Source organism: Pelodiscus sinensis, chromosome 16 (genome assembly GCF_052426305.1).
Source record: "Pelodiscus sinensis isolate ZL-2025 chromosome 16, ASM5242630v1, whole genome shotgun sequence".
In the NCBI taxonomy this organism is placed as follows: Eukaryota; Metazoa; Chordata; order Testudines; family Trionychidae; genus Pelodiscus; species Pelodiscus sinensis.
The window spans coordinates 3318490-3460056 of NC_143067.1; the positions used below are offsets into that span (position 1 = coordinate 3318490).

General features: G+C 52.2%; 3 protein-coding genes across 5 annotated transcripts in view; 1 reads left to right on the forward strand and 2 right to left on the reverse strand.

Annotated features, from left to right (window-relative positions):
- Positions 1–1349: 1349 nt before the first annotated feature.
- Positions 1350–79098, reverse strand: CYFIP2 (cytoplasmic FMR1 interacting protein 2). 3 transcript variants are annotated; one of them, XM_075900623.2, is made up of 31 exons: positions 78939–79098; positions 64295–64435; positions 60377–60466; positions 59694–59771; positions 59168–59269; positions 57034–57215; positions 55178–55274; positions 52892–53020; positions 50500–50604; positions 48739–48827; positions 45157–45274; positions 43093–43212; positions 42465–42590; positions 41974–42140; positions 41470–41617; positions 40999–41152; positions 40339–40495; positions 38915–39011; positions 37930–38006; positions 36512–36620; positions 35692–35811; positions 34515–34714; positions 33698–33785; positions 25898–26041; positions 25475–25565; positions 23966–24096; positions 15534–15606; positions 15164–15258; positions 8054–8292; positions 5736–5883; positions 1350–4634 (listed from the first exon to the last, which is right to left on the reverse strand). In XM_075900623.2, exons 2-31 carry the CDS (start codon positions 64409–64411, stop codon positions 4467–4469), a joined length of 3759 nt encoding a protein of 1252 aa, XP_075756738.1. In that variant the 5' UTR covers positions 64412–64435; positions 78939–79098; the 3' UTR covers positions 1350–4466. The 3 variants fall into 3 exon arrangements, with proteins under 3 accessions (XP_075756738.1, XP_075756736.1, XP_075756737.1); XM_075900621.2 differs by having other exon boundaries at positions 48739–48830; XM_075900622.2 differs by lacking the exon at positions 78939–79098 and adding an exon at positions 64881–67617 and having other exon boundaries at positions 48739–48830.
- FNDC9 (fibronectin type III domain containing 9) lies at positions 19163–32103 on the forward strand. Its single transcript, XM_025179023.3, has 2 exons — positions 19163–19337; positions 31408–32103. The coding sequence occupies exon 2, from the start codon at positions 31415–31417 to the stop codon at positions 32066–32068; it is 654 nt and encodes a 217-aa protein (XP_025034808.3). The 5' UTR covers positions 19163–19337; positions 31408–31414; the 3' UTR covers positions 32069–32103.
- A 7564-nt stretch (positions 79099–86662) lies between the features above and the next one.
- The window catches only part of ITK (IL2 inducible T cell kinase), a 56628-nt gene continuing 1723 nt past the window's right edge, over positions 86663–141567 (reverse strand). Inside the window, exons 2-17 of the mRNA XM_025179060.3 lie at positions 118795–118899; positions 114499–114580; positions 111380–111508; positions 110621–110661; positions 109438–109586; positions 107679–107744; positions 106301–106355; positions 104134–104213; positions 101095–101231; positions 98950–99024; positions 98099–98270; positions 96860–97076; positions 94890–94954; positions 94682–94800; positions 93198–93355; positions 86663–92193 (exon numbers count right to left, since the gene is read on the reverse strand). Coding sequence (XP_025034845.2) covers positions 92122–92193; positions 93198–93355; positions 94682–94800; positions 94890–94954; positions 96860–97076; positions 98099–98270; positions 98950–99024; positions 101095–101231; positions 104134–104213; positions 106301–106355; positions 107679–107744; positions 109438–109586; positions 110621–110661; positions 111380–111508; positions 114499–114580; positions 118795–118899 — 1722 coding nt within the window. The 3' untranslated portion in view covers positions 86663–92121. The remainder of the gene's footprint in view (positions 92194–93197; positions 93356–94681; positions 94801–94889; positions 94955–96859; positions 97077–98098; positions 98271–98949; positions 99025–101094; positions 101232–104133; positions 104214–106300; positions 106356–107678; positions 107745–109437; positions 109587–110620; positions 110662–111379; positions 111509–114498; positions 114581–118794; positions 118900–141567) is intronic.

The window sequence follows — 141567 nt, forward strand, 5'->3', positions numbered from 1 at the left end:
GAAGGCCGTGCCTTCCCTTGCCTACATTACCGGCCACCCGTGAGGAGAGCTGCTGCCGCTACTGCAAAATCTGGCACCTCTTCATGGCAGAGTCTATGGTGCCATTACAGGGAGCTGCAGCATTAGGGGTGTAGCCAAGTGGGACTAACCCCCGGGGAGAAGGCAGCAGCTGGAGAGCAGAAGCCCTGTTTGAAAGAGGGAGCTGTGCTGTTCTCTGCCCACGCTTCAATACTGTTTTGAGTCGGGCCCTTCCGCTCATCCATCAAAGCTTTTTGTGTGACCGTGAACTGGGGTTTTAACTCAATGAAATTATTTTGCAGCAAGTGTCTGGTTTCCCTTGTAATTTTTCATTTTTGTTGGAAAAGTGAAAACTTGAAACATAGGACGGCCACACTGGTCAGACCAAAGGTCCATCTAGCCCAGTGTCCTGTCTGCCCACAGTGGCCAATGCCAGGTGCCCCAGAGGGAATGAACAGAACAGGGAATCATCCAGTGATCCATCTCCCATAACCCATTCCCAGCCTCTAACAAACATAGGCTAGGGACACCATTCCTGCCCATCCTGGCTAATAAGTATTGATGGATCTATCTTCCATGAATTTATCTATTTCTTTTTTGAACCCTGTTAAAGTCCTGGTCCTCACAACATCCCCTGGCAAGGAGTTCCATAGGTTAACTGTGCTCTGTGTGAAGAAAAACTTCCTTTTATTAGTTTTAAACCTGCTGCCTCTTAATTTCATTTGATGACCCCTAGTTTTTACATTATGGGAACAAATAAATGACTTTTTTGTATTCACTTTCTCCATACCTATCATGATTTTATAGACCTCTATCATATCCCCCCGTCTCCTCTTTTCTAAGATGAAAAGTCCCAGTCTTTTTAATCTTTTGTCATATAACAGCCATTCCATACCCCTAATCATTTTTGTTGCCCTTTTCTGAACTTTTCCCAGTGCTAAAATAAGAAACATGACCAATGTTTGACAAGAAGTCTGACACATCTGCCAGCTCTACTTTTGAGACTGGAGTGGAAGGATTTGTAGAAATGTTAGAGAGCTTTACTATTATGACATAATTTAGGATTTTCTTAATTATCCTCTGAGCCCCACTTCTATTTTTCCCCCATTATAAAAATCATCCTACATTTATTGAACATATTCTGCATTATGGGACATATCGCTATGCACCAGATGCTTTATCATCACAGAAGCATTTTTAATAGAGGTGTAAGCTTCTGCTGGCCAACAAAAAAAAAAAAAAATAAAAAAAATTACAAAACCTCATCTTCAGCTGCACAGCAAAGATGACTCATGATTTAACACCATATTCAATCACAAGCAGAAATATACTTCACGATAAATAACTTTAAATTCATTGTACAAAACCCTCAAGTTGCTCTTCGTACAAATATGGTACATTGGACAAGTGTTCTTGCAAACATATTTTTAAAACTTTGAAGAACAAAGTTTTGTTCTGGCTCACAAACACATAAACAAACTGAACTTGCAACAATAATGAGAAAAAGGCTCCTAGAAAGTGTGGCTGGAGAAAAGAACACCATTGAAGTACAGAGTTGGAGTTGAGTTGATTTCCCCTTTCTACTGCGTCGCTCAAAAACCAAGGCTGTGTCTAGACTGGCATGATTTTGCGCAAATACTTTTAACGGAAAAGTTTTTCCGTTAAAAGTATTTGCGCAAGAGAGCGTCTATACTGGCATGTGCCTTTGCGCAAAAGATTTGCTTTTGCGCAAAAGCATCTGTACCAGTGTAGATGCTCTCTTGTGCAAGAAAGCTCCGATGGCCATTTTATCCATCAGGCTTTCTTGCGCAAGAAATTAACGTTGCTGTCTACACTGACCCTCTTGCGCAAGAATACTTGTGCAAGAGGGCTTATTCCTGAGCGGGAGCATCAGAGTATTTGCGCAAGAACCACTGATTTTGTACGGTACAAAGTCAGTGTTCTTGCGCAAATACTCGCGGTCAGTGTAGACAGGCGGCAAGATTTTGCGCAAAATCATGCCAGTCTAGATGCAGCCCAAGTGTCTGGTCATTAAGGACTGGGGCTTGTGCCCTGCACATATTCACATTTCATAAAGATAAAGATCTTAATTGGTTAACGCACTACAAAGGCAATTTCCCCGCCTTTGATATTTTCATCTCCATGTCCACCACTGTGAACATCCACAGACACATCCACCCTGATTTAATTGGCTTCATTAACGCTGCTCCTACAATTGACAGATAACTAACTTCTTTTGCTGTTATATACATATATCCTGAATTCTGTAATTTCTACTCCATCTCATCTGATGAAGTGGGTTTTACCCATGAAAACTCAAGACCTAAAATATCTGTTAGTCCTAAAGGTGCCTCAGGACTGCTTGTTGTCCGTAAATGTAAATTTACAGACTAACTCGTCTCCCTCTCTGAGATGGGCACCACCAATAGAAACACATTTCACATTTCATAGCTGTTTAAGGCCTGAAGAGCTCACGATGATAATCTAGTCTGACCTCCTGCATCTTTTAGGAGAGAACATTTCATCTGCTGATTGCTGCATCAAACCCAACAGCTTCTGTGTGAACTATAGCATAAGCCCACCCCAAATATGGCACAGAGTGGGAAAACCTGACTGACCAGAGGACATAGAAAGTTAGCCCATAGGATTGTGGGACACGTTTTGTGGACTTTCAGAGCACGAGTCCAGTGGGGTGGAGTCTCAGCAGTGAGACCAGGGTGGATTAGGATTGCTGCATGTGGCCTGGGCCTTAACTCTTAATTCCTGAGCGCAGCTCCTAATCTCACCTACATATTTGGAAATCTGGAGTGACGTTGGTGAAGTCCAAGGGGTTACTCCAGGTTTGTCCTCGTGGAGCTGAGCACCGGATCTGTCCCCTTGGCTTTTGCTGCATCACACAGGACCCTTTCTCTCACTCCAAAGAAGCTGACATGGGGAAGAAGGGAAGACGCATTTTGAAGTTTTCTGTGATGTTCCAACTAGGTTTTTTAATCTCATGGGAGCCTGAAGAACGTTAAAGAGCCAGAAGGAAACAGAATCCTGCATTTCCTTTGGAGTTCTATATTCATCTCCTTTCTGATGTTTCATTTCCCTTTCTTTAAAGGGACTTGCTGTTTCTGTGTCACAAGGGTTTCATAACCCTGGCGGGAATCCTCCATACCTTCTAGGCATAGGTACTGAAGGCCATGCCATGCAAACTCATTTAAAACAAAGAAAACTGAACATGAATGCATACACATCACCGCTTCCAGTGCATTCTCCAGTACGGATGGTTGATCCTTGGCTAAAAACCAGACAACATGAACATTTGAGAGCTAAGCTGTGTTGCCAGGAACACTGATTTTCCGTTCCCCCACCAGTGTTCCCTGTAAACTGAGTGCTTGGGGGGCTGTCCAGGAGAGAGTCAAATGGTGACCATCTGATTAGCAGAGTACACACAGCCAGCAGCATGTGTGTCTATTGGTGGTGCACATCCGTGTATGACTTGGTGCACAGAACAAAACTTATTCCTCACACAGATGGAAACAGTTAGAGGGAACACTGCCCCCTGCCTTCCCAAATATGGTCAGTGGAATTTTCAAGTAAATGCAGTACACAGCATTCATTGGGAGACCTCATTATTTACTCCCTGGTAGTTACAGCATCAGGGGGAAACCTCTTTCGAATTAGTCATGGGAATATGGCATGTAGCGGGAAATCACCACTATCTCTTCTCCCAGCTCTCTGCAATGCAGAGGACAGTCATTCAATCACTACAGCATCGCCAGCATGAAACCCATGCATCCCAACCCCTCCCCCGCCTGGCTGAGCATCAGAGAGAGATTCGAGAAGGGAAGAAAACACACTGAAAATGGTGGGGATAGCTCCAGCCCCAAGCAGACAGTGACACTAGACTCAAACTCTGAATCAATGAGGTTCCCTTCTAAGCGACTTGTTCCTCGGCGGGTTGCCACGTAAGACGTGCCACTATTTTGCTCCACCACATGAGGGATGTCTTCAAACACGCCTGCCACACTGGCCGCCATCATGCAACATAGGGGGAGCTCCGCCTGCCTCGCCGCACCCACGGTGAGAAATGGCTTCTGGCGCTCGAAAACAGCTCTTGGCAGGAACCCAACGCCTAGGACTCTAATATGGCTTCAGAGTTGTGTGTCCAACTGGACGCATCACAGAAAAACAACCCCCCAAAACAACCCACGAAATGCATATTCTGCCTCCCCCCCACTCCCAGTCTGAAAGCTACAGGTTAAACCAACGACAGGGATGCGACACGACATGCATTCAAACAGGGCCAGATAGGAATTGTGTCCTTGTGTGTATCGGCTGCAACAAATCTCCCTTGTCGCCAGATCCATATCACCAAGTTTCCTCCTCCCAGTTTTTGTTCTGATCCAGTCTCTCTTCCTCCATAAGCCCAAAGGGGTCTGATCCGCACTAGCCCGAGCCGTTTAGCAAGTGGTCGCCAGGGACTGGTGGATCGGGGGCTGGAAGCAGCGCACGTGCTCAACCGTGGAGCTGTCTGTTTCCACAGACTTCATGTACTTGTTCAGGATGGCGAAGATCTCGTTGTTCAGAATCTGGTACTTCCTGATCCGGTCAGCCATCTTCTTCAGGGGCTGGAGGGGAGAGAACAGCAGGTAAAGAGAAATGAAGCAATCCCTCTTGGCCAGCTGGAAAGCGTCATCAGCACCTCGAGCCTGCGGCTAAGAAACCTCAGCTGGAGTAGTTACAGCCTCTGCTACGTTTCCGCCCCGCTCCTCACCAACCCCCGTTATGTTTCTGCCTCGCTCCTCACCAACCCGTTACGTTTCCGCCTTGCTCCTCACCAATCTCCGTTATGTTTCCGCCCTGCTCCTCACCAACCCTCGTTACGTTTCCGCCCCGCTCCTCACCAACCCCCGTTACGTTTCTGCCTCGCTCCTCACCAACCTGTTACATTTCCGCCTCGCTCCTCACCAACCCCAGTTACGTTTCCACCTTGCTCCTCACCAACCCCTGTTACGTTTCTGTCTCACTCCTCACAGTGAGTCACCGCTATTCGATGTGCCATGGGGTCATACCAAAGCATGACAGGGCCAGTTCTTGGAAAAGTCCCTCTCACCTAATTTCCTGCCCCCTCACTGACTTGTTGCTAAAGCCAGTGCAATTACAGCACGGCTAATGGACACAATTATTCACTGTTATTTGTATGCAGCTCCCCACGGGCAAGCTGCAGGTCCCTGCTTTAAAAGCACAAGCACTCAGGTCCCATGCAGGGGCAGTGGGTGAAGGAAGGGATGGGAGAGGTCAGTCCGCCCCTCCCCTTCCTGCCTGTCCCACCCCCATTGCGGGGAGATAGGGCAGCACATGGCCCTGAAGCACAGGGAGGTGTTCTGGGGGTGGAGTGGGGTGGGGTCGGGCTGGCAGCATGGGAAGGCGGTGCCTTCCTTTGCCTAGCATAACGGCCGCCCATGGTCCCTCTCCCGTTAACATCTTCTCCTCTCTGCTACGACTCGGGGCAGGGATCCCCCGGCGGATGTCTCTAGCCCCAGCTGAGCGCTGTTTAAAGTTATAGGGCAACTCTAGACACGCTGGGTCCCCCACTGGGGCTGGGGCGCCTCGTCCATCTGAGCTTGAGAGCAAGGTCCCTGCTACTGTGCAGGAGCAGGGAGAGGGTAGTGCTGTGTCTAACCCCTCGGGGCCCTGCAGACCACGCTGACAAGGGTCCCCGGCCTTACCACGTTCTTTATGATTTCATCCTTCCCGTCCTGCCGCTGCACCTTCAGCAGATGGTAACAGAAGTCAAAGAGGTCGAAGCGACGCTGCTGCCCCAGGAGAACAATGACGGAGCAGCCAGCCCAATTCAAGCCGTCCCCAAAGCACTGCCTGTAGGGGGCGAGAGAGACCGGGGGGCAGATATTTAGAGAGAGGCTGTCCCACATGATAGGCGCTACCTTCCTCACTGAACGCCTGCCGTCCTGGCTCTCACACAGCTGCAGTGTAGATGTGTGTACAAGCAAACGAACTACAAACCAGCCAGACAGCACTTCAGTGCACCCAGCCAGTCTGCTCCAAGCTCAAATCGGGCCGCATGGCTTTGTGGACAGCACTTAGAAAATCTGGCTTCTGTTCCTAGCTTTGACACTGAGCTGCCTGGTGACCTTGGGCAAGTCATTTTCCTCTTTTCTGTGCTTCAGTTTCTCTTCCCCATCTTTTATCTCCCTTTTTAGCTTAAAGGCTCTTTAGGGCGATGTCTGTTTTGCTGTGTTTCTACTGCACACAGCACCATCGGGCCTGGATCTTTGCTGGGCTCCTTCAGGTCCCTCAGAAATAGAAATAAAAACCAACAGGACATAAGATGGGAGAAAAAGTTTTAAAAAGCCTTCCTCGCCTAAGAGACTAAACAGACCAGAAGGACGCAGCCTGGCTAAGGCAGGACAATTTCACTTTGGCGACAAAGGGTTGTTTCGTGGCCCGGTGTCATAGCGGTGCAGAAAAGAAGGAAAATCATCAATGTGCGTGGTGTAAGTGGAAGAGTTGTTGTGAGATCTTTTTCTAGGCAAGGGATCTATGCTGCATCTTAGGCGTTGTCTACACTACACAGTTTTTAGCAACATGCCCATGTGGCTAGAAGTCTGGCAGCATAAGCGCGGTCTGTCGGAAAATACTTCCACCTGCTACGAGGGAGGTTCACATTGTCCACAGGAGAGCGCGCCTGCTCACAAGAAACCATTCATGTGGCCACTTGCAGCAGCAAAACTTGTGTCTTTAGGGGGCAGAGGGGACCTTTTAAAGCACTCATGAATGCCTAAAGTTTTGTTAACAATGAGCAGTTCTGTGGCACCTTAGAGGCCAACCAATGTATTGGCCCTGCTGATGGCCCCATTTCTGCATCTTCATCTCCCGGCCTGTCACAGCTTTCAAATTTTCTGTGAATTTAACTACCTGTGAATGGTGCCAAGGCAACAGCCCCGGAGACCTGGCTCTCTGCTCAGCTCTAGACCAGGCCCAGCCCAGGCCCCACAACTCCACTGAAGTCCTCAGGGGTGGGCAATGTGGCCTAGTGGCTAGAGCACTACACTGAGATTCACCAGACCTGGGCTTTGTCTACACTGAACAGCTGAAAGCGCAGCCGTGGCCGCTGTTTACACTGAGCGTGGCCACGGCAGGCGCGCTGGAAGAGAGCTCGCCCTGCGCTCTGTGGAAACCCCCTCCCTGAGCGGCAGCCTGTGGAAACCGCCTCCCTGAGCACGGGGCGGCAGCCTGGCTCACACTGGAGTTTCACGGTGCTGTCACGTGCTGCTTGTGTGCGTTTTTCACACCCCTGAGCCAGAAAGTGGCAGCACTGAGACGTGGTGCTGGAGTCGATCGCTGGCTCTGCCTGAGCGGTGACTTTGGGCAAATAGGCACCTCTGTGCCCTCCTCTCTAGAAGGGGATCCTCCTCCCCGAGGTCTCCTGACAGCGCTACACAAGAAAGAGACATCATTGTGCTAGCCTGCTGCAGTCCTGGTGTCCCTCCTGAAACAGTCAGTCAGGGGGCCTGATTGCGAGGGAGGGCAGGTTTTGTGACTGGGATGCCAGTTCCCCGCCCGCTCCAAAACTACCTGTGCATGGGCTGTCTGACAGCAGCCCTGTCAGTCATGCCGAGCTGCAAGGAGCGTAGCACTGGCAGTGGAGGTAAAAGGCTTTGTATTATATTACTGATCCCTGAGTCGTCCCATCCCATCCTCATGCCCATGCTCTCTTCTCCAGCCAGGGTGTTACCGCATCAGTGGTCCTGCTAACTTTTTCCATCCGCATGCAGAATAAATTTTATGTGCACCAAGGCATGTGCGGGATGTGCACCACCAATAGAAACACACGCTGCTGGCTCTGGCGCTCTACTGATCAGCTAGGCGGCATCTGAATCTCTTTTGGGCAGCTGCCCAAGCGCTCAGCTTGCAGGGAACACTGCTCCACCAGGCGCTTCTCCAACTAAGTATCTGGGTCTCCCTCCCCCACCCTCACACGCCCAGCTGGCACATGCTAACGAACACACCGGGCTGGCGTACTCACTCTGCAGTGAACTCGTTCGTCCCCACGGGGATGCAGTACACGAACTGCATGGCACTCCAGAGCCGGTGGAACTCCACGCACTCATCCACGTGCATGACCCCGTTGGTAGGGGGAGGCCCGCGCCAGATGGGGTCCTGCAAGTAGCTGCGAATGCGCGTCAGGATCACCTCGAACATGGAGAGCCCGCAGCACAGCCGCTCCTTGGTCAGCAAGTCACCCTCCCGAGCAATGGCTATTTGCTGAGAAGGAAGATAACCACAGAAACAAAAGCAGATGTGTCACGACCTCCCTTCTGGAATTCTGCATGGATCTCCACCCTGCCTGGCTCAACCCTTTCTCATTTGATACCACACTCTGCGCCTGACCAGATCTTACCTCTGACAGATGCTCCGAGGGTTACCCCTGCCTGAGAATTAGGATGGGATAGAAAATGGTGGTTGGGCGCAATGACCCCCTGAGGTCTCTTCCAACCCTAAGGGACTATGAGTTTAAAGGACAGAGCCCTCAAATACGTGTAGTATTTAGAAAAACGGGTTCATGCAAACTTTGAAAACAGATTGCAAGAACAGAGGAGGAGGAGGATAGTAACTCCAAGCATTTTTGTCCTTTGGAAATAACTGAATATCTTGCAAGCTAGAAGCTAGCGTTTGTTTTCTTCCAGAAGCATTTCACTTCAGTCCTGCCGGAACACGGCTTTGTTACTGTGGGCTACTTCTGGCTGTTGGATGGCATATACTGGGCTATTTTTGTCATTCCACTCAAGGATAGTAGCAAGTGATGCATGCTTTGTTATTGTGTTGTTACTGGTGAGCTGTGCACATTGGTTATTACAGGGATACTCACTGTGCACAGTTGGTTATTACAGGGATACTCTCTGCACACACCTGTTTGTTGTGATAGGGTTGTTCATAGCCACTGGTCTAATATGCACGTGCAGATATCTAGTAGGCACACCCATCCCAGGTATTTGCACTTGCCAGTTATATGCAAACATCAGGATGCAATTGTGCACGTCAGCTTTGAAAACCTGGTGCATGCAAACTGTGAAAACAGATTGCAAGAACAGAGAAGGATGTCAGGTATATAGGCTTTGAGTCTCCCTGCCTTGCCATGAAAACACCAAGATTTTTTTTAACTTACAGTAAGTTGTGTGTTTGGTTTTTTTTTTTAAACTTGAAACGTCTGTAAATTGGTTTATGACTTTTGACTGTGACGTGTTTTGACATATCATACCAGGAAACAAACGCTTTAGCTTTGTCTTTCCGGTTTCTTACAAGATTTTGAAACACTCCTTTCTCCCTCAGCCCCGAAAAAGAAAGAAAAAGATCAATGCATTTTATAATGGTAAAAAAAAAAAAAAAAAAACTTCTTAAAAATAGGAAAATTCATGGCTCACTAGGGTTTTTTAAAAAGCTCTGAAAACTATTTGAAGCCACAAGGACCTTAGCATTGGGGGGGAAACGTGCATTTTAGAAGAAACTCGAGGTAACCAACTTCATGAACATTTGGGGGCTGGTGGGCGGGGGTGGATTGTAGACCTGCGCTGAGAATGGAATAATACCTATTTTCAGGCACAGCCATGCAAATCTGGAATCACTGCATTGACATCAATGAAATCAGAATGGAGGTTCCCAGATGTACATTGGGTAACAGAGCAGAATCTGGCCTCATTACAGTCCCCAACTGACTGTCACTGAACCCTAGAAAAATGGTGATTTAGGGCATAAAAGCAAGTGCATCCTTTACCCTGGCAGATAGGCTCCGACTTTGCTCCGGTTAGTCTGTAGCAGCAACGAGTTGTGCTCGGTTTGAAGAGTAGCACTAGTTAACTTGCCTTTTGCGCTTGTGAGGATTCTGTTTCACGCCATTTCCACCTGCATCCTTGGCTCCCACTGCTTCCTCCCAGGGCCGTGCAGTTAGGAAATACTGCACTAAGTTGCCATGACACTTGCCAAGCGTAACAAGGTAAAGGGAAGCCCGGCTTGGTTACCGTGCGCTCCTCACCATGGAGTCTGCTGTGGTCACAGCTGATCACCCCCGTTTGAGGGTTCGTCAAGGTGTTTTATTCCCATGGGTAAAGCGCTTTACCCCTGCTACCACTCAGGTCCGTGTCTGCACTTTCTGGCCTCATGCCCATGCTAGGGGGTTTCCTGCGGCTTTAGATGAGCTGTAAGCAGTGGCTGTATTTCTGGCTATCCCGATAGCTACCATAAAGGACACATTTTTACCTGACTGGGGTCAATACTGGGGTTCCAGGGTTGCAGATGGAAGGAGCAGGGTGGGGGCGGCCACGGTTGACAGAAAGAATGCGAGTGTTTGCTCAGATTACTTACAAGACAATGCACCCGAATCCATGTCTGCTTGTGGGATCTGGCTTTGCCCATACCCTGGGGCTGGTTCTCCTCCGCTGAGTGCCCTAATAAGTCACGTCTTAGCCCCGTACAGAGACAAATCTAGTGGCAGTGGATCCAGCCATCCACTTTTACTGCCCTAAACTGCAGGTGGCCACTCATCTAAATGCTGGAGCTCCAGAAACACTCCAGCAGATGGTTATAAAGCCCTGACGGAGCACTGACTCCCCATTTCGTGAGCAGAGGTTTATGCAGGCTGTAGCCCAAAGCCTTGTTGTTTGGTAAATATTGAAACTGGAAGTTCTACAAATATTCTTGGCTACCGTGACAAGGACAGCCTGGTAGCGTAAAAGCACCCAGCAATTAATATTCAACCAACAGCAAACACTCAAAGTCAAGGAAGAGTAGAGATTCTGACAGGCAGCAGCACCAGCTCTATATCTGCTAAACTTTGGAAGGTGGGTTTCACATAGGCCTTGTCCACACTCTGCGCGGAATTGACGTGGCAGTGGTCAATCCACCAGCCGCTGATTTATCACATGAATCCATCTGCGAGCACTCTCCCGTCAACGCCGGTACTCCACCAGGACAAGAAGAGTAGCCGTCGTCGACGGGGGAGCAGCCCTGCTGACCTTAAGGCTAGGGTTGCCAGGTGTCCGGTTTTCTACCGGACAGTCGGGTATTTGCACCGTCTGTCCGGTAGAAAAATTCAGAAGATACCGGACACGTGCAATGTGCCATGTGCAATATCCGGTGTTTTCTGAATTCCCGGCTGGGTGCCAGACAGAAGCCTGGCGGGGGCGGGGGAGAGACTGGGAGGCAGGGCCACGATTGGCGCTGGGAGCCCTGTGGTCGCGTGCAAAAGCCGGGGGGGGAGGATGTGTGGGGGGGCCTGGGACTCCCAGCCACTGCCCCCGTCCGTCTTCTGCACACGACCAGAGGCTCCCAGCGCCAGTCGCGGCCACGCCCCCCAGCTGGGAGCCTCTGGTTGTGAGCAGAAGACGGGCGGGGGGATTGGGTCCTAGCCCCGCCCCCGCCTGGCTTCTACCAGCAACTCGAGGGAGTGCCCGCTGGGGGCGCAGCCCCTTGGACTCCGGCTGCGGCCAGTGGCTGCACCCCCTCCCCCGCTAGCTCCACTTCCCGCCCCCCTTCCTCTGGGCCTCCCCCTCCTCCCGTCCAGCCCCGTGGCCCCCTGACCCTCCCCAGCTCTGCTTCCCGGCCCCCCTTCCTTCCAGCCCCCCCCCCTTCCTCCTGGCCAGCCCCACGGCTTCCCTCCCCCCGCTCTGCTTCCCACCCCCCTTCCCCCTAGCTAGCCCCGCGGCCCCCGGACCTCCCCCCCGCCAGCTCTCCTTCCCTCCCCGCACCGCTCCCGTATGTCCAGTTTTTTGGAGGGGTCTACCTGGTAACCCTACTCAAGGCACATAAGACGCCGCAGTGAGTACGTTGATTTGTGTAGCTGAAGTAGATCGGCCGTTTAGTGTAGACAAGGCCAGAAATGTTTCCCTTCCCCCTTTGTCAGACACCAAGCTGACAGAGGCTGCAGCTATGCCCAAAGTAGATAGACGGACGGACTGATTCCTGCCGTCCTGCAAAGCCTGTAGCACAGCAGCGCTGCTAGAATTCCAAGGCAAAAATATGGAGCGGGCCCGCAGCCATGCGCCCATTAACTCTGCAGGCACGTGGGCCAGCAGGCCCAGAAAGCAACATGACTTTGGGGTCTGCTCAGCAAGCCGAGGGACTGGAGTATGATAGTTTGTGAGATCCAGACGGGATGCACGCTGGGTGCAGTGTGGTCAGACTGCCTGGAATGAACTCGTCCAGTGACACTGAGACAGGGATTGTGTAAGAAACTGTAGAGGGACCAGTTCTGGGCTGAGCAGAATCCACAAGCAGGCAGTCCAGGGCCGATTTTGTTCCTAAGAGAAGGCCTTGATATAAGCCTACTGCTGCCTCCTGGCTGCCCAGCAGGCTCACCGCAGCTGGAAGGCAGGACTCGGATGCCAGAGCCAGAGCTAGACGGCTGCAGTCCCGTCAGACATGCCTGGGTCGTGTCCCAGACACTGAACTCTCGTGACTAACGTTATCGTGGGCAGCAGCAGGACACGACTCGTGGGCTGCAGTGACTAAGGGGGGATTGCAGGAGAGCCCAGGCCTGGCTCCGAGCCCTGACCGCAGGGCAGAGGGGTGGCTCGGCTCTCACTGCGTGGCTGAAAATCCCATGCTAACTGGGATTCGGGATTCTGGCAGGGGGGTTGCTCAATGAGCCATTCTAGTCCCTCTGCACGGGCGGGTACGCTGGCAGGGGAAGGCTTTGCTGTCCCAAACTGCCAGTCCGGCCCCACCCACACTCCACCCCCAGAACACCTACTATAGGGCTACGTCTACACTGGCATGATTTTCCGGAAATGCTTTTAACAGAAAAGTTTTCCGTTAAAAGCATTTTTGGAAAAGCGCGTCTAGATTGGCAGGACGCTTTTCGGCAAAAGCACTTTTTGTGGAAAAGCGTCCGTGCCAATTTTCGCGATTGGGGCTTTTTTGCGGAAAACAGTACTGTGCTGTCTACACTGGCTAATGATTTGTGCAAGAGGGCTTTTGCCCGAACGGGAGCAGCACAGTATTTCCACAAGAACACTGACGATCTTACATGAGAGCGTCAGTGTTCTTGCGGAAATTCAAGCAGCCAGTGTAGACAGCTGGCAAGGTTTTCCGCAAAAGCAGATGATTTTGTGGAAAAACTTGCCAGTCTAGACACAGCTTAGGTGTTCTGGAGGGCACAGTGTTACTCCCTGCAGCGCCCGCCCTCCTCACGCTCTAGGGCAGGGGAGGCTGGTGCTGCCCTCACTTCCTGTGTTCTGGGGCCGGGGAGGCGGAAGACATGCGTGTCTACCTGCCCTCCCCCACTCCCCATGGTGGCGGTGGGGAGGCAGCTTGGCTCCTGTGGGGGGTGGGGCTGGGAGCTTGACTCCCCCAAGCGCCCATGTCCCTATGAGTCTGCACTCATCTCACCTACAAATGATTCTTTATGCCCTGATCACGGCCCGTTTGCTTGTCATTATGTAAACACAATCTACGCGTAACTCCTTTTTAGTGCATGAACCCTCCGCAGCCTGGGGCAAAGCCATGGGACGACTCTCTGACTTCAGCAGGCATCGGATGAGGCCCTTCAACTGCTGCATTTATTACGTAAACAGCACAGGGCCACATTTTCATTAATGGCACCCAAACCCCCACAGCTGAAATGTGCTTGTAAATTTCCACACCCCTGCTATCAGGTGCCCGTGTCTTCTGTGTACCAAAACATTGACGTTTGTGTTCGAAACTGCATTTCCAGGAGCAACTAATAGCAGCGGGGGATGCTATCAACAAACACAGTTGTGTTTATTTCCATCGAGTTTCTGAGTTCTCCATAACTTTGGTTCCCAAAAGTATGTACGTGAAGGACTTGGTAGCACATTCGCATGAGTACATTTAGTGTGTGTGTGTGTGTATGGGAATGCAGAGAAACCTTTCATTTTATCATTATCAGTATGGTGAGAAGAAGTAGCATGTGGATCTTATGGAGTAGAATTTAAGGATGATTTTGCAAGGAAGGAGAGACACACACACATAAAAGCACAGTGGTGACTTTTATCTTAACAATGCCCCTTTACAAAGGGAACTATGCGGGAGATGAGAAATGCCTATGAATCAGCACAGAACCCTCTACTACACTTTCCAAGCGTTTGTTTCAGATTCTTCCCAGAGACGCTATGTTCCATATGACCTTGAATTATAAACACGATCCCTTAACAGGGACGTGAATTCCCTGGTCCCGTCACAAAGCCGTCACTTTTTATTACTGGATGTAATGTTCATTCCAGCGACAGAAAATGACTGTGTGGGGAAGTTAATCTAATTCAGCATCTCGAATACTTCTGATTGCATTAGCTAACAGAAAGCAGCCTGTTTGTTAGTGACGGAGTGAAATCCTGGCTCTCCGGAAATCACTGGGGGTTTGGCCATTGACTTCAGTGGAGGATTTCGGGCAGGATGGTGGTTTATTTTAGTGAGAGATTTACAAATGGTGTCATAACTTCAGCATAAGAGAGAGATCCTTCCATTTAGACCCTGAGTCAGAAAGCCTCCCTATGCAAGAAAACACTGAGAGATATGCTTAACTTTAAGCACATGCTTAATCCCTGAGCACATGCTTCAAGATAAACAAGTCCTTATATGAGTTCCTGAATATGGCTGGACTTCAGTGTGTGTGTGTGTATATAACTGCTGTCCTGAACTGGGGGCTTAAAGACCTGATGTAATTCCCCAGGCCAGAAACAAGCCCCACACATTCCCCCCTCCTGTGAAAACACCTCTAGCAGTTTTCAAGGTTGTTACTGTTCAGAGCTGGCTTGGGAGCATTCACCCCACCAGCCCTACTGCAGCTGGGTCAGCACGCTGGACACACGAACACGCCAGCTTCACGCAAGCTCCTAACACTCCCTGGCAGACCCCATCAGGTGCTAGGGCTCAGGTTTGTCTGATCGGAGGAAGAAGGCCATCACTCCGGCGCGAGTGATGCCTTCCCCGAGAAGGGTGGGGAAGCCAATGGGCTCAAGTCATTCAGTCAAGCCCCTGCCCAGAGAAATCCCTCGTCTGCCAGGAAGGGGGAGCCGTGCAGAATTTCAGAATACAAACTGGAGCCGTTTCCTAAGGCCAAATAACCAGGGGATGCTGGTAATTTTCAGTAGCCATCTCCTGGGGGTTGCAAAGGGATCCTTACCTGAGCAGTTCCCAGCCTCTCTATTAAGGGAACCAGGTGAAGTGGGGCATATTTGGCTTCGAGACGCTTCATGCGCACCTCCAAGCGTTCTCCTTCTGTCAAGCGAGCAGCAAAGAGTGACATGAGACCAGGCAGTAAGTCGGCATTTCCGCAGTCGCGCCGAGCTGCCTCCCCACCATCGTCTGCTCTGAAACGGAATGGCTAACTAGTGCTTCCACCTGGGTAACTAGACTATAACCACTCCACCTGACTTCCCAATGCATCGCCAGGTCTAGTCAAGGGCGTTGTAAGAAATCAATGTGTAACATTAACGGGGGGAGTTTAAGTAGGGGGATAAACATTGATCTCTGCTTCCCTCTTGATGTCTTACCTTTGATGTAGACCCTGGGCAAAATATTTTGGAAGGGAGCAGCATGCAGCAAATCACAAACTTCTTCCTGGGACTGAGGCAGGAGGAAGAAAAATAAAATAAGTTAAAAAAAAATTCCTTTAGGGTCTTAGTCTATGGCTCTAGGGTGCGCATTCATATCCAGCCCAGGAGTAATGCAAGAAGTCTGAACCCCTATGAAGTGAAACTGGAAAGAAAAGTCTCTGCCCAAAGCCCGTTAAACCTAAACCAGAAAGGTCTATAGAAGTCTATCACAGAACTTCCTGTCTCTACAAGCCCAGAAAGTTTGATGGAACAAACGCTGCCTCGGTGTGTAGAAGCACATGAAGGAAATGATTTTTGTTTCATTCTAACTTGGTAATTTCCTATCATTTATTTTCTAGCGCTCTCAAGTCATTCTCTCTAAAGCAGGGGTGGGGAAACTAAGGCCTGGGGGCTGGATGCGACCCCCAGCTTGCCTGGATCTGGCTCCTGAAGCTCGGGGCTCCCCCTCAGCATAGGGGAGCCCACTGGTGCTCCAGCTCCCCCATCATTCCCTCATGGGGCTGGAGCACAGAAAATCTACTAGCTTGGCCCTCCCAAGGTTCTTGGTATGTGAGGGGATGGGGAGAGTGTCTTTCTCCTCAGTTGGGGGCCACATCAGAGAGGGTTTGTTTTTTTCTTTTGCTTCTCACTTGTGTGTGGCCCCGGCCTGATGTTTCTGTGGGTCAGCGGCCCCCGACCCAAAAGAGGTTCCCAACCCCGGCTCTAAAGGAAGAACTTGTTGGCTTAATTGCTGCCAGGTGTGTATGTACGTACATATATGACTGCTGAGTGCGGTTACTGAACCATACATATAGGTTGAACCTTTCTAGTCTGGCACTCTCTGTTCCAGAAACATCCGTCATCCGGAATGATGTTAGTGAGCCAGGTGTCCACTCCGCATGGGCGTGGCCAAGTTTCCTGCAGTCACGTAGTTTGCTTACAGTTTCCAGTCCTGGCTCTCAGTGTTCTGTGCTGTTATTTAGCTCTAAATTACCTCTAAATGTCCTCTAACAGCCCCGTAAGGAATGGGAGTGTTGGTAATACTGCTAATATTGACCTCCCGTGGTCCAGAAAATTCTCTCATTCGGAACCGGTCAGATCCCGAGGGTGCCAGACTAGAGAAGTTCAATCAGCAGTATGTTTATTTGAATTAATTCATTTGGGTATGCATTTATAGCCAGTACTATCAGACCAAAGGCAGGGCAGATTAGAGAAGTCATACAAAGAGGGCTAGAAAGGAACAACAACATGCGATATCACTTGGGAAACACACGCTTGCACACTTGGGTGAAATGAATCCAAAACACAGACACACAAGAGTGAGAAGCCAGGAAATAGTCACACTGAAAGCAGGATGGCCGACAACACATTGTATAGAGGTTTGCAATGGGAGACAGCAGCAAGGGAAAAGGAGAGGTTACTTACCCTCTGAGATGTTTTGTCCCTATGGAACCTCGCATGCCTTTGATTGAATATTTTTCCTCAGCGGTGTCCATGGGTTTGTATCAGCACCCTACACATCCTCATGCTCTGTAGTGAAGTTATATAGGGAGAAGTGGATCTGCCACCACGCCACTTCCTTCTCAACAGCAAGTCCAAAGGCAAGAACTCCGAAGCAGAGGGGAAAGGAGAGTGGGGAGTGGAGCGTCCATAAGGAGAAAGCCCCTCCAAGGACTCCAGTCACTGCACAAGGTAAGTAACCTCTCCTGCTGTGGTTTATTGTCCTTATGGGCGCTCCACATTAGGGAACTTCCAGGGAATGTGCCAATTATGAAGGAAGGTCCTGAGGAGACCAGTTCAGAAGCAGCCTTTGGTGAGGTCACTCTCCGAACGGCTCTGATCTGGGGACATAGCTATGAGATAGGTGGGTTGGTAGGGTGCGTGAAGAAGGGGACTCCACCAGCATTCAAAGCAGGGCCTTCTCAAGGCAGAGAGAATTAATTAACCTCCCCGGGGGAGCGAGCTGACTTCCGTGAGGGAAGACACAGCCCAATTCCTTCAGGAATCTTGCAGAGGGCGCACACGCGGAAAGCCCTTGGCTTGGGCGGCGAAAGGCTCTCATGGCAGCGAGGTGGGCTTTCATCCAGCCGAACGATAAGCCTCGGGTTTTTATATGCAACTGGTAGTCAAAACAGACAGGGAGAACAGCCTCCGAGAGGGTGACCACTGAGCTGGAAACACTTCCACTCTCACACGACGGCTTTTGCTGTGGCTTCCGGCTGGTCCGCACTGCCGCCTGCACCTCACGAAGACAATCCTGCTCCAAGCTTGCGAGCCCTTGAGGAGCCTTGAGACAGAACAAGGGAGACTAGAGTGGGTTGCACAGCCTGACTCCCGGGCCAGGAGGTCTGCGACCAAAGGGAAGAGAAGAGTTGACATCAGAGTCAGAGGAACCACACTTGCCTCGGGGCTATCAGGATAATCCCTGATTTCTCCTGTTTCTGCTTGTTCGAAACTCTGAGGCGCAAAGTTGCTGAGGGACAGGCACATCACAGGACTTGAGGAAAGCACCTCCCAGGGAGCTGCAACTGAGCCCTCTCTTAGTAGGAGTAAGGAATGTACTTCCTGCTCCAAGAGACCCTTGCGAAAAGTATCCCTGAGAAAAGACAGGAAAGGGGAGGAGGAGTTGAAAGGGACGACAGCCTGATGAAATCACTTCCAGAATCCATCCGTCCGATGTGCTGAGCTCCCAGGAACGTGCGACACAGGAGAGGCATTTGCTACAGGGTGAGTGGGGAACAGGTTGGTGCAGCGTAAGATCCCAACAGAGGGAAAGTTCGTGGTCCTCAACCAAAGGGTCAAAGCAACCTAGGTTGTCTACTGGGTGGTAGTAGATGACTCCTTGTGACACGTGGGCCTTGCTTTATGTGACTGACTTGGTTTAATCGTTGCCGGGTGGGTGATGAAATTTTTGGGTGTAATAGTACAGAACTAAAGAAGCGCTGTCAAACTTACAACAAAAATTCAGTTTTCTCCACATTTCAGTTGTGTTCATGTATCCCTGAGATGTCTCTCGAGTACCCCTACGGGTTCTCGTACCACTGGTGAGAAACACTGCTCTAGATGGGTGAGTGGGGCGAGGGGTTGAGCCTTTGGCTGTGGCGGTGGGGGCGGGGAGAGAAGAGGCGGAGCGGGGCTTAACCTCCCTGAAGGGGGGCTCCACCCGCCGCCCATGACCAGACCCTTGTGCTGGAAGCAGGATCCTCAGTGGTATCTGGAGAGGACTCTGGTGTCTGGGGTGATTTCTCTGGGAGCCGACGGTGGGGGGGGGGGGTCTCTTCTGGAGACCTCAGAAGCTGGAACCCTCAGAACCCTCAAGTCTGGAACCCTCAGAAGCTTCCTGGGCTTCCGTGGTGACGAGCGAAGACCAAAGATGCTGCCGGAGTACCTGGCTGACGCCAGTGCGGATGGGGGAAGCGAACCTGCAGGTCTTGGGAGCACCCCATAAGCAGCACATTACATCTGTCCTCCAGCTGCCTGGCACTACTCTTGTGGAGGCCGTGTTCTTGGCAGGATGCAGGGGCCCCCCAAGACAGCAGAGGCAGCTGGCTTGCCTGTCTCTGAAAGGGAAAGACCCGTGGCAGTCCTGGCCGGGTTTGAAGGCCCGGGCCTTGGGCAAGACTTGCAGGCAAAGACCTAGCTGGGGTCAACAAAGAACGGTGGTGAGAGGTGCCGAAAGCACAAATGTGCGCCAGAGGGAGAACCCCCCAAGAATACGAAAATAAACATAGAAACAGAGGTACATGAAGTGAACCCAAAGAGGTAAGAGAGAGCTAGAAGTTCATCTACCAGACAGCACAACGCTCAGGGTCTTGCCGCAGAAAGTTGGGCAAGAACTAGTCGTGGTGGGTCTGCCCGTCCCTTCGCTACGTACCTTTGTGTGGAGCACGAGGATGCACAGGGTGCAGGGGAGGACCCACGGACACTGCTGGGAGAAAATCTCTGCTCAAAGGCACACGGGCACCTCATGTGGCCCACCCATGGGCACAGTCACTCAAAGCACAACAAAGCGATGGGGGGTTGCACACTCAGAGGTGTTGCCTCCCCAGCAGGGTTTGGTCTGTTGCTGGGCCACTCTGGTTAGGAGATGCATCGAGTTCTGGCCAGACCGCAGAGAGTTCACCAGAACAGAGCTGTGACCATGGAGGGAGTGGCTCAGGGAGGCCTGTTTTATTGTGCACGTGGATCTCCCTACTTGGGGTGCCTTGGCGGAGGCACGGAGACCCAACAAGCTGCTGGGAACAGTCTGGGGCATGGGCAGTGATGGGAACAGCCGCGAAGGCTGCCGTGTGGTGGGGAGAGTGCAGGGCGGGGCGCAGTCAGCACGGGGGAGGTGAACGGAAGCGGATGGCATCACGGGTCCTACACGGACACTGCGGCTTGTAGCATGGAGCGCTCCTGGAGTGGGCACAGATGCATCGCACGGGGGCTTGCTGCCATGTTAGCAGAACCATCCTCCCGTCCGGGTGCACATTCAGCCCCCGCTACTTCAACCCCGAAACAGGCCCCGCCGGGGAAATTACCTTCTCCAGCTGCTGCCCGTATTCACTTATCTTCGGAGGAAGAATTAGGTATGTCAGTAACACCCTTCCTCTTCCTCCTACCAACCCTCCCTGCCTTACACCAGGACTTAACGTTATTGATAAGGAACAACAATAATGGTGTGTGTATATGGAATGGAAGCTACATCCCCGCCTTGGCTGTAGCCCTCACCATCAGTCAATAGTCTGATCTAGCTATCTATCTGAGAAATGTGCATCTGTCCGTCTGTGAGTCTCTTTGTTCAAGAATGCCTCCTACACCGGAAGAGCTTGGACCACCGCATTCGGCAGGCAGCTTCCTCTCACTCAAAGGGTATGTCTACACTACCCCGCTAGTTCGAACTAGCGGGGTAATGTATGCATACCGCACTTGCTAATGAAGCCCGGGATTTGAATTTCCCGGGCTTCATTAGCATAAGCGGGGAGTCTCCATTTTTAAATCCCCGCTGCTTCGAACCCCGTGTAGCGCGGCTACACCGGGCTCGAACTAGCTAGTTCGGACTAGGGTCCTATTCCGAACTACCGTTACTCCTCGTGAAACGAGGAGTACCGGTAGTTCGGAATAGGCACCCTAGTCCGAACTACCTAGTTCGAGCCCCGTGTAGCCGCGCTACACGGGGTTCGAAGCAGCGGGGATTTAAAAATGGCGGCTCCCCGCTTATGCTAATGAAGCCCGGGAAATTCAAATCCCGGGCTTCATTAGCAAGTGCGGTATGCATACATTACCCTCCTAGTTTGAACTAGGAGGGTAGTGTAGACATACCCTAACTTAAAGCAAGGGCAGGGTTTGGTTGTGCCAGGACAATGGGAAGTGCTGGGAACGGGACTCTCTTCCATAACAGAGAAAGGGAGGGGCACAGAGAGGAGGGATGTGGCACAGAGCGGCCACTGTGGGCAGCGAGCCAGCAGGGGGGGACTATCTTGCACAGTGGTCACTGCGGGCAGCTGCAAGAGGGTGGCCACCAGGGCTGAGGCTCTGCCATCTTGCCTGCCAGTAGAGCACATAAGTAGCCCTGTGCCCCAAACCCTTTCCCGACTCCCAGCCTTGGCTGCAGCCCCAGACGGAGGATGGGGAGGTGGGGGGAGACAAAAGGCCCCTGCCAGACATAGGGGCTGGGGAAAGAAAGGCCCCTGCAAGCTGGGGGTGGTGGTGGAGAGAAAGCCCTGTATGGTGGGACCCCCCGCCCTGAGCCCCTCCTCCCCCTCCAGCCCTCACTTTTGCACCCTCCATGCCCCCAACCTCATGCTCTGCCCCCCCATCCCTAAGGCCCTGCCCTGACTCCCGCACCCTCCACACCACCAGCCGCCTGCCCTGAAGGCCCCGAATAAGTCTGCTATTGCCATATCGAATGGTTCAACTGCCACCATAAAACAATAAAAGCAAGTACGTCCACTGCACTGGAGTCCCATCATGGGGGAGATTACAAAGCAGTTAGGGATGTTGTCCAAGCTGGTCTACTGTGACTGAACTCTTCCCTACTCTAACTCTGATCGGACAGTTCCTTGCATGATGCAGACAGGAAATTCGGGTCTCCTAAGAGGTTATCTGGAACAGCCTCTCAGCAAAGGCACGGCACCTTGCACCTTGGAAAACAATTGCCTTTGCCTGGCTGCATCAAACACCGAGGCCGGGTCTCCTGAATAAATCAACGACTTTGCCACTTGATAAAGGAGGACGTTTCCTCCCACGCACTCCCACAAAGAAGGAAATTATGAATTCACATGCCTGCAGATATTTGAGGCTCCCGAGGCCATGGGAGTCTCTCCGTGACTTCCGCTGATACTGGATTAGGCCCTAGAAGCACAAGAGAGAGCCTGGCCACCTCCATTATGTCCCATAAGCCTCCTTTCAGCTTCAGTCCTCCTGGCCTGTTTCGAGCATTTGATTGTCAATCACGCTTGGCTGCCTGGTGCTCTTTGGATAGAGACGTACCCAGTCGGCTGAGCCCATCCAAAGGAGTTCACGCACATGGGACTGGATGCAGATTAAGACCCCAGATGCCCAAAGAGGAAAACCTAGCGCATCCACCTCCCGTGCCACCAAGCTTCAAAGCCGTTCAGCTCGGAAGGACCCTCTAGCCTCATGCTCTCACGGTGGATGGAAAGAGATGCCATGCGAGTATAGAACTGCGTTAACATAAGAACGGCCAGACTGGGTCAGACCAAAGGTCCATCCAACCCAGTGTCCTGTCTGCCCACAGTGGCCGACGCCAGGTGCCCCAGAGGGAAAGAACAGAACAGGGAATCATCAAGTGATCCTTCCCCTGTCGCCCATTCCCAGCCACTGACAAACATTCCTACCCATCCTGGCTAATAAGTACTGACAGATCTATCTAGCTCTTTTTTGAACCCTGTTATAGTCCTGGCCTTCACACCATCCTGTGGCAAGGAGTTCCACAGTTTGACTTTGTGCTGCGTGAAGAAAAACATCCTTTTGTTCGTTTCAAATTTGCTACCTATTAATTTCATCTGGTGACCCCTAGTTCTGAAATTCCTTACTGAAGAATTTAAAGACCAGAGAAACGAGACAGGCCGGTTACGGGAACCCCACCAATGTGGTCTTTGATGGTAACCTCCCCGCACAGGATCTCCGAATCTTGTTTTCTGGCCTACCGCATGCTGCTGATATACTCTCAGTCTCCATGGCAACACAAGAGTGTGCGTTACTCCTCCGAGACACCATCCCGTGCACCGCACAGAGCCATTTCAAAGGCAAAAGCTGCACGGCCAGGGGAGAGCTGTGGCGGGGGCGAGGGACGACCGTCCTAGCAGAACCCAGGAGGAGGCAAGCAGGAGATATTTGGCTGCTATCATTGTACCAAAATCAACCCAGACCACCAAGGGTCACATTTGTGTATCTCCAGTTTTCTTAACAGAATTTCCGTTCGTGCTGCAGGGATGGACAGGATGAGAGACTGACAGTCACCGTGCCTCCAAACCAGCACAGCAGCTCATGTGCCCGCCCTCTGCCCCATCTCTGTCCACAGGCCTTGACTCACAAAGAGCGCGTCTCCCTTGAGCAGGAGTGCGCTACCGTGGAGTTAACGTCTCTTGCACAAGTCAAGCCGCACTGAGGGGCTGTGTTAGCAGCTCAGGGAGCAGAGCTGGGGCTACACACCCGCCGGGCCAGCCCACTCCAGCTAAAGGCGGCGCTGCCCTCGAGATAAGGGGGTTTGTCGGTGGGTGGAGCATGAGTCAGGGAAATGCCGTAATTCCGAGTTAGCTTTGCCATGGAGACAAGCCCCAGGAAATAACCAGAGCAGCAGTTCCCACGAGAGTCCCACGGCCTGCGCCTGCTTTGTTATTATTATCGATTTATATTGCAGGGAGCAAGTCAGGGATCAGTGCCCTTTGGGGCTCAGCGATGGTCCCTAGAAGTGACTCCTGGAAACAGGCACCTCCTGATTCTGAGTCTGACTTAAAATCCGACCCACCCCCGGTAGCTTTGGGTCTAAAACAAAACCTTCCGGAATCCAGTTCTTGGGCTCCACTTCGGAGCCATTGCCGACTTAAATATCTGCCCATGCTTTTCTTGCAGGCTGCCCTGGCTGTCCGTGCCACAAAGCCAGTCTCAGAGCCCTGTAGAGGATGTGTGCATGTTGCTGCCTCATGCCGTGGCACTTAGCCCACTTACAGGAGAGATAAGAACAAGGGCACTCTGTAGCCTAAGCTGGCTTTGTAGCTCAAGCTGTATGTAGAGGCTTCTACTCTAAGCTCCAGAGGACTCAGGTTCAAATCCAACCTGTGGCAGTTACCTGTGTGTGCACAAAACCAACCCAGCCCCAGGGAGGCAGCAAGTCCAAGGGAAGCATACCATGTAGCCAGCTAATGCAGGTGTCTTGGCCTTACCAAGGCCTGCTCTATGAGGAGGCAGAAGAGAATGGCATTGCCCACTTCTCGAAGGCTCTGGAACACATCTGTCTTCAGCTCTGCGTACTCAATGATGTCCTTCAGCTGGTGATGGAAAAACTCCAAAATTCCTAGAGAGACGTGAGAAGGGTAAGACTATGGGGAAAGGAAGAGCAGTAGCATGGAGCTAACCAGGGGCTTGCACAATGAGCTGGTCAGTGCCTAATGTTTCCTGACCCTGGACAGCTAATTATAAATAGCACCCCCACACCTTTATGAACTGCAACCAATAAGCCTGATTCTCCTCTCACCCTGGAGTAAATAAGGAGGAATGCTCTTGAAGTCAAAGGAGGTCAACATAGCAGGGGGGAGATCAGAACTTCCAAAGCTGCCAGGACCAAGCCAATTTTCCTGCCCACCCCTATTTGCAGAAAGTCAGTGGTATTGAAACTAAACTTTCCATGGGCGGTTGGCCAGTATGCCAGGGAGGGGGGAGGGGTTTGCCTTCCCACCCCCGCAATGCCTGCTGTAGGGGCGCTGGGGGCGGAGTGTTGCTGTGCCCTCCCTGCACTCCGGGGCCTCGTGTCCTCCTCCCTCCCTGTGCTCCGGGCTGGGGAAGCTGGGGCATGCGTGCCTACCCTCCTCCCCGACCCATTTGGGGGGCAGGGAGGCAGCTTGGTTCCTATGGCGGGGGATGGGCGTTGATCTATAAGAATGGTGCTTAAAAAAATCTAGCAAGCAAAACAAAACACTGGCAACACGCATGGTCTTGCTCCGGGCATTCTGTCGCTAGTCACAGCCAGGCTCAGGCTCAGCCCGGCTCTCATTTCCACAGCTACACAAAGATGCACGAGGGAGCCACAGCAGCTGCTCCGTAATTCAAGCTGTAAGAGTTTTTCCCAAACGGCCAGAGCGCCATGCCATCCCCTGCTTGCACAAGCAGGCTTCCCTCCCAAGCTGCATTCCAGCAACACAAGCGTTAGGGAGAGTTTGAGCTGGCACCCAACCAGCGAGCTAGGCACTGTGCATCGATCCCACGCTTTGTATTTTCGTGAGGATACTGTCTATTTATGCACTGCTCAGCTGCTTCTCACGGTAACGTCTATGCCTGCACTGGGGTTTTTTTTTTCTGGGATACCAAGGGTATCCTGGTAAAATCCTGCCACATCCAGGGAACACGTTTGCTCTTCCGCTTTTTTTTGGTGGAAAAGCAAATGCGCCCTTTCGGGGAGCCCTGTATTTATCATTCCACGCCTCCAAAATTTGTCTCTGTGTAGACGGGGCCAAGTTTCGGAAAAGCCTCTTCCGAAAAGACTATCAGGAAAAGCTACCGGAGCGCAATTTGCGTAGCTTTTCCCGATAGATCCCAAGACATAGCCCTAGACAGTCTTAGAACTCATCCTTTTCAGCCCTTGGAGAACAAGCCAGTGGGTGGTTACTGCCCCGTGCCGGAATGCCTGCTGCAGGCCTCGGTGGAGAGGCAGCTGCATGGCGTGTCCGAGGACTGACCTGGAGATCCGTATTCGTGTCTTGGCAAGCGGCAAATCTTGGGCATCACCTCTATGAGCGTTTTCACATACTGCAGAATGGTGCCCTGCAACTGGGAGAGGAAAGGAGCTCAGTTAACGTGGAAGGAGGTGTCTCAACTCGGAGCACAGGCATGTTAAAGGGGCTGCTTCCGCCACCAGGCTGGTAGCTTCTGCAGCAGAATGCAACACTGATCGCAGAATCCTCAAACCAGGGACGTCCTTATGATTTCTGGGGCCCTGTGCAGCCCAAGCCCCTGCACCCTCCATTCCCCAATGGGAGGGCAGCCACTCCATGGGGCAGGTCTGTGCTCAGGGCTGGGAAGGCAGGAGGAGGCTGGTTATCTGAGCCAAGCCTCCCAAAGCAGCGAGGTTCGCCCAACACTTGTTCCAGACCCGTCATTACCAGGCTTTTGACGATCTTCAGCAGCTCCTCCATCACCACCGCGATGCCTTGGTAGCCGAGGAGCCGGCAGATGGTCTTGAAATGAGGAGGCCCCACGAAGTTGCGGTAGGAACTGTAGATGTGGCTGTAGGCGATGTTCAGCGGCTGGAAAACGAGAGGCACAAAGACGATAATGGGGACCAGCAGCCTTTGCAAGGCTGCTCCCTAAGATTCTTTCCCAGGGGGCGTTTTCTGTCCCTCCCATCCGGGTACCTTTTACAGAAGACAAAGGGCACAAACCCATTTCCTGGGGCACGTCCTTTTGGGGAAGGGGAGGGTTACAGCGACGGAGGATTTGTGTTTTGTGCCTCAGCTTGGAAGAGAGTTTGAAACAGACACCTTTTGGCGCTGTGTGGGAGAAACACCTCTGTAACGCCTGTACAATGCCGGCTGGGAAGTGTTCCTGGGCACACAAGAGCCACAGCCGGGGCTTTTGGCTGCTGAGCCCATACACAAGCACTGCTGCCTGTTGAGAAATCCCTGGTAACAGCCGAGGGGGTATTACTGCATCCTATCCCCGTCGCTTCGTCTCATGGTGATCTCCAGGCAAAAGCCCACTTGTCTCTTTTCTGTGTGTGCAAAAGGCCTGCCTCTGCATCCTGACGGGGGCCTCTGGGCCGAGCGATCGCTATCACAGATCGATATTTCTGAGGGGGGACAAGGGCATGGGTAGTGGGTGAAGGCCCACCTGGGGCTGGCAAGCCCCAGCCCCGCCCCTCCCGTCTGAGGCCCCGCCCTTGGAGCCAAGCCCCACCCACTCCCAGCCTGATCCTTCCTGACCACCTGGACCGCCGGGGCTGCTGGGATTTTTAAAAGATCCCATCCTGTGTCCGGTGACGGGCCTTTGCTTTGGGAGTGGATCCCACTGCTCTCGCTGTGCAGCTCCCCACTGCGGCTCTGTCCGCCCTGCAGTGGGACACCCGGGGCTGGCCCGTGTCGGCTGAGTCAGGCTCACGGGGCTGCAGGGCTCTGAAACAGCAGGGCAGGCCGACCCTCCGGGGGATACCCACGCCGGGACTGGTTTCCCCCAGAAAGATCCCCATTTGTCTTTCCTGCCGGCAGGCGCTCCTGGGAAACGTGATGATTCCCGCGAGGCGGCCTCACTGCAATCAAGGAGCAATTCCACGCACAACCCCCGCCGTGGGCTGCAGAGCTGTTCTCTTCGGGTGCCGCCGCATTAGCATTCCAACAGCCTCCGCCTCTCCAGCTGCCCTCCCACCGCGGGGCTGCTGCTGAACAGGGGCCGCTGTGTGACTAATGGAGCTGGGAAGCAGCTTTTAAAACGTACTTCGGCACTAGCCCCGAAGCTACAACCTCCATCCCCATTGCACAGGGCACTGCTAGAGAATCTCTTTTAGAATGCGCCTCGGCTGCCAGCGAAGCAGGGCGGTTCATCCCTTCCCGTCCTGGCGAGGTTTCACTGCGGGCAGGTCGCTGCACTAGCCCCCCACTGCTCACCTGATCCCCCTGCAGCAACGAGACCCAGCGCCCGACAATCCGCCACCCTGTCTGGGGCCCCACCCCTAGTTTGAAAACCCCAGAGATAGAAAACGAGTGTCTACCGAAAGGCGAGCGTGGTAATTGGTGACAGAAAAGCCTGGCTAGGCAACCAAGTTCACCCCCTGCCAGAAGAGAACCCAGGAACCCTGTAGGGCAGCGTTTCTTAAACTGTGTTCTGCGGCACAGGCAGTCAGAGGTGTGCCGCGGAGAACAGCAGAATTCAAAATGGCTGCCCTTAAAGGGCTCAATACATTTCCCTGAGCCTTTTTTCCCCTCAATAACTTCCCCCCAGACCCTTCCCCCCCCAACCATTTTTTTCCCCCTCAACAAAAAATCCTTGGTGTTCCACATGAAAAAAAAAAATTGTTCGGTGTTCCTCCGTCTTAAAAAGTTTGAGAAACACTGCTGTAGGAGATGGACTGTGCTGAATTGCTACTAGTTCAGAGGAGGGCAACGGGACGGCTGCCATCTCAGGAGAGATTAAAAAAACGGGAACTTTTCAGCGTGGGAAAGAGACAACGAAGGGGAGACACGAGGGAGGTGTATCCAGTCACGACTGATGTGGAGAGAGTGAACAGAGAAGAGTTAGTCACTCCTTCCCATCACGTAAGAACGAGGGTCACCTGATGAGATTCATTTTCCAACAAACCAAAGGAAGCATTTCTTCACGTGGTGCACAGTCAGCCTGTGGAATCCAGGCAGTGCTGAGCGGAGAACAGGTGCACACTAGCAGGCCTGGCAGATGCATGATCAGACGCGTCGACCCAGCTCAGCAGCAATGAACCAGCAGAGAGAAGTGGGCTGTTGGTATTTGACACACTCTGTGGGGGATAGCTGCGGCAACATAGCTGGCTCCCAAAGGAGTCAGGCGCCTAAATCCCTTTTACAACCTGTCTCTCTTTCTGGAAAAATAAGGAAATATCTCCCTCCTTCGCTGGGTGCGACCCACATCGGCGTGGGAAGTAGGGCTGCAGGGTGCTGCAGCACCCTAGGTTTTGCACCCAGCTTCCGCACGCCCAGGAGCCAGCTCAGCTGCTGACCAGCCCCGGGTCCTGGCCTCTGGCTCCTGTGAAGTCTCGCCAGCTTCATCACCCTCTGGATCCTGCTGCGCACCATCCCCAAGGCCCTCGCCACCAGCCCTGGAGGCTCCTCTACCGCTCGGGGTCCTGGGGCTCTGTTCCTGGCCTTGGCCCGGGGCACCGCAGCTGCTTCCAGCTGTGGCTAAGTTGCCAGCTCTCCCAGACCGGACGCCATTGCCGCAGAGCGTGTCCGATCTGGCAGAGTTGGCAACTGTAGGTGTGACCTCAGCTCGGGTGGTGAGGGGCACGAGCAAGTGAGAGGAGGGCCCAGCTCAGCACCCCACCCTAAAACAAGCTCCAGCACCACTGGTTACCTCTTACCCCAGACTGCACATCTAGAATTGACCACATCACGTGGAAGGCAGTTGTCTCTGAATTCCTCTCACCCGCTTACTGCAGGTTGAACCTCTCTAGTCTGGCACTCTCGGCAACACCCATGGTCCGGCACGATGTTTGTTAGGCCAGTGTCCACTTAGCGTGGGCGCGGCCAAGTTTCCCGCGGTCCTGTAAAGTTTGTTTACAGACCCCAGTGCTGGCTCCCAGTGTTCTGTGCTGTGACTTAGCTCGAATTCACCCCTCCATGTCTCCTAACAGCCCAGTCAGCGGTGGAAGTGTTAGCAATGCTGCTGGACAATATCAACCTCCCGCAGTTTGGCAAATTCTCTGGTTCAGCACTGGACAGGTCCCGAGGGTTGCAGCGGCCATGGAGGCGCTTCTCACCTGGCCCCAAGCTTCTGCAGTGGCAGAGGGCTATGGTTGTCCTCTCTCTTTCCCGGGGACAGCCTGCATGCTGACCCCTTTGTCCCCCGCCTACCCCAGGGCAGAGATTTTAACAAAGCCTGGGCATTTTCCTTTTTCTTTCTAAAAAAGAAAAATCAATCGAGTTAAGGCCTCGAGCACGGCCACTGAGTAACTCTTCTAGTAGTTAATAACGGGCTCTTCAGTCCCGCAGCGAAAAGTCAAACCAAGAATCACAACCACTTTAGGATCTATGCACCTCTGAATGCCCGTTAGGGAACTGATAATGGGGCAGAATCGAAAGCAGCTGGGAGCTGGCTGGCTGAGGTCTCTTTCCTGCTAATTCATCCCCCATCTAAAAAGAAAGAGCCAGAAAACAAAACCCACATCTGGTTCTTTCAGCCTCACCAACACTTCTCCCAGACAAAAGCTACTGGGGACAGCACGCCCCAAGCACTGAAAGATGCTTGACTACAGTTCCCTATTGGTTGCTATGGCAAGTGATGACGCCATCAAAGAGGGCTATAATACAAGCCTGTGGAGCGGTGATGGATTTATTCAGCCAGCAACCAAGCAAGCGTTCCTGGCTGGGGAGAGGAAAGCAAGGCATCGTGAGCTCGGTTCTGACCACTGATTGGCCACTCTTCAGAGACGAGCCAGGCAAGGTAAAGGGCTTTTTTACTGATTGTGCAGCTACTTAATGGTGTGTACGTGTGTCTAGCTGTTCCTGGGAGGAAATCAGGCTACAGAGCAATTGCGAAGAGGAGAGGTTTCTTAAAGGAGAGAACGTAGGAAAAAAGAAAGACAGACAATGAAAAGGAAGACAATCCGGATGGGCAGCGTTAGTCTAGTTAGCAAAGAAATACAAAGAGCGGGATGTTTCTGCTTTATCGAAATGCATTTGTGCAGAGGAACTGATTCTGCCCTGAAGTTGGAAAAGGGACTACCTGCCACCCTGGAGGGGCGGGGGTACCAAAACAATCCCTGGCTGAAGCGGAAGGGTAGATTTCAATCAAATTCACCAGCTGAGTGAGCATGGTGGTCAATGATTCCTGGGGAAGAGCTGACCATGTTTTATTAGTTTTGACTGCTGTTATTGAATTTATTTGTACTTCAGTAACACCCAAGCATCCCGATCAGAATCAAGATCCCGCTGCGCTTGGCACAACACACAGCATCTCAGCTGCCCTGGTGTTTCCTATAGCAACAAGTTAGTGACTGAAAATGCCAGTGGGTGCGTAGGCAAACACAGCAGTCTCCGTGCACTTTTCCAGGGAGTGCTGTGGGACTTGGATGGACAATCAGAAAGAGTATTGGAAGCTCAGAGATGAGAGGCTTGTGTTGAACTAACAACTAGTTTATTTGCAATGTTCTTTATGTTCCGTAGGGAACATAAGCTTGTAGCTAGAAACCCAGCAGAGGTCTAATGTCTGAGCCGAGCATCAAGGACAAACTCACCTCCCATTTCTTATTTTGGACTGGGGACCTTTTAGTCACCAGATGGGATGGTCAGGGTACTGGCCTGGGTCTTAGGAGACTCAGGTTTAATTCCTCGCTTTGCTACATATTTCCTGTATGACCTTTGGCAAGTCACTTAGCCTCTCCCTGGCTCAGTTTTCCTATCTATAAAATGGGGACCACAGCACTATCCAACTTTACAGGGCTGTGGGGAAGGCAAATACTTGGAAGACAGAGGTGAAAGTGCTAGTGGCAGAACTGTACTGACCCATGCAGATGCTGAGTTTGCCAGTTCCATTCTAGTGTACCAGGGCTGTTTGAAATAACACCACTGCTCTGAACTGTGCAATCCCACCGACAATACTGGGACTGGGAGAAAGCGATTGAATTTTGTCATGTCTATGTCAAGTCTTGCTTTCTTTCCCAAAACTTTTTTTTTTCCTGTTTCTTGGCCAGCAAATTTTTTTTCACTGTCTAATGGCAGTAAAAAAAATTTCATGCGAAGCTCTGAGCATTTTTCACAAACACGTCTCTGGGTTTTTCACCCAGCTTCGCGATTACAAATCCCCTTGACTTCTGAAGACTGCATGAGCCCGAGCTAACACGCCTGGGAGTCAGTGGGAAAGAGTCCAGTTGATTTCCGTGGGCTTTGGCTCCGGCTTAGTAATTTAAGCATTTCCTTGCTTCTGCTTTCAGAGCCACGATGAACATTGAAGTCCGCAACATCTCTGGCACACGTGCCACCGTCTCCTGGTCCGCAAACATCCCCTGCCCAGAGAACTATTACCACGTCCTGTACCGTCCCAATTGGAACAGCGTCTTTGCGGGATACTTCCGCCAGAACTTCCACCGTGAGGAGAGGGTTCCCCACTCCCTTAACCACCTGGTCCTCCACAGACTCACTCCCTCCACTGTCTACATCCTGTGCATCACCTGTAAAAACTCCTACCCCTCCAGCAACCACTGCACAACCTTCCACACCCTCAACCAGCACCCGCTGGCCTGGCGCGGCTTGAAGCAGGAATCAGCCACCTCCATGTGGATGGTGAGCAGCCTACTGCTCCTCTGCTTTGCGGCCTTCTTGGTCTTTGGTTGCCTGCAGTTTTGGTCCTCAAGGTGCCGCAAAGGGTCATGGCTGCAGCAGTACAGCGCCGACCCAGAGCGGGAAGCGGGAGAACAGACAGGCTCGCCTGAGGGGACCGGAATGAAGGAAGAGCTGTTGGAAGTCCCCATGACGACTGTCCGAATGAGTTCTAATTTCACAACAGAGAGCCCACACAGGTCCCCCCGGCGCTTCTTTCCACTCCGAAGCAGCGATGACAAAAGGGCCATTTTACCTCAGCACAGGCTCAAGTGAAATAAAAGGAGCCCCCAGTATGGCGGAACGCATGGCATTTTGTCTTTCATTTTAGTGGGGCGGCTCTCATGCCGCAAATGCTGACCTGACATGCATCAGCGCTCTCACTGCACTGCCTGATGATGGACAATGGCAGCCCCGGGTGAAGTGGTTGCCAAATTTAGAAAAAAACAAATCATTTTCCTTCTCTCCTGGTTTATTGAGAATAAATTGAAGAAACCAGCAAAAAACCAAGCCCCCAAGAAATTAAGGCTCAATTCCACTGTCAATAAACTTCACCTCAGTGGAGTGACTCCAGCTTTGCACCAGCATAGCAGAGATGACAGGCCTTTGGAGCGGCATTGAGTGGAATAAAGACAGTGGAGTTAATTTGTTTAGAAACAGCCCTTTTGGCCTAGTGGTGGAGCACGGACATTTGAGCAGACTTGGCTGCACCCCCGGAGAGAGTCAGTGATCTGCATGCTGAGATTCAGTCACACAACAGGGCTCCGTCACGTTGAAAATACACCGTTCCTGACCCAGGCTCATAGTGCCCTTCCAGCGGGGCAGCTCTGCCTGTCCCCAAATCACCATGACAACCGGCATCCTTCAATAGCGTTGCTGCAGGCAAGGCCAGGAGTCCATGGACTCAGAGTTGGACCTAAACTCTAGGCCTGACCCTGCTTCCTTGGAGGTCAAAGGCAAAACTGCCCTAGACGTTAGTGGGAGATAGCACCAGTCCTGGGCCTGTGACAGTTGCACCCTGCAGAGCAGCTGCCTGCGCTGTGCTTAGTTACCGGAGACCAAATCCCAAGAGGTTCTTGGTACCTCATGGCCTACACCGGCTCCTCATTCACCTCAGCGTGCTTGGCCTGGCTTGGGGGATTTTGGTTCTTGGGGACACCTTTCACCAATGGAATCACTGAAGGGGAAAACCAATCAGCTATTTTGGGTGGGCTCGCGGGTGGCTCAGGACTCTAGGAAGGGCTGATTGAGTGGTCTAGTCTAGGTCAGTAGAAGAATCTTACAGTGCCCCAGCATGCGTGCGATGTCTGTGTTGGGCAGTCATCTCACAGGGTCTTCTGACACCTTTCCCTGGTAATAAAATTCCCTCTTCAACCCACATCTATGCCTCTCCAGGCTCCTTGGTAAACCAGGCTGCCATGTACATCTGACTGACAGATTGCCTGGCACTGAAGATAAGCAACATCTCCACACCCCATTAGTCCAATAATTCACCTTTCCAGTGACAGGGGGCCTGATGTGGTATCGTATAATGGGGGGGAGCCCTCTCACCAAGTCTTGCCACCCCATTCTAATTTCTGCATCACTGGACGGGCTGTTCAGTGGCTCTGACCCAGGGTTGGTCATCACCCCAGCACTGTGGCTTGTGAGCTCACTCTGACACCGGCGCTTTAAGGAGGCACAAAGAACGAACCAAACAACAACACAGCACAGCCGCTCCCTCACCCAGCTTGTCAGTCTCAGCGAAGCCAGGCTGACAAGGGCGTTTCTGTTGTTCTGCTCACAAACCTTTCCTGGCCTTTCCCTGCCTGTGAATGGTTTCGGTGTACAAGCTTGCTTTCCCTCATTGGTCGCCCCCTTCCTAAATAAAGTCCCTTGAACTGGCCGACGTGGCTCATTACTGACCTTTGAGCCGTAGAGGTAATAGGGCTGGACGTTGGCTGGTTTGTCTCTTTGTGGTTCCTGGGTGAATGGAATAGCTGTCCGTACAAACCTGGGGAGTGCAAGGGGAAGGAAAGATGGTGTGCGTTAACTGCATTTCACACCAGCCACACTGTGTGTATGTCACATGCATTGCTCTTTCAAAGCTTAGGTCTTGCCTAGGTAATCACCCACAGGTGGATTCAAACTTGGGACCTATGGAGCTCTCTATAGCTTGAGCTATAAAGCCAGCTGTCTCACAGCTCAGGCTATAGAGCTCACTCATTCTTATTTCTTGCTGTAAGTGGTCTAAGTGTCACTACATGGGACAGTGAACCACACCCTATAGGTGTGGGTTACACCTACACTGTTGCTGTGATCAATCTTCTGGAGTTTGATTTAGAGAGTCTAGTTAAGACTTGCTAAATCGAACTCAGAGGGTGCCCTCGCCAACATCTGGTACTCCTGCTTTTGCAAAGAAACCTGACGCTGTTGGGACACTGCCAAGCTCAGCTTAAGGTAAGCCGACTCCAGCTACATATGCTACATAGCTGAACTTGCATACTTTAAACTGAGCTGCTGGGTCTGGCGTAGGCCCAGTCAGAGAGGTTCGAGTTTCACTCTAAAAGGCAATGGTGCATTATAAGGGAAAGGAAAACCCTTCTACCTTGTTGCAGAGTGGAAATCTACTGCTGTCACCAAGGTCTTTTTGTATTGTGTGTGGTGGGTTTGGGGCCTGTGAGTTACGTCCGTATTTTGAAAGAAGGGCCTCCAGATACCCTCTCTCGTTACGTTTTCTTACCGGTTGGTGGAGCCATTGTAGCAGTAGTTGGGAAGAAAGTCAAAGTTCAACTCCCAGAAAACGTGCAGGGTGATGCGTCCGTACGGCGCAGAGACGTTGTGATTGGCCTCTCGGAACATGGCATCAAAACTGTCCAAAGTCATGTGCTTACACAGCAGCCGGTGGGTCAGACGATTTATCTCCAAGAGCCATTCCAGCTCCTGTACCAGGCAAAGCAACAGCGGGAGATTGCAGATGTTACCAAGATCTTAACAGAAGTCTTATTCTCTGAGCAAAAAGATGGTTCCTAATATTCACACACCCGCGCAAGGTCTTCCAAGTGAGAGTGTAGCAAATATTAAAGACACTGCTTGAACTCAAAGGCTAAGGGCATTTGCACTTCCCTCCAGGGCCCCCACTCTACCATTCCCCTTCCTACAGGAAGTGAAAAGTGTTTGTTCCCCATGGAGCACATGCTTGCTAGAGTATCCCCTTTCACATCAGAGTCCCTGACAAGTGGAAATGGAATTTTACACTTCTCACGTCTGCTGCCTTTGCAGTGTATCAGGGCTCTGAACTCTGTGTGCAATCAATCCAGAGGTTAGCCACATGGATGCAACAGGGGGAATTAAACTCAGGACTTTTTTCTCCCACTTCCCAAGGTGCCACTATCTGTGCTTTATGAAGATCCTCACTATGAAAATCCCCAATATAGTCCCTTTGTGGAAAATGGGAGCCCTAGAAAGACCTAAGGTTGGTCACAAAGAAGGAAAGAGAATAGATAGATGGGTGGATTTTAATGCATTAGTGGACAGTGGTGCATACACATACTCTGTCAGTGTATCACACTTGCTGAGTCTACGGATTGAACCTCTCCAGTCTGGCACCCTGGGGACCTGACCGATGCCGAACCAGAGAATTTGCCAGCCCACAGGAGGTCAATATTGTCTAGCAGCATTACCAGCACTGCCACTGCTTACTGAGCTCAGACACTGAGGAGTAAATCAGAGCTAAACAACAGCACAGAACACTGAGAGCCAGGACTGGTGGCTGCAAACAAACTTCATGGGACCGTGGGAAACTTGGCCACACCCATGATAAGTGGACATCTGGCTAACAGAAATCATGCCGGACCATGGATGTTACCAGAGTAGAGATGTTCAACCTGTACACCCTTTCGGACAACCACTGAGCTTACCACGATGGAGGTCAGGTCTTCACTCTCAAAGCGGCTAATGGCCTGGTCTAACGATTTGTACATCGCCGCGGAAATACGCTGAGTTATGAGCCTGTTCAGGTCAATTGACCTACCCAGCAGCTGTGGACAAGAGGAAAAGATACTGGTGGGAACATGGAGAGATGGACCCCAACTAGAGCCCCAGAGACAACGCTTCTGGACAGTGGAGAGAGTTCGGATCTAGTCCATACATTGCTGGTTGGGTCTGTGTCTATCTAAAAGGGGGTTTCGGGCCTGGAAGGTAAATAACCTCTCTTTCCTTGACTGCACCTTGTCAATATTAGGATAAATGCTTTTGACTTGGTTTTTGGATTATGCTTTAAATATAAGAAATCTATTGTCATTAATCTTGACTATATCCAACAATAGAACATGTCCTAGACCAGGGGTCGGTATCCTTTTTGAACCAAAGAGCCAAGCTACATCAAAATTCAGAACAAGTGGTCAACAAAGAGCTGTACGAGGGTGCCCATTTTCAGGGCTGAGTTCTCGGCACAGGATCTGGGCATAAAGAGGTGAGTGGGACATGAACTCACAACCCCGGACTCTGGAGGCTACTGTGACCTACCCCACCAAGCTACCTTCAGCTTGTGTGTTATCTATGTATTGTGGGAATGACAAGAGTCTTATATTTGGTTCTGTTCTGAGCCATATTTAGCTCCAGAACCATAGGCTGCTGATCCCCATTCTAGACAGTGACATTTTCATCTGACAGTAGGACCCAACTAAATTCCTGACATTGGGACCTTTAGAGCCATCTGAGCCTCCTTCTCTGCTGTACCTGGACATGTCTCTGTTTGAGTAATGTCTCGTAGCGATTGGACGGTGGGTAAGGGATGATCACTCCATAATTCTTACATTCAGCCCGGAAACGCTTGTCCAGCAAGACACTGGAAAAGGAAAATATCATCAGTACTTTCACACCGTCGTCCTTTCTCTTTCCTCTTAATCTTTTCCAAGAGGAAGCCCCTGTGAGTCATCCGCTTTATGGGCTGGGAGGGTTCCCCCAACCCATCCTCCCTCTCTTTAACTAACTTTATAGCCTTATGTGACGGGGCATATCATAGAATCATAGAACAGTAAAATTGGAAGGGACCTCGAGAGTCATCAAGTCCAGTCCCCTGCCCTCACGGCAGGACCAAGCACCATCTGATCATCCCCGACAAGTGTCTGTCTAACCTGTTCTTCAATATCTCCAGTGATGGAGATTCCACAACCTCCCTAGGCAATTTATTCCAATGCTTGACCATTCTGACAGGTAGGATGTTTTTCCTAATGTCCAACCTCAACCTCCCTTGCTTCAGTTTAAGCCCCTTGCTTCTTGTCCAAAGAGGACAATTCCCCCCCCCCCATGTGACACTCTTTTAGAATCCCACACTGGCACACAAATGGTTACCAGGTGGTATAAGCAGCTGTTCCTAGAAGGCGAGGTCTTCATCAAAGAAGGCACTCGAGGCAGTGAGGACAGAGACCCAGGGAGAAGAGGCTCAGTAGATGGGGTCTAGAGTTCCCCTCCCTCTGGGAAAGGCATCCGGACAGGGGCAGAGCTAGCTCTGTAGTGGGCCCTACAACAGGAGCAAGACTCCTCCAGGGCAGCTCGGTGCTCCATCTTCTGCAAGAACAGGGAGATGGAGAGAACCCAAGGTTCGGCATTATGGCAGGACTCCCTCAGGGCTCCTCCGTGCCAGGTATAGCTTTCCACGGCTCGGAGGATCGTGGCTGACCAACACGAGAACCTATGTCCCTGCCAAGGTCTGATGAAGGTACCAGCTTTGGGGCACACCAGCCCAATGTGCGATACACCAGGCCGAGGACTCCCAAGTGGTGCACCCTTCCCAGTACTACAGAGCATGGCTGCTCCGCTACTGGGGAGGGAAGTGCCTGTCTGCTCCATTTCTTTCCTGCTGGCCTCCACTCCGGCCCTGTGCATTGCAGCTATGGGGAACTGCACCACAGGCTAGGCTCAGACTGCCACTTACTGTGCTAATTTTATTTCCCTCTTCGCTTTGTTCCCCCCTCCCCAATTTGTTAGTTGGAGCCATCTCTTGTGGTCTGGTCACCGGGACCAACATTTTCGGGACCGGGCCTGTCACTTCTATTGTGTGCCTACAGCACTTCACACCTCCTCCCCCTTGGCCCCTGCCTGGAGCACATACAGCTGAGCAAAGCGTAACAACAATATTCAGGGGACTCGCTTACCTGCCAGCCATCGCTTTGTAATAGGCGAAGACCTGATCTGCCAATTTGTACACAAACTGATCAAAACACAGGTTCACCTGACAGAGAAAGGAATATATATCACAAGGGTGTGAGCAATATCAACGAAATAGGGTCTTGGAACAAGTGAATGTGCATTTGTGTATTTGTGTGCATGAGAGAGAAAAGCTATTTGATAAAATACTATCAGTAGCAAAGCACTTTCCCCTGCATTTCCTGTCAGCGAGGAGAGAGGTTTCCACACTCTCATGCTAAAAGAATGCAGACTATCGAGCATTTACGTTCCTCGCCTTTTATGAATCCTACCATAAAGCCTTCCTCTCCCATCTCCTGTCCTCTGGTTCTTTCAGTTTGAGCAGAGTGGACAATGATGCTGATTTGAACTGAACCAGAATTTTGTGGGTTTTTTCCTCACTGAAGTGAAATAAGCTTACTGGACCATTTTGAAAGGCATTTCAAACCAAAACGTCAATGCAAAATGAATCAGCAAAGGGCAATTTTTTTCAGCTAATAGTAAATGTGCCCCAAAATGCATTTTTTGCAGCAACAAAACTATTCTCAAATTTAAATGTGAATCGTTTTCAGGGCGCTTCCTTCATAAAAACGTTAAAAGCTTTCTTTTCAACATTTTCAAAACAGGTTGTTCGGCTCTGCTCTCTGAGTCCTCTCTGGCTCTTTCCCTACTGACATTTCACGACTCTTTGGCTATCAGTTACCCTTTACGCATCCCAGAGGTGAATATTTTGCTTCCACTGGATCTACATGGAGCTGACTGCCAGATGGACCCTTGGAAGCCTTTGGACATTTGTGGCCTTCTCTTGAATATTTCTCAGTATTTTTCCTTTTTTTTAGGGGATGCCGCTAATTAATTCACTGCAGAATTAGTCTGTTCGCTCCGACAGGACATGCCAGAAGACAGCTCTTCATTCATTGCCCCGTCAGACAAACACAGGAGAGCAGAACTTACTTCCGCTTCAATTTCATCGTATAGGAACTGCTTTTTAAACTTGGTCAGGGCGTAGTATGCGCTGTCATTGTACAGGTCCAAGGGATACAGCACATACCTGAGGGGAAGAGCATAGATCACGTTAGTCACAGACCCATGAAGTTCATGGCCAGAAGGGAACACCCGCTCATCCAGTGTGACCGTCCAGAAGGCACCACCATCGCCCAGCAGCCAACAGCTGCAGTGAGACCAAATAGTGGCCACAGGAGACTAGACTATGATATGCCACAGCCAGACAACAAGGGGAAGGATGAAGTGAGACAAACCCAGATAATCCCGGCAAGCAACTCACTAGTCACAGAGGAAAGCAAAAAACCCCCAAAGTCATTGCAAATCAGATCTTGGGCGAAATTCCTGCCTGCCCCCTGCATATGGCGATGACTGGGACACTCCTGCATAGTGCATCAGAACAAGGAGGCTGTGTCTACATTGGCACCCTTTTCTGAAAGATCCCTTATTCGGAAAAGGGCTTATTTTCCGCAAGATCCCGTCTAGACTGGCGCTTTTCTCCGGCAAAACCCCGAGCCGGAAAAAAGCGGCAGCCATGTTCATGCAAATGCCGCAGGGGATATTTAAATCCCCCGCGGCATTTGCAATTCCGAAGTGTCTCATTATCATCCCTTTTACGGAAAAGGGTGCCAATGTAGACACAGCCGGAATGTGTCCCATTTGCAGCCAATGTTCCTCTATTTTTTCCTCATCCATGTGCAGAATATTTTTGTTGTGTGCACTGAGGCATGTGCAGATGTGCACCACCCGGAGAAACACCTGCTGCCGGCTGTGAGCATTGTACTGATCAGCTGGGTAGTATTTGACTCTTCCCCCAGTTGGCTGCGCAAGCACTGGGCTTGCAGGGGACACTGGTTTGCAACTACTCCAGCCCAGCAATGGTTGTTGGAATGGAGAATTCTCCAACCTCAGGTCTTTCAGCTTCACTTATTCCAGTTCCTGAAACTACCCCCCACAGCCTCTAGGTCACAGCTGCTGGAACTTGCTAGAGAAGAGCCAGTTTGCTGCTAGCGGAGGGTCCCCCGCACCCCCATCCATGCCAGGCAATTCCTTGTCTGCCTGTCCTTTAAGAAACTTCTGTGCTTCTCTAGCTTTGCAAGGGACCTTGCATGGAAAACAATTGCCTTCTAAGGATGCAGTTATAACACATAGCGCATGGCATGAGCGTTACGATCACTTATTGCTGGTTCTACCACAGTGCCTGGGAACTCCCGTGCTGGGCACTGCACAGAGAGAACCAAAGGACACAGCTGTATCACAACGTCCCAGAGACGCTCCAACACTGACTATGATCCTCTTATAAAACTTCCGCCCCCTGGGATAGATCCCTGAGGGCCTGCGAATGAACCCGCTCACAGCCCCCCCTCGGCTCTTACTCCATCATGGAGGGCTCCTTGGTTTCCAGGATGTGGTCCGTGAGAATCCAGGGCATGGACATCTCGATGGGGAACTGGATGCGACGGCCCATGGTCAGCTCCAGAAAGAATTCCCGGAACCAGAGCTGGGACAAGTCGCAGCACTGCTGCAGGGCTTCTGGAACGACACAGGGTGTTCCCCCCGCACCGGGAGGGCACCAAATTTACTGTCTGCGAGAAAGCCGGGAGAATCTTACAGCAAGGGGCAGGCCCTGTCGCCTTTACTTGAAATGCGGTTTAGCTATTCTAGTCCATCACAGTTCTCAAACCATGGTACCCGGGCATCTTAGGGGAGGGAGAAAGGATTCTTAGCCTCACTTTCTATCTGGGGCAGCAAGGCTCAGGGAGATCAAGTAACTTGACCAAGGTCACACAATAAATGTGTGTCAGAGCCAGGAAACGCGCCCAGAGCCTTCCGCAGAAGGCCGCCCCTGGTTACTAGGTTCTAGCTCTCATCATCTCTGAAGGGATGCCAGGGTCTGGTAACATGCTTGAAATCAGACCCAAGGGCCAACCCTTGAATCCAAGTGAGATCTGCTGGGTAGGCCGCTTTCGAGCCAGACGGCCCCCCACGCCAGGCAGCATGGGCAGGGCGCAAGTCTGTCTGTGTCAGAGCCTCACCGCTGATGTTGAGGAGGTGAGTGAAGAAGAAGGACTGCTTGTGAAACTCCTCGATGGCCAGGACTATCGGCCCGTCCAAGCTGCTCCTCAGGGTCTTCTTCGAGCCGCTCTTGTCTGCGATGAGCGACTCCAGCATGGTCCGCACCATGTAAAGCTTTAAAAAAAACACATCAGCGTCTTGACAAGATGCAGCAGCACCTGGGTCTTCTACAGGGAACTGCTCCACTCCCGTCCTGAGGAGTTCCCACCCAGTGGCTGGATCCTGTAGGCTGCTTCCATTTTTAATGAGAGGCCCACAAAGAAGATGGCTCTAGCATGTTCTGCAGGACTAACGATGCACCAACGGCCGCAATGGGAGCCTTCTGCATGCAAGGACTTGCATGCAGAAGAGTCCAGGGACCAACAGCTAATCCCGAGTGGGATGACTTCCTGGCCCCGGGACTTCCTGGAGCAGGGAGAGGGTTTACGTACCTGCGTGCTCGATGGCCCCACCGCGCGTCGAGGGACCTTAATATCGAATCCGCCTTTGGGGTCCTTCTCGCCTCTCAGGCAGGGGTCGTTCGGGGGCTCCCGACCTCCCTCCCAGTCACAGATCGTCTTCCGGATTGCCTGAAGGACACTGGGACGGTAAAAGCAAAGCGTTCGCGCTGGCCCATAACGGAAGGAGAAAAGACCCAACGCCGTGCTCCCGGGAGGCAGGAAAACACACGGTGCACGGACATGCGGTGGCATGGCTGCTCGCCCCGGCTAGTCTGGGGAGGGCTGCTCCCCAGGGGTTACAGGCCACAAGAGGCTGAGCAGCTCACCCTGGTTAGCTACGGGCATGCGGTTCACGAAGGGTGGGTAAAACGCGCAGATCGGCTCTGGCTGTGGCTACGGGAGAGCTGCTCGCACCGAGGGTCACCCACAGGGGCTGGGCTGCCGACAGGAACACACTGCATAGGGACTCGCCCTAAGTTAGGTTTTGGGCCCCACCTGATCAGAACGTTTTTCTTCTTCCGGACGGCTTGTCTCAGTGGCTCCCGGAGGGTCACCTGAGCAAAGTCCTGCAGGGCTGCATAGATAGTGTTCCTGATGGCCTGGTTAAAGACACTCTCCATCCGCCCCATCAGCACTTGCAGACCCTTGATCATGGCAATTACCTGGGGAAAAGGGACAAAGTTGGATACGTTCCCTTATAGAGAGACAACGCCAGTGATTGAGGAAGGAGTATTCTCTCTGTTTTACAGCAGGCCCTGGGAAGGGAGTTAGCTGCCCAACTCCTGTTGAAAGTTAGCACGCGGCTGGGTGTCTTATTCCCCTAGACTTCTCTGAAACCCCCAGGTTAAGTGATTTGCCCAAGGTCACACAGGAAGTGTACAGCAGAGTAGGGAACTGAACCCAGAAATCCAGCCCACTGCCTTTGCCACGAGACCACCCTTCCATCAGACGGCTGCCCATCCCTTTGGGCAAAATGAGCCACTTACCTCCACAAAGGCAAACTTCTCCTCGCTGGTGTAGTTGTACCGGGTGGCTCTCTCATACTCCTCAGCGGTGCCCGGGCAATCTTTGTTACAGAACTTATCGGTGGGGTGTACCAGCTTCCAGGAATACTGGAAGGAGAAAACAAAACCAGTGATCTCACAGGAGCCCAGCGGAGCAGGCGGAAACATGCACGGTCTGAGGAGGGCTTTCCATCCGCTTAGAAAAACACTCCCTCGCCTCCTCTGCCGTTGTTTATAAACAAACTTCCTTTGGGAAGCTTGAAAGCCAGCTGTGTCTAGATCTTATTCCACTGCGCTGTGCGAGCACTTTGCTTTGTTTATTGTAGGACTGCAAGCGAGTTCTGAGCCACTGGCATTCGGCTCTTCTACTTTTCTAACATCGAGCTGACTCTTAACGCTTATTCCTGGATTTCTCAGCACAACAACGACCAGCATCTCCCCCTGCTCTCCGTTCAATAAGCCATGGGGGAAAAAAAAGTCAAATTGCAAAATGTCAATGAAATGTCAGTGAAAATTCTTTCAATAACAGTTGGCTAAATGTTTACATTTCTCATTGATCATGGACAGAGTCCCAGCAAGCACCTGGAGCGGTGGGATGTTACCTACTCACCACTTCCATGACATGGGCGCTCCACTTGGAAAGCAGCTGCAGCCCCCGTAAAGCCAAGTCAAAGAGCTCTCTGTATTCCTCATCTGACTTCTGGCTGTCCAGCCCCGAGCCAGTGACCACCTGTTGATTCCCACACAGGGCCACAGTTAAAGTCATAAACCCAATGCCAGGCTCTTCTATCAACCACGGAACGAGATCTCTAGCACCCCGGATTGCCGGCTGAAATGCATTTCATGGGGTTTTAGAAGCGGAGCCGAAAATGCAGCAGGCAACGTATCCCCGGCTCCGTGAAAAGCAAATGGTACAATCCTAGCTCGACAGGACGCTGAGTACGCCCACAAGCAGCGTATTTCCTGCAGGCCTGAATCTCAGTGTGTCTATCCGACAGCATAAGAAAAAAATACAACTCCCCTTTCATCATCCCAGTGCCTGAGATGCCCTCACGATAAGCCAGCTCTTTGGGAGCCCCTTTATTGGGATTTAATTGACAACAGAAAAACAGCCGCACCCAAAGGTCTAGGCACCCTACCCATCAGATAACCACCCGCGCCAACCCTGCACCAATAATAGTCACAGGCAGAGACGAACGGACTCGTTCAGCCAGAACAGCACGACAGGCCCTTTAGTCCCTCCCAGAAATCTTCCACCAAAGCCCCGGCCGATATCGGATTTGTTTAAGCTTAAACGATAAAAAGGCTCCAGCACGAAGCTCTAGATCGGGGCGGGCAAGATTCCGCCCGTGGGCCAAATCTGGCCCATGAAGCCTTTGGATCCGGCCCAAGGCTCTTCCTGCTGGGACTCTCAAGCAGGCTCCCTGCCTGCCGCAGTCTCGGGCCACTCAAAGCAACTTGCTGCTCCCTGTGCCTCTTTGCATTGCGTGCCTGGGGGGGGGGCACTTTGTGTGCTGTCCCCACCCCCAACACAATCATTGCAGCTCCCATTGGCTGCATCCATACCCCCCTCCCGGACCTTGAACCCCCAATCGCCTGCCCCCGTCACAATCCCCTCCTTCACCCAGCCTCCATCCCAGACCCCACCCCTTCCTCCACCCCAACCCCGTCTGAGCTCCCTTCTGCACCCAACATCCATCCCAGACCCCCTCCTGCACCTCAACCCCGTCTGAGCTCCCTTCTGCACCCAACATCCATCCCAGACCCCCTCCTGCACCTCAACCCCGTCTGAGCTCCCTTCCGCACCCAACGTCCATCCCAGACCCCCTCCTGCACCTCAACCCCGTCTGAGCTCCCTTCCGCACCCAACGTCCATCCCAGACCCCCTCCTGCACCTCAACCCCGTCTGAGCTCCCTTCTGCACCCAACGTCCATCCCAGACCCCCTCCTGCACCTCAACCCCGTCTGAGCTCCCTTCCGCACCCAACGTCCATCCCAGACCCCCTCCTGCACCTCAACCCCATCTGAGCTCCCTTCTACACCCAACGTCCATCCCAGACCCCCTCCTGCACCTCAACCCTGTCTGAGCTCCCTTCTGCACCCAACGTACATTCCAGACCCCACACCTCCTCCTGCACCCCAACCCCGTCTGAGCTCCCTTCCACACCCAGCCTCCATCCCAGACCCCACCCCCTCCTGCACCCCAACCCCGTCTGAGCTCCCTTCCACACCCAGCCTCCATCCCAGACCCCATCCCCTCCTGCACCCCAACCCCGTCTGAGCTCCCTTCCGCACCCAGCTTCCATCCCAGACCCTGCACTCCTGCTGTAGAAACATGCGGCCCTTGGCCACTTCCCAAAATCTTGGAAGTCCCCCCCCCCATCAAAAATTATTGCCTTCCGCTGCTCTAGGTGCTCTGACATACGAATTACGCACGTTTTGTTGGAATCGTATTCATCTGGACTACATTGCCACCGAGGGAAGTGGCTTTTGCAGCATGCCTAGAAGCGCATCCGGTTCAGGATATCTGGGACCAGGTGGGGGTTTGCACTACTAACAGCTACTCGTGTCTGTCAACAGCACACAGAGGGGACATTCTGTGGCACTCGCCAGACTCCTTCCCCCCGGGGTGCTGCCCGCCATCTCGCCTGGGGCGGCCGCCGCCCCCACGTACCTCGCTGTTGCTGTAGCGTGCGAGCTCCGAGATGAAGCGGATGTGGTCGTCGCGGATCTGGACCATCTGCTCACAGATGTTATACTGGGGGCTGATGCTGCTCTGAGTGCACGTCCACCTGGGCGGAAAAGCAGCCTCTGTGAGCGAGCGGACCCCCGGCCTCAGATGCCTCAGCACTCAGAGGGCCTGCCGCCTTCAGAGCCCCAGAGCTGGACGCACCAGCCCTCTCCCTCACCCCGAGACGTGGGACAGAGTGGGTGCGCACTGCGTGGTCTTTTTCCGCCCAGCGGCTGGCCACACGGTGCTCGTGAGGGCTCCGACCTACCTCTTCTGCCCTCCTGCAATTCCGCCCTTCGCCCTGGCTGTGCGGCTGGGCCGTACTCACCTTCCGGCGGTGGAGAGAAGAGGACAGGCAATTACCTCTAGGCTGCGGCCCATGCTGCCGTGTGGGGAGTCCTCAGGGAACGAGTAAGCCATACAGGCTGTGCATCGCCATATGCCTACCTCCCATACCGAGAACCACCTCTGGAGAAGATGGGCCTCTGAGAGGCCAGCCTTGAAGGCCTGGCGTCGGCTTTCTATCACAGCAAGGGAAGGACCTTGGCAGCAGGTAACGAGACAAGGTGCTTCCCGCCTGCTCTTCTTTCACTCCTGGTGTCTATTCCCGCCCTACCAAATGTGTATACAATTTAACATGCACTGGACTGGGCTGGATTCACACTCGCAGGGAGGCAGCATTACAGCCATGAAGATATGAAAGAACATAAGAACGGCCAGACTGGGTCAGACCAAAGGGCCATCTAGTCCAGTATCCAACAGTAGCCACGGCCAGGTGCCCCAGGGGGAGTGAACAGAACCGGGAATCGTCCAGTGATCCCTCCCGTCTTGCCCGTTCCCAGCCTCTGACAGAGGCCAGGGACACCCTCCCTGCCATGGCTCCTTTACACGGCCTGATTAAACGAGTATCTGTGCAAATAAGAACGAGGTCCAGTCAGTGAACTGAGCCCCTTGGTTCCTGATCATGAACTCGCCAGGCTTGGAGCTTGGCCTGACCACACCAATGGGTTGGGCAAACAAAGGTGAGCCCGTGGGCGTCTCGTGAATGTATCGCCATGGCGACGGCGCGGCGTATTCGGAATTGGCTCTGCACGTCACGTGATGGGCCACGGTGAGACACTCAGTGTTTGCGCGCCGTGGCTCGAGGCTGCCTGAACTTTGCACCCACACATGAATTGCGTGTGGTGCGCACGTTCCCACGCGCTTCGATCCGCACGAGCACCTTGCGCAGGCACTTGTGAAGTCTGGAGCACTGTGAAGTGTTGGATGCTGCTCTCTCAGAAGCCCATTGCCCGGCTCTTACCCACTTCAGTGCCCTCTGCTTCCCTCAAGAGAAACGCAGGTTAAAGGCCAGTGCTGCACCAGCCCAGCCTGCCACACAGAAATACAGCGCCGTGCAAGAACAAAAAATAACGAATTCCATTTGGAAGGGGGGACAGAAAGGTGGAAAATGGTGAAAATGCAAGGAAGTGCAAGGAATAAATGACCCCACACACGCCTGGAGCAATTTCATAGCCAATGTCCCATGCAATTTCAGTTGGGAAGTGTGTGAGAAAGGAGCCTTTAACAAGTAAGCAAGAGCAAGGAGAGATTGTGGGGCCAGCCGACACACTAGCAATGCGATTAGATAGACAAATGGCCAGCTAATTAAACTCTAGGGGTGTGTCTACACTGCACCGTAACTCGAAATAAGATATGCAGTTTGAGCTATGCAAATTGCGTGTCTTATTTCGATACTATTTCGAAATAGCTTATTTCGCCATTTGGCACTGGCTACAGAGCACCAAATTTTGAAATAAAGTGCTATTCCGAAACGTCCCTTACTCCTCGTGGAATGAGGTTTACAGGGATGTCGGAATAGCGAGCCCAAAATAACAGGCTTGCTGTGAAGACACGGGATAGCTGTTTTGGGATACACTGGTATCCCAAAATAGTGTTGCAGTGTAGACATACCCTAGGATGGCAAAATGAGAAGAGCGGGTGGAAATTTTTCATTGAACCCTTTTTAAAAAAACAAATGGCTTTTTGACCAAAACAAACATTTTCATTTTGGTCACGTTTTTCCACTGTATTATTGATAAATTGCATTAACAAAATCTGAATATTGATTTTGGGAAACTGAAAACTGAAAAAACAGCCAATCAAAATGTGAAAACTTGTACCAACCAACCAAAAACTGTTCCCCCCCCAAAATTTTCAAAACCCACATCTTTGCAAAAAAAAAAGAAAAAAAAAGTTCTGGTGGGAATTTTTGAAACCTCACCCACTAAGTTTCAAAATTCCTTGCAAAAACAATGAATATTGTCCAGACAGCTTGAAGAATGAGGGATGGAGAGACACTTCCTTGGGATGGAGTGAACTGAGTTTGAAGCACCGAGCTCACTTTATGCCGACTTGAATTGCATGTCACAAAACCCAGGAGTGGTCGCCGAACACAGCGGACAGGGCTGGTTTAGGACTGATCAAAGGCTAAGCGGAGACACGTCTTTTATTGCTTCTCTATGATTTGGTCTCACAGATGAATCCCTACAGCTGGTGGGAAGCCAGAAGGCTATCAGGAACTCGGGCCACCCATGCCTTAGCCAGGCACTGCTTCTATGCCTCTTGATCCCAGCTCGAAACAGGGACCCCCACAACTGTCTCTGGCTTTCTCTGGAGCAACGCCTGGCCACACTGCAGACCGGTGTGACTTCATGGGCGTGACCTACATTGACGCCTTCGCACTCGTTTCACGGGAGAGCAAAATGGGAATTGAATCCAGACCCAAGACTATTTCACAAACCCACAGTGCTGGGGAAAATGGAATCACCCCGTTAGGAAATTCATGTCAAATGGACTTGAGTGGTAGCTGCAGCTTTCATCCTCCGGGTCCTGCCTGAAAACCGCCGGCCCGGGAAGGGCTGTGGGGTGCCCTTACGGTACTGGACAAGCAACCCTGCTTACTGCACAGATAGAATGCAGTGCTGCGTCCATGCTCTGGGGGATTTTGTACCCGGATCAAAAAAGTGGATTAAAATCTGCCCAGAGCAGGCACACACCACTCACATTCACACACCTGCCGGTGCCCCAGCGTGCCCCACCCCCATCCCGTGAACATTCAGACCTGCATTCGCTGCTGCCCACCTGTGCAAGTCCACAAGCGGGGGCACAGAGCTGCACAACACCCTTGCATGCCTCCACATTCGTGTACCTAAACTTCACACTTACACAGACGCACACTCACAATCACCAGTGACTGCGAGCAATACCCAGGCACACACACACACGCACTACCTGTCTCACACCCGCACAGACACCTGACCTCACAGACACACTTCTGTGTCCATGTGCTCACTTTCCTACACACACACGCGCACACACTACCTGTCTCACACCTGCACAGACACCTGACCTTCCATTCTGGCATGCTCGCTCCTGTGCGTTCCAGCCACCCAGCTCCCTGGGCACACGGAGCCAGCCATGCCTGGCAGCTCCCTCCCCTTTCCGGACACGTGGAAGCCAAGAGACATTACGGCAGGCACTCACTTGGATTTGTTCTCCTCATAGTGAGCACTGGTCTTAATGTATCTGGCCAGTTCTATCTGCATATCGCCGAATAAAGGAACCACCTGCAGCTGCTGGAAAAGAAAACACAAGATGGTTGAGATATGGCAGAGGCTGTTCTTTGGTTGGAGAGCTACAGAAAAGACCCCAAGAAGGCGTTCTATTCCCAGGAGGTGCAGGGTTGGGCCTCCTGGTCAAGGGGAAGGTGCACGCTGGACAGACAGTCATCCTGGATGTTGAAAACAACTGAAAACTAATGTCAGGCTCTTTACATAGGGAACTCTCTGCCTTCTTGGTTTTGGGACTACCCTGTTTATTGCTCAGTCAAGAACTTTCGCTTGTTTGTTTTAAACCTGCTACCCATTAATTTCATTTGGTGGCCCCTAGTTCTTATATTATGGGAACAAGTAAATAACTTTTCCTTATTCACTTTCTCCACACCACTCATGCTAGACTTCTATCATATCCCCCCTTAGTCTCCTCTTTTCCAAGCTGAAAAGTCAAATGAAAATCAAGGGAAGCAGCTCCCACCGTGATATCACCATGGGTTCACAGGAAGCATCGATAGTGATGAGGTAGCAAATCGCAGCCCTACGTAAGGGGGTAAAATCCCTTTGTGGTTTAGGAATATTCATCTGTTAAGCACAAGCCAGGTTTTCATTTTCACTCGGATGGAGCAAAAGCTATTAATGGTACAGGAATTTCCACCCCACCCTCCATTTTAGGAGGGAAATTACGTCAGCAGAACTTGATGGAAGGAAAGTTCTTGGCAAAAATAGCTCTGGGCAGCAGAACTCAATGGAAAGTTGGATACAACATATATCATGAGGAAAATGCCCTTGAGTCTCCTGTTCGTGGCAACAGCTACAACAATTCGATGCCAGATCTTACCATGTCTGCTCATCCTGATGTGACCGAAATCGGAAGGGCCAAGTTATGGCTGGCTCTATGCAATGAGGGGGGAAGATGTTCCCCTTTCTAGGGAACAGCTGCAGTCCGAGACAGGCTAGGTACTAGACTACCCACAAAAGGAAAGGATAAAGACAGAGATTTGGCCTCTCGCTCTTTCTGAGAGAGATAGTGGAGCGAGGCTGACACGGGTGGTCACCCTAACATACATGGACACCCCCAGAAGGAAACTGAGTGGAATCAGGCAGAATTTGTCCAGGTTCTCCAATCCCTGCACAGACCCTTGGCAATCCCCGTGCACAGCACAGCACGGAGTGACTGCACAAGAGGTTTTTGCACAAAAAAGCGCTGTGTAGACGGCTCTTTTTTGTGCAAAAACCTTTTGTGCAAGGGCGTTCTTTCTCACAAAATGAGGAAGAACAGTTCTTGCGCAAAAGGGATCTGAGGAGGAAATGCAAATGAGAGCGTGACATATGCAAATGAGCATTTCTTCTTGCGGAAGAGGCTCAGAGTGTAGACGTAGCCTCTGTTACTAGCAAGCTGCCTTTTCGCTCACGCAGTAGAGGCTCCTGCACTAAGCTCCAGAGGCCCTCGATGTGATTCCACCTGTTGGTGCTACACTAGTACAAATGATGCTCAGAAATACGCCACCCACTCACCCAGATTCATGGCAATCCACCTGTTTCCGCTGGTTCCAGAAGGTATGGACCAGGCTCAGGATTCTTTCTCCGTTTTCTGACCTTTCAGGGAGTTTGCCCTTTGCTTTCAAAATCACACCCACGCATTATGGGTCATTCACTTACAGCATCTCTCAAACCTGCCCAGGCCACTGACCTTGAAGAACTTGTCTATTTTGCTAAGATTGATTCTCTTCTTGGTGTCCAGTTTGTAAATGTTGCTGACATTCCCGTCCATCAGATACAGTCCAAAGCCCATCACCTGGAAGGACATGGGGACAGCAGGAGAGGCAAGAGTCACTGTCACGAAACGGTAAACAGACAACAGAGGTCGGGAGGGAATTCCTTTGTATGGGATGACCAGAGCTCTTCAGTGCAAACAACGACATTTTACTTTGACTGTTTTTCAGAAAACCACCCTCATTCCCTTCCAGCCCAAGGGTCTGGGTGAAGCAATAGCAATAGGAGGAGAAAGAACTAATGGAAAGAAATGACTATAGTAAATTTAACTGTGCCCTTCAAGGTCAATGTATGAAAAGCAGATATTTTCTTGGATGCTCGTGGTCCGTTCTGTAAGGCCCAGTAGGTCCCCAAATCACGCCTGTAGCATTGCTAGGTAGTGAACCCCTCCGCAGGGCCAAGCAGCAGCCGTGGCAGCCTCTTTGCACTCCCTTACCCACAACCCTCTGCTGGCACAGACCACAGGAAGTCCCGCCTCAAGACGAGCAAAGACGGCCACCTCGTGGCATCTGATTGGCTCCCCTCCCAATATAAATCCAAGGGGTGGATCAGGAAGTACCCAGCAGTGACTCACTAGCTGGTTGCCATGACCACCCTGCATTCTCTGTTCATGAACTCCCACTATTGATTTCAGCTCTGACGAGGAGCACGCCTCCTGCTCGAATCCCAGAACGTGGACCCGACTCTCCGGATTGACCCTTGGCCTGATGCCAAACTGTCTGTGGCTTGACTAGTGACGCTGAGTCCTCGCGGTTGTTCCTGCCTGCCACTCATCTCACCTACTTCCACCCCGGTTCCTGACCCATTCCCTCTGCGGCCCCCCGGCCCATCCCTGCCTGCGAGGGGCCTGAGCAGCATCATTCAGGGCTGCACATTTTGGGAGGGCTGAGGATTTGGTTTGCTGCATGATGCCGATTTGGTGCCTAAACACTTGTGCGTGACAGGCAGCAACACCTCTTCTCCACCGTGCACAGAGCTCCCCCAGTTCATCAGCGAGAGGCTCCGGCTGGCTGAACACACGGTACAGCCGTTCAGAGCCCTCCAGGCAGGATGGATTGTGCTGCAGAGCTCGATGCAGGAGAAAGCTGGTGGCAAGGGGAGACAGGGAGCAGAGGGAAGAGAGAAGGAAGGAGGGGAAGAAAAGAGTCTGTGGAAAGCAAGCAGACAGGACGGGGAGAATAAAGAGGAGAAAAGACTGAGCGAAGCCAGCCCGCGCCACACAGGGATGTCAAGGAGGGAACGGAAAGCAGAGGAAACAGGGAAGATTATGGATTCCCAGCCAAAAGAGCAAAAGAGTAAGGGGGTATGTTTACACTGTATTCTTCTTTCAAGAGAGGAATGCAAATGCAGATGAATGAAATTGCAAACGAAGCGCGGATTTGAATTTCCTGCACTTCATTTGCATAATCGCAGCCGGCCGCTTTTTCGAAATACCCTATTTGGAAAAAAGAAACGCTCTCTAGACATGGTTATTTCGAAAGAAAGCCCTTCTTTGGAAATTACCCCTCCTCCTTATAAAATGAGGTTTAAGGGTTATTTTGAAAGGAGGGTTTTTTCTCGAAATAACCGTGTCTAGACAGCGTTTTTATTTCGAAATAGGGTATTTTGAAATAGTGGCCGGCCGCGATTATGCAAATGAAGCACGGGAAAGTCAAATCCGTGCTTCGTTTGTAATTTCGCTCGGCTGCATTTGCATCCCTCTCTCGAAAGAGGAATGCAGTGTAGACACACCCAGGGACAGAGGCAGGCGCATGGGTGGTGGGCAGGGGCATATATAGGGCAGGGCGAGCGGGACGGCCGCCCTGGGCCCGGCGCTTCAAGAAGCCCCGCGCATGCGCCATGTCAAAGGGGGGGGGGCACGAAATTGTGCTGCCCTTCAGCGTGGCTCCTGAGCTACCCCTCAGGCTTCAGCCAAGCTCAGGCTGGGACTGTGCCCTGCCCACCTTCTGCATGGCCCAGGGATGAGAAGGCTCACGCAGACCTGCTACTGCAGAGGGAGGTGCCTGGCGGGGGGAGGGGGAGACTTGGAAGCCTGCCAATGCAGTGGGGAGGGTTTAATTCTTGCAGGAGGCGGGGCCTCAGGTGGAAGAGGCGGGGCTCGGGGGGTTGCCTTCCCCGACCCGAGGCTCCCCACCATCCATGGGAAGGAGAACAGGCTGGGGAGGGAAGCTGGTTTTGCGTGGAGAGACCCCACGCGCATCCGACCCCGCGAAGGAGGAAGGGAAGGGAGAGAAAACCAGATGTGGGGACACAAAGGGGACGAGGAGCAGCAGCCAAAGAACATGGGAGCGAGCACAGGAGGGGTTTACCTTCAGGAGCATGTGCTTCTCGCTGGGCGTCAGGTACATCTTGTTTTCGTAGTAATCCACGCAGATGTTGACGATATCCGCCAGCAGCTCCTCGTAGCCAGGGATCACTTCCAGCTGCTGATGCAGACACTGAAACACCAACAGCCCCGCATTAACCACCCAGTGGAAGGGCCAGTCAGAGGAAAGGGGAGGAAACGTTTGGTGGATTGAGGCGCATGATTTTCACCCTGCACTTGGCAGACTGACCCGGCTATCTGGGTTGGGCTACATGGCTGGTGGGTCTCCGTCACCGTGAGTCTGTGATGGAGGCCACAGCTTTCAGAACCAGCTGCGGGAGGAGAAAGTCACCAGCTGGCCTCCCTTGAGGCTGTAGAAGAAACGTGAGCTTTCCTAGTGCACCGGCCACAAGAAACAAACCCCCTTTCTCCAGCTCTCCGGCCCTCAGGACCAACACTTCACTCAGATGGATATTTCCAGCGCGGTTCCCAGGGATCCAGCATTAACACCCAAGTGTTACACGGAGACGTGACAGGCAGACGAGAAATGATCCGGCTCAAGAGGAGACTGTCCATTCAGCTAGAGTCTTCTCTTCGATTCATGTCACGTTCTAGCTCATTGGCACAAACCATGGACCAGAAAGCAGCTTTTTGGGGCTGCTAACCCAGCGGATGAGTGGAAGTGTGGAGCTTCCTTTTGCAACACATGTTGCCCTTCCCAGCTCCAGCTGTATTTCACATTGGGTATGTCTAGACTACAGGATTTTTTAAAAAAACCTTCCTCTGTGTCTAGACTGCTGCCACGTTCTTTCAAAAGTAAATTGAAAGAATGCGGCACTTTTTTTTCAACTGCGGAAAACCTCGTTTTACGAGGAAGAACGCCTTTTTTTTTTTAAAGCGCTCTTTCGAAAAAAGGCGCTATGTAATGCAAACTGTGCTTTTTCGAAAGAGAGCATCCAGACTGCCTGAGTGCTCTCTTTCGAAAAAGTGGCTTGCTTTTTCGAAGATACTGGTTGTAGTCTAGACGCTGTTTTTCGTAAGTAGACGTAGCCATTGTATGTGTGTGTAACAGCAACAGACCCCGGTTGTCTGCAGGCGGAATCAAACCTGTGAGCTCCGGATCTTAGAACAAGAGTCTCTACCATATGAGCTAAAAGCCAGCTGTTAGCTATGGCTGTAGAACATATTCATCATGCTCTCTGCCCTGGTCTATCCTAGGGCATTCAAAATACTCCGCTGTAGGTTGAATTTATAAGCGGAGCGTCCATACCACCAAGCCTGTTATTTCGAAATAACAGGCCACTTATTTCAAAATCTCTACTCCGGCTTTCCTTGGGGAATAACGCTAATTTCAAAATAGTTATTTCGCAAAAGCGTTAATGTGGATGCTCCAGTGCTGCTGTTTTGAAATAACTACTCCCCAGAGTCAAAGTAATTACTCCCCAGTGCTTCCTGGGGCTCTAAGTCGAGCTAGTGCATGCATGTACATTAACAGAGCCTGCCTTGGACTCGTTTCGAGGCTTCCCCACAGTATGGAAACACTATTTCGATGTTAAATCAGGAGTTATTGGGTCAAATTTACTAATTTCAAAGTTGTTTCCTAGCGCAGACATGGCCTCTGTAAGTGGTCTAAGTGCCACGAGGTGGGATACTGAGCCGCACCCAGCACGTGTGTGTTACACGTCTCATCTGGAGAAAATTTGGGGCCTAGATGCACCGAGCAGGCGAAAACAGGAATGCCAGTGTGCGAGATGGAAGGGTACACAAGAACATCAGAACTGCCACACTGGGTCAGACCAAAGGTCCATCTAGGCCAGCGTCTTGCCTCCTGACAATGCCAGGTGCCCCGGAGGGAATTTCCTCAAATCATCCATTCCCCAGAAGCTGATTTAAATGGCAGGTTACAAACCACGGTTATTAAATCCTCTACCAAGGAGACCACCTCACTCCACTCGTCTTGTGTCTTTTTAAGCCCCAGACCTTTTCTCCATCAGTGGTGGTTGGTACCCTGAGAAATCCAACCCCATCCCAGAGGTTCCATGAGCTAGAGGTAGGGCTGATCCAACGCCACAGAAATCAATGGAAATGCTCCCTTTGACTTCACTGGGCTTTAGATCTGGCAGCAATGAACAACAGAGCCATCTCCAGAGCCCAGCCACCCACACTCTCAGTCCTGCCAATGCCATCGTGTCTCCTTCCCCACCTGAGAAGGTGGCCTCACTTGGGCAAAACTCAACTGATAACTTTGCCGGGCATGTGGCGGGAGACGAAGCGAAGGAAAACGACTCACCTGTGTGATCCGGTTGTGGTTTGCCAGGAACATGGAGAGGTTCTGGGATTCCTGAATAGATTGCGGGTCAGCCATCTTCCTCAGAAACTGGGCAGCTCTGAAAGGAGGAGATCCTGTGTCATCCAGGAGTCTCTGTATCACGGTAACTCTCGGCGGAATCACAGCAGTCAGGTAATTTTAGCCCAACACATAGGTTGGGTAAAAAACACCACAAGTTTTACACAGTAATAACAGTAGAAACATTTTCATGATTTTCTATTAATTGTCAATGAATGCAGCCTTTTAAAATCAGAATAATACCGAGATATTACATTGTCTCTCTCATCCATAAAACACTTCACTTACTAATCTCTGCTCACACAGTAGTCCCCTCATCATTTCTGTTGCAATTTTCTGAACATTTTCCAATGCCAAGGTATCTTTTTTGAGATGAGGAGACCAGTAATTAAGATGTGGGCATATAATGGATTTATACAGAGGCAATAAGATATTCTGTCTTATTCTCCATCCCCTTTTTAATGATTCATAACATTCTGTTTGCTTTTTTGACTGCTGCTAAGCACTGAGTGGATGTTTTCAGAAAACTCTACACAATGACCCCAAGATCTCTCTCCATGGTAACAGCTAATTTAGTTCCCACCATTTTATACATATAGTTGGGATCTTTGTTGATACGGAAACTGAGGTTAGCTCTTAAAAACTTTATACCTCTAATATCCTAACATGCCATTAGTAACACAGATAAAGAATGATTTGTTTAAATTCAGGCTCCTTAACCTGCCACAATCCTTGCAGGTTTGCCTGGTCTCCTCTGTTTTGCTAGACTGATAGCTGGATTGCATCTAATACGTTCAGTAGTTTTAAGGGGAAAATGCCCCAAGGAGCAAACTCATTTGTGGAAACGTCACCACTAAAACTCTTACTAGATTCATGCGACTCCTAGGCTGATGTTTTGCATTTTTTTTTAGTTTAGCAGCCACACAGCATTTTAGTTGAAACTGTTACAAAAGAACCTCATTAGCTCTTTCTATCTAAGCTGCTTATCTTGCCCCCATTACAGTAGTAACTGAACACATCACAATCTTTAATCTATCCTCATAACATCCCTGTGAGGTAGGTCCTTGTATCACAGAGAGGCTAAGTGACTTGCCAAAGATCATACTGGAAGCCTGTGGCAGGGGAGGAACTCTTCTCCCAGGCTCTGATTCACCTCTTAACTATTGGGTCATTTTTCCTCCTCATGTCATAGAGTTCTAGGGCTGGAAGACGCCTCAGGAGTCATTGAATCCAACTCCCTGCTAAATCATCCCAGGCAGGGCTTTGTCAAGCCAGGACTTAACCTCTAGGGGTGGAGATTCCACCCCCTCCCTAGGAAACCCAGCCCAGCGCTTCCCCACCCTCTTAGGGAAATAGTTTTTTCCTTATATCCAACTTAGGCCTCCCCCACTGCAACTTGAGCCTATTGCTCCTTGTTCTGCCATCTGCCCCCATTGAGAACAGCCTCTCTCCATCCTCTTTGGAACCCCCCTTCAGGGAGTTGAAGGCTGCTCTCAGATACCCCCTCCCTCTTCGCTTCTGCAGACTAAACAAGCCCAAATCCCTCAGCCTCTCCTCGTAGGTCCTGTGCTCCAGCCCCCTCATCATTGTTGTTACCCTCCGCTGGACCCTCTCCAATGCGCCCACGTCCTTTCTGTAATGGGGGCCCAGAACTGGACACAATACTCCAGAGGTGACCTCGCCAGCGCCAAATAAAGGGGAATAATCCCTACGGCGGAGTGAGCACGAAGCCAATCAGACGTAGCCCTGGCCATCCTCAGCCTCCTCCCCGCACACTAGCCAGCTGGCTGCCCTCCCACCTTTTGTAGGCAGAGTGGTCATTTTTGACGCTGCACTTCATGTTCTTCAGCTCATCCAGCACGGCGAACATGTTGATGAACTTCCCCAGCGTCAGGAGATAGGCCTCGGAGACAAAATCCTTCCTCCTCTCGGCATGGCACAAGCGCTTCACCTCGCTGCAGAACCGCTCGATGGCCTTTCGCTGGAAGGCAACGGGAGGGGGAGAGACTCGCCAGATGCCCTGTCGTGCGTGGTGGAAATATGTAACCCAGCGGCCCCGCAGGCATGTGCGTGCTACACGTCCCCATGGAAACCAGGCCACAACTGCCAGCAGCTAAGAGCATCCCTGCTCTGGTCCGGAAGAAGAGGCCTGCGCTTCTAGTGCTGGGCTGGGGTGCCCCCCCCCCAAGGCCAGAGCAGGTTAACGAGGGCCAACTAGCCTTCTGGGCTGTTCCTGGAGGAGAGTCAGGACCTGCTGGAGCCCATCTGGGCAGGGGCAGGCTGAGAATGCCTATAAAGCCAGGAAGGAGAGAGCAGGAGGGGGCCGTCGAGAGGAGTGCTCCCTTAGAGAGAAGGGAGTTGGCTACGGACGAGGAGGTGTTCGGGGACGGGGGAGAGTGAGCCCTGGGACCCTGTTCTGCACGACAGACACCAAGAGCAGTGAAGTAGCCCCTAGGAGCAGAGGAAGCTTGGGATGGTAAACCCAGAGATGGGCCAGGAGCTCGAGATGTAGGAGCCCAGGGAAACAGGACTGGGTCTGAGACTGGGTAGCCTGTCGCTACTAGGCACAGAGTCCCTGGATTTGAGCTCAAAATAGTGGATGGGCCCAAGTTTCCCTGGACTTGGAATTTCCGCGGAACCCAGGATCAGCTGGGGACTCTCCAGCTGACCCCGGGTTCCGTGCGGCATTTCCCCAAAACCCAGGGTCCCCAACTGACCCCGGGCTCCACGGTGCTTTGGGGTTTTAAAGGGGGCAGCGCCGCACAGTTGAGCTGCGGATCAGCTGTGAGGTGACTGCCCCTTTGAAACGCCACCTTGGGGCTTCAAAGCGGCAGGTGCACAGCTGATCCCCGTCTCAGCTGTGCGGCGCTGCTGCTTTGAAGTACCCCTTCCCCCCTTTAACTGATAGAGGCAGCAAAGGAGGGGAAGTGACGAGTCGACTCAACTATCAGATAAGGTTTTGCTTATCAGATCGTCGACTAGTCCTTAACATCTCTGCTCTGGGCCCTGACTTCTATTGGACAGCTACCAGGTACGAGCAAAGGACAGGTTCCTTTCCAAGACTTTCATTATCTGGGGGCGTGTCCTCTTACACACGGGTGGCCTAGACCAGTGTTTCTCAGCCTTTTTTTTTTAATAAAGTACCCCTTTTTCAAAAAAAATATATATATATATAAGTACCCCCAACATTTTTTTCTACCATTGCAACACATTTGTTTGAACAACTTAATCGTAGCCGGGCGGGCAATGAAGTTTTTGGGTGTAAAAAGTACAAAAATAATAAAGCGCTATAAAACTTACAACAAAAATTCAGTTTTCTCCACATTTCGGTTGTGTTGACGTACCCCCCCAGGCTTCTCTCAAGTACCCCTACGGGTACTCGTACCCCTGGTTGCGAAACACTGGCCTAGACAATTCCCAGCTCTGCAGCTAGACAGAAGGGGAAATCTCTCCAAAAACACTGTCCCATGTGAGCAGGTGGGCCCCATGGGGCTGGAGCAGCGTGGTCCATGGGGCTGGAGCAGCCTCCTGCTCATGGTGGGTAGGGATCTGCGCCAGCCCCCACCGGTTAATCGGAACCAGTAAGCACCACCCATTAAGGGTGATGCTTACGGGTTAACCGTCCACAACCCTGCAAAGCAGATATCGACAGTGGGGCTGAGCCCACCTGGGCCTACGTGAGCTCCTGGGCCCAGCTTTGCCCAAAGGCTGATCGTGCTGGCCTGAATTTTGAGTCGATAAGTGAGTCTGAGGCTAGGCAGGAGCTGTGTGGCTTCGGGATTTTGTGGTGAGGTTTCCCACACGCCTCCTGGCAGCTGCAAAGCTAACAGGGGAGGGGTCTCCATTCCACCAGGGAAACTGAGGTGTCCTCCAGGCAGGGAAGTGAGCTCAGAGAGCCACGCGCATTGCACTGGGAACTCCTCCGCCGGTTACCTGGAAATACATGAACTTCATCAGCTTGGTGACCTCCGGCTCCAGGACTTCCACGGTCTTCTCGTAAATCTCCACCCGGTTCGGCTGCTCGTTACATTTTACCTGGACAAGGGCAGCCAGCGGTTATCACTCGCGCCCACTCCACTGGGCCACGAGACAGTGAGGAGCAGCCGGAGAAGTGGGGCTCGACTGGACGCTGCAATCCAGCTTCCGTTCCGAGGTGCTACCCGCACTCCTCGTAACAGCGAGACCGAGATGGGTCCTGCCTGGGCATGTACCCCAGCTCTGCAGCTACTACAGCAGCCACCGAGCACTGCTGAGATGGCAGCTCATGCCCCTCTCCTCCCCAGCAGCGGGACGGCTGGCCTGGGTGATCACGGTCTCAGATCAACCTCTCACCCCACCCCAGTCACCGTCTTCTCTCCTGTCTGATCCCCCCCACCACACGCAGATCCAGGCATCTGTGACAGCCAGCTGGCTGCTCTAGCCAGTCTCTCCTGGGAAGGGATCCAAGGCTGCTCCTTACCTGGGGGATGGCTCTGGAGCAGCTCCTCCACGTGTAAAGCATCACCGCGTATTCATGCCCTTCCTCCAGCATTTCATTCTGAAACACATGCACACACGCTGCTGTGGAACGGCCAACACCCAGGAGAGAGAACCGTGGCTCCGTGCCAGTGTTCCCCCTCATTTTTTCCACCCATGTACAGAATAAATTTTGTCCCGTGCACCGAGGCAGGTGCAGATGTGCACTACAAGGAAAAACACAGGCTGGGGGCGCTCTGCTGTGGCGGCTGCCCCAACGCACCGCTTCCAGGGAACACTGATCTGCGCCCCGTAGGGCTGACAGCCACTGCGGGCCCCGGAACACGTTGTGTGTGGAGGGGGCTGGCTCGGTGCCCCAGAAGGAGCGTGGCCTCGGGCAGTGGGGCGGGACCAGAGGTAGCCAGCCCTCAGGGCCACACGGAGCAGCACTCCAGTGGTGATTCAAAGGGAGCCCTGGGCGCCTTTTAATTGCTGGACCTCAGTGCAATTGCCCCTTCCCCGGCAGAGGGCCTGTCTACACCACAGGGTCTGTCTACTCAGCAATGGGAGGGGGACTGCTGCTTGGGCAGGCATGCCCACGCTGGCTGTAACGTACTAACCCACAGCCCTAGACGGAGCGCGGAAGGCAAGTCTGGGCCCACGGTCCTGGGGCTTTGGGAGACTCACCATACTCGAGTGCACCGTCGCCTGTTCGATGTACCTGGCAATGCCGGTCACAAAGGCGTTTCTGTCTTCAAAGTTTGTGTCAAAATTAGCCTGTAGCCACAACAAAGGGTGCAGGGTTAACACACGGTCGGCTCTTTGGCACGGTCGGGCTGCTCCAGAAGGGCTTAAATGATTCATTTATGAAGGAAGATCCCATAAAAAAAAATGTACTGACTCCCCTGGTCAGGCCATCTGCACGGGTAGCCCACGGGGCGTGGTTCACTGTCCCACGGACTGGCACTTCGAGCCAGAGATAAGAACAAGTCAGCTGTGCTGAGAGCCAGCTGGTTGTATAGCTCAAGCTTAGAGCTAATCTACACTAATCTCCAGAGGTCCCAGGTTCAAATCTGCCCGCTGGTGGATTGATCCCGTTACCCTTGGGTCTAAGGGAAGAGGCCTCTAGCAATCAGTCTGGAGTTCACAATCCTGTCTGTTCAGTCAGAGGCAGATGGAGGGGGACAGAGAGCCATGCTTTGTGAGCAGGGATTACCCCGAATAATCCTGGGCCAAGCGCAGGAAAATATAAACACCGACAAGTCAAGCAGCCCCGAAGGAGGAGAACGTGTCTGAGGGGGAAGCGAACAGCCAAGTCCCAGGGGTTGCTCTTGCCCGGTGATGCGCTAAGAGAAGGCGACACGCACTTGCTTGTGGCATTAAGGCCCTTTGGGAGCTATGCCGCTGCTCAGACTGACCCAGGGCTCCGGCCTGCTCCCACTGAAGTCAAGGGCAGAAGGTTGGGGCCCAAGGGAGAAAAACCATCTAGTGCAGTCCAAGGGCAGCCTGTTCCTATGAGAGGCCTGGCGCCTGTCCGGTCAGCCCATCCCCACTACACCCGTCTGGGTGTGGGACTTAAACACAACCAACCTAGGAGACCCCAACAGTTGAGGGCTGTCTGAGGAGGCGTGATGGAGGAGGAAAGCCCTGCTGAGCGGGGGCAAAGGAGCAAGCTGCTCTGACGCGAGGCAAGGAGCTGGGTCTAGCTAGGACCTGGCTGAGGGCTGGGACCTGCTAGAGGCTCTCATCAGGAGGACAGGCCTGACGTGGAGGATGGAGGCTAGACAGACAGGCCATTGGGAACCTGCCTCTAAAAGGGAGGCTGAAGCCTCTTTCGTTTTGACTGGCCTCCACGTCCTGTTCCCAGAGCATCTGTAGAGGAACTCTCAGGGGACTGCACTACCTGAGCGTTTCCATGACAACGTACCTGGGGAGAGCACGTCGGAGGACTGGAGTGGCGAAGCGGAGGGCAGCGGTGAAGGCTAGAAACAAACCCCCAGGTTGGGCCCAACGGGTAGTGGCCAACAGCTCGGGGTCCGGCTGGCGGGCAGTTTCTAGCGGAGTGCCCCAAGGATCAGTTCTAAGGCCGGTTTTGTTCAACATCTTTATCAACACCCTGGATGAGGGGATGGATTGCACCCTCTGCAAGTTTGCGGATGACACTAAGCTAGGGGGAGAGGCAGATAGGCTGGAGGGCAGGGAGAGGGGCCAGAGTGACCTAGACAAATTGGAGGATTGGGCCACAAGAAATCTGATGAGGTTCAACAAGGAGAAGTGCAGAGTCCTGCCCTCGGGATGGAAGAATCCCAAGCATAGTTACAGGCTGGGGACCGGCTGGCTAAGTAGCAGTTTGGCAGAAAAGGGCCTGGGGGTTACAGTGGATGAAAAGCTGGATATGAGTCAACTTGGTGCCTCTGTAGCCAAGAAGGCTAATGGTATATCAGGGTGCATTAGGAGGAGCATGGCCAGCAGATCCAGAGAAGTGATTATTCCCCTTTATTCGGCTCTGGTGAGGCCACATCTGGAGTATTGTGTTCAGTTCTGGGCTCCCCACTACAGAAAGGATGTGGATGCATTGGAGAGGGCCCAGCGGAGGGTAACAACAATGATTCGGGGGCTGGAGCATATGACCTATGAGGAGAGGCTGAGGGATTTGGGCTTATTTAGTCTGCAGAAGAGCAGAGTGAGGGGGGATTTGAGAGCAGCCTTCAACTCCCTGAAGGGGGATTTCAAAGAGGATGGAGAGAGGCTGTTCTCAGTGGTGGCAGAACGAGGATCAATGGTCCCAAGTTACAGTGGGGGAGGTCTAGGTGGATATTAGGTAAAAACGATTTCCCTAGGAGGGTGGGAAAGCCCTGTGCTGGGTTCCCTAGGGAGGGGGTGGAATCTTCAACCTTAGAGGTTTTTAAGTGTCGGCTTGACCAAGCCATGGCTGGGATGATTGAGTTGGGGTTGGTCCTGCTTTGGGCAGGGGGCTGGACTCGAGGACTCCTGAGCCCTCTTCCAACCCTAGGATTCTAGGAAGGCTAGCAACCAACCCCCGGGTTAATCATGATAAAGGGAACAGGTGTGGCCAGTTTTTCCTGACTCAGGTTAGCCGGTGTATTTTAGACTCAACCCACGTGGGCTTCCTGAAATGGCAGTGTCTGGACACACCACAACCCGCCCGCCAGCGTGCTCACAGGCAACTGGCCAGGAAAGAGTGCGCACGCTTGACAAGCAGACAAATTGAACATGCTGGCGGGGCTGCCGCGGGAGGCTTGGAATTTGGCCCACAAGTGCCCTTGGAGCGGACAGGTTGTATTAGAGGCGAATGCTGCAGCACAAGTGTCCGATCTGACCTGGTGAAACACAAACCGCACTGTGCAAACCGACGTGCATGACCAGGCAGTCACTGCACACAGTTACACATTAACACGGGGAGCAAGGCCAGTCGAGAAGGTCAGATGGGGGAGGGGAGTAAATAACCACATTCTATATTTTACCTAGGGTGTGCATTTTAAGACATATTCATTACTCAGAAAGAGCAACTAACAGGGCATGTGTGCAGAAAAGACGTGACACTAAGCTGGGGGAGAGGTAGATGTGCTGGAGGGCAGGGAGAGGGGCCAGAGTGACCTAGACAAATTGGAGGATTGGGCCAAAAGAAATCTGATGAGGTTCAACAAGGAGAAGTGCAGAGTCTTGCCCTCAGGATGGAAGAATCCCAAGCATTGTCACAGGCTGGGGACCAACTGGCTAAGTAGCAGTTCGGCAGAAAAGGACCTGGGGATTACAGTGGACAAGAAGCTGGATATGAGTCAACTTGGTGCCCTTGTAGCCAAGAAGGCAAATGGCATATTGGGCTGCATTAGGAGGAGCACTGCCAGCAGATCTAGGGAAGTGATTATTCCCCTTTATTCGGCTCTAGTGAGATCACATCTGGAGTGTTGTGTCCAGTTCTGGGCCCCCCACTATAGAAAGGATGTGGACACATTGGAGAGGGACCAGCAGAGGGCAACGGAAATGAGTAGGGGGCTGGAGCACATGACCTACGAAGAGAAGCTGAGGGATTTGGGCTTGTTTAGTCTACAGAAGAGAAGAGCGAGGGGGGATTTGAGAGCAGCCTTCAGCTACCTGAAGGGGGGTTCCAAAGTGGATGGAGAGAGGCTGTTCTCAGTGGGGGCAGATGGCAGAACAAAGAGCAAATATCTCAAGTTGCAGTGGGGAAGGTCTAGGTTGGATATTAGGAAAAACTATTTCCCTAGGCGTGTGGGGAAGCACTGGGATGGGTTCTCTAGGGAGGGGGTGGAATCTCCATCCTTAGAGGTTTTTAAGTGACGGCTGGACAAAGCCCTGGCTGGGAGGAATGAATTGGGGTTGGTCCTGCTTTGGGCAGCGAACTGGACTCTATGACTCCTGAGGTTTTGTCCAGCCCTAGGATTCTAAGCACATCTAGTGACCTTTTACGTTTGCAACAACTCTCCTCAGTCCCGGATTGTCTCCACATCCCTTCCTCATACTAGAAACCCCCTTTGCCTGGTCTGCAAACCAGCCTGCACACCTCTAGGCGTTACCGTTCTGGCTCTCGCCTCACCGAGGCGTCTCCTGGGAGCTGGCACGTACCTGGTACATGATGGACGAGGGAGGTGGCTCGATGCATGGCTGCTGATCTGGCAGAGGGAGTTCCTCCAGCAGGTCCACGTTGGACAGGGCATCCTCCAGCGTGACGTGAGTGGTCATGGCTCTGGCTTTTCAGATGCCGCACTAAACCCAGAGGAAAAGAAGAGATGTTGGGAAACAAGAGCCACAAATGCACAGAAAGGGAGTGACAGGCAATGGCCCAGCAGAACAAACCCATTTCCCCGTCTGGTGTGCATCGTAAGCACCAGCTCAGGTGCCCTGTCCAAACAGCAAGCTAATAGCGATCCAAATGTAAAGCTATTGCAGGGGCAATGCTTCAGAACTTATCTCCATTAGAAACTTTGGCATGTATGCAAACTCTTGAGTGTAAATGCACTGGCTTGCTCTTGGTCACTCTGGTGTGAAACCGGTATAAACCCCACTTTACACCTGTGCAATAGATCCACACTGAAGTCTGGTCTACACTACAGCAGAAGGTCGACTTAAGATACGCATCTGTGAACACATCCCCTGTGAACAGGAGGGGGTTAGCTCCGTCTCGAGAGCAGAGTAGGCCACACCCCTTTACCTTATTGGGCATGCTCGGATTGTACCGCTATAAAAGGGAGCAGCTCTGCTCAGTTGGGCCTGGCAGCTGGAGGGAGAGGATGTGCTTGGCCAGCCCCCTGCAAGCCTCAGCAATGGTCCAAATTCCAAGACGCTACCATGCAGGTCGGAGACCCAACGCATCTAGAGACCACGCACGACTCAGAAGCAGGTGGGAGTAACCAGATCCCAGAGGAAGGAGGGGAGACGAAGATCCACCAGTGCACCGAGACATTGGACGCAGGAAGCAGCCCAAGGACAGCGAAGGCCAAGGGCGAGTGAGCCGTGGTCGGGGAGTCAGAGTGTTGCAGCAGCAATTTCCCTGCTGACTCAGTGGCTAGAGCGAGCCACTAACAGGGCCCTGGGCTGGGGTGCAGTGGAGTGGGAGGGCCTGGACCTCCCTGCCGGGGGATGTAAAACTTTCCCCTACTTATTACCCAAAACAAACTTTGACCATTGGGTCGTATTAGGACTATGGACCTGTGCTTCCCTGCTGATAGGGGCGAGTTATGTACCTTGGCCATTGGGTTGTATCAAAACTATTGAACTGTGTTGCTCTGCTGATAGGGGCGGAATACAGACTGGGACCCGGGAGCTAGAGGACAGGAGTAATCTGACTTGGGTATGCGAGACTGGAGGCACCAGCTGGGGGGAGAAAAGGGGCAAAGACAGGTGTGACAGGGAGGAGGCGGACACCCCCACCGTGTCCTGGATGAGACCCTCACCTCAGCAACTCCCACTGTGTTAATTACTTTGCTGGAGTTGACGTATCTCAAGTCGCATTTTCACCATCCGCACAGCAGGCGATCGTCAGGAGTGCATGCTCCCATCGGCTTCCCTTACTCCTTGTGAGAAGCAGGAGTACCGGTGCTGACGGGGACGCCCTCTGAGTTCAATGTAGGGGGTCTTCACTAGACCTGCTAAACTGAACCTTGGAAGACTGACTGCGGTAGCGTCGATCTTCCACATAGTGTAGACACGGCCTAAGAGTTTGCACCAGTATGACAATAATGGTGCAAAATTCCCTAGTGCAGACAAGCCCTTAGGGCCCTAAGCCTCAGGTTTTAAAATAGCACCAGACCTTGGAACCGGGGGTCGAGTCCCCACAAACCTGATTCATCCCCTTGAATGTTCACAGTAGATAAAGAGTTTCTATCACCCACGTATCTTTGAAGAAATGCCGTGCAACATGGGAAAGTGCGCAGCATTTGCCAAGTGGTGCGGGGACGTTAGCTCCTCGGAAAGCCCACAGGCAACCCAGGGCTAGATAATCTCGGACGGTTTCCTAAACCCTGTGCCCCTGTATCTCTTCTCCGATTAGTGCCCTCCCAGAACAACAGGCAAAAGCAGATCCGAGAGCCCGGGCTGCCAACCCAGAGCCTAATTTGAAGCCTGGATTTTGCTACTGTACTGCCGCTCTCAGCCCCGATCCAAAACCCACGGAAGTCAGCACAAGACTCTCCATGTGATACCATGGGCTATTGCCAGAGCCCTGAAAGACACTGCTTGTTTAATCTTTTGTGGTTGATTGCGCCAAAGACTGATGTAGACGCATGATAAGTCTGTGAGAACTGGCTTTCCTACAAACATTTAAGCCTCTGCGGTGTTTTTAATTGCACATCTGTTGGGATCCACAAGGCCTCATTGCGTTTCTGCCAATAGATGGGCAGCATAAAGGTGGCTTAAATTCGGGGTGCATTGAAAACTGTTAAAAATGGGAAGCTGTCCCTTTAAATCCTAAGTGGCTCCTTGGCCCTGCTTGTGGGCTATGGATTGTGTAAGTGTAACTGCCCCCAGGCAGAGTTGAACCTGGAACCTCTGGATCTTAGTGGAGGACCCTCTACAGCCCGAACTATAAAGCCAGCTGGTTTTCAGCTTAGGCTGTAGAGCTCCCTTGTTCTTATCTCTCTCTGTAAGTGGTCTAAGTGCCACTACATGGGACAGGGACCCACACTAGGTGTGTGGGTCACATAAGGAAACATGCAGTCTTTGTCTTCAGCAGTCTGTAAAGAGCCAGCTGTAACACAAAGTGGGGTGACGTGGACCTCTCTGCTTGAAGGAGCAGTCTGCCTTCTCTCTCTCTGCTTTCAGTCCTTGTGTGTTTCAGGCTCTGGATTTTCAGTCATAAATTCATGTTACTTTGCAACTCCTGCCCCCAAAAGATACAAACAATTGTTTATCTTCCTTGTACGCCACCAACATAGCAGGAGTCACCTGTGCACAGCCCCCCTCTTCCTGTGCTCAAGCAACGAGAAACTCATTGCGCATTAGGGCCTATAAGCGTTATTTATTCAGCTGGCCTCCAAGTTCTAAAACATCGGAGCCTCTCAAACAAAACCCAGCCACTTGAGCTGTCACTGGTCAACCTCACCATTGCCAGGCACTCGTTTCCCCCGAACAGTCATTGTGAAATGTTTAATTCTCCTCTCAGTAGACACACAGAGCTCTCGCTGGCACTTGTGGGGCTAACACACATGCTAAGGTAGGGGGAGGGGGGAGAGAGGCAAAATATGGCCCATGGGCCTCATCCGGCCAGCCAAACCTCCAGATCCAGTTCACGGCCCCGTGGGAGCCTCAGCCAGGCTCTCTGCCTGACCCACCCCGCGGGCTTCTCAGAATAGCCGTCTGTGGGGGCCATGTGCTTCTGCAAGCCAGGGAGCAGGGCGGGGAGAGGCGTTGTGCGCTGCCCCTGTCCCCAGCACAGTCTCACAGCTCCCATTGGCCAGTTTCTGGCCAATGGGAGCTGCCCCATTGTAGGACAGGCAATGTGTGAAGTGTCCCTCCCCTGGGACTCACGGCGTTCAGCACAGCATACAGCCCCTGTAGTGCGTGCGAAAGGCAGGGACCCTGGCTGAGGGACCTGCTGGGCTGCTGGTCGGGAGCCATTCAGATAAACACCTCCCAGCTACAGCCTGCCTCTGGCACCCAAGCCCCTCGCATGCCCCAACCCTCTGCTCCCCCTCCTGCACCCCTACACCACATAACCCAAACCCCTTCCCAGACCCTGCACCCCAATTCCCTGCCCTCACTCACAACCCTGATCCCTCCATCCCCTCCTACACTCCTGCTCCAGGTCACAACTCCCTCCCAGATTATGCACTCCCTCCTGAACCCCTGCTCCAGGTCAGAAACCTCTCCTGCACCCAAACCTCCTCTCAGACCCTGCACCCCAAGTTCTCTTCTGCACCCAGTCTCCATCCCAGACCCCGCATCTCCCCCATTAATATCATGAACACCGGGCTTTTACACTTCATTAACACAAGCGCTAACACAAGTCAGCTGGAAGCGCACAGCCCGAAAAGCAGAAAGCTATTAACACTGTCTAAAAGAAGAACCACCAAACTGAGGGACCGAATAGAGCTCGAAACTTTGAAAGTCTCAAATGACTCTCAAAGGCAACCTGGAAGCCAAAATGAAAATCAAGCGAGGTGCTAACCAGGCTGTGGGGGTGGAATGCAGCAAGAAGTAAGTTGCAGCATTTTTAACATGCTTTTTCTCTCTCGGAGGGAGAAGGTGGGTGAGGTGATATCTTCTCCCTTTTAGTGTCTTCTGGTTCACTGCAGATCCCTCCGAATGTGCCCACGCAAGTATCAGCAGATTCATTGTAACCCCTGCACACCGTGCTGTTTGGGGTTTCACAGCTGATACATTCTGGGAGAACATCAGCCACCCAGAAACGAAAAAGGGGATTTCAGAAGTCTCACTGGGAGCTGAATTTGGTCCCACCAGCTTGGCTAGTAGAGGATGCAGAGCTGAAATCTCAATATTGAAACTCTCCTTTGCAGTTCTCCTTTAAGAACTGGGGCTTCCCTTTAGATTTCAGCACTAAGGCGATGTCTACACTAGGAAACTATTTTGAAATTACTAAAGTTGACTTAATAACGCCCGATTGAACACATTTGAAATAGCGTGTCCTCATTACGGGGAAGCCCCGAAATTAGTCCAAGGCCTGCTCCGTTAATGCGGGCACGCTTTCTCGGACTCAGAGCCCCAGGAAGTACTGGGGCATAATTAGTTTGAATTACTTTGGGAAGGAATGTAGCCGTATTAGTCTGGTGTAGCTGAAACAAAATACAGGACTATGGAGCACTTTAAAGACTAACAAGATGGTTTATTAGTCTTTAAAGTGCTACATAGTCCTGTATTTTGGGAAGGAGTTATCTCGAAATAGCAGCACCCGAGTGCCCACGCTACTGTTATTCCAAAATTACTATTTCAGAATGAGCAATATTCCCAATGAAAAGCAGGAGGACAGATTTTGAAATGAGCAGCAGGCTTGGTTGTGTGTATGCTCCACTTTTAAATTCGACTTAAGAGGGGTTATTTCGAAATAAAGTGCTAGTGTCGACCAGGGCTCAGAGAGAAGTCTGAGGAGCTCCGTCTCAGGCCTGGGAAGGACAAAAGAGAATGTGCATGCAAATCGTGATACTAGCACATCTCACGCAGAGGAAGACAGCTGAGGGGGCTGTGTGGCATGCACAGTACTCAAATATCATGGTGTCGCTGAAGTAATGGTCCTGATGCTCCACTGCCCTGTATCTCGTAGCATCGTTTCTGCCTGTGCAAACAGAAGGCAGAAAAGAGGTCAAGTGCTACCAGGTCACATTTTGCATCCATTTTGCACCAGCATGAATGACCACACCAGGTGCAAGGCCGTGGAGAACCAGACCCTGTGCTTTCAGACGGAAGCCAAGCAGAGCAAGGCATCTGCCGAGAGCACAACTCCCCCTCGCACCGGCTCACTCTACTTCCTGTTTCATCCTCCAGCCCCTTCAGCTAAAAATACGGCTGCAAAGTACAGCGGCCGTCAAAACCCCTCTTGCCTCCCTGATACACTGCCGTCAGAAACAGCTTCCTCTTTGCCCCAGCCTGCGCAAACGGGCACTGCACCTGCTGGCCAAGGAGCCGTAGGCCACACATGCAGGATGGGGGGCTCTGCTGAGAAGCAGTGTCTCTGAAAAAGCTTTGGGATAGGAGTGGATCATCCGTGGAACACGTGCTCCCAGTGTGATGCTGTGGCTGAAAAAGCTCATGCAACCTGGGCGCACATAAACTGGGGCATCTTGGGTAGGAGCATAGAGATTATATTTCCCTTTCTATTGGGCACTGCTTTAATCACTGCCGGATTCCTGTGTGTAGTTCTGGAGTCTGCAATTCAAGAAGGATCTGGATAAACCACAGAGGGCTTAGAAAAGAGCCACAAGAACGATTAAATGATTAGAAAGCCTGCCTCATCCTGATAGTCTCAATCAGTTCTATCTAGTTAACGTAGCAGAGGGAAGGTTAAGGGGTCACTTGATACACAGGGAACAAGCATATCACTACCCAACGGCTAGAAGCTGGGGCTACACAAATTCAGTCTGGATAGGAGATATACATTATACACCTCTCTAGTCCAGAAACACGCATGGTCCGACAAGATATTAGTTAGCTGGATGTCCAATTTTCATGGGTGTGGAAAGTTTCCCACGGTCCCATAAATTTTGTGTACAGCCACTCGTCCTGGCTCTCAGTGTTCTGTGCTGTTGTTTAGCTCTGATTTACCCCTCAATGTCCTCTAAGGGTACGTTTACACAGCAACATTATTTCGAAATAACTTAGTCTGCGTCTACACAGCAGGCAGTTATTTTGACATAATCATAGACTCATAGAATACTAGGACTGGAAGGGATGTCGAGAGGTCATCGAATCCAGTCCCCTGCCCTCATGGCAGGACCCAGTACTGTCTAGACCATCCCTGATAGACATTTATCTAACCTACTCTTAAATATCTCCAGAGATGGGGATTCCACAAACTCCCTGAGCAATTTATTCCAGTGTTTGACCACCCTGATAGTTAGGAACGTTTTCCTGATGTCCAACCTAAACCTCCCTTGCTGCAGTTTAAGCCCATTGCTTCTTGTTCTATCCTCAGAAGCCAAGATGAACAAGTTTTCTCCCTCCTCCTTGTGACACCCTTTTAGATACCTGAAAACAGCTATCATGTCTCCCCTCAGGCTTCACTTTTCTAAACTAAACAAACCCAGTTCCTTCAGCCTTCTGTCATAGGTCATGTTCTCTAGAGCTTTAATCATTCTTCTTGCTCTTCTCTGGATCCTCTCCAATTTCTCCACATCATTCTTGAAATGCGGTGCCCAGAACTGGACACAATACTTCAACTGAGGCCTAACCAGCCTATCATGTCAAAATACTGTCAAGCTGGAGGACATCTTACTCCGACTCCTCCTTAACCCTCATTGTATGATATGTAAGGGAAGTCAGAGGAAGAGTGCTCTATTTCAAAATAAGTGCTGTGTAGAAGCTCCCAATTTCGAAATAAGCTATTCTGAAATAAGCTACGCAATTGATGAGGCTCAATTTGAATAGCTTATTTCGAGTTAAGCCCTGCTGTGCAGACGCACCCTAACAGCCCTGTAAGCAGTGGAAGTGTTGGTAATGCTGCTAGACAATATTGACCTCCCATGGTTCGGAAAATTCTCTGGTTTGGAGCCGGTCAGGTCCTGAGAGTCCCGGACCAGAGAGGTTCAACCCGTAGTGAGCGTGATTAACCACGGGAGCAATTTACCAAAGATCAAGGGGAATAGGATATGCCATCACTGGTCATTTTTAAATCAAGAGAGGATGTTTGTTCAAAAGCTTCTCTTCTAGGAATTATTTCAGGGGCAGATCTCTGACCCGTGTTATGCAGGAGGTCAGACTAGATGATCACCATGGTCCGTTGTGGCCTTGGAATCTAGGACGTTATGAATCTTTCTCAATGGCAGGGCTTGTCGCCACACTGCTCCTCCTGGTCTCTTTCCAAACCTCATTCTCCATTCCCTGCAGCGTCTCCTTTCCGAGGTTCCCACACCCAGTTCTGTACCCATCACCTCTGCTTCTCACGTCCATAAGTAGCTGCAGGACTGGGGATGTGGTAGAACAAAATGAGGAGCAGACCATTTTATCCCACTGCACAGAGCCACCTCTCCGGTTTCCATGTAGTCTTGTTACTTCTCAAGCTACAAGGCGAGTTCTAACTATTTGGTGTTAGCACGAGACCTTCCCTGGGGGACAAATTATTCCACATCTGCCAGTTGGGGTTTTTCACCTCTTCCCTGGAGCCTCTGGTCATGGGCAGGAATGGAAACCTCGTCTAGTTGGACCAGGGTTCCGATCCAGTCTGGCACTTGATAGAGTTGTAAAGCCATAAAAGACCATGCATGCCTCCTGCATAACACATTTCGCCTAGTCCTGTTAAGGGTGTAAGTTTAGCCATTAAACCAGTCAATTGACAAGCATCATTTTATCAGTTTCCGTGATGGTTAAACTCTTCTACCCTGCAGGTGCATCCTGGCTGTCGATTCATGCCAACACCCAGGTAGCGGGCTACCACCCCATGCTCTGAGCTCTGCAGTATAAGGATTATGAGCCAGCTCCTGGCACGCACCAGTTCTGGCTCCTGGCCCCACTTCTGGGGAGCTGGCTACTACACTGCACTGCACTGCACTGCAGGCTCTGCCATATCAGAGCTTTATTCTGCAGAGCCCGCAGGACAGGAACCACGAGGCACACAACTACCATCTCCCGTCCCTGGTCACCCAGCCAAAACCGGTTAACCGTGTAATGGATATCAAGAGCTCACAGTCATAGTGATTAGTTAAGAACAGGGTAACAACCAGTGGTCACAGCCCACAAGTCACGTAGATGTTAAGTGCTGGGTACGCTCCATGGCAGAGGTGGAGTAAAAGGAGGAGGTGGGGGTGGCCTTCTGGATTTAATTAAGAAGGATTTACTAGTGACTCAGCATCCAAGTGCTCATTTAATGTTCTCTGCACCCAATACAGCATAACACAGGGACATCTCAGAAAGAACAGTGCAATCTGACAGCCTCTTTCCTGGTTGCCATGGCAGCTGTACACACATCCGCACAAGAACATGCAGCAATGTCTGTTTGTAAGGCACCAGCGGGGTCTAGTGGAGGGGGGGCTGCAGTGGGTTCTAACCCCACCTTGGCCACTGACCTGCCGGGTGACTTTGGGCATAGTACATCCCAGCCCTGGGCAGCTCCTTCTCCTCCCATTCCTGTCTGGTTCGATTGTAAGCTCTGCGGGGCAGAGAGTATCTCTCATGAGGCGTCTCTAGGGTACCTAGCACGATGCAGCCCTGATCTTGGATGGGCGGGGGTGTTCCGTGCTACTGGAATACACACAATAAAATAGTAATAGCAAGAACGAGACGCTTAATAGGATGGACACTCAAGGGGCCCATCCTTGCATCTCGAGAGAAATTCGTCCTTGATGAGCTTTAGAGGCTAGGATTGATGCTTCTCTTCTGCTGAATTGTCTTTGTTTTGCTACAGTAGATTCATACATGGCCCTGAAAAACCATTTTATATGAGGGAAGGGCTCTACTTTCTTCCCCTTCATGGTGCTGTACTCTGGGGAACCCGCCCATGGAGATTCTGAAGAGGAAACCAAGGGCTGGAATCCGCGCAATATTTTCTTGTAATCTACGCAATTTTGCATACAACTATCCAAGCCATAAAGACAGACTATGCACTCCAGAGAAAACGGAGCAACAACCCTGAAGCAAAGCAAAACTCCCCTTCCTGTCTTTTCAATGTCAGGTTACACAGTTCTGGTGACTTCAACGGGTGCCATTTTCAGCCCGCTAACAGCATTGCATTCTAACGAGCACATCAAACGAAGGGGAGCATGTCTCTTTCCAGTGATATTGCGATGGGATTGCTGGGTCAGTGATCAAAAAGTCAACATCGACCATTAACCAGCAGCAGCCAGCTGGGCCTTTGGGGCAGGGTCTCGTACATGCAGCAGGTGAAGGAGACGAGTGAGCAGCGTACAAACAGTTGGAGCTCTGTTTGTGGTTCTCTGAGGTGCTTCCTGTGTTGTCATGCCTGAGAGATCAGTCTTGCAACAGAAACGCAGTCTGCTGAAAGCACAACAGCACCGGGGTAGGTTACATCACGCTTGAACACGAGGCTTTTGCACTTCGTTAATATATGCACACAGGCGGGGTCGGCATCTCTCCGACAGGAAATATATCCTGCCTTACCTCTCGCAGACTCAAGCGCCAAGGTGCAAGTAGTGATCACTTACAACTTTGGGGGTATTTATCAGGCAAGGATTCTCTTCTCCAGCTCAGAGAGCCAGCTTGGCCAAATGGCATTATATCTACAAACCTCACAGCTGACTCAAGAACTTCTGAGTGGCAGCCAAACATCAGCATTACAGAACCTAACCCAAGTGATTAAGAGTCATTTTCATTTAATTCCATCTTTCATCCCAAAGGATCTTCAAAGCAATTTCTCTCTCAATCACCCATTTCTCAAATGCTCCAGCAAGTGCCTCTTTGCTTTCTCCTATGCTGCCCTTTATGCATGGGAGAAATTCCTCGCAAAATTCCACTTAACCACCATATTGTCCTCCTTACAACTCTCCTTGGCCATGAAGCCTACAAAAAACAAACCAACCCTGAACCATGGATAAGCAGCTGGCTTGATGTGACTGCCTGCTGCTTCTCATGCTGATTGGTATCAGCTCATTATAACTTTGCGCTCTCTATGTCCATCTGCTTTGTAAACCGGCTGTCTCTCATCTAATGCAACTGCAAACTCTATGGGGCAGAGACTCTCTATAGAACGTTGTCAAATCCCTAGCACAAAGGAACCGTGTCCTCTAGACTCTATAGGGTTGCCAGGTGTCTGGGATTGAACCGGACAGTCCAGTATTCGGACTTTGTGTCCGGTAAACAAATGGAGAAAAATATGTCTGGTATTTTCTAAGTAAGTACTTTTTTTGCTTTTCCTAGGCCCGGCTCGGGTCTGACAAAAGCCCACTTGGGACACGCGGCAATTAAAGGGGCCGCGACTGCATTTTGTCCTGGCCTCCCAAATCCCCGCCCCTCCCAGGTCTCCCTGGTTACTCCCCAGTGCTTTTTTTTTTTTTTTTGATCTCGACAAATTTTTGTCTGGTATTTTTTTTAAACCATCTGGCAACCCTAAGGCTCTACAGGAATAATAAATCTATTCACAAAACCAGCACAGCTAAAGTGCAGCCAGCAAGCGATATCCAGCACTTCGCAATTGATGCCTGAGAACAAGAGGGCCAAGCTTTTCAAAGGATGCCATACGTTGGGAATTTCAAGGCCCACGCAGAGCAGACAAGATCTTATACATGAAGGTCTCATCAGAAAGACCTCACAGAATGAACTGCACGGAACTCAACGGCCTTCCGCCAAAAGGACACGGGATGAGTCAGTTCCCACCGAATTTGAACTTAGAATTTCAAGGGTTGGCCCATTATTTTATGCCTAAAGCTTCAAACAAGCTTGAAGTGTTGGCCATGAAATGTCTTTGGACCACAGTGTCTCTTTTAGCTACTTCCCGGGCCATGATCTACTGGCAAGTCTTGATCCTTCAGAGTAATCGAATTTTGGGGGGAAGGAAGAAGGCCCCTCACTCCAGTGTGGGGCAGGTTCCCCAATAACTGGTGCATTGTATCTGCAAACTACTTGGCAGCCAACAACCGGTGAACTGGCTCTTTGCTTGCCCAGAAGTTGCGGTGGACAAGAACAAAGGAGGAAGCAAGTTGGGTCATGACATCTAGTTGGCTTGCCCTCAGCCAGCAGATGAGACTCATGCCGGTGCCATAACAGCTTAAAGGGTCAGGATAAGGCAAGAAACAGCATGGGCTACTCTAAAGTGTGGCACCTTTAGTCTGGCTGCCCGTCACACCCTGGAGAACAGGCAGTCGGGACACGGGGAAACAGACAGAGGAGTGGCAAAGTTGGCCACGTAGGGGAAAAGCGGAGCTCCGGGGAAGACAGATGAGCATGTGCATTAAGCCCCAGTGTGGTCCTTCAAAGACCTGCGTTTGATTCCCAGCAGTGCTGCAGGCTGCCTGGGCAAGGCACTTAATTTCTCTGTGCTAGCTGCAACATGGGGATAATGCTTTTGGGAAAGCACTGTCGGTGTTTGTGATATGCCTCAGACACGCCGGTGTACTGATTTGACCAAAAACTTCACGCAGGAGGCACAAAAGTACAGTAGTCCCGTGCTATTTTGAGAAGACAAGCTGTTGCCAACATGGGTTCAGAGCATATTAGAATGAGGCTACGTTTACGCTACCACCTGCGTCAGCATAATTTACATCACTCCGGGGTATGAATACACCAGCTGTCGCCTGAGCAACATACGGAACACTGACAGTGATGTGTCAGCGGGAGAGCAGCTCCCACCCAAGTAGCTTCCGCCACTCGCAGAGGTGGCTTTATTATGGCGACAGGAGAGCTCTCTTTCACATCGGCATAGAGCGTCTCCACCAGACATCTGTACAGCTGCAGGGCTGTATGCCTAGAAATGGCCTTTGTCGAAGAATAATCACAATTGCTGGGAGATGGCAAAAAATAGCTGGTATTAAATAGCCTCGTGTGAAATGAAATGTTGCACATAGACAAAGAAATATCACTGATTGCTAATCCCTTGAAGAGCAATTTCCTCTTTTTCTTGAAGACAGACAAGTTGATACATGCATATTATTATTATTACTACGAATTATTACATTGTTCCGCCTTTGACTCCTCAGTGGTCATGTTTGTTCCATGGACCCTCGCTTTGGAATCATAGAACCAGAGAGTTGGAAGAGACCTCAGGAGGTTATCACATCCAGCCCCCTGCCCAAAGCAGGACCAATCCCAACCAAATCAATCCAGCCAGGGCTTTGTCAAGCTGAGACTTAAAAACCTCTAGGGATGGAGACTCCACTACTTCCCTAGGGAACCCATCCCAGTGATTCCCCACCCACCTAGGGAAATTGTTTTTCCTAATATCCAACCTTGACCTCTCCCACTGCAACTTGAGACCATTGCTCCTTGTTCTGCCATCTGTCACTACTGAGAACAGCCTCTCTCCATCCTCTTTGGAATCTCCCTTGAGAAAGTTGAAGGCTGCTATCAAATCCCCCCTCACTCTTCGCTTCTGCAGACTCAACAAGCCCAAATCCCACAGTCTCTACTCGTAGGTCATGTGCTCCATCCCCCTAATCATTTTGGTTGCCCTCCGCTGGACCCTCTCCAATGCATCCACATCCTTTCTATAGTGGGGGGCCCAGAACTGGACACAATACTCCAGTTGTGGGCTCACCAGAGCTGAATAAAGGGGAATAATCACTTCTCTAGATGTGCTGGCAATGCTCCTCCTAATGCAACCTAATATGCCATTCGCCTTCTTGGCTACAAGGGCGCCCTGTTGACTCATAACCAGCTTCTCATCCACTGGAATCCCCGGGTCCTTTTCTACTGAACTGGTACTTAGCCAGTCCATCCCCAGCCTGTAACAGTGCCTGGGATTCTTCCATTCCAAGGGCAGGACTCTGCACTTGTCCTTGTTGAACCTAATCAGATTTCAAGGCATCAGCTGATTACATAAACGTTGCAAACAAAAATCAGCCGTATATATTAGGGCTAAATTCCTGTCTGAGGAATGACGCTGGATTTACACTGAAAGTGGACAGCAGAATTTGGCTCCAGGAATCTACCAAGGTGACTGGCATCTGGCAGCCCTCCTAATGTAAAACTTGGACATGTTTTTTTTTAGTTTCCTGGGCTGAGCAGGAAGTGTCCAACGGTTTAACGACCTGACACAATTACGGGAGACCCCTGTGATCCAAGAAACACAGCTAGAAACAAACCACCATGCTGAAAGCAACGGCTGGCTAGGAGGGCCGAGCTATGCAATATCCTGTTCCTTGCCAAACTGCAAACGTGTGTCTGTAAATGCCAGTCCCCTCTCCTCCCCCACCAAAAAACCAAACCCCAGCAAATACACAGGAGCAAGCACAAAGGTTTCCACTTGTCTCTCACTGGTCAATCCTGATTCCTCGGGACATGGACGTTTCCTGCCAAATCCATTCCCTTCTTTTTACTCAGGGCCTGTCTGGCACCAGACTGGGAGTGAACGTGCCTCTCCTTCTTTCAAGCCCACTCAAACGTCCTGGGTTCGAAAGTTCACCTCCAGCGTGACGGGTGGGCCCCCCTCTTGTTTTGAAAACGTCTCACCGCTGAAAAGTGGCCGTGAGTTTAAATGACAGGAGGGAAAAACTGGTCTGCAACCGCTGTGGGATATGTGGCTTTGCAGACTTCCAAGCCTGTATTTTTGGTTCCTCACTCAAGCCAGCCAAAGTTCAAGTCCCTAATTTCCACCCTCAACGCAAACTGCAACCGCGTCTGCCTCCTCCCCTGTCAGCAGAACCAGGGGGGCACTTTTGATTCTGTTCTGTTCACTGTGTGCGCCTTCACCTCTGCGAGCCACTTGCGCCTTTTATTTTCTGCCCGGGCTCTGTGGCCACGCTGGCTGTGTACCCCGCCGTCCATTTCCCTTTGGGCCGCCCCATTGTTCTTCCACACCAATGTCCACGCAGCACGGCTCCGATATGGGCTCGAATTAAACGCTGCCCTTCTGGCCAACTCCTGGCAATGAGGGGAAGCGGCTGCGGTGGGAGGCTGCTGGCTCCCCCAGACTGCAGCCTCCTGCCAGCCCCTCACTCTAAGCTCATCCCATTTGCTGCAGAGGGGAAGGTGGGGGGGGAATTGGGCCCTTTGGGCTGCCTGGCGGGTGCACTAGAATAAACAAGGAGGCTCTGGATAAGCCCGCAGCATGCTGGGATCGCTCATCCTGCAACAGCCCCTGCGCTAAGCTGGGCCCCGCAGCGCTCTGTGGCTCGCAGGGCGCAGCTGCACCTGCCCGCGGTGCTTTGCGTGGGGACCCCGCACCCCAGGACCCGTGCAAGCCCGGGGAGGGGGGGCTGCGAGACACCCCAGGCAAAGCCGGGCAGGGCTCCATGCGGGGCCGGGGGCTGCCTGCCTGGGCGAGCTGTCATGGCCCGGGGCCAAGCGCCCCCCCAGCGGCCGGGATCCCCCTGCTACGCGTCCCAGCCCGGGCAGGGCGCAGCGAGGCGGCACCGGCCGTGCCCAGCCCGGTGCTCCCCGGGTCGCCCGGCGCCCCCTGCCCGCGGCGCCCCCAGCCCGGCCCGGCCCCGCCGCTTACCGGCCGCGAGAGGATGCTCCGAGCCGCAGCCGCCTGCGCCGCGATCGGTGTCAGACACACAAAGAGCAGGAAATGGAGCAGCAAGTGCACTTCCTGCGCTGCGCGCCCGCTGCGCGCCCCGCCCGCCTGCGGGATGCTCCGTGCGCCCGCGCCGCGCCGCGCTGCGGGGATGGAGCGGCTGGTCCCGCCCTGCGCGCCCCTCCTGCCACGCACACCCGGCACCCACCCAGCGCCCTCCCCCTGCACCCACACCCTCCGTCAGCTCACACCCGGCACCCACCCACCGCCCTCCCCCTGCACCCACACCCTCCGTCAGCTCACACCCGGCACCCACCCAGCGCCCTCCCCCTGCACCCACACCCTCCGTCAGCTCACACCCGGCACCCACCCACCGCCCTCCCCCTGCACCCACACCCCTCCGTCAGCTCACACCCGGCACCCACCCAGCGCCCTCCCCCTGCACCCACACCCCTCCGTCAGCTCACACCCGGCACCCACCCACCGCCCTCCCCCTGCACCCACACCCTCCGTCAGCTCACACCCGGCACCCACCCACCGCCCTCCCCCTGCACCCACACCCTCCGTCAGCTCACACCCGGCACCCACCCAGCGCCCTCCCCCTGCACCCACACCCTCCGTCAGCTCACACCCGGCACCCACCCAGCGCCCTCCCCCTGCACCCACACCCCTCCGTCAGCTCACACCCGGCACCCACCCAGCGCCCTCCCCCTGCACCCACACCCTCCGTCAGCTCACACCCGGCACCCACCCAGCGCCCTCCCCCTGCACCCACACCCTCCGTCAGCTCACACCCGGCACCCACCCACCGCCCTCCCCCTGCACCCACACCCTCCGTCAGCTCACACCCGGCACCCACCCAGCGCCCTCCCCCTGCACCCACACCCTCCGTCAGCTCACACCCGGCACCCACCCAGCGCCCTCCCCCTGCACCCACACCCCTCCGTCAGCTCACACCCGGCACCCACCCAGCGCCCTCCCCCTGCACCCACACCCTCCGTCAGCTCACACCCGGCACCCACCCAGCGCCCTCCCCCTGCACCCACACCCCTCCGTCAGCTCACACCCGGCACCCACCCACCGCCCTCCCCCTGCACCCACACCCTCCGTCAGCTCACACCCTGCACCCACCCAGCGCCCTCCCCCTGCACCCACACCCTCCGTCAGCTCACACCCGGCACCCACCCACCGCCCTCCCCCTGCACCCACACCCTCCGTCAGCTCACACCCGGCACCCACCCAGCGCCCTCCCCCTGCACCCACACCCTCCGTCAGCTCACACCCGGCACCCACCCAGCGCCCTCCCCCTGCACCCACACCCTCCGTCAGCTCACACCCGGCACCCACCCAGCGCCCTCCCCCTGCACCCACACCCTCCGTCAGCTCACACCCGGCACCCACCCAGCGCCCTCCCCCTGCACCCACACCCTCCGTCAGCTCACACCCGGCACCCACCCAGCGCCCTCCCCCTGCACCCACACCCTCCGTCAGCTCACACCCGGCACCCACCCAGCGCCCTCCCCCTGCACCCACACCCTCCGTCAGCTCACACCCGGCACCCACCCAGCGCCCTCCCCCTGCACCCACACCCTCCGTCAGCTCACACCCGGCACCCACCCACCGCCCTCCCCCTGCACCCACACCCCTCCGTCAGCTCACACCCGGCACCCACCCAGCGCCCTCCCCCTGCACCCACACCCTCCGTCAGCTCACACCCGGCACCCACCCAGCGCCCTCCCCCTGCACCCACACCCTCCGTCAGCTCACACCCGGCACCCACCCACCGCCCTCCCCCTGCACCCACACCCTCCGTCAGCTCACACCCGGCACCCACCCAGCGCCCTCCCCCTGCACCCACACCCCTCCGTCAGCTCACACCCGGCACCCACCCAGCGCCCTCCCCCTGCACCCACACCCCTCCGTCAGCTCACACCCGGCACCCACCCAGCGCCCTCCCCCTGCACCCACACCCTCCGTCAGCTCACACCCTGCACCCACCCAGCGCCCTCCCCCTGCACCCACACCCCTCCGTCAGCTCACACCCTGCACCCACCCAGCGCCCTCCCCCTGCACCCACACCCCTCCGTCAGCTCACACCCTGCACCCACCCAGCGCCCTCCCCCTGCACCCACACCCCTCCGTCAGCTCACACCCGGCACCCACCCAGCGCCCTCCCCCTGCACCCACACCCCTCCGTCAGCTCACACCCGGCACCCACCCAGCGCCCTCCCCCTGCACCCACACCCCTCCGTCAGCTCACACCCGGCACCCACCCACCGCCCTCCCCCTGCACCCACACCCTCCGTCAGCTCACACCCTGCACCCACCCAGCGCCCTCCCCCTGCACCCACACCCCTCCGTCAGCTCACACCCGGCACCCACCCAGCGCCCTCCCCCTGCACCCACACCCCTCCGTCAGCTCACACCCTGCACCCACCCAGCGCCCTCCCCCTGCACCCACACCCCTCCGTCAGCTCACACCGTGCACCCACCCACCGCCCTCCCCCTGCACCCACACCCTCCGTCAGCTCACACCCTGCACCCACCCAGCGCCCTCCCCCTGCACCCACACCCCTCCGTCAGCTCACACCCTGCACCCACCCAGCGCCCTCCCCCTGCACCCACACCCCTCCGTCAGCTCACACCCGGCACCCGCCCAGCGCCCTCCTCCTGCACCAACACCCCTCTGTCAGCTCACACCCGGCACCCACCCAGCGCCCTCCCCCTGCACCCACACCCCTCTGTCAGCTCACACCTGGCACCCACCCACCACCCTCCCCCTGCACCCACACCCCTCTGTCAGCTCACACCCTGCACCCACCCACCGCCCTCCCCCTGCACCCACACCCTCCGTCAGCTCACACCCTGCACCCACCCAGCGCCCTCCTCCTGCACCAACACCCCTCCGTCAGCTCACACCCTGCACCCACCCAGCGCCCTCCCCCTGCACCCACACCCTCCGTCAGCTCACACCCTGCACCCACCCAGCGCCCTCCCCCTGCACCCACACCCCTCTGTCAGCTCACACCCTGCACCCACCCAGCGCCCTCCCCCTGCACCCACACCCTCCATCAGCTCACACCCTGCACCCACCCAGCACCCTCCCCCTGCACCCACACCCTCCGTCAGCTCACACCCTGCACCCACCCAGCGCCCTCCCCCTGCACCCACACCCCTCTGTCAGCTCACACCTGGCACCCACCCACCACTCTCCCCCTGCACCCACACCCCTCCATCAGCTCACACCCTGCACCCACCCAGCGCTCTCCTCCTGCACCAACACCCCTCCGTCAGCTCACACCCTGCACCCACCCAGCGCCCTCCCCCTGCACCCACACCCCTCTGTCAGCTCACACCCTGCACCCACCCACACCCCTCCGTCAGCTCACACCCTGCACCCACCCACACCCTCCGTCAGCTCACACCCTGCACCCACTCAGCGCCCTCCCCCTGCACCCACACCCCTCCGTCAGCTCACATCCTACTGCCACCCACCCACCGCCCTCCCCCTGCACCCACACCCTGCGAGGCTGATCTGAAGAATAGAAAATCTTCCCTCTGTGGAGACACAAACATCTGGGCTTGTTTGGCCTGATCTGAAGAAGGTGGAGGGAAGATCTGAGCGCTCTCTCTAAATACACCCAAGGGAAACATACCAGGGAGGGAGAGGAGGGATTTCAGTTACGCGCCAGTGTGGCCACAAGAACAAATGGATAGATACAGGCCTCCAACAAGTCTGGGCTTGAAATAGAATCACAGAACTGGAAGGGACCTCGAGAGGTCATCGAGTCCAGTTCCCTGCCCTCGTGGCAGGACCAGGCACCATCTAGATCAGCCCTGACAGGTGTCTGTCTAACCTGCTCTCAAATATCTCCAGAGATGGAGATTCCACAACCTCCCTGGGCAATTTATTCCAGTGTTTAACCACCCTGACAGGGAGCTTTTCCTAATGTCCAACCTAAACCTCCCCTGCTGCAATTTAAGCCCCTTGCTTCTTGTCCGATCCTCCGAGGCCCAGGAGAACAATTTTTCTCCCTTCTCCTTGTTGCACTCTTTTAGGTACTTGAAACTGCTACCATGTCCCCTCTCAGTTTTCTCTTTTATAAACTAAACATGCCCAATTCTTTCAGTCTTCCCTCTTTGCTCATGTCCTCTAGAACTTTCATCGTTTTTGTTGCTCTTCTCTGGACCCTCCCCAATTTCTCCACAGCTTTCCTGAAAAGCGGTGCCCAGAACTGGACACAGTCCTCCAACTGAGGCCTAGTCAGCGCAGAGCAGAGCAGAAGAAGGACTTCTCCTGTCTTGCTCACAACACTCCTGTGAATGCCGCCCAGAATCAGGTTTTATTTTTTTGCAATCTGATGAAGGTTTCTGTCCATACGAGGAGGAAGTTCTAGCACAGCCTTCCAAGGGGAGTTGTGGGGGCAAACATACGAGCTGGCTTCCAATACTAAGTAGGATACGTTTATGGAGGGAATGGGATGCTGGCAACAAGGCCCAATGGGTAGAATTTGAAGCTAGACAAATGAGTACACAAAATAAGGTGGAAGGCTGTAACAGAGTGGGGATTTATCCTCTGGAGCAAGTTTCCAAGGGGTGTTGGGGAGTGTCCTGCTCTGGAAATCTTTAAGTGAAATGTGGATGTTTTTCTATGCCCGTACGGTCACAGCTAGTGGACTTGGAACAGTAATAAGCCAGGGAAGTTCTGTGGCCTGATTCATACAGGAGGTTGCACTGGGTCAGGGGTGGCCAACCAGATAGAGGCAAAGAGCCAAAATAGCTGTGGATAGAGTGTGAAGAGCCATGTATTATATATTTAGTTGTATTGATGGGGGGGATGTATGGGGATGGGGGGCATAGACAATTTGAAGTGCCTGTTTCCCTCTAGCTTGTTGATCTCTGGTATGGTTTACTCGTTTTTTTACTTATGAAGATGATGGCTTTTTTCTAGTTCTAAAAATTCAAGTCTGTCCCAGACTGCAAATCTGAGAGGTTCAAAACAATATGGGAGAGACCCACATCTCAGAATAATGGCTTCAGCCTGGCAAACAATCGCCTCTGAATTTTCTTTAAAGAAACCCAGTGTAAACTAGGTACATGCTGATTCTTTTTTTTGCCCTGGGATTTAAATATGACATCTGTGTTGGCTGCCTTATTCTGCATCCATGAGGACTTTCAGTTTAAGGTGTTTCAGCCCCCCTGCTCTAACCCAATCCCCCCTCTCCCTCAGAGCCAGGCATCCCCCAGCCCCCCTGCAATAACCCAATGCCCTCGTCCTCCCCCAGAGCCAGGCACGCCTCTCCCCCACATTCTAACCCCATCCCCCTCACCTCCCCCAGAGCCCGGCACCCACAGTCCCCCTCTTCCCCCTGCTCTAACCCAATGCCTGGGTCCTGGAGCTGCTGCCACCATGCGCTTCTCCCTCCAGGCACTGGGGCACGTGTGCAGAGGGGCCGGCCGTGAGCAGTCTGGGCGTGCAAGAGCCGCTTTTCTTTAAGCAAAGAGCCGCATGCAGCTCGGGAGCCGCAGGTTGGCCACCGCTGCACTAGATGATCACCGGGGCTCCTCCAGTCTTAAAATCTAGGACACTCTGGGCACAAAGTTCTAAAAGGATAGCGCTCAATGAAGTGGCCGTTCAAGCAAAACTGTGTTGGGTAAGGGGCTGATCTCAGGCTGGTTCTTTGCCTAAAAGTTAGCCCCACCGTTGGGAAGCTGGCTGCCGAAAAGCCAGTGCTGGCGTGATCCATGTCTTTCAAAGCCTGTGACGTGAAGTCAGGCATCCATGATGTTCGGGCGCCCACGTGTGAGCTCGGTAGTTCCCAGAGCTGCTTGGCATCTGCCAAGGGCTGCTCATTTCTAGGCGAGCATCGTGGGAGGGTCGACAGAGAGGGCAGAACGCAAAGAGATCCCCTTTCGTCTCATACACAAATGCACAACGTTGCTCCGCCTGGAGTTGTGGTCTGACTAGCGTGACTGTCTGCTAGAGCGGGGGTTCTAAACGTTTTGGCCTGCAGCCCACCCCACCCAATGACAGCCTTTCCACGGACCGCCAGCCAACCACCCAGATGACAAAAAGAGTGCAGGAGCGGGTGGGGGTGCGAGGTCGGGGTGGGAGAGGGCTGGGGATGGGGGTCGGGCTGCGAAGTTGGGTGCAGGAGCAGGCTGGGGATGGGGAGTCTGGGCAGGAAGGGGATACAGCAGTGGGGTGTGGGCAGGAGAGGTGTATGTGAGGGGGATGGAGGTAAGGGGTCTGGGCACTCCCGCTGCTCCCAGACTCCGCCCCCTGCTGCTCCCATTGGCTGGGATTCCAGCCAATGGGAGCAATGTGAAAAGTGGCCAGGGAAGTGGTTCCCTGCGTTGTCCATTCCTCCAGCCGCCAGGGGAAGGGGAGCAGCAGCGGCAGCATGCAGATCTGCTTCCTCCCTGGTATAAGTCATGTCTGGCCTGTGAGGCTTGGGGCTCCCGCCCAGCGAGAAGCTGGTGCTGGCACTCCAACCACACGAGGGGCTGCAAAGCTGGAGCAACAGTGCAGGCTACCCGCTGTGGCGGGGAGGCGGGCGAGCCCTGAAGGGGTCTGCAGACCACACTTTGGCTACGTCTACACTGGCATGATTTTCCAGAAATGCCTTTAACGGAAAAGTTTTCCATTAAAAGCATTTTCGGAAAAGCGCGTCTAGATTGGCAGGATGCTTTTCCGCAAAAGCACTTTTTGTGGAAAAATGTCTGTGGCCAATCTAGACGCGCTTTTCTGCAAAAAAGCCCCGATCGCCATTTTCGCCATCGGGGCTTTTTTACGGAAAACAAATCTGAGCTGTCTACACCGGCCCTTTTGCGCAAAAGGACTTTTGCCCGAATGGGAGCAGCCTAGTATTTCCGTAAGAACACTGACAATCTTACATGATTGAACCCTTTTGCGGAAATTCAAGCGGCCAGTGTGGACAGCTGGCAAGTTTTTCCGGAAAAGTGGCTGATTTTCTGGAAAAACTTGCCAGTCTAGACACAGCCTTTGAGAACCGCTGTGCTAGAGCTAATGAGCAGCTAAAACAGGGAGGCTTACAGCTGGGGGAGCAAAAGGAGAGTTTATGCTACTAAGGGGGACCCGCTCACAGTTTCCCCTGTGCTCATCAAGCTGTTTCAGTGAAACAGACTGTGACAGGGTAGGCAGAAGGGGTTAAAAGCCTGTGGGCAGAGGAAGTCCCGCCCCTCCACCCAGACTGGGCATGCTCCAAGTGTTGGGCAGTATAAAAAGGAGCAGCTCTGCTCAGTCTGGGCTAGATGCTGGAGAGGAAGGACCTGCTGCAGGAGCACCAGAGGGACCCCAGCCAGAGACCCAGGAGACAGCACTGAGCCCTCAGAGCCGGAGGAGCCTTAGGGAGAGGCTGGTGTTGTGGACACAGAGACCACATGGAGCACCCAACACTGGATCTGGCAGGAAGTGGCCGGGGGGGGGCGCGAGTACCTCCCACCTGAGTGAGCTCAGCGTGTTGCGGCGGGATTCCCTGCTGAGTGAGTGGCGGATCATGCCCCCACTGACAGGGCCCTGGGTTGGGGCCCGGTGGAGTAGGGTGGGCCTGGGCCCCCTTACCAGGACTACTGCCCCAAACCCCTGTGTTACTGACTCTGGCCATTAGGCAGTGCTGCCCCAAACCCAGGGGCTACACTATTGAATCAGAACAGACCTCACCGCCTCAGGGCACCGGACTGTCAAAGGGCACCAGCGGCCTGGCAGCCGAGCTGGCGGTGTCCACACCCCTTGCACCAGCCCCGGCAGGCCAGCAGTTGTATCCATTCCCTGTGATGAAAACCAGGTGGCAGTGGGGTGGACATGGAATATCCCCTGCCACCGAGCGCCTCAGGCAGACGGTGTGGGACTGGTTCCGCGCTCCGCATGCTACCAACGTGCTGGGTGTCACCGCCCACCGAAGGGATTCTGGGTCTCTCAGGGTGGCTGAGGGAACAGCCCAGTGACGGGCCTGCTGATATTCTCACCTCTTCTTTGCTGGGGGCTGCAATAATTGGACCAAATAAAGTCGCATGAGACTAAAGCCGGTCAGACAAGGAGCCAGCATAGGAAATAATTGTGTGTAATACACACACGCTGGCCTCTGGCAGCCCCCTCTGATCCCAGCGAGCTGGCGCAATAGGAGTGAGCAACCCCCCCCTTGGAGGCATCGACATAGTATTACCCCCATTTTAAAGATCGGGAAGCTAAGGCACAGAGCGGCTGGGGCGACACTATGTAGCACTCGATGTCTAGTGACCGGCCCCCAGATCCATAGGTGGGCACTTCACTCGTGTGACAGTGTGACGGCGCTTTAAGAGCAAAACCCCAGCCCTGAGAGACGGCTGCCAGCAAAGCCCCAGCTGAGGCAGCTCTGCTGATGAGGGCCCAGCTGGGGCCTGTATAAGGAAGGGCTCCAGGAGGGAGAGGGAGAATCTCTGCTGCTCTGGAGAGAGAGCACTAGGGACAGGGCTGCCAGGGAAGCAGGAGGCTTCCCGGAGGCAGAGCAGGGCTGGGGAAGGGAGGCAGGGCTGGGGACGTTCTGGCCAAGTCAGCTCCCAGGCTGCAGAGCCTGAAGCAGCCAGGTTAGGCAAAGGCAGCAGGTCCACCCCCCTTTGCCAGTGCTGAGTGGCCACTTCAGCGGCAGTCTGCCCCGGAGGCAGGGGCTAGCTGGAGGCTGGCCGTGGGTCCCTGAGGCAAGGTGGGGACAGGGGAACTGGGTGCTCCCTGGGAGGAGACCTGGGTGCCCTGTGGAGGGGAGGATCCTGGAGTGTGCAGTTGGGTAAACAACACCCCCCCCCCCCCAGAAGGGGGTGCAGAGAGACTGGGCGGGCACGGCCGGAGGGCAGCGTCCCGGAGAGGAGGCCGTGGTCAAAGAGGAACATGGGGAGACGCCAGCGAGAGGGATGCGTCCGGGGGGCAACAAGCTAATTCCCGTGACAACTAGGCTGCCTTATTTCCCGCAGAGTTCTGTGCCCCCTGCTCTGTCAAAGTCGGGGGTACCCAGGGCACCTGTAACGGGGTGTCTGCCCCGCACTGGCAGCAGATGGGGCCATGGGAACCCGAGGGCTCTGTTAGCTCCTGGGTTACACCCGGAGGGTGTTTATCAGCCCCCACGGGGCCATGAAGAGCCCAGCTCAGAGCAGTGGGAGGGACTCGCATGGAGGCAGGAAGCCTCAGGGGAGAATAGGTCCAGGGCCCCTTTCCGGGGAAGGGGACTCGGGTGGAAGTCCGGGAAAGCAGCCTTGGTGGGGGAGGGGAGCACTTGTTGTGAGCCTGGATAAAAGGTCTGGAAGTGACCGTTAGGGAGAAACCCCTGGGAGGAGCCGAAAGGAGTCTGCCGAACTGGAAGGGGCTGGGGAAAGGCCCGGGGGGGGGGGGGGCAAGCGAAGAAGAAGTTCAGGGGAGTAGCATGGAGGCTGGGTGAGCAGACCTTGGCTGCGGGCTATAGGGTCCTCCAAGTGGGGAGTCTGGGTCCCACCACCCCTCCACTGGGGGAAGTGAAGTGAAACCGGATTCAAGAGGTTAGTGCCGCAAACCGTGAGGCAAGGGGTGTAAGGCCCCCTGGGCGCAGAGTCTGAGGCAGGAGACTTAGAGTAGAGTCACTGACTTTCGATGGTGGGACGGAAGGGGACATTCCCAGCAGGCCAAGTCGCAAGTACCAGAACTAGAGCGGCTGTCAGCAGGGGGCGCCAGAGAATAGCCTGCTTCACCAGGCCCAGCCACAAGGGGGCACACTGGCCGCTCAGTGGCTCTTCTACAGCCCCCCCCCCCCTTCTCAGAGCATAGGGTTTGGCCATCCGTGTGTTGTGAGACTGTCCGTCTTTAAGACAGTACGTTGGGCAGTGCCTAGCACCCAGGGCCGGCCCGAGCCGTTCGTGTGCCCCAGGCCCAGGAGTGCGGCGCCGCTCCCAGAAGTGCGGCGCATGCACGGCCCTGCCCCTGCCCGGTCTGGCAGCCCCACACGGTGCCCCCTACAATGGGGCACCCCGGGCGGTAGCCTGGTCAGCCCGTATCTTGGGCCAGCTCTGTTAGCACCGTGTGTACGTTCCCCCCCAGTTTCCAGGTGGGGTACCTGCGTGAAAAATTCAAACACCCAGTGGTCACAGGACAACTCTATGAACTGTATTCTAGATCTATAAACTGTACACAACAAATCGTTAGGCAAGAAGATCGGAACATTCTATGTAACAGTCCTGTTTAGTGCAATAGATTGAGACTAATAAATATTTCCTTTATCTCCCCCGGGAATAAATACTGTCCTAAAGGCGTTACCCACAGGGGCAATATTGCAACTACAAGCACCTGGGCAACCAGGATGCGGAGGGAAGGAGTTGATGTTGTGACAGGTCCCTTACAGGAGGGGCTGGCGTGCACGGAGCTTACCTCCTGCGCAAGGGTCTGCCACAGCTACATCCCTTGTGCTTGGGGAAGATTAAGCACCTCTTCAGTGCCCGGGTCTAGACAGCATCCCTCTGTCGACAGAAGGATGCACATCAAGCACGTCGAAATTGCTAATGAAGTCGGGATTTAAATATCCTCATTAACATAAACACGGCCGCCGCTTTTTTCCAAATGGGGTTTTTTCGGAAAAAAAAAACAAAAAACCCAGCAGTCTAGATGCGGATCTGTCAAAAATAAAGCCTTTTTCGACAGATCCTGGATTCCTCAAAAAATGAGGTTTACAGGATCTGTTGAAAAAGGCTTCATTTTCAACAGATCCACGTCTAGACTACCGTTTTTTCGAAAAAATAAAAATCAGTTCTGAAAAAAGCAGTGGCCATGTTTATGCTAATGAGGCACGGGATAGTTAAATCCCGGATTCATTAGCAATTTCGACGTGCCTAATCTACATCTCTCTGTCGACAGAGAGGTGTGGTCTGGACCAGTGTTTCTCAACCGTTCTGAGCCTCATTCATCATACGCCCGGCAGTTAAGTTTGGGTGGCCCCCTCAGAAACTTATTGTGGCCCTCTAATGTTCCGTTTTTTCCCATGTGGCCCCCTAGAAGGAAGGCGTGTCCCCTGGGGAGCCACATGGTCCATGTTGAGAACCACTGGTCCAGACCCACTCTAGGAGTAAAGAGTGGGGGAGCTGCAAGGGAGGAGTCAGGGTTATGGCCAGGTAACCCCCACTCCAGGTACAGTCCCATATGTCCTGGGCCACTCACAACTCCCCCCAAGCTCCCTAGGGTGCAATTCCCCATGGTCCCCTATTCTGGGCAGCAACTGGAGGCCAGATCTGATGCCACAAGAACATGGCAGTGGGCGAACTGAAGCCAGTGGGGAGGAATGAAGAAAAAGCAGGTGAACTCCAGGCCTTGCAGAATTCCATTTGTGGCGGTTCATGCCCCAGCCTCTAGCTGAGACTATCGAACGGAGACCGGGAGCCAAACGTCCCCGCCATGTTCGGATCCCAGGGGCTGGGGCAGACCTGTCTCCAGTTTGTGAAGGCAGGCGACCTGCCAGGGAAAATGATTCATGCTGACGTTTCAGGTGTGTCTAGCTAAGAAATTAATGCAGAACAAAATCCAATGGGGGAGAAGAATGAGATCGGCGCAGTGCCTAGCAAGTATGGGAAGTGAGTCCAGTGGCTAACAGAGAAATCCTCCAGAGCCTTCCCTTTCTCCGTAATGCTTAGCAAAAAGTCCCAGCGTGTGCTCTGTTTTGGAGGCTGGTTCTGGGGAGAGGAATGTTCCTGGGCTTGCTAGAATATTAGATAAGTTACATGAACATGGAACATAGCTTCTTCCAATGCTGCCACACAGCGTCCGGCACCATGAAATACCCGGTCCGTCCGATTCCTGTAGGAGCGCTGATTATAAAATACAGGCCAGCGTTTTCCACGCTACTAGGCAAAAGATTGCGGCATTGGTAGCTGTATACGCGGTCGGGGACGGAGTCTGGTCTCCGTTACACCCGTGGAAAGCCACTCCCGTTAGGAGTTCAGAAGGCTCGATACGTGGCTCACCGAAGAGGTGAAAAGGTCTTTGTGGGGAGGCTCCATTGCTTTCTTGGGTGGATAGAGGGAGTGGGGTCTCCTTTTATTATCACAAGTGCCTGGAGCACTTGTACTTCATTGTGGCATTGCATCCCTCAGCCTGCACCTCCCGGTCTCCTCCACAAAGCCCCGTCGTCCAGATGGGAAGTCTCCGCAGGGCCCGTTGCATTGCCACCCACCGCTGCCTCTTACCTTGCTTCAGAAAACACACCAGTTCCTGGGGAGCTCTCGAAAGGAGCCTTTCACCTCAGGCAAGGCGACCCAGAGCTCCTGCCCGCCTCAACTGCCCTAGACGTGATCTGCACTGACAAACTGTCCTTTGTTGATCAACTGCGAGCTCTTTGGAGGCCCGTTTTTCCTTCTGGAGACGTCTCCATGGGAATTTTGACACCCATATTCTTCAGCTTTGGGTTCCCCCCGCCCCCGCACACATCCCAGTCTGCACCAGAAAGTCTGTGTGTGGGTTTATCTTTCTCTGTCCCCCACTAACAACATACTAGAGTTGAAAGACCTTGCCATTTCATTCATAGTTTTCTCAGGTGCACCTATGTTACGCCCTCCAGAATCCTACACCCCTTACCCCAGAGCGGCAGAGCAAATCATGCTAAGACGACAACCCAGTCTTTAACCCTGCAACGTACAGGGCGCAATGGGTAAGCCCAGCCAGAGCGCCTGTCTGCTCTGTGTGTCGAAGCTGGTCCCAGTTGATCCGGCCATCCCTTTCCGCTCCAGACTGGCTGTGTCACAAATCTGGAAGCATCCGAATGGTTCTGAGAGAGACAAAGCGGCTGAGGTAATATCTTACGCAGAGCTCCTCTTGTCGGTGATGAGACACCTTGTTCAGGGCAGGCTAAAGTGTCTGTTGTGTGCATCTAGGGGTGGAAGCACAAAATCTGAGGGCACGCACTGAGCCCAATTCTCAGGAGAAGATGAGAAGCCTTTCTCTGGGACCTCTGCTAAATTGCTGGTCTGGTTTGTGAGAACCTTTCCCGTGTTCCCAAGCCAAACATTTGACTCCATCTTTTCTCCGTGGAGCTCTTGAGAAGGATTGGCCTGGCTAGAACTATTCTCTCAGGTCGGAAGGGTTTTGTTAATGCTTCATGTAGGGAAAACGCTGTCCAATCAGACGTCTTGCTCACCTTCACCCAGTGAGCCATTGTCCCGATTAAAGGTCAAATTCAGAGATCTCGCCCAGCTGGTAGAGCAGGATGGAGAAGGAGGGTCGGTCTTCTTTCCTCTGCGGGAGAAAGAAAAGAAGGCCGTGAATCTCCACGTTGGACAGGGTTGCAGGGGGCAAGAGAGAGAACCTTGTCACGGGCCAGAGGCTGACTGGTAGCAAAGGTAAAATCAGACCTTCAAGGGGGAAAACAGAAGTGAAAATGTGACTGAAACCATCATAGGACGCAAAGGTGATGTGGTGGGTTCAGGGCTGCTGTCCCTCTGGTTTAATCTCAGAAACCATGGACCAATAAAAGCCGACTTGCTGTGACTTCTGCCTTCTAATGTGCGACTCAAATCCCACCCTTCCCCACCCCGGTGGATGTTCCTAACGTGAATGAGCCGGCATGAGTTAAGCCTCGCTAAGCGGAGGCAGCTTGCAGTGGTCACCTGCAGAGCCGAACTGTCCATAGGAGGCATCAGGGCGGTTACTCAGGCCCTGTGCTTTTGGGGGCCCTGTGGAGAGCTGAAACGGCCTAGCAGCCTGCTCTGCGTGGTCATGCCGCCCTCTCCCGGCCCTGCCCCAGAGCTCTCTGGTTCCCACCACTGTGGAGAGGCGAGGCACAGTGGGCCGGGAGGACGGCCCAGTGGGGTGGAGCAGGCTGCCTGGCCAGTCAGGCTCCCACCATCTGTGTACAGGGCAGGGAGGAGGCAAACCCTGCTGCCACCATGCCAGCCCTCCCGTAGTCTCCCAGGCTGCATTGCTCGGGGGGAAAGGGGATGTGGCGCAGTGGGGGGGGGGGGGGGGGCTTAGAGAAGGGATACAAAGGGGGAAGGGTGGGACCTGAGTTGCCCCAGACCCCATGCCCCCTTTGGGACAGCCCTGGTCACATGCGTTAGTAGGCCAGTTAAAGACCACAGTGGAATGCAGGGTTCACGTTAACGTGTGTGAAAACTACACACTGCTTTGTCCCTGGGGCTTTGCCCCATGTTAGCTCCCTCCCCTTAGGGACAGGCCGTTTCTCCGAGCAAAGATTTAGGGAGGGATCGAAATCTCTTGCCCATGTGAACTACGTTGCTTACCGCGTTCCAGCAGCTGCTCATGAGCTCATAGATGGCCTTGGAGGCCAGCTTGGGTTTATACAAGCGGAGTCCTGCGTTGATTTCCTCCACCACCTCCGCGTTGGTCCGGTTTTCATAAGGGATTTTGCCTTCGCTGAACACCTCCCACATCAACACTCCTGAAACAACAATGGCAATGACCGGAATGGAGCAACCGCCACCTGCCCGAAACAGCCCTCCCCAACAGTTCATATTAGAGGTCCTCAGCACCCCAATCCACCCACCCAATCCCACCATTTCTATCTGCTTCCAAGCCCCCTCCTTGAAGAGCCCGAGCGGCCACCATTCTTCCATCTGAGGAGCGTTGGATGGGCCTCCCCTCCAGATCACACCCCCATCTCGCTCCCTAGAATCCCAGGGCTGGAAGAGACCTCAGGAGGTCAGAGTCCAGCCCCCTGCCCAAAGCAGGACCAACCCAAACTCAATCCTCCCAGCCATGGCTTTGTCCAGCCGGGACTTAAACACCTCTAGGGATGGAGAGTCCACCCCTTCCCTAGGGAACCCAGCCCAGCGCTTCACCCCCCTCCTAGGGAAAGAGTTTTTCCTAATATCCAACCTCGAACTCCCCCACTGTGACTTGAGACCATTGCTCCTTGTTCTGCCATTTGCCACCACTGAGAACAGCCTCCTCCAGCCTCTCTGGAACCTCCCTTCAGGTAGCTGAAGGCTGCTCTCAAATCCCCCCTCACTCTTCTCTTCTGCAGACTAAACAAGCTCAAATCCCTCAGCCTCTCCTCATAGGTCGAGTGCTCCAGGCCCCTCATCATTTTGGTTGCCGTCCGCTGGATCCTCTCCAATGCGCCCACATCCTTTCCCAGAACTGGACGCAATACTCCAGATGTGGCCTCACCAGTGCCAAATAAAGGGGAATAATCACTTCTCTGGATCTGATGGAAATGACCCTCCTAATGCACCATTCGCCTTCTTGGCAGGGCCCGTTGCATTGCCACCTATCGCTGCCTCGCTAGCTCACTGCTCTTTCTCCTTTGTCCTGAGAACAAAGGGGCCATGCTCCCGCTGGGAGTCTTTATTGAGACCAAAGACCCATGGAATCCAGCCAGTGGTCTAAAGTCTCCAGGATCAAGCTCTTGGTGGTAGTCTGACTTCAGAACGGCCACGCTGGGTCAGAGCAAAGGTCCCTCTAGCTCGGTATCCTGTCTTCTGATAGCGGCCAACGCCAGGGGCCCCAGAGGGAAGAAATAGAATCAAGTGATCCCTCTCCTGTCACTCATTCCCAGCCCCTGACAAAGAGAGGCGAGCGACACCATTCCTGCCCATCCTGGCCAATAGCCATTGATGGACCTAACCTCCATGGATTTGTCTAGCTCTTATTTGAACCCAGGTAAAGCCCTGGTCTTCACAACATCCTCTGGCAAGCAGCTAATTGAATCTCTCACCTCCCTCCTCCCCGCCACCCTGCTTCCGTTGTGATGAAAAGTTCTTACCAAATGACCATACGTCCGACTTGGTGCTGTAGTTGGAGTAGGAGAAAACCTCTGGGGCAGACCATTTGACGGGGAATTTGGTGCCTGTGGAGCTAGTGTACTGGTCATCGAGGACATACCTAGAAGAGACAAAGGGCAGCGAATGCTCAGTGACACGCCCGGTTGTGATCGCTCTGCCGACACGCTGCCTAGAGGTTGCACGTGTTACCTGGACATCCCAAAATCCGACACTTTGACCACCTGGGATTCTCCGACCAGACAGTTCCGAGCGGCCTGCAAGAAACAGCGGAAGATTAATAGTTCAAGGTTTATCGGCTGTGAATCGTTCTCTTACTAACAGACGATATTTAAAGAACTGCTGCATGACCCCAGGAGAGCAAAAGTGACATCAGAAAGTCACTTTCTTAGCAACAGGGAAGCAGAGGATGAATGGCGCTGGAACTGAGAGCATTTCCCGGGGGCGGGGGCAGACAATCTAAATGCGTCTCTACTTTCCCATTGCTAAGAAAGTCCTTCATGTAGTTTACTCAGCTCTTGTACTTTAAAGATCCATTAAAGACCCAGGCAGCTACCCACTGATCCATTAAAGACCCAGGCAGCTACCCACTGATCCATTAAAGACCCAGGCAGCTACCCACCGATCCATTAAAGACCCAGGCAGCTACCCACCGATCCATTAAAGACCCAGGCAGCTACCCACCGATCCATTAAAGACCCAGGCAGCTACCCACCGATCCATTAAAGACCCAGGCAGCTACCCACTGATCCATTAAAGACCCAGGCAGCTACCCACTGATCCATTAAAGACCCAGGCAGCTACCCACTGATCCATTAAAGACCCAGGCAGCTACCCACCGATCCATTAAAGACCCAGGCAGCTACCCACCGATCCATTAAAGACCCAGGCAGCTACCCACTGATCCATTAAAGACCCAGGCAGCTACCCACCGATCCATTAAAGACCCAGGCAGCTACCCACCGATCCATTAAAGACCCAGGCAGCTACCCACCGATCCATTAAAGACCCAGGCAGCTACCCACTGATCCATTAAAGACCCAGGCAGCTACCCACTGATCCATTAAAGACCCAGGCAGCTACCCACTGATCCATTAAAGACCCAGGCAGCTACCCACTGATCCATTAAAGACCCAGGCCACTGACCCAAAGCCGGCTGAGCTTGGGTTAGCTAAGCAATCGATAACGACTCCCCCAGGCACCGGGCGCACTCCGGGCTGAGCAATCCAGACCCTCCCCGACAACCAGAAACCCGTTTCTCACAAACCACTTTTGAAAAGTGACTGATACAGCCGGAGGTGGCATGAGGCAGCGGCTGGACTCGCACCTCGTAGCCATGACCGGGCTGAATGAAGGAGACTCTGCCAGAGGAGGGGGGTTAGTAACAGGGCACCGCGGAGTGGGACAGAGCTTTGACTTCTTGGCTGAGCTTTGACATGATGGGGCTGAAGCATGGGCAGTGGGCAAATAGCTGGCCCATGGCCCCGCCCCTTCCACCTGAGGCCCCGCCCATTCATGCCCTAAGCCCCCGACGCATTGGGGCTGCTGGCCGTTGCTCTAGGCTAGTGTTGTCCACCCCCAAGCATGGAGCAGCGCCCGTCCCTTCAGCATCGGGCAGCCTCCCTGCCTAGTATCGGGCTACGTGGCCCTACACACCCCAGAGCACCAGACAGCACAGCCCCAGCTTCCCTGGCCCCAGAACCTGGGGAGGGCACACCGCCCCCAGCTGCAGTTCAGCTGAAGCTGGGGGGCAGCAACACTGCGCCCCCAGAATGCCAGGAGTGCTGCTGCAGTGGGGCGCTGGGGCGGGGAGTGGGCGGGGCATTGCTTTCCCCCACCTATGATACCTGCTGCCCCTGGCTGCCAGCAAACGGATGGGGCTGGAGCCAGCTGGGAGGGAAAGGGGCGGCCCAGGCGAGGGGGGACTTTGCACCCCGCCTCCTCTTTGCATGGCCTTTCTGGGCTTAGCGCAGGGAAGCGTTGGGGTGGGAATGCCCGGTGCGGGCTAACCTAGCCTGCTGCTGCAAACAGGGGACATGGCAGCGTCTCCTCCGCCAGGCCTGCTCGGTGGGGGAGGGAGCAGACACGCAGTGAGGGGAAATCACCAGAAATGAGCAAATTCTGGCCGGCTCGGGGAACGAGCCGGTTTGGGGCCGACGTACCAGGTCCCTGTGAATGACAGAATCCTGCTCCAGATAAGCCATCCCTTCGCACACGTCCTGGCACATCCCCAGGAGGGTCTCCTTGGAGAAGGTGCCCCGCTGGTTTCTGAGGTAATCTGACAAGCAGCCGTGTTCCATGAACTCAAACACCAGGCAGATGGGGGCCTGTTCGAAGCACACGCCATAGAGCTGCACCAGCTTGGGATGAGACAGCTTCCTGCCAGGAAGACGAGGGAGAGGAGAGGGCGGTGGGCTCAGAAGATCTGCAGTCACTCAGAAATTGCCCTAAACACCCGCCCCGAACACTGTGCAGTAACAAACCTCGCTAGTACCCCTACCGCCCGCCCTCTGCCAAGTGTTAGCTCTTGCTGGGAGACGGACAAGTGTGAAAGAGGGAATTTAGGGGTGGATTCTAACATCCCGTTAGTCCTGCACTAGTGAATAAACAACGACTTTAACAGAGTTATTCTGGATTTACAGCAACGTCAGTGAGATCAGATCCGGCTCTTGATATTGGTATGCAGTGAAAGTCTAGCGCTGTGAAAGCATCCCGGTCTTCACACTCAACAGACCTGCCGCTCCTTTTACATATACACTTTACAATCACCTAATGCGTTTGCCTCTTCAATACAGTTGCACCGATACACAGATTTATGATCAGAAACATGCTGCACAAGACTTGTTGACACATTCTGAGCACCCTAAACACCCCCGAGAACAACGGGTCAAAAAAGGTGGTGGTTTCTCCATGAACGTGTTCAAATAAAATGGATTTTGGTCCAGATTTTGTGAGAGGGAAACCCTTCCCCCCCACAAACCAAAATCTGGATTGCCCAAAGCTGAAAATGATTTGGGGGTTGTTGTTTTTCAACAGAAGCAAAACAAGTTTAGATGAAATTCCTTCTTGTGGCACGTTTTTGGCAGAAAGTCTTTTTTTGTCCCCAAACCCACAACACTATTATGAAGAAACTGTGATTAGCCGAATATTGTGGGTATTGGTCAAAATATAGACACATTCTGTCACACAAAACATTCCCATGGGCCATCACTGCTACTACATGCACGTTTATACACCTCTTTCAAAGAAACAAGCCGGCATCTGACGCACAGTTTTGTTTCCATAATATTATGTTAGTGTCTCAACGAGGGAGCCCTGAATCATCTCAGCAGGGTTTATTTTTTCAGTCACGCTGAGCACGCCCACAATATCCCAGCTGAGCGTACGAAGCGGCTACTTACATCATGACTTGGGCCTCCTCGATAAAGTCCTCTTCTGACATTGCTCCTTCGCGAATGGTCTTTATAGCCACTTTCGTCTTCTCGAGCCAGTAGCCAAGATGGACCACCCCAAACTGGCCGCTGCCAATCTCCTGCACTAACGTTAGCTCCCAAGGATTGATGACCCACTTCCCTGTTAACGGCAAGGGCACAACAGGAGTGAGGATCGACCAGTGACATATGAGGAAGGATGGGCGTGTGGGGGAGGCATGGGGCTAGGATTCAGGTGATCTGCTTCTGCCTGTAGGATTCTGGGCTGGACTCCAACTGGCCATACGAAAATGTGGGATGAGAATTATTCCTTTCTCCCGCCCTGTGTCTGTCTTGTCAAGTCTTCATGGCAGGGATATATATGCAGCATTTAGCACAGCTGGACCTTGATCTCAGCTGGAGTCTCTAGGAATGACAACGATGACTATCACAGTATTACTGGAGGAAACACTTTACAACAGTAGACCTGTCACATGGCCCTCAACTCTCAGCTATGGCAGATTCACACACGACTTGGGAAGATGAAGGGTCTTGCTTCAGCATTCATGTCGGTATTTAACATGGACTTAAACAGGACTGGAAGCTGTTCTGTTCCTCCCGGGAGGTTCCTTTCCTCAACCGTGTTCACGGTGCGGGGCCTACAAGCTCCCTGGCGGTTTTCAGCATCTGGTCATCTCTCTGGCAAATGTCTGAGCGTAAAGACTTGGAAATGGCCAGGTACTGCTGGGATGTGTCCATAAAGAGATTCAGACCCACAAAGCCAACCTGCTCTCCGGGGGATGAACATGCCCTCTTAAGACAATGTCAGAATAACTCCTTACCGTAGCTCAGTCCTGCTGTGATAGGGGCCTTTTCTCTCCAGGAACAAACCGCATACCGCAGACGAGTGACGAGCCCTGGATTGTGGAGGAAAAGATGGGTCCCGGTTATGGTACCTGATCAACGCGATGAAAAAAGGGCAAAGGTGACCTATCGCCATAGCAATGCCTGATCAATGGGACGTGGTAAAGCAATGAGTGGCGTGTGGACCAGCCTGTGCAAAAGCTTCCTTTGGGAGGTCAGAGGTAGGTGTTTCAGTGTTTTGTACTGGACAGAAAGGCCCTGAGGACACTTGTCATTGTGACCTTGGCCAGGGTGGATGATCGGGCTTTTCTAGAGAAGAATACAGAGGAGTTTTGCATAGTTGCCCTCATTAACGTCACTGAAAAGGCAGTTGTTCAGCATTCTCAACAGTCAGAGAAACTCTGCAATGACAACCATGAAAGGTGCTCCAGGTGCTCGCTAGTCCGCAAGGGATTTGGTAAAATGTTGATAAGAAATGAGGTGCCCAGAATAAGTAGCTCTAGAAAAAGCAGATTGAGTGGCCCAACTAGTGACCCAACCTGGTCTTTTATCGAACCCTAGATTCATAGAACCCTAGAACTGGAAGGGACCTTGAGAGGTCATCAAGTCCAGTCCCCTGCCCTCACGGCAGGACCAAGCACCATCTAGATCATTCCTGACAGGTGTCTGTCTACTGGCTCTTAAATATCTCCAGTGATGGAGATTCCACAACCCCCCCTAGGCAATTTAGTCCAGTGCCTAACCACCCGGACAGGCAGGAAGTTTTTCCTGCTGTCCAACCTAAACCTCCCTTGCTGCAATTTAAGCCCCTTGGTTCTTGTCCTATCCTCAGAGGCCAAGGGAACAATTTTTCTCCCTTCTCCTTGTGACACCCTTTTAGATACTTGAAAGCTGCTCTCATGTCCCCTCTCAGTCTTCTCTTTTCCAAACGAAACACACCCAATTCCTTCAGTCTTCCCTCATAGCTCATGTTCTTTAGACCTTTCATCATTTGTGTTGCTCTTTTCTGGATCTTCTCCAATTTCTCCACATCCTTCCTAAAATCTGGCACCTAGAACTGGACACAGTCCTCCAACTGAGGCCTAACCCCAGTGTTCTCTAGAGCTAACTTTATTCTCAGAGAAGCACGAATCGAGAAGTCCTGAGGTAAGGGCATCAGCTGTTGTTGATGCATTGCAGTAACCGCTAAATCTCGCTTGGTGGCATCCGAATCTCTGTTCAGGTCAAGGGCTGTGACTTCCTGTCTATTTGAAGGAAGTAGTTTCTGATCTACATCAGCCAGAGCCTTCATTTTTGCTCAGTCATGAACCAGGAGCTATGTAAACTAGAAGTGTCCATTACCTGATGTTTTGATTTCTGCTGCAACATCATGCGATATGTTGAGAAACAAGGAGCAGTCCTGTGGCACCTTAGCGACTAAGCAGTATATTATATCATGAGCTTCCATGGGTAAAACCCACTCATCAGGTGAGCTAGGATTAAAGTTATAGACTAACATGGCTACCCCTCTGAGACTTGATATTTAGAGGCCATCTTTCATACCCAAGGCATCTCTGTGAGCTTTTATAATGTTAAAGGAAGGATGCTGTGTACTGTATGCAGTGCAGCTACGGTGAAATCTACTGTAGATCTCACACAGCCTTAGACGTTAGAACCTGCTGCAGTGGAGAGGTAATGGTAGGCCGGATCTACACTAGACCCAGCAACTCGGCTTAAGGTATGCTTGCTTACCTTAAGCTGAGCTTGGCACCATCCCCACAGCGGGAGGCTGATGGAGCAAATGTTTCCGTTGGTTTCCCTTACTCCAGGCAAGGGAGTATCGGACACCGGCGGGGGTGCCCTATGAGTTTGATTTAGTGAGTCTTAGCTAGACCCACTAAATCGAACTCCGGAAGAACAATTGGGTCGCTCTTCCACGGAGTGAAGACATGTCCTTAGAAACTATGTTGAGACGAACCCTTTACTGTCATCACAAAGTGCCATGAGATTTTTGACCTCTGGCTAAATAGCTGCCAGAGGGGAGACAGAAAGGGTTTCCATGGAGCATTTAATTGGAAAAGCAGAAATCCTGAGAGCCTTTGTCCTTCCAACCCCAGTCACCCGAGTGGGTGAGAAACACTCACCTCCTGCGTTGTGCTGGTGGTAGTTGACGAGTTCCGGGATGGAGTCGAACACGTGCTTCTCTGCCAAGTAATACCGCTTGGGGTTGTCATTAGTCTCTTTGATGTGATAATGCTTGATGACGGGGCTGTTGTCATTGCTGCAAAAGAAACCGTATTTGGTAAGAATAACAGTCAACAGCAAGAACCCGGGAGGAGGAGAGACGAAGGGAAGAGGAAAGAACACCCGCAAATTGCCAAGATTTTCCCCATTCTGCTGCCCCCAAATGAGTTACATTTGGCAGGCCCTGGGCGGGAAAAGAGTCCATGGAGTAATAGGTATCACCCGAGCTTTGCAGCTACACAGCTGGACAACGAGCTGCTTAAACCGTCTTTCTGCCCTTCTCCCCGGAGTCAGGCTTACACATCTCAATAGCAGACCCCCACCCTTTGGAAAAGCATGTTTGCCACCAAGCGAGCCGGGGGGGTGTCAATGCACGGGAATGGGAAATGGTGCGAGTTGTTACCCTACCCGCTGGCGGCGGGAAGACGAGGGTGCCCGTTCAGGGTGCAATGCAGAGATGAGACCTGGAGCGGACACAGGGCGTGGCCAAACTCCACCTCTGGGTCTGACTAGGGGGGTCTCAAACTTTTTTTTTTTTCTCATGACCCAGTTGAAGAAAATTCTTGAGGTCCATGACCCATCAGAGTTGGACCAGCCTGTGGGCTCCGGAGTGGGGCTGAGGAAGGGCTTTGGGGAGTGAGAGGGGGCTCCAGCATTGGGGGTGAGCAGAGCTGGGGCAGGAGGGGGTTACCTTGAGCAGCTTCCGGTCAGCGGTGCAGCGAGGGGGCGAAGGCAGCTTCCTGCCTGTCCTGGCACCGCAGACCAGGCTGCCCCCAGAAGCAGCCGGCAACAGGTTCCCAGCCAATGGGAGTGTGGGGCTAGTGCTTGGGGTGGGGGCAGTGCATGGAGCCCTGTGCGCTCCTCCCCCCCCCCCCCCCGCCCCACACACCTAGGAGCCGGGCCTGCTGCCAGTGGCTTCCAGAGCGTAGCACAGTCTGCAGGGCCAGGCCAGGCAGGGAACTGCCTTAACGCTCCCCCCGCTGCTCACCTGACCCCCCTGCAGCAACGAGCCCCAGCGCCCGACAGCCCTGGGTCACGACCCCGAGTGTGAAAGCCCCTGGTCTAACTCCTGCTCCCCTGCACGCAAAGGGAAGACCCTCCCGCCGCTGAAGGAGTGGGTTCATTTTTAACCTCCCAGTGAGGGGGGACACCAGTATATTGGAAGAGAGATGCGCTACCGTCATGTCAAATAAACCAAGCCACCCGCTCACTTCCTCACGCCCTTCCCTGAGGGCCTCCCTTCTGCCGACAACGGGTTCTGTGGTGCCTCGGGGACTGCCTTCAAGGCAGCGCTGCCACCGTCAACGCTGGCATTTTAGCCCATTGTGTGAGGCAAGCCGCCCCAAACAGCCTCCGCAGCACCCAGCAGGGTCTATATGGGACACTTTCAGCACAGCACCATCGTGTCCACATGGCCACAGGGGAGCATCAGCCCTTGGGAACAGGATGGCATGAGGCCGGGGGACTTTCCCTCTCATTTTTTCCATCCATGCGCAGAATAAATGTTGTTTTGTGCACCGAGGCATGTGCAAATGTGCACCACCAATAGAAACGCATGCTACCAGCTGTGGGTGCTGTGGCAATTAGCTGGGCAGCACCTGAATCTCTCCCGGGCAGCCACCCAAGCGCTCGGCTGACAGGGAACACTGCCTCCCAGCGCCTGAGAGAGCGGGGCCCGGCAGAGCAAGTGGCAGAGGGGAGCCCAGGAGCTGCTGCTGGAGCCGCCCTCCGATGTCCCGGTGTTTTGCTGCCTTCCCACCACTGCCACCTAGACCAGGCTACAAGCCCGAATAAAATCACCCATGTTTCAGCACAGGGGACAGTTTGCAGCCCAAAAAGTCGCCTGTCACCAGTTCAAGGTGTTTTGTTACAGGGGCTTCAAAAACTAGCCCAGCTGGTGAAAAATCCCCTTTCTCTGCAGCGCCGCTTTACAGGCTGAGCTTCCCAGCCGGAGATCCTGGGCAGGGTCCTGCAAAGCTCGTTTCTTCTGCACGGCCAGTTGCAACTGGACACAGGAGAAGGTGCGAGCACCATAAGCACTGAGTGTGCCTGGCACCACGTGGTTTCAGGAGCAGAGGAGCTACGAAGATACCCTGCGTGGGGGGAAACAGCAGCTAAAAGCCCTGCCAGAGCTGAAACTCTCTGGGAATGTGGAAGCCAGCCTAAGAAAGCTGGAGGAATACTGTGCTCTACAGAACACCCCCCCCCCCCCCGGGCTCTCAGAGAGCCGGCTGTGAGCACAAATCTCTACGTCTGCTTTATTCCTCATTACTAAGACCATTTCAGCTTGTTGCATGTTGTGTATTTTCCGCGGAATCCCCTTTTAGGGCTTGATCCTGTAACCACGCAGGCTCCGTCTACCCTGGGAAGGTTTGGCGCCAAAGCGCTGTCGACGTGCAAAAGTCACCAAAAGTGAAAACCAGTTTTTCTGCCTCCCGTTGTCGACATTTCATGGCCACATGGGCTAGCACCCTGTGGATGGATAGAGCAGTGCATTGTGGGTGAGCATCCCACCGTGCAGTGCTGTAGGAAGGCTGAGCTGATCCCTTTGCTTCTTGGGATTCTCTCCAAGTTCTCCCACAGCCTCCTCAACTGCTGGGAGCCGCATCATGAGTAGCTCTGTGAGCTCTCCATGCTGGGGAATGACAAAGCAGCACAGCAGTCTCTCCAGCCCTCACCCTGCAGCCAGCCTGCTGCTTTGTTCCTAGCCAGACAGAACAGGAGCTTTCTAATAATCTGCTTTTTGTTTCCCCAAATGGAGGAGCTCACTCAGCTCTCAGACACTTCCCAGAACTGCTTATGGGGAGGGGCACATGCTTGCAGGGCAGCAGAGATCACAAAACACTGGGCATGACCATCAAGGCAGAGACCCCCCCCCCACCTCAGTGGCTTGCTGAAGCCATTGCATTGATGTAGAAATCCGCCAAGCTCAGCTGTACCTCAATGCTTTGGTGAAAACGGAGACTGTGTACATGCCGGGCTGCCTCGAATCTCTCACCATGAAGGCACCTTCCTTACCCTGAGCCAGGAGCAGAAGGAAGAAGGGGGGTTAGATACACCGTGTGGGGAGAAACAGGTTTCTTAGAGGTCACTTTACTCCACGCATGGCAGGGCCTCCAGGTGCTACTGCGATATAAGTGACTGATAATAATTCCCCCTTTGATCCACAAGGCCCTGAGGTTTGGAGCATGACTTTGGCCTGAGTTGCTCTGAACACTTCTTGCCCCTCCCTCCCGTCATTCATGATGGGGAGTGCTGGCCAAAAGTCGCCCACAAGCAAAGCCACTGGTTCAAAAGGCAGCTAACAGTCACTCAAGATAAACACTTCTCAGATACAACCCACAGTGCAGCCACACTGGCGTGAGAGACAGGAGAAATCAACTCCCTGAGCCACCTGTGGAGACGTCCTGTAGGAGTTTATAGGAAATCTTAAAAACAAAACCCCAGCACACACCGGTTTTTATTTCCACGCTTCAGAGCAGGATTAGAACCAGTCGGAAAATGGGGTTGGGTGTCGTGCAGAGACTTCTGACCAACTATTTTTTCCCCTCTTTTCATTGACATTTACTTTGGTGAATGATCAGAAACTGAAAATTTCTGGCATTCAGCCAAAGCCTTTCAGTTTTGGGGCCTCGTGCGTTGTGATGAAACAGGAAACGTTTCTGTGGAAAGCAGGAACTGTTTACAGAAAAGCTTGTTTGTGGATCTCCCCGTTTTCCTTTTGCAAACAGATATGAATGAAAATTTTCAACTAGCCCTTGTTAGCATGTAGTGTCTGTTTGGAAAGGGAAAGTGTTCTTACAAGCACTTCACAGAAGCAGGAAAGGTTTTGATATATGGACACATATTTGGGTCTTTCCTTATCCCCACAAGCTGGGTGAGAAATATAAGAAGAACTTAGAATTCAGCTGTTTTATATTCCAGGCAAACCAGAAGCTCTTTTCCTCATTTGTCTTTATTTCAATGTCAGAGACAAGCCAGGTGAGGTAATGTCTTTTTTTTGGGGGGGGGACCAATTTCTGTTGGCGTAAGAGATGCATGCTGCCGAAGATGGTCTCATAGGAGATATTATCTCTCCTGCCTTGTCTCTCTAATAACCTGCGACCAAAACAGCTCCGACATTGCATATAGTAATGAAAAGGTATTCAGATGGCACCACACCAGTTCCATGGGGGACATTCTTTTTGGCCAGGTCTACACTGAAGGGGAAGGTTGAATCAAGACACGCAACTCCAGCTGGGTTAATTTCGTAGCTGGAGACGATGTACCTTGATTCGAGTTTCCCCACCGGCCCCACAGCAGGAGGCCGATGGGAGCAAACGCTCCTGTCAGCTTCCCTTACTCCTTACAGAAACAGGAGTACCAGCTACCGATGAAGGTGCCCTCTGAGTTTAGCTTAGCAGGTCTTTACTAGACCCGCTAAATGGAACTCCGGAAGATTGATTGTGGCAGCATCAATCTTCCCCGGAGTGAAGTCGTGACCTTTGTGATGCCTTTGTGGTGATATCCTGGATATGTCTGTGGACCTTTTCCAGAGGGGATATCACATTAACTCTTTCTGCATGGGCTATGTGGCATCCTGGTGGTGTAGCTAAGCCACAACCCTTCCCACCAACTGTAGGAAACTTGGAATAACAAAAAGGTGTTTAACACACAGAAAAGTGGGCAAACGTCTCATGTGAATGAGGAGCCTAAAGTCTTTACTGACACTAGCTTTAGGTTGCCAGCCGACTTTGGCAGGCAGCTGCATGTCGCCTCACTGGGGATCTGCATCAGTGGGTTGTAGAACGGACTGTCTAAATTTCTCCTGCCAAGCTTTGCCATTACATCTCACTCCTGATCTGTAGACTGTGCCTTGCAATTCCAGTCCAGAGCCCAATGTAGAGCAGAAACTGTCCATCAAGCTCCGCTGTGGAGAGGCAAATGTTTTTTAGGGACTAACTCCAGACCAACAAACTCATCGACATTGGAGACGAGGAATCTAGACCTCTGGAGACCAGACATGACTCCTTAACCCCTGGGAGTCACCTCACTTCCTCCCTCAGGTACAGAATGCAAACCAGAGTCAAAAGCAGCCACATTCATTCCAAAAGCAACCCCGCTTACCTCATCTCTGAGGAGAGTTTCTGCTTTGCTGCGGCTGATACTCTTATTGTACCACCTGAAAGCATCAAAAAGACCCAGTCAGCAATTCCAAGCGGTGACCACTGTGGGATTTTTTTCCTCGCTGCCCCCAACTTTCTTTCGCCTCAAATAATTTCAGTAATGAAAATCTGAAAATGGAGGGAAAACTTTCCCGCAAAACAAAAATATTTGGTTTTGTGCAGCATTTGACTATGGATGAGAATTCCCATTTTAAAGCAGCCCTAGTTTTATTAGTAATAGCGACGTGTTACTGAGGTGAACAGGAGCTATCGCCCACATCAGGGGTATCAACTGAGACTGGTCAAGAATGCAGAGTAAGGAGAAAATGCTGCAGTTTCTTATTTTTGTGTGAATTCACAGGCCCTGAGTCTGCTGTCTTCTAACTAGTATGGTCATATACCTCTGTTTCGTGTGGTAATGTCAGTCATTACCAAAACAAGGATTGTAGTGACTATGAAATGTGCAGAATAGTGGAAAATCAGGCTCACTGAGGGTACAGCTACACTGCATGGCTATTTTGGGATTCTGGAGGGATCCCAAAATAGCTACCCCGCATCCTAACAAACCGCCTGTCATTTCGAAATAGTTTTCAAAATAACGGGCGCGCTATTTCGGCATCCCAGTAACCCTTGTTCCATGAGGGTTAAGGGATGTCTCAAAATAGCATGTTATTTTGAAATCTGGCACTGTGTAGATGCGCCAAATTTCAAAATAAACTATTTCGAAATCGATTCGAAATAAGATACGCAATTGGGGTAGCGCAAACTGCGTATCTTATTTCGAGTTTAGGGTGGTGTGTTGACGCACCCTGACTGAGTAGCAGTTGTAGTATTAACAATGTCTCATTCTTGTATAGTACTTCTCAGGCCCATACATGGGGGGGGGGGTGCGAAGGGTGAAAATACACCCCCCACTATGGTCCCCCAAGTAAGCGTGCTCCGGCCAACAGGGGAAGGCAGGAGAGGTGCGCTGCCCGACCCTCCCTGCCCCAAGCTCTAGCTGGCCGGCAGAAGGCTGCGGCTGATCCCCCCCCCCCCCCACTTCCCTCAGGAGCAAGGCCGGGGGCAGAGCTGGGCCTCGCTTCTGGGTGGGGGAGCGGGGGAAATCAGTCCGAGCCTTCCCCAGGCTAGCCGGAGCATACTTACTAAGGGAAATATTGAGGGAAGGGGGGTGCGTTTGCACCCTAGCAGTCCACATTTACAAAAAAAGCACCCTCCCCCCGAACTTCCTGCGTACGGTCCTGCTTCTCATCACTAGCTCTTTAATCACCTTACAAAGGAGGTCGGCATCAACGCCACGGGAGCTTTCAAGGCACAAGAAACAAGTTCGAGCTACTTACTCGTTCATTTGGAGGTTGTCTGGTGATTTTTGCACCACGTAACTGCTTGGTACGTATCCTTCGTGACTGTTAAAAGGAGACGAGAGATTGTCATCAGAAAGTAGATGTAGTGTCATCTGTGCAAACTGTAGCCTGTAGGAGGCCTCGCTCCATGCTCTGTGGAAAAGCTTGTGGTTTTGTTTGTTTGTTTGTTTGTTTTTCATGGACGCCAGAGACAATGAATTTAATGTCTGGGGAGCTAACGAAGCCTATTTCCTCGATCCCAGCCACAAAGGAGTGTTCTGGAGGGTCTGTGAGTGAAAGAGATGTACTTAGGGCACAGTGGAGGCATGTCTATACTCAGAAATGATTTTGGAATAACTAAATTCGAAAGAATAACTCCCGAAATAACAAAATTGAACTAGCGGGTTCAAACTCAGGGAAGCCTCGCAATTAGTCTGGGGCAGGCTCTGTTAATGTGGATGTGCTACCTCAGACTTACAGCCCCAGGAAGCACTGGGAAGTAATAAGTTCAAATTACTCCGCGGAATAGTTATCTGGCAGCTCCGGAGCATCCACACTACCATTATTTCAAAATAACGATTTTGAAATAAGTGGTATTCTCTGAGAAAAGCAGGAATACAGATTTTGAAATACCCAGCCTGTTTTTTCGAAATACAGGCAGTCCCCGGGTTACATAGATCCGACTTACATCGGATCCCTACTTACAAATGGGGTGAGGCAACCCCGAACTAGCTGCTTCCCCCCAGCAGACCAGGGAGACGCGAAGCTAGCGCCCCCCCTAACAGACCAGGGAGACGCGGAGCGGCTTTTCTCAGCAGACACCTCAGCTTGAGAATAAAGGACTGAGGGAAGTGAGGTGTGGGAGAATAAAACTGAGCTCTGGAGAAATGTTTGGCTAGAGTTTCCCCTACAATATGTACCAGTTCCGACTTACATACAAATTCAACTTAAGAACAAACCTACAGTCCCTATCTTGTACGTAACCCGGGGACTGCCTGTAACAGGCTTGGTAGTGTGGATGCTCCGCTTACTATTTTGAAATAACTCCCTAGTGTAGACAAGAGCTTAGAGTTGTTTGAGAAATCTTTCAGCAAAACATTGGTTCGCTGGGAAATACCAACTCGTTGAAACAGAAACCATTTATAGGAAAGGGTCGTTTTTTCCCCATTTTTAAAACTATTTGTCAGGAGTTTCGAAACTGTCAAAAGAATTTTGATAAAGAAAACAAGTTCTGGCGTTGGGTTGGAGCAACTCTGAGTTGCAAATGTCATTGAATTGAATGAAAAAAATAGGGAAATGTTTTGGCGCCATCGGCACAAAACTATGCAACTCGTCTTATCTTTGTGGTTGTTGTTTATAAACATTTTTGAGCTTTTGACTTTTCCTGCTGATTTGGAACCAGAAAAAGTTTTAAAACCTCACCAATTCTCACGAGACAGGAAAACCATTTTCCACCCAGCTGTAGGTACAACACACCTTCCCAGTGTGTCATCCAGGGCCATGCAGCTACAAGTTGTTTTGTGCTTGGAGCTGTGTGTTGTTTCAATGGGATGGCTCATTTTCAGATGGGTTACAGAGAGTGCTCCCTCTATTTTTTCCATTTATGTGCAGAATAAATTTTATGTGCACCAAGTCATATGCAGATGTGAACCGCCACTAGAAACATAGGCTGCTGGCGCTGGGCACTGCGTTTAATATTAGCCACACACAGCAAATTTACAGATGACTTAGAGGCTGTGAGGACAAAGGTACCTACCCATTCTTATCCTGAACCAACCACCAGTGATCTTCAGACTTGTCGATAGCATAGTACTCCTCACCACGCTGCAAGGTCAGCTCCTGGGGATTCTGGGCCCGATAGTCATATATAGCCATTACTAACACATCCTGGGGGTCCAGCAACAACTGCCGCACAAAAGAAAATCAATAAACAGGCTATACATTTATAGCCATGAAAACAAAGGGCAAGTAGCCGTTAACCTCTGAGTAAAGTAGTCCCCACACAGTCAACCTGCGGAACTCCTTGCCAGAGGATGTTGTGAAGACCAGGATTTTAACAGGGTTCAAAATTCATGGAGGATAGGCCCATCAGTGGCTATTAGCCAGGATGGATAGGAAGGGTGTCCCTCTCCTCTGTTTGTCAGAGGCTGGCAATGGATGACAGGGGAGGGATCACTTGATGATTCCCTGTTCTGTTCATTCCCTCTCGGGCACCTGGCATTGGCCACAGTGGGCAGACGGGACACTGGGCTAGATGGACCTTTGGGCTGACCCAGTCTGGCCGTTCTTATGTTCAAAAATGTATCTGCAGCCATATCCCTAGAATTGAGCCACCAAGACCCACATCCACAGATGCAGGTACCCGTGGCTTTAAAGTGGATATCCATGGATTTGCAGGGCTCTATCAGTGAAATGTACCCTCTGCGGTGGGTCCCCTATTCTCCATGCAGGGCTGTTTACACAACTGGGTCAGTTTGGGGCAATTCTGGGAATGCTGGGACATTCCCAGCCCTTTTTCACAAGGGCTGGGAATTCTGAACACGCTGCCCAGGGAAGGACACGGCTGAGGACGGGTTGTCAGCATGACTGGGCTGGCCAGCGCTTGACTCGGCATAAACGTGAAGTGTTTTGGTGTGATGGGGGCCGAGCACAGCAGCAGTCCTGCTGCGCTCACAATACAGTGCAACATTGCAAAGCTGCTGCACCTTTGTCCAAACAGAACTGCATCCTAAGGAGCAACCTAAACGCCTCATGAGCTGCTGCCCGGATGCCGGCGGAGGAGACAGGAGAGGTGCAGAATCCAGGGAAAGTCACAAGCTGGCTAAGCTCTTTGCACGGAGTAGTGCATGACACGGGTGAGCCTGAGAGGGGACATTCCCCCCCCTCACAAGCTAATGGTACAAGCCTCACTGTGGCATCTCTGCCCTTCCTGCACTTACCCAGTTATCTTCAGGCGTGGGAGGAAGAGGCTTCTTGGAAGCTAAAATGAAATGAAGTAAATTAATTAGGAACTGATCTAGGCAAAACCAGAGAAGAATGCCAGGGAGAGGCATAAGAGACGTAGAAATGGCTCTAAGGTAAAGAGAAGGCCACATTAATTTAAGAATAACGAGGTCAGGCTCTTACTAGGGATGGAAAATCCCAATTTAAAAGTTAAACAATTAAACGGAATGTTTAACCGATTAACGGGGACTATTCCAGCCTGGCCCGCCCCATGGGCTGCTCTGGCCAGGCCGGGCCCAGCAAAAGCAACCCCCACACCGGCTGTTGGTAGAAGTCAATATTTGTTTCCCCCTAGCAGCGCTAATAGCTAGCTCAGCAGAGGAAGTGAAGAATAACTTTCACACCTGAAACCACATGGCAAATGGTGGTGGAACAAAATAGAAACAGAAGTTTGCCACGACACAGAAGCACGCTCCCTTCTATGAGAATATTGTCCCGGATCCTTTACTGATCACAAGTGGTTAGGAAGTTGGTTTTACACCTAGCACCATGGCGACACAACTGGGTTAGTTTTAATTTGGAGGAAAAATACCATTTAAAAAGGATGATAGGAAGATGAAGGTAAGGCCCCTCCCAGGGAAGGTACAGCATTTCTCTTCTCTGGAAATACTCTCCAGCGCTTTCGACAAGGTGAGATAAATCTTACTGGGCACAGACACATTGAACACGGAGACCACCTGTCACAAATCTCATACCGTTCTTGGTGGGGTCGTATTCTATGCAGCCAGCTGCCAGCTTCTCGGTTTGGCCACAGCATCGCCATCTCCCATCGATCCAAAAATTTGGATGATACTTTGGCACCAAATTGTTGTTGTTCCTGGTTTCTGAAAGAGATCAGGGAAGGTTTCGGTTTTACAGGGATGCACAGAACAAACTGAGCCATGGGGCGTTCAAATGAGCACGGATAAAGCCCAGTGGAAGAGAGTGAAAATCCTTTAAATTTCAAGGAAAATTGTGTTCCTCGGTCAAAGAGCATGAACTAGGGATGTAAAATCTTGATTAATCAGTTAACTGGTTAAATGTTAGGTTAACCTAATGTTTAACTGGTTAACCAACTTAACTGGGATCCCCGGTGGGCAACTGCTCCAGCCCAGCTGTGAACGGGTGATGCTTACCAGGTAACCGGTTACCCGTTCACATCCCTAGCATGCACACTGATGACAACCCTCCTTGTGACTATTGTCAGGCACGTGGATTTAAATGTTCTACTTTCTCATGTAAGACATGCATTCTCCCATCCGTGGATACAAATAACCCTAATTCACATGCACGGAAGTTATGCAATTGCACCGTGAAAGACTAGACCTCTGCCAAGGGTTGCTCTTTAACTGCTTAACAACAAAGGCACAGAAAAAGCCCTGAGTAAAAAAAAAAAAAAAAGATCGAGAGCCTGACATAGCATGTAGCAAAGGCGCTTACAAGCGACCACAGCTGTACCGCATGGCTAGGGCACAGTCAGGTGCTACTGCCGGCTCTGTTACAGTATTATCTAGAGATGGCTCAACGCTGCCATTTCATATTTAGCCTTCAAATGCTTCAGCACCGGCCCGACTACCCTTGGGAAGAAGGAAAGCTCCTGCCTTCGAAAGGAGGGTGTTCTGAGCACCAACACGTTTTTGCTACTTAAAAAAACAATACGTTCGGCAGGGCTGTGTCCCCCGGGCCTGTTAAAGTTGCCCAGAGAAGACAAACTTGTGAAATGCTTCAGTAAAACACTAGCAAGAACAGCCTCTTGCAAAGCGTCTGGTTGCAGAGTCAATGCAAACGTCTCCCCAACGCATGGAACGTTCCACACTCTGCACAGGATCTCGCGCTTTGGCAACAGGCCCCCTGACGGGCGGGGGGAAGTGGGCAACTGCCTCGGTGCCTGGTGATCCAAGGGGGCCCAAAGTCCCATGCCCTTTATTGCTGCCGGAGTGTCACGAGGTGTGCTCCGGGCAGTTTTTAGGGTTGCCTGAGGAGGCGCGGGTGCTCCAGGCAGGGCTGGGGGGCAGGTGTGCTGCAGCCTGGGCAACACTAAGGGCCAGCTGCCCTTAGCTCCACCCCTTCCTCCTCAAGCCCCGCCCTTCCTCCTTAGGCCCTGCCACTTCTTCCTGAGGCTCCGCCCCTTCCTTCTCAGACCCTGCCAATTCTTCCTGAGGTCCCGCCTCTTCCTTCTCAGGCCCTGCCACTTCTTCCTGAGGTCCCGCCTCTTCCTTCTCAGGCCCTGCCACTTCTTCCTGAGGCCCCGCCCCTTCCTTCTCAGGCCTTGCCACTTCTTCCTGAGGCCCTGCCTCTTCCTTCTCAGGCCCTGCCACTTCTTCCTGAGGCCCCGCCCCTTCCTTCTCAGGCCTTGCCACTTCTTCCTGAGGCCCTGCCTCTTCCTTCTCAGGCCCTGCCACTTCTTCCTGAGGCCCCGCCTCTTCCTTCTCAGGCCCTGCCACTTCTTCCTGAGGCCCCGCCCCTTCCTTCTCAGGCCCTGCCACTTCTTCCTGTGGCCCCGCCCCTTTTGGGAACCTGGAACAGGGCCGCCTCCACCTTGCCCATGGCTGTTGGTTCTCTTGGTTATAACCCAGGAAAGGGCCAAGGGAAGGGCTGGTGCACTTCCTGTCCCCCCGACCCCGCGCAGTGGCTTTTCTGTTTGCATTGCTCGCTGCACGTCGCTGCATAATCAACAAAAGGGTCCAACACACACAGTCCAAGAGGGGAGGGGAATAAACGTATCGACAATAAACCTCCCACTGCCGACTGTGCTTTAGGAAGGGGGTTATCCAAACAGAGTCTATGAGCTGGGGTTGAAAGGTTTTCCACGCACCAAAAGCCCGTGGCGCTGGAACTGTTTTTAGGGTGGGGGTGCCAAGCTGCACCCCCCTTCCCTCCAACTGGTTTGGGCTCCTTTCTGCCCCAGGCTGGACTCACACCTAGGGTGGCCAACCCTCCTGACTGGACGAACCGGATACCACTGCTGCAGATGGAGTCCGGTCTGTCCGGTCCAGGAGAGTTGGCCACCTAGCTACAGCTGGAGATGGCTGCAGTGCCCCGGGCCGGCGGCAGGATCCCGAATGGCAGTGCAGCCTCCAGGGCTGATGGTCTGGACCCCACGGATGGTGGGCTGCAGAGTCCTGAGCAGTGCTGGTGCCCAGGGCTGGTGGTACCCAAGCAGGGCTGTCTGGAGGCCGGAACACAAGGCCAGCAGGACCCTAGAGGGGCTGCCCAGAGGCCAGGACATGGAGCTGGTGGGGAAGATGATGGAGCTGGCCCTTGGGATGGGTGCAGGGAAGCCAGGTGGAAAACCTGGTAGTGCTGCAGCCCCTCCTTTTCCCCCACATTCCTGCTTCCTGTGCCAGAAACTCCCTTTCTATATGCTCTCCCCGCAAATTTACCAATTCAATCTCTCCCAGCATAAGAAGAACCGAGGTTAGGCCAATGTCTTAATTCACTAGTGTTGCCGGCGAGATCCAAACAAACCTCTCCATGGACCAATTTGTCCAAGGGCTGGGGCTACGTCTAGATTGCATCACTTTTTCGTAAAAGGGATGCAAATTAGACGTATCGCAATTGCTAATGAAGCGGGGATTTAAATCTCCCCCGCTTCATTAGCAATTGCGATATGTCTAATTTGCATCCCTTTTACAAAAAAGGGATGCAATCTAGACGTAGCCTTGGAGACTATGCCCCGAGATTTGCAAACATCCGAGCACGTGCCCTTCTCCGTGGGCAAACATAAGGCATCGGACTTCCTGTGACCTCTCGTTTTTTTCCAGTCTATGGCTACTGAAAGCGGAGCTGGAACAGGTGACCTTGGAGAGTCGATTGTGCCCGGCGCTGCGGTTACCTTCTTTCAGTGTAAACACCCATCTTTGTCGGCTCTCTCGGTCAGGTGCAAACACGTACAGCAGGTAGTTGTCATGGAGAACCTGCAGAAGAGGCCAGAGAAGCAAGCCAGTGATTATAAACAGCCCCTGCTGTTTTTTGACACTCGGGGGACTTTAAAGCACCGATGTGTTATATACCAGTCGTGCAGCAACTGTGTCGGCAAATGTGACGGCCGATGTGAGCTCAGAAATGGCTCTGAACCCCGGTGGAATCTAGCGCCTGGCTTTGGTGATTGAAATCGACAGAGAATGCTGCTCAGAAGAGCATTCAGCAGAGACAGTCTTTGGGGTACAGCTCTCGACCGTGAAGGAAACACGAGTGAAATGATGCAGGCTCGGTCCACTCTGCCAGCTGGGGATTTGGCCCCGTATTTTCAGCTTCTCCTGTTACTAACATTTGTACGGCAGCAGCATCCCTGTGTCTGCTCACGCAGTTTGTCTTGGCCAGAAATGCTAGCGCACAGTTCTGCTCTCACTGGTAATGGTGCATATTCTGAGCAACCCTGTTGAATTCTAATCAGGATTTACTCCAAGGTAACTGAGCAGAATTTGGCTGTAGGATTTTAGGTGGGAAATAAGCAAGCAAATTATTACGCTACAAAGATGCTACATGACAGCAGTTTTCAAGTATCTAAAGGGGTGTTATAAGGAGGAGGGAGTAATATTGTTCTCCTTGGCCTCTGAGGATAGGACAAGAAGCAATGGGGTTAAATTGCAGCAAGGGGGGTTTAGATTGGACATTAGGAAAAACTTCCTACCTGTCAGGGTGGTTAAACACTGGAATAAATTGGCTAGGGGGGTTGTGGAATCTCCATCTCTGGAAATATTTAAGAGCAGGTTAGACAGACACCTGTCAGGGATGATCTAGACCAGTGGTTCCCAAACTTCGGCATCACACCCCCATTTTGATTTTTAAGAAACCCTCACACCTCCCCCCCCCCAAAAAAAATAGCAGCAAAACTTGTTAGGAGGGCGAGGGGGAAAGGAACTGACTGGGGGCGAGAAACAAAAATAGCAGCAAAACTTGGGGGGTGTGGGAGATTAATGGGAGGGCTGGGTCACCTTGCACCCCCCCTGGAATTTCTTCATGCCCCCAGTTTGGGAACCCCTGATCTAGATTGTGCTTGGTCCTGCCGTGAAGGCAGGGGACTGGACTCGATGACCTCTCAAGGTCTCTTCCAGTTCTAATATTCTATGATTCTATGCTGTTTTCATAAAGTTGTCCCTACTTCTGAACATACGTGGGAAGAGAAATGCAGAGCATTTGTGACACTCGAGCAAATTTGGTCGTATTTAGGGTCATCGTCTCCAAACAGATTTTTGTGAGATACCAGCTGCTCTTTAAACAGTATCCCCTATGGAGGAATGGTGAGCGTTTATGACCGTGTTTTAAAGGAGTTGATTTCTCGGTGGACACACCCGAGTGCCATGTAGCTTTGGGAACCCTGAAGGATTCCCCTTAGATTGATAAATTACCGCCCGTCCAACAAAAAATAGAAAGGGGCACCGGCCTGTCTCCCACTGACTCTGGACAACTCTTCTGGTGCTGCTGTGTGTTGTACAGTGTTTGGAAATTACAAGTTACTTTTTCAAGCCTGCAGCAAACTTCTAAAGTGTGCAGAAAAACCCAAAAAACCCAAAGCCGCTGAACACACTGGGCTGTATTGCACGGCGCTGCCTCGTGTACCAAGCCACACAACTAAACAAAGCCGTCGGTGGTTCTACGGCAGGATACAGCTGACTTTTTTTTTTTTTGTACTTTGCTCTTAGCAGGTGCAACATCTGTGCATCGTTCACAGCGCGTCTGCTGTGTGTCCGACATCTCGAGAAGAGCCCGCCCCTCGGCGCTGATCCCGCTCCCTGCGCCAGCTTTGTTTTATTTTTCAAGGAAAATGGCCGTAGTCAGGCGAAAGAAGCCAACTGAGGGGGGTTTCTTCTTTTTAGGTATTGGTATTTCCAGGAACCAAATGGCTAATCCGTGGCCATGCTCCAGTAACACGGAGAGACTGGAAGCTGGCGAATAACCCCAGCAAAACCTCTCCTCCGGGGCGGCCAGGCCCAGCGGGCCCCGAGCTGGCAGAGCTGTTCAGCATCCTCTGTGATGAGCCACACACTGGAAGCCATTTGCAGCCCCTCTCCTCCCCCCCCCCCCCCTCAACTTCTCTTGGTCCTAGAAAATGGCTGAGCAAGGCTGCACCTTTCTGAGGGCCTGACCGTTATCTGATACCCACCTCTATAAAGAGATCTGGCCTGTGGGGGACTCATGCGGCTAGTGGCGCTGGAGCTATTTTGGGGGTGAGGGTGCTGAGCGGCACCCCCCTATCCCCCATTTAGCCCAGTTGAGATCAGGTGGCCAACTCTCCTGGTCCAAACAGACCAGACTCCATGGCTGCAAATGGCGCCCAGTCCAGGAGAGTTGGCTGCCTTGACTGCCCCAGGCCGGACTGCAGAGCCCTGGGTCGGTGGCGGGACCCTGGGCCAGGGAGGGCCAGTGGGCTGGCAGACCCTGTGAAGCCAGTAGATAATGGGAATCCAGGAGATCGGCAAAGCCCGTGGAGGCAGAACCCCACAGGGCCTCCTGGAGGCCAGGACCCCAGGCTGGAGAAGCTGGCAGCAGGGCTGGCTCGCGGGCATGGGGAAGGCAGGTGCAAAACCTGGGGGTGCTGCGGCCCCACACCCCTACTTCCCACACCTGTAGCAGCCACCTCTTCCAGTGCCCTCAACAGGGCTCAGCACAGCTTGGTTGGTGGAAAGGGGCTTAGCACAGCAGTGGGGCCCTGGTTTGTGGGGGGTTGACAGACACACATCTCTGGCTGATTCCGGTGGGAAGTGCAGGGACCCGGCCCCACAAAGCCCCCAGTTTCTAAGGTTGGGCCCCTCTAAAATGAAGCCGCCCTCGGAGCAGAGAACTGTGCAGCTTCTCTACGGTCACAAAGTGACTCCTGAGTCCAACCCTGCGCTGGGCGTTAATTGCTCCCCCTTATTATCGCTCTGTAAGCTGGTGCACGCCACGGCTCCTAGGGGCATTTCACCCACGGTGAACAGAGCCCGGAGGCCAATGAACAGTCCACAAAGCACGTGGTCAATGTGCATTCTGTGTGTTTAGATTACCATGCTAGAAATGGAGCTATCCCCTCCATTAGGATCGCGATATTGTGATCGCCAAAGGTTCAAAATCACGAGTCAGGCCCCCGACTCATGAACGTTTATGGACTAAGAAATGGCAGGTGCTTTTCTTTCTGGATTGTTGAGTCTGTAGGATGCCCTGGGGTACCATTTTCAAGCTTTTCGCTGCAACGGTGAGGCCTAGAAATGTATCCAAGGCGATTTGCCTGCTCTCCCTTGCCTCCAGAGGCTGTAGCCTTAAGGAAAAGGCCCTAATAGCATGAGATTTGTAATCCAATTGCAAAAGGTGGCCAATCAGGTGAAAGAGCCGAATGGGAATTCTCAATCGATGCCACCTAACGCTACGGAACGTCTAATGCATTGGGAGGGTAAAGGCGGCATGTTTGCATCTGTTCTTTGTAGACTCCATGTTTTCGCCATTCTCTCCTCGGTTGGGCCTGATCTAAACCCCACTGAAATGAGTGATTCCCTACTCGGGAGGGTGATTAACCACAGAAACAAACTACCAAGGGGCATGAATTCTCCTTCCACTCCCCCAGCATTTTCTGTCTTCAGATCAAGACTGGATGCTTCTCCAGAAGATGCTTTCATCAAACATGAGCTAGTAGGCTTCATAGGGGAATAACTGGACAAAATTCTGTAGCCTGCATTATAGAGGAGGCCAGTCCAAATGATCCAAAGGTCCCTTCTCGACCTAAAATCGATGAATTTGTGTAATCCAGGGGTTTGCAGCCTTGTTTCATTTGTGGACCCCTAACAAATTTCAAATAAAGCTGCAGCTCCCTTTGGGACTCTTATGGACTGCCATGAGGCTACTGCCTGCCGGTTGAAAACCACTGTTCTGTGGTAATGAAAACCTTTCACAGGCCCCTAACATATTCTGTGGCACTCCGGGGCTCTGTGGACTACAGGCGGAAAATCGCGGTGTAGTCAACGGAAAGACTCAGTCTTTGATTCTCCATTACTTTTCACACTTTAGCTAAAAAGCATATTTATTGCTCCTTTCTTTTTTCCTTTGCTATTATATATCACTGCCACTGCATTCATTTACTCCTACGTGTGTTGTGAGACAGAGTTTCTGTTAGAAATTATGCAAAAGACAGTAATATTATTCTTGAAGGCAGACTTACCTGGAAGGGATATTTATAGTTACAGGGAATTGTGATGTCGCTTTTCACAATTTCGACACATTTGATCCTGGACAGTTCAATGGAGCCCTTCAAAATTCTTTTTTTCTGAGAGAAAGAAAAGAGTTTTTGGTTAATTATTCTGATTTGGCTAATCATAGAATCATAGAATACTAGGACTGGAAGGGACCTCGAGAGGTCATTGAGTCCAGTCCCCTGCCTCATGGCAGGACCAAGTACTGACTAGACCATCCCTGATAGACATTTATTTAACCTACTCTTAAATATCTCCACAGATGGAGATTCCACAACCTCCCTGGGCAATTTATTCCAGTGTTTGACCACCCTGATAGTTAGGAACTTTTTCCTAATGTCCAACCTAAACCTCCCTTGTTGCAGTTTAAGCCCATTGCTTCTTGTTCTATCCTCAAAGGCCAAGATGAACAAGTTTTCTCCCTCCTCCTCATGACACACTTTTAGAGACCTGAAAACGGCTCTCATGTCCCCCCTCAATCTTCTCTTTTCTAAACTAAACAAACCCAGTTCTTTCAGCCTTCCTTCATAGGTCATGTTCTCTAGAACTTTAATCATTCCTGTTGCTCTTCTCTGGACCCTCTCCAATTTCTCCACATCTTTCTTGAAATGCGGTTCCCAGAACAGGACACAATACTCCAACTGAGGCCTAACCAGTGCAGAGTAGAAATGAAGATGAATTGAGTAATTAGGCAAAGCTTGATTGTGAAATACAAGGCAGATGGGCCATTTACTTTAAAGGAGTAGGATCAAAACCTTGTGTTTGAAAAGCACTCTGAAAATGTAAAAGGCTGAACACGGCAGGTACAGGTTGAATCTCTGTAGTCTGGCACCTTCAGGACCCCATGGAAAGTCATGATTGTCTAGCAGCATTACCAACACATCCACTGCTTACTGGGGTGTTAGAAGACATATATGGGTAAATTAGAGCTAAATAACAGCACAGAACACTGAGAGCCAGGACTGGTGGCTGTAAATAAACTTTATGAGACCGCAGGAAACTTGGCCACACTCATGGAAAGTGGACATCTGGCTCACTAACATCATTCCGGACAATAGATGTTTCTGGACCAGGGAGTTCTGGACTAGAGAGGTTCAAACTGCAGTTAATTATAGGGCGGGTGTGTGTGTGTGTGTGTGTGTGTGTCAATTTTTTTTGTGATGGAAACATTTTTTTCTAGAAAAATATGGCTTTTTGACCAAACCAAAATATGTTAATGAAAATTTTCATTGTGGTAGAAATTGTCTAATTTTACACTTGAAAAGCTGAAACTGAAAATTTGTTCTGTGAAAATTTTGGTCATCAGTTCGCCTGTGGATAGAAATGTTAAGGGTTTGGTTTTCAAAATCTGAACATTTTTACCAAAATTGAATTTTGTATTGAATTTGATTTTAAAAAACAAAGAAAGAAACAAACACTTTTCCATTTGGATTTTTAGTCAAAAATACACACAAATATTATGACAAGAAATCTTGAAATAAACCTTTTTTTCAATATTTCCTTTAAAAAACTATTATTTCCTAACTTGCTTAAGTGTACAGAAAACACCAACTAGATTAATGGAATGGGGAAAGACAAAGGGAGCCCCAAGAAAACGTGTGCTTTCAACCCCTGAAAGCAAAATGGCTGCATTTCGATAGCTTTACTCTGTTCATTTCTTTCCTCCTAATCCCCACTCTGCATTCACGATCAAGTTGTGGGCAGCTTCACAAGTGAGACTGCTTAACAAAAAAGCGGTGTCCAGCAGAAAGGACTTGCTCAGATGCCTGTTATCTCGTGCATTCTTCTGAAGGATTCACTACAAAACCCCCTTGCTCTTCGGAGCAAAACTCGTTTCCTGTTTTGATTCTTTTTCGCCCAGGATTAAACAGTGTCGCTGTCTTCCAGCTCAGCTCTGCAAAAACTTCCAGAACACCATGGTGCAAAGGGCCCTTTCATTTCTAAAACAACAGGTAGCTAGGACCGTTGTGCTGGTAAATGGGCTTTGGAGACAACTTTGTATCCTTTGTTCCGTTGCTGCCTTTCAGCTGCCTGCCTGGGTGTAATCTGAATGAAGTAGCGGATGCTACTGATCACAACGAGTGAGGTTCGCCTTGGGCACGAAGCCCCATTGCTCTGGAGTAAATTGCACCCAGGGATTCATAATCATGGAGGAGGAGAAGAGACTTGTCCAACTCTCTCTGGCTTTGTGGAGACCTTTGTCCTGGCCAGCAGAACTAATCTAGACCCGACTTACCATGGAACTCAGCCTGAGCTATCCCAGTCAAAGGGCAGATAGTTAATATTGTGATACATTCCTAGTAGGAGTGCTTTGCCAGCAAAGCCTTCAAGTGTAGACACGGCCCTATTCAGGACAGGGATAACTCTAATCTTGACATGGGCTTGCTTCACCCTCGTTCTCGCCACCAGCTGCCTCTTTTCTTTCATTCTCACCTATTTACTCCTCTTCCTCAGTTTCTCCTCCATAGCAGCAGGTCACTCTTCCAGTCGTGCTATCCCTGCAAACTTATCCCCCTCCCATGAGACACTAAGGGCTTGTCTTCACTTACCCCGAGAGTGATGCTCCGGAGAGCAGTCTCTTGGAGTTTGATTGAGTGGGTCTAGTAAGGACCTACTAAATCGACTACTGATGATGCCCCCGTCGACCTGGGTTCTCCACCAGGTTGCCAGGAGGAAGGGAGGTTGACAGGAGAGTTTCTCCTGTCGACCTCTCTCTGTGGGAGTACGGCAGAAATGTTCATAGCTGGCGTTGAGTATCTTAGGTCAATTTTCTCTGGTAGCATAGACCGGGCCTCTAAAATGCCATTCCATTGCCTGTAAAAACCTGCCATTTTGTTTTAGCCCATAGCTGATGCAAAAGCCTTATTACACTGACATCCCAGGCTGTAACCACACGTCTTTCAGAGCCAGTGTTTTTCTGAGCATGTTCTCTGCCTTTTATTTCTAAGAGGAACAGCAGCTGGGTTTTGGTTGCTGCCTTTCCCAGCTCAGCAGGATAGGGAGAGGGAAGCCATCGCATAGGGCTGTGTCATTATCCTCCCATCCTCCCCGCCGGCGTATTCATGCCAATTCTAGAACTCTTTCAACAGCTGAGTGTCTGTGGATCCCTCAGACAGAGTGGCCCTTTGTCGGCAGAGGGCAATTACAACCCCGCAGGTGCATGAATCATTGTGCTGCCTGATTGCACGCCCCTCGCACCAAAGCAACGGTGCCATTTTGCAAAGCCAAATAAAACGTCTCTTTAAAGTGGTCTCAGAAAACCTCAGCATTTCCTTCCAAAAAGGGTGGGGGGAGCAAACAGCTGACACCAGACATGTCCATACCTTTCTGGTTGCTATTCTCAGTGTGCCTAGGTTATAATTAAATACCTAGGAAGCAGCTGTCTTGGTCCTCAGTTCCTTTCTCTGCCCTTAGCTGGTTGGTGCTAAATACTTCAGGGACTTTACTGGACTCTCTCCATCATGTACACTTCATAAGAGTGGCCTGTCCAAAGGTCCATTGAGCCCAGTGTCCTGTTTGCTGATGGTGGCCAATGCCAGATTCCCCAGAGGGAGTGAACAGAATAGGGAATCATCAAATGATCTCTCTCCTGTCATCCATTTCCAGCCCCTGACAAACAGAGGCTAGGGACACCATTTCTACCCATCCTGGCTAATATCTATTGGTGGACCTTTCCTCCATGAATTTATCTAACTCTTTTTCAAACTCTCTTTTTCAAATCCTGGCATTCACGACATCCTCTGGCAAGGAGTTCCACAGGTTGACTGTGCGCTGCATGAAGAAAACCTTCCTTTTGTTTGTTTTAAAACCTGCTGCCTATTTGTTTCGTTTGATGATCCCTAGTTCTTATGGGAACAAGTAAATAACTTCTCTTTCTCCATACCAGTCATGATTTTATAGACCTCTATCCTATCCTCCCTTAGTCTCCCCTTTTCTAAACTGAAAAGTCCCAGTCTTTTTAATCTCTTCATACGGGACCCGTTCCAAACCCCTTGTCCTTTTTGTTGTCCTTTTCTGAACCTTTTCCGATGCCAAGAGATCTTTTTTGAGAGGAGGAAACCACCTCCGTATGCAGTGTTCAAGATGTGGGCGTAGCATTATACAATAAGATATGCTCCGTGCGTGTCCAGGGACTATCCTAGCCTGCGGCCATGTAGTTAGGTGACTTAAACGTCTTGCAAAGGAACTGAAACGGCTCAAGGGTGCTCCTGAAAGTCAGGGACTAACAGCACTGAACAGGCTCGAGCGCCGCGCAGAGATTTCATGCACTGCACTCGTAACCCTGCGTTACTCCAGCGCCTGCTAGGGCTCCCCCACCCCACTGATTTCTCGGGGTTCTGCGGCTGCTGCCGGGGCAGGTGGAAGTTGGTGGGGTACTAGCTAGCTCTTTGGGATTCCAAAGGATGGCCCCAATCCAGGATAGCCCTTAGGCGCCTGCTTAACTTTCAACCTGTGTTTGCCTGTCGCAGGAGCAGCTGGCGAGAGAGTTACAGGAGACCCAGGGGACAGGGCTGAGTGTGATGAGCGATGGTAGAGACTTTGCAGTTGTGGATGCAGACTGGCCTGTTCTTATCTTCTGAGCCCTGCTGAGTTGAAGGTGGGCTCCTGAGGAGGGCCCTGGGAAAAGGGGAAGAACCAGCGTGGTCGGGGATGCTGAGCCTGGAGGGCTGATGCTGGAGGACCCAGGAACAGGGGTTGGAGGACTCACAGGCGGGGAAGCCTGGGGAATAGAACACTACGGGGAGCCTTGGCCCGGTAGCAAGTTATTGGTAACTCTCAGTTGAACAGCCTGGGGGGCAGGGCCCTGGAACAAGGGCAAAAAAACTGTGGGCAGAATGGAAACTGGCTCTCAGGCAGGAAACTGGGGCACAACCCCCTGGGCGGGAGGCGTGGGTAGCGTCTGCGCCTGTCCCTGCTGTTCTTTGGGGGGGTGGAGAGAACAGCTCTATCCTGCGGGTGTTGCGGCTTGGTGAACATACACATGAATGAACTGCGCCCAGAGGCGGGCCTTTGAGTCGGCCGCCGAGAGATTTCATTCCTTTCGGAGGGCGAATGGAAGGGAAACTGAGGCAGTTTGCGCATGGGGTGGGGCTTGAGGTGAAAGCTCCCCCCCCCCCCCTCCCCACACACACACTGCACTGGAGTTGAGTGCTTTAAGCAGGGCTTTCCTGAGCTGGGCTCTGTGTCACTGAAGCGACACGAGAGCCCAGAGAGAGTTCTGAGAAAGTTTTGTGAAGAAACCCAAAGCCAAGTGCCTCTCAGGTGTGTTGAGCGTTTGGTGGAGAGTGTGAAATTTGCTTACATGCAGGGAACAGTGTCTGTCTTTTTCAGCAGACCTCAAAGGGGTGAGACACTCAGCCTGAATGGCCAGGGTAGGTACTGCTAGCCCACCCCTGTCCTCTCCTGTTCCCATCATGCTGCAGGTCCTGGCCTAGGCTCCTCAGAGCTCACTTCCTCCTACTGCAGCTGGGCCCTGTTGTACTGAACTGCAGAGGCAGGATTTATTTCCACGCCAACGGCGGTTGACTTGGTTCAGTGGTTCCACATCCAGCAAAAAACCAGCCTCCTTCAGGGCGCCCATGGTGCCATCACTTTCTGAGGGGAAGGGCCAGGGGCATTGAGCTCTGCATGTCTGTCAGCTGGAGGGAGTGGCCGGCTAGCCAGTTCCTTCTGCTCACCTGTGATGGGGTGGACCTGGCTCTGAAGCCCCCTGCTGGAGGCTTGTGGCCTTGCCCAGCAAACCACAGAGAAGTCCTCCAAGAAAGCTAGAGTGGCACAAGGACCTGGCCAATCAGGGCCCAGCAAGCCTGTTAAAAGGAAGCTGTTGGGCCAGAATGAGGCAGTTCCTTCTGGAAGCTTAAAAGGCTCAGACAGGGCTGAGGTTGCAGGGGGGCTGCAACAGCAAGGAATGCAGGTGCAGGCACTTGGCCAAAAGGGGGCCAGTTGGGTGAGGTGAGTGACGTCCCATTACACCACCTGACCCGTTCCTTCCGCCCACTGCGCTGAGGCTCATCCCTCCCGCTAATCTCCAGAACCAGAAAGCATTCTCGTTGCTGTTGGGTGCTGGGCACTTTAACGTCTCCAGGCAGCTAAGAAAACCCCTGGAATTCTCAACCTGGAGGGCGTAACTCCACCACAATAAAAAACCCACCGCACCCAGTCTCAGAGCAGGGTCAGCGGCCTCAGGTTCAGCTACACGGCCATCAATACAAGTATAGCCATTTGGGCTAGGGCTGGAACTTGTCCTCTGGAACCCTCTGGCCTGAGCCCAAACATCCACAGCTTAAGCCCAATGTTCCCTCTAACCTTTTCCACCCATGTGCAGAATAAAGTTTTCTACATGCACCATGGCAGTCAGGAATGTGCACCACCAGGAAAACAGAAACCTAGCTGCGTGGGCTCTGCTGATCATCTGGACGCACTGGCTTCTCTCGTGAGTGCACAAGGGCACAGCTTACAGGGAACACAAGCTTGAGCTGACCCGGGCTAACCACGATGGTGTCGCAGGTTTTTCATTGCAGTGTCGAGGAGCCCTTAGAGTCTGGGTAAACCTCTAGCTCAGCAGCAGCAGCAGCCCGGAGGAGTCCCATAGCTGCTGCTGAAGAAGAGAACGTGTTTGGGTGGCCTTGTCTCCGGGAGAGGCCTGGGGTCAGGGAGAAGAAGGCCCCCTGGACAACCTCCCCAAAGAGGAGTAGTCCAGCACGACGCCCAGTGAAAACCCAGGGGAAGGTACAGGGCTCCCCAAACGGGAGGGGACAGAGAGAGGCGGAAAGACCTGAAGCTAGAAGGGGAGGAGGGACAGGGGCTGCATGGACACGTCCCAAGCAGGGTAGACGAGTGAAGTTCCGGCGGAGCTCGGGGCCTGCTGGGAGGCAGAGGGCTCCCAGGGTTCTCCCAGGCCGGCAGGCTGGAGTCGTTCATTCTGACAAGCAGAAGCTGCGGGTGGCGCGTCGGAAAGCCGCAGGAATTGGCCACCCCGTAGGATTCACCGTGGCAAACAGAAACCCGCGGGGTTCACCGGGCCCCGCACCGTCCCCCGCAGAGTCACGAGCCTAAGGACCCAGCCCCCCCACGGGTGCCTGGTCAGAGCAACCCAGTCCCCCCGGCGCCAGCCCCCTGCCTAGGGTGCCCCAGACCCTGGCAGGGCCTCTCTTCCCCACAAGCACGTGACCTTTGGGAAAGAAACTGCCGGCAGGAGCCAGCCAGAGACTACAGCCGCGGGAGCACCGGGCACTGCTACCATTTCCTGCCCTTCTGGCTGGGACTGGTTGGCTGTTTGCTCCGCACCCCTCCCGCCCAGGCTCCCTCTGTCCCCTCGCCCTGCGTCCTCCCCTCCCCTTTTCTGTTAGCTAACCCCCCGCCCCTGGCACCTTACCCTGCTCCCCCAATAAAAACCATAGAACTCACATGCTCTTTGCCGCGGTTACACTGACCTCTCTGCTTGTGTTACACTCCGCCCCACCCCCAGCCGTTGCTGTTAGAGGGGTGCTCTTTGAGGCAAGGGCCGCCTGCCACTGTTTGTACAGCCCCTAGCACAGAGGGGTCCCCCTCTCGGCTGGGCACTACTGAGTGCACCTGACTGACTGATCGATTGCAGGGAATGTTAATTTACTGCTGCCTATAGAGAAAGATGTGGAAATTACTTCTCAAGCCTCAGCACGTGTGTAACGCTTGGAGCCCCCCTTTCTCCCAGGGGTCACTGGCTCTGTCTAGTTAGGGGCATGAATCGGGGTCTGAAGACACCTCCTGGGAGCCAGTCCGCGTTACTGAACTGTTGGGATTCTCCAGCGAGATCTAGCAAGGCTGGGGAATCCAAGCCCCTCTCCCAGCCCCGGCCCGCCGGCCTCCACCCCACTGCTCTGGCTGTTCTTCGCATGCAGCAGTAGATGCTCGAGTCTCCCACACTGCGGGTTTCTAGTGGTGAGACCAAAACAGTTTGTTCTTTCTCTGAGGCGACGTGCCGCTAGTGTGAGACCAGAAAAAAATCCAAACACGTGTCACCTGCCTGCAGCTAGCCCCCACTGCGCATGAAGTATGTTTTCGAGCAGCAATTATCAGAGAGTAGTGATAGAAAAGTAGCCGTGTTAGTCTGGTGTAGCTGAAACAAAAACAGGACTATGTAGCACTTTAAAGACTAACAAGTGCTACATAGTCCTGTTTTTTATTATCAGTGGCTGTGTCTAGACTGGCAAGTTTTTCCGCCAAAGCAGTTGCTTTTGCGGAAAAACTTGCCGGCTGTCTACACTGGCCGCTTGAATTTCCGCAAGAACACTGACGATCTCATGTAAGAAATCGGTGCTTCTTGTGGAAATACTATGCTGCTCCCGTTTGGGCAAAAGTCCCTTTTGCGCAAAGCTTTTGTGCAAGAGGGCCAGTGTAGACAGCTCAGATTTGTTTTGCGCAAAAAAGTCCCGATCGCGAAAATGGCGATTGGGGCTTTTTTGTGCAAAAGCGCATCTAGATTGGCATGGATGCTTTTCTGTAAAAAGTGCTTTTGCGGAAAAGCGTCCGTGCCGATCCAGATGCTCTTTTCCGCAAATGCTTTTAACGGAAAAGTTTTCCATTAAAAGCATTTGCGGAAAATCATGCCAGTCTAGATGTAGCCTATATAGAGTATTAGCAATACAGATGGAACCTGTCTAATTCGGTACTCTCTGGTCTGGCAACATCCGTGGTCCGGCATGAAGTTAGTGAGCCGGCTGTCCACTTAGCATGGGTGTGACAAAGCTTCCTGCAGTCCCATAAAGTTTGTTTACAGCCTCCAGGCCTGGCTCTCAGTGCTCTGTGCTGTTGTTTAGCTCTAATTTACCCCTAAATGTCTTCTAAGAGCCCAATCAGCAGTGGAAGTGCTGGTAGTGCTGCTAGACAATATTGACCTCCTGTGATTCGGCAAATTCTCTGGGTTAGCACTGGTCAGGTCCTGAGGGTGCTGGACGAGAGAGGTTCAACCTGTTGCAGCAGGACATAACCCTCAGCATCCACTGAAAAAGTGTTTAGAATCCCTCATCCCTCTGAAATGAGTTGTAGTGAGGGGGAGGGGGGAGGCATTGTCTTTCTGATGTACATCTGCATATCTTGTTAATGGTCATGGTAATTACACGTCCGCCCCAAAGAGACGGCAGAACTGGCTGTGCAGTGCCCTGTTAGTCCAATGTATTACCAATACGTAACGTTGCCATGCTCTGTGTCACGTACAGCTGTACCCGTTGTACTTCCTGCAGGAGCTGTGCTGTGCAAGTACGAGTTAAGGGCACCAGCTCTCCAACCTGGGGAGTTAACTTGTCCAGGATATTGTGGGTACTGGTTGAACATCAGTGCAGTAATGAAGGAGGCTAATTGCGCCGCTCTATGGGAGTGGCGCCATGGATTTCAATAGGACCAGGCTTTGCCCAGGGCATGTGAATGGTTCCCCTCTGCACGTGCAATGCTTCACCAAGAGCTTTTAAAAACAGAATTGGGGGCTTCCGTGTTCATTGCTTCTCAGCGACATCCATGTCCAACGGGATCAGTTTGCAAGTACAGGTTGGACCTCCCTGGTCCGGCACTCTGGAGAATTTTCTGGACTAGGGGAGGTCCCCTGCCACTGGCCACCCACAGGAGACACCCAGCTTCTGCCCCCCAAACCTCTACTAGCCTGGCTGGGCTGCTTGCCCAGCTGTTACCGGCTCCCTGGCTGGCCTGGGCTGCCGTAGGCTCCAGCTTGTGCTGCACAGCACCAGCCTCAGTTGCCGGGGACAGGTGGGGATTCCGGCCCCACCCCACTTGCTGCAGGATGTGGGGGACTGCTCTGGGACTCTGGCCCCACTCCTGGCCCTGGCTGGGCTGTCGACCGTGCTGCCCCCAGTACCGACTGGACCAGCAGGACCACCAATGTTGCCAGACCAGAGAGTGCTGGTTTTTCAGAGGTGCAACCTGTACTGTCAATGCTGCAAACTTAACCTGGGACTGACCCCCCAAGCTGGGCTCTTTTCTTCAAATGCATCATCCCCTGAAAGCAAGACTCGGCAGGCCAAATTATGGTCGGGTAATTGTAGCCCCAGCTGTGTGACCCCCTGGTGCAAGGGAATAACACTTGGCAAACAGCGCTGTCGCTGATGTACAAGAAGGAACAGAAACCAACCCCTTCTCTTCTAGCCGAGTGGGCCCTGGAGGGCTACCAGGAGCAAAAAGCAGAAAACAATTATTTGTGTCGGCAAAGGCAGCAGCGGTGGCGCCGAATGCACCCAAGGAGCAGCTCTCGCGTGTAAGAAGGTGACATTTTTACAAAGTCACTTCGCAGGGCACAACCACACTTGACATTATTCCTGATCCATGGGCATCAAGGTTACCCTGTCCCAACAGTACAATGGCGTGTGTTGTTCCCGGGAGCATGCTTGGTCTGTGAGCACCGGGGAACAGTAAACACAGGCTGAAATTAAAAATCAGCATGTTGACAGATGTGTGTATACCAGTTTGGGAAAGGCTTGAAAAGTCATTTGAAGCAGACTGGCCTTTTTCTCTGAACTCACAGCGGGAAAATAAGAGCCTAAACTCAACTCTAGAAATGAGGCAGAATTATGTATTGTACACATCCGTTGTACTGATTGCTGTCTGTAACGGTATTATGCACATATGTATTCTCAAAAGAAAGTTAGTCACATTCTATGACTATGGTAAATATTGATAAGATATAGTATGGTTATTGCAATGCTATAGAGACGGGTACAAAAATCTCAGAGACGTAGGCGTGTTAGTCTGTGACGATAAAAAAAATGAATGTCCCTGAGGCATCTTAGAAACGAACCTAAATATATAGATTTACAAGCTTTCATCAGCAAAACTCATTTCATCAGATGAATTGAGGTGGAAATAACAAAACCCAGTATAAAACAGCAGAAGCAGTACCCGTCAATTGTAGGGCCCATATAAGTGAGGCTAATTAAGTGGGCTGAATGAGTCCCACCCCCAACCCCATTCTTAGCTTTTGATGTGGAAATGAAGATGTTAGCGGCAAGAGAAATTGGCTTTGTAACACGCCAACCAGGTAATGTCTTTGTTTAAGCCTAGGGTAAGGGTGTCAAATCTATAGATAAATTCCAGTTCTGCAGACTCACTCTGTAATTGGCTAGTGACATTCTTTTGTAGGAGAACAGCTGCTTTTAAATCCATGTTTGAGTGTCCAGGCAGGTTATAATGTTTCCCTACAGGTTTCTGTGTGTTACCATTTCTGATGGGTGATTTGTGTCCATTTATCCTTTGTCTCAGAGACTGTCCAGTTTGGCCAATACAGCCAGTCCCCAAGTTGCAAACAGTTGACTTATGACCATTCGCAGGTATGACCGAAGCTGTCGTAAATGGCAGACTCCGAGTTATGAACGCGATCCGCACTTACAAACAGCGCGGTCATGTGTAATTCTATGGGGTCTGACTTACGAACAAACCGAGTTACAACCAATTGCTTGGTCCGTAACTGGTTCGTAAGGTGGAGAGAGGCTGTATATATGTCAGAAGGGCATTTTTGCTGGCACTTGACGGCATTATAGCCTCATTAACACAGGTCCTACAATTGACAGGTACTCCTTCTGCTGTTTATGTATGTGGGAAAAACCTACTTCATCAGATGAATTGGAGTGGAAGTAACATTTCACTCCAGTTCATCTGATGAAGTGTGTTTTGCCCACGGATGCTCATGATTCTACCGATTTTGGTTAGTCTCCAATGTGCCACAGGATGGTTCCTGGTTTTTATAGAGTCAACCCATGCACGTGCACCACTTTTCAGATATTAGCCACTATCAAAATGCTAAGCATTATTATTAAGTAGGTAGGTCAATAGAGAGAATATGCTAATTGGCCTATTTGTTCTGTAAAACCAGATTCACGCGGAACGAGGTCTCTGGGCTCATTTTAAATAACTTTACTGAGACTTGATCTAAATGGTCAGGGCTCAACAAATCCGTGTATCTACTCGTCCATGGTGAGTAGATTTCAGATGGTTGCCCCGTTTACCGGCAGCGCACGTATGCACAGTGCGGGTCTGGCGCATGTGCGGTGTAGGGCTGGTGAGTGAATTTTGCCGCGGTTTGTCGAGCCCTGTAAATGATTATTATGATTGTTGTTTTAGGATAGAGTGCTCAAGCCTTTAAATCTAGTCCATGGGCTGCTGCAGCAGAGCACATACACACGCGTGTCACTTCACGCACATGAGCAGTCCCACTGACATCTATGAACCGACAAACGTGCTTGTAAAGAGATGCATACGTGTCAGTGCTTTGATGGCCTGGGACCCAAATTCATCTTCTCCTTCTAGGGAGGGTTTTGAACAGGGAAGGCAAATGAAAAGCGTCTACTGCTGGGCTGAGGACTTTGTGACGATGTCTAAGAACAACAAGAGCACTTATCTCAGAGCTTCAGAAATCACGTCCCCAAAGGAAAAGGTGATGGGAAAAGAGAAAGACACTAATTGGAGGGATCAGAAGGATGGGAGACAGAGAGAAGGGAAAGGCAAGTGATCGGACAGGTTAAAGATTTAGAAATGAGTGACACCGGAGACCTGGCCTGGACACGCAGCCAAATAGAGCAAAAAAAAAAACCGATTATAAATGGAGGAGTGCGGAGTGGGGACCCCAGGGAGCAAAAGGGGAAGAAAAGACGGAATTGCAGAATTCCTTCTCCGGGATTGTCCTGGGTCACTGCAATGCAGATTCCTCCATACACCGGCCCCTGAAAAAAACCTGAAGTTGGGCCTTCAGGAAATCAGGAAAGGGAGCATCTCATGCAAACCTGCCGTTTCAGTCAGGGACAGGGGCACACACATGCCCCTCAAGCACAGTATTTCAATGTTCTTTTTCAGCAAGTGACAAAATAGAATCCACAACTAACCCCATTAAGAGGGGCCCATGCCACCAGCCTCGGACCAGGATTCCTCAGCATTAAGGGCTGCTCAGATCTTCGGTTCTGGCTCCTTTCCCATCCAAATTAGCCTCCGGGAGACCAGTGCTGTTGTGACACCAAAAGGAAGTTGGGAACTGGATGCTAACAGCCCCTCTGGACAGTAAAACACATGTTGGCACCCAAAAGTCGACCAAATAAGTTCTCCCACAGTCTCCTCGGCTGCTGGGAGCTGAATTTTGAGTAGTTCTGTGAGCTCTTTGTGTTGCTGAATGTCAAAGTAGCGCAACAGCCTGTCTCTCTGCCTGCTCCTGTGTTCCTAGTTGGGTAGAACAGGAGCAGTCCAATGGTTTGCTCTTTGTTCCCCAAACAGAGCCGTTCACTCAGTTGTTTCATACTTCCCAGAGCTTTGAAAGGGGAGGGATGCATGCCTGCAGGGCAGCAGAGATCACAAAACAGTGAGCAGAGCCAGCAGGGCAGGCATCATGGGATACTGGAGGAAGCCAGTTCTATTGACATTGGCTCCTTGTCAACAAGAAAGGAGTGGGCATTTTTCCTGACAAAAGTCCCATTGCAGTGTAAAGGCTCTCACTTGTTTGTCGCCAAAAGGCAGGTGGCAACAAAACCCTGTAGTGTAGACAAAGCCTAAAGGAATGGTTCTGGCTAGCTGGCTGCCCTGGGAAAAATGCCAAGTTCTGCACGGCTGGAAGGCTCGAGGCAGCAAGTCCTTTGAAGGTGCAAGAAACAAAATTGGAAAATTACAGCAACCTAAGTGCTGGCCACACCGGAGCTATATCAATGGGAGACGTTCTCCTGCCAACATCACGGCAGTGACGTAACCATGCCGATGGGAGAAAGTTTGCATGGAGCATCTTTACCAGGCATGTTTCCACAATGCAGTTGGGCTGATGTAGCGTTTCTAGTGGCGACCAGCTTAGTGGGGCTACTCTAAATCCGGGCCATGAAAGGGATCCAAAGGGAGAAGAATAACAGCAGAAAAAAAAGCACAAAGCTGCTCCAAGCATGCCTGGTTTGTTAATTACGGAAATGTTATTGTTCTTCAAGCATCACACACTTTGGACCCGATCTGACTGCTCAATGGAAAGACTTCTTTGGGAGTGGGTCTGAGCGAATTCTGCTTCAGAACTGATGGCAACACATGACCTCCCATTTCCACACCGCTACTTAAGTTCGCCCTTCTCCGACAATAACCTAGGCCATGTCTTTACTCCGGGGAAGATTGATGCTGCTGCAATTGATCTTCCGGAGTTTGATTTAGCAGGTCTAGTAAAGACCTGCTACATCAAACTCAGAGGGCACCCTCATTGGCAGCCAGTACTCCTCTTCCTTTGAGAAGTAAGGGAAGCTGACAGGAGATTTTGCTTCTGTCTGCCTCCTGCTGTGTGGACAGTGGAGAAACTTGAATCAAAGTGCGTCGACTCCAGCTATGTGATTAATATTGCTGGAGTTACATATCTTGATTTGACCTTCCCCGTTAGTGTAGACCTGGCCTACGTCAGGAATGTAACATTACAGTGGGGGAGGACACTGTAAATAATAATTAAAAACCACGGTGCCTTCCATGATCATAATTCTGTTAACACATGTTATCAGCGAGAGTTATTGATGACATTTACAACCTTGAACTTTCCATTTATGTGGTCGCTTGCCACCTGCTCGCGCTGCTGCACGTGGGGGTTCTATTGCCTTCTCGTTAGGTATTAAGAAGTGCTGAAAGCTGGACTGGTGTCACTGACAGCTGATATTTTCCCTGGATTAAGTGTTTTACCCTGTCTTGGAACTGCAGCGTTTTTTCCTAGGTAGAGAGGGATTGGGTCACCGGGTCTAACCTATCGTCTGTCTAGTTCAGTAGCCTCTTTCTGACAGTGTCCAGTACCAATGGCCTCACGGGAAAGTGGGAAATGTATCGGTGATGTTACTGTGGTTTTGCATGGGATTCTGGGTAATTATGCCTACGCTTTGAGTCATGTGATACATTTAGCTTTTGAACACGTATATGTGGTTGTGTATTGTACACATGCCAGGATAGTAACCTGGACAGTGCTGAGACACGTATCGCTAGCATCTGCAGGATTCTGTACCACAGAACTGGAAGTCTGTTACTGGAAGTTAGGTAGTCTGACTTCCGTTGGGATCCATGTTCCCCCTTGGCTGTGCGCTTGTGCGGCCTCTCAGGAGAGATTCAAATGCCACCCAGCGGATGAGCAGAGTGCCCACCGCGAGGTTTTATTTCAACTGATGGTGCACATTCGCACATGTCTCCATGCACACACAAATTATTTCGCATATGAATGGAAACAAAGGGATGGAAAAGATGAGCGGGAACGTGGGTTGGGATCAGTAATTGTCTTTGCTGCTGTTTCATCCTCTGCTTTTCTGCTTCAGCTACAGCGTCTTTCAACTTTGCTTGACTGTTCTGTACTCTGCTGCGGGTGGGACTCGGTGGTACGTCGCACGCAGCGTGCTTTCAGCTGTGCATTGCACGGCCGAACCTCACTCGGCGCCGGATCTCCACCGTGCATGTAGGCAGCTGGGCTAGGGACATAGATCTGGGCAAGTAGGGCTGAAAAGGGGAGTGATTCCACTTCTGCTTTATCTCCGGCCCCCGTAGCCCCCTGGACACTCCTCTGTAGCTGCCAGGCAGCCACTGGGTGGGGCAGGGGAAGATCAGGGTGGCAGGGGAAAGCCACCCTCTGCTGGGCAGTGCCTCTAGCAATCGGTAGAGAGTTACTCTAGCCCAGCAGGTTTCACATTTCTTTTTCCCCATGACCCAGCTGAAGAAAAGTGTTGATGCCGCGACCCAACAGAATGTGACTGGAGTGTGGGCTCTGGGGTGGGGCTGAGGAGGAGCTTTGAGGTGCAGGAGGGGCTCTGGCTTGGGGGGGGCAGGGCTGGGGCAGGAGGGGCTTCCCTGGAGCGGCTCCCGGTCAGCGGTGCAGCGGGGGGCCTAAGGCAGCTTCCTGCCTCTCCTGGCACCGCAGACCAGGCTGCCCCCAGAAGCAGCCGGCTGCAGGTTCCCAGCCAGTGGGAATGCGGAGCTAGTGCTCGAGGCAGGGGCAGGGCACGGAGACCTGTGCGCTCTCCCCCCCGCCACACCCCGCCTAGGAGCCAGGCTGCTGCCGGCCACTTCTGGGGCGCAGCGCTGTCTGCGGAGCCAGGCCAGGCCAGGCAGGGAGCTGCCTTAACCCCCACGCCCTCCTCTGCTCACCTGATCCCCCTGCAGCAACGAGCCTCAGCGCCCGACATCCCACCCCCCTGCCCTGGGTCGTGATCCCTAGAGGGAAAACCCTTGCACTAGTGCACCACCTCGTGAAACACCCCCCAGGAGAGAAGGGCACTGGGGCAGTTCTCGGTGAAGAAAGCCACGCTCCTGCCCCTGGCTGAGCTCACTGAACCAGGGCACTGTCCTCTCTCGGAACCGAGCCGTTCCATCGCAAGGCAGATTAGAAACCTCTCCTCCGAATTCTAACAACTAACGAGACCAGCCCAACGGAGGCACGGCAGCACGTCCAGCCCCCATCCTGATCAAGGGCCCGTGGTGCTAGGTGCCCTTCCAGCAGTCAGGGTCATCTCTCAAGGGACAGAAAAGTCGTGACTCGAAGCCAATTCCACCCCCAAATCTTCCCCGGGTGTGAAGTGACGTGCTCAATGTGTTAGTGGGGATGAGCGTGGTTGGCTGGCTGGCAAACAGGCCTGGCACAGGGAAGATGGGTTTTACTTTGGTTAAATGCTGGGGACAGGCTCCCCTCAGCTGCAAAAACCAGCACGGCCCCGCTGAAGAAATATAAAACAAGAGAAACTACGATAGGCTCAAAAAAGGAGCAAGGCCGTCAACAGAGCTACACAGATCGACACCAGGTCTGGACCTGCCGCTCTGTGCATTTGCAAAGGGCTGACGAATCGCTGCGTCACTCCAACTTTGCAGGGGTGTCAGTTGGATCTGGAGTTCCAGCGGCCTAAAACCGGGGGGGACTCAGGCCCGTCAAATTCCTTCCAAAGGTATCAGGCCTGTAACATCCTTCCGAAGGTACGTTAGCTTTTCGACATTGAAAGCAAGCCGTCCAGAGCAAAGATTGGCTTTAGACAATGGAAACACAGTCGATCTCTTTTCACATTCCACAAGGGCGTTGTGTCCATTTGACAGCAGCTGTATAAAGTACCCATTCACTTCTCATTTCTGCCTGGGCTAGATCATGCCCTCTTGAAAACCACTGGCCTGGTATTTATCCAGGTTTCTATCTAACAAAAAAACATTGTCCGACTCCTCTCATGATGTCCACGTTCTCCCGGCTCACGTCTGTGGCACATGCAAACTTTTCTGAAAGTACAAGGTCCTATCACTACATGGAGGTTTGTTGACTGGGAAAAGACGGTAGAATAGGAGGTTATGGAATCTCCTGCCATTATATATTTTTTAAGTACAAGTTAGGCAAATATCGGCCAGGAATGGTCCAGTTATTATATACCCTGCCTTGAGTGCAAAGACGGGCCTCTTGAGTTCTCTTCCATTCCTATAACTCTAGAATAAAATTCAATACGGACAAATGAAAAATACTCCACTGAGGAAAGAGCAAACAGTTGCTTGTGTACAACTTAGGTTGGACATTAGGAAAAACTTCCTACCTGTCAGGGTGGTTAAACACTGGAATAAATTGCCTAGGGGGGTTGTGGAATCTCCATCACTGGAGATATTTAAGAGCAGGTTAGACAGACGCTTGTCATGGAAGATCTGGATGGTGCTTGGTCCTGCTATGAGGGCAGAGGACAGGACTCAAATACCTCTCGAGGTCCCTTCCAGGTCTAGTGTTCTAGGATTGTGTGAAAATGGGAAATGACTGCGTAGGAAAGAGAACTGCAGAAGGGGATCTGGAGTAGAGCGTCAAAGCTAAATATGAATCAACAGTGCAGTGCTGTTGCAAAACCAAGCATCCATCATTCTGGGCTGGCTTAGCAGGAGTGTTGTGAGCAAGACACGAGGCGTCATTCTTCCGCTTGACTCCAGGCTGATAAGGCCTCAGCTGGAGGATTGTGCCTAGTTCCGGGAGCCACGTTTCAGCAAAGAGATGGAGAAACGAGAGAAAGTTCAGGGACGAGTAACAAAAAGGAGCAAAGGTCTAGAAACCCTGATCTGCCAGGGAAGATGGAAAAGCCTGGGCTTGTTTAGTCTGGAAGGGAGAAGACTGAGCGGGGACAGGACAGTTTCCAAGTGACCATACAAGGAGGAGGGAGAAAAACCCTTCTCTGTGACCTCCAAGGCAGGCTCAGCAATCTTGAGCACGTGGCCGGTCGGGGTAAATCCGCTGGGCCATGAGCCATTCTGTTTACATCGACCATCTGCCGACACAGCCCCCACAGCTCCCCTGGCTCCGGTTCACTGTTCCTCGCCAATAGGAGCTGCGGGAAGGGGCAGCTGCCCCTGGGAATGGCAGGAGGCTGGGCCTGCGGACGGTCGGCACAAACAAAATGCCTTGCGGCCCAGCGGATTCACCTGATGCGCCGTGTACCGATGTCACCGGGCCCTCGAAGGGCAGGACACGAAGCAATGGGCTGAAATTGCAGCAAGGTAGAACATTAGAAACACTTCCTGCCTGTCCGGGGGGTTAGACGCTGGAATAAATTTCCTAGGGAGGTTGTGGAATCTCCATCACTGGAGACATTGAAGAGCAGGTTGGCCAGACACCTGTCAGGGATGGTCTGGTGCTTGGTCCTGCCATGAGGGCAGGGGACCGGACTGGATGATCTCTTGAGCTCCCTTCGAGTCAAGGTACGTTCCAGCCACATATCAGCCAATGGGGTGCGGATCCAGCCTCTCCCAGGCGTGCTTGCTGCGTGGGCGTTGTGCGGAAAAGCAGCAGCGCTCCTCAGAACACGCCTGGGCGCCGTGCGAGTGTCCCCGTTTTTACAGACGGGAAACTGAGGCACAGCGCGGCCTCTCCAAGGTCACAGAGGGAGTTTTGCGGCAGAGTGGGGATGTCAGCCCATGTCTGCTGGGTCCTAGGGTTGTGCCCTAAGTCGAACCCGAGGGTGGGGGGAGCCCTCAGGAGGCCATCGAGGCCCCTGCCCAAAGAAGGAAGTGCTGCAGCGTCTCTCTGCTCTATCTGCCTCCAGGCCGGAGGTGCTGGTGGAATAGCTGGAGGAGGAGGGGCCTGAAAGCCATTCAACCATGCAGTAAATCGATGCCTAGTGGGTGCAGCATCACTCCCAGCTCCCCTCGATTCAGCACCTTTGCTCTGGAGAGGTGTCTAGTCGGTGAAGTCACTTTTGACAGTCCCTCTGGGCTCTGACTACGAGCCCCGACATACTGCTGGAAACGTGGCCTCGAGGGAACATGTCCTCAGGGATTTGCTGGTTTGCTTCCCTCTCCGTGATGCAAGCCTAGGGCCCAGACAAGCACCCGCTTGCTCACAGGGGTAACTCTCCCCACGAGTGTGGTCCCATCAGACTTGGTATGACTCAAGTGACTTACAAGGTAGGACTGGTCCCTACCCTGCAACCCTAGCTCCCGGAAGTCACGACAACACACGCAATAGGACCTATCCGGTCCGCACGGCTCCTGACATGCAGGGGAGGATCGGCCCTTAGCAACAAAACGTTTTGCCTTTCGCAGTGATTTGCATACTCTAATAAAGGAGCTTGTGATGGCCTCCACGCATCTATTACCGAGGCTCTGCTTGAGGCTAAGACAACCCTGCTTTGTGCACTGCATAACGAATTTCAGGAAACAGAGCATCTTATTGTTGCTAGTTAGTTTGGGGCTCGTTCTCCAGCGGATGTAAGTAAATATCTTCTATTAGCATCTTCTTCTGTGCACTCAGAGCAAGAGGAGAATGGAGCCTTCTGTGTCCAGAATGTCATCTTACAAAAGAATAATAGAGGCATCGGCCACTCGAACAGGAAGGGACCTCAGAGGTCACCACGTCCAGTCCCCTGCCCTCACCGCAAGACCAAGCACTGTCTAGATCATCCCTGACAAATATTTATCCAACCTGCTCTTCAATATCTCCAGTGATGGAGATTCCACAAGCTCCTTAAGCAATGTATTCCAGTGTTTCACCACCCTGACAGGCAGGAAGTTTTTCCTAATGTCCAACCTAAACCTCCCTTGCTGCAGTTTAAGCCCATTGCTTCTTGTCCTATCATCACAGGTCAAGTCGAACAATTTTTCTCCCTCCCCGTAACACCCTTTTAGATACTTGAAAACTGTTATCACGTCCCCTCTCAGTCTTCTCTTTTCCAAAATAAACCCAATTCTTTCAGTCTTCCCTCATAGCTCATGTTTTCTAGACCTTTAATCATTTTTTGTTGCTCTTCTCTGGACTTTCTCCAATTTTTCCACATCTTCCTGAAATGTGATGCCCAGAACTGGACACAATCCTCCAATTGAGGCCTAAGCAGCACAGAGCAGAGCAGAAGAATGACTTCTCGTGTCTTGCTCACAACACTCCTGTTAATGCCTCCCAGAATCATGTTTGCTTCTTTTGCAACAGTGTCACACTGTTGGCTCATATTTAGCATGTGGTCCACTATGACCCCTTTCCGCAGTACTTCCTAGACAGTCGCTTCCCATTCTGTATGTGTGAAACTGATTGTTCCTGTCTAAGTGGAGCACTTTGCATTTGTCCTTATTAAACTTCATCCTATTGACCTCAGACCATTTCTCCAGTTTGTCCAGATCATTTGGAATTATGACCCTATCCGCCAAAGCAGTTGCAACCCCTCCCAGCTTGGTATCACCAGCAAACTTAATGGATGCGTCTAGACTGGCATGATTTTGCGCAAATTCTTTTAACGGAAAAGTTTTTCCGTTAAAAGTATTTGCGCAAAAGAGCATCTACTCTTTTGCGCAAAAGCATCCGTACCAGTGTAGACTCTCTCTTGGGCAAGAAAGCTCTGATGGTCATTTTAGCCATCGGGCTTTCTTGCACAAGAAATTAACATGGCTGTCTACACTGGCCCTCAAGAGGGCTTATCCCTGAGCGGGAGCATCAGAGTATTTGTGCAAGAAACACTGATTTTGTACGGTGCAAATGCTCGCGGCCAGTGTAGACAGGTGGCAAGATTTTGCGCAAAATCATGCCAGTCTAGATGCAGCCAATAAGTGTCCTCTCTATGCCGATATTTAAATAATTGATGAAGATATTGAACAGAACCGGTCCCAAAACAGACCCCTGCGGAACCCCACGTGTTATGCCCTTGGATAGAAAGTTATTATGATTATTTTTAAAATGTGCCTTTCTGGCACCCATAACATTGGATATTGCTGACAGACTTGCCCCTGAATATCTCCCCAATGTCATTAATTTCATCCCTTTAAGCATCACAGCTTTACTCAATGTCCTTTTAGACTTGGGAGGCTTGTCCTACAGAAACAGGGCAGGATACTTTGAGGGGCTAGCTCCTCCGACCTCAGACCAGCAAAACGTAAATGCGGGTTTAACATTAAGTGTGTGCAGTCCCACTGGAATCCGTGGGGCCACTTGTGCACTTACACGTCTGCTCTCTGAGCTTTGCTTCGAGATCAGGCATGAGCTTCAACTCTTGGCTGGACCAGGACCAGGGTGCATGGTAAGGCCAGAGAAAGGAATGAACTAACACAGTCGATCTTTGGGCCAGGTTTGTAGAGATGTTAAATCTCTGCTCATATGCACCACCAGAGGGTTACAATGGACGTCCAAAGAGACCCTCACATTGAGTTCAGAAGACTGGGAAACCATCATGTCAAGCCAGGGTGCTAAAGCCACATTTTCCTACCGCCGGTGAAAAGTAGTGGTGGCGTCGGCCCGGCCCTTGGAAGACTCAGGAGACAAGCGAAGACCAAAAGGGTGGGTAGCATGAGCCACCTTCTCAGCCCTAGAGCTTGTCCCACCAGATTGGAGACCAATGAGGCAATGCCGAAGCCTGCACAGAATTACCTGCTCTGACTGTCATAGATAAGCAAAAGAGTTCATACTTCAGGGCTAACTGGTCCTTATCTGCACTCCTATCTTCATTTTGCACCAGGGAGGTTTATTAATATAATGGACCTGCTAAGACGATTTACACTGGCACAAACCCAATGCTACACAGTGGAGTATCAGGTCCTACAGTTACTGGTATAGCTGTGTGCATGTTGTATATACCTGCCTCCAGGAGACAAACCTAGTGATAGACAATGGCCAACTGTGTCCAGTTCTTTACACCACATTTCAGGAAAGATGGAGAAATTTGAGAGGATCCAGAGAAGAGCAACAAAAATTATGAAAGATCTAGAAGACATGAGCTATGAGGGAGGACTGAAAGAATTGGGTTTGTTTAGAGAAAAGAGAAGACCGAGAGGGGACATGATAGCAATTTTCAAGTACCTAAAATGGTGTTACAAGGAGGAGAGAGAAAAATTGTTTCCCTTGGCCTCTGGTGATAGGACAAGAAGCAATGGGCTTAAACTGCAACAAGGGAGGTTGAGGTTGGACATAGCGAAAAAGTTCCTAACTGTCGGGGTGGTTAAACACTGGAATCAATTGCCCAGGGAGGTTGTGGAATCTCCATCGCTGGAGATAGTTAAGAGCAGGTTAGACAGACACCTGCCAGGGATGAGCTAGATGGTGCTTGGTCCTGTCGTGAGGGCAGGGGACTGGACTTGATGACCTCTCAAGGTCCCTTCCAGTTCTAGGGTTCTAACTCCTCAGCTAGTCTAACTCACTCACTTCAGGGGACAGTGTTATTGACTTAAATGAAGCTATGACAAGTTACTCCGCCGTTGCTCTGGTTCGGCACATTTACATTTGAGGTAAGAGAAGCACGTCCGCTGTGCATGCCAAATACGCTGCAATTATCTTGGCACACTCCGATGTTTGTAAATGGTACAAGGACATA

Bases quoted from the DNA above. Each gene is read 5' to 3' on its own strand.
- FNDC9 (XM_025179023.3), top strand. From the start codon at position 31,415: ATGAACATTGAAGTCCGCAACATCTCTGGCACACGTGCCACCGTCTCC.
- CYFIP2 (XM_075900621.2), bottom strand. From the start codon at position 64,411: ATGACCACTCACGTCACGCTGGAGGATGCCCTGTCCAACGTGGACCTG. The intron at 57,216-59,167 runs GTAACCGGCGGA...GTTGCCTTCCAG, and splicing joins TGAAGTTCATGTATTTCCAG to CGAAAGGCCATCGAGCGGTT. The intron at 42,141-42,464 runs GTAAGTGGCTCA...CCTTTTCCCCAG, and splicing joins AGAAGTTTGCCTTTGTGGAG to GTAATTGCCATGATCAAGGG.